At 50.3% G+C, this 100,946-nt stretch overlaps 4 protein-coding genes and 1 long non-coding RNA gene across 7 annotated transcripts; 2 read left to right on the plus strand and 3 right to left on the minus strand.

Moving 5' to 3' along the window:
- Window positions 1–407: 407 nt before the first annotated feature.
- On the minus strand, window positions 408–62,580 carry LOC139702271 (uncharacterized). The gene is made up of 3 exons (XR_011704856.1): window positions 62,526–62,580; window positions 2,750–2,829; window positions 408–1,893 (listed from the first exon to the last, which is right to left on the minus strand). It is a non-coding gene; the product is annotated as an uncharacterized lncRNA (long non-coding RNA).
- Epop (elongin BC and polycomb repressive complex 2 associated protein) lies at window positions 33,125–36,281 on the minus strand. Its single transcript, XM_027924785.3, has one exon. The coding sequence runs from the start codon at window positions 35,842–35,844 to the stop codon at window positions 34,705–34,707; it is 1,140 nt and encodes a 379-aa protein (XP_027780586.2). The 5' UTR covers window positions 35,845–36,281; the 3' UTR covers window positions 33,125–34,704.
- Mllt6 (MLLT6, PHD finger containing) lies at window positions 61,777–81,982 on the plus strand. 2 transcript variants are annotated; one of them, XM_027924689.2, is made up of 20 exons: window positions 61,777–62,215; window positions 63,416–63,495; window positions 63,947–64,001; window positions 64,218–64,327; window positions 65,258–65,361; window positions 65,568–65,661; window positions 68,032–68,277; window positions 68,961–69,059; window positions 71,283–71,493; window positions 72,025–72,639; window positions 73,080–73,261; window positions 73,486–73,594; window positions 75,048–75,114; window positions 75,306–75,451; window positions 75,894–76,091; window positions 76,190–76,278; window positions 77,386–77,735; window positions 78,124–78,214; window positions 79,473–79,829; window positions 80,381–81,982. In XM_027924689.2, exons 1-20 carry the CDS (start codon window positions 62,107–62,109, stop codon window positions 80,420–80,422), a joined length of 3,354 nt encoding a protein of 1,117 aa, XP_027780490.2. In that variant the 5' UTR covers window positions 61,777–62,106; the 3' UTR covers window positions 80,423–81,982. The 2 variants fall into 2 exon arrangements, with proteins under 2 accessions (XP_027780490.2, XP_027780489.2); XM_027924688.2 differs by having other exon boundaries at window positions 61,778–62,215; window positions 68,029–68,277.
- Window positions 81,983–84,615: 2,633 nt separating this feature from the next.
- On the plus strand, window positions 84,616–87,814 carry Cisd3 (CDGSH iron sulfur domain 3). The gene is made up of 4 exons (XM_027924691.3): window positions 84,616–84,799; window positions 85,182–85,205; window positions 85,696–85,815; window positions 87,406–87,814. Exons 1-4 carry the CDS (start codon window positions 84,770–84,772, stop codon window positions 87,583–87,585), a joined length of 354 nt encoding a protein of 117 aa, XP_027780492.1. The 5' UTR covers window positions 84,616–84,769; the 3' UTR covers window positions 87,586–87,814.
- A 195-nt stretch (window positions 87,815–88,009) lies between these two features.
- Window positions 88,010–99,820, minus strand: Pcgf2 (polycomb group ring finger 2). 2 transcript variants are annotated; one of them, XM_027924740.2, is made up of 10 exons: window positions 99,670–99,820; window positions 93,059–93,219; window positions 92,213–92,309; window positions 91,876–91,931; window positions 91,741–91,791; window positions 91,438–91,546; window positions 91,267–91,321; window positions 91,086–91,181; window positions 90,106–90,186; window positions 88,010–89,597 (listed from the first exon to the last, which is right to left on the minus strand). In XM_027924740.2, exons 2-10 carry the CDS (start codon window positions 93,168–93,170, stop codon window positions 89,220–89,222), a joined length of 1,035 nt encoding a protein of 344 aa, XP_027780541.1. In that variant the 5' UTR covers window positions 93,171–93,219; window positions 99,670–99,820; the 3' UTR covers window positions 88,010–89,219. The 2 variants fall into 2 exon arrangements, with proteins under 2 accessions (XP_027780541.1, XP_027780540.1); XM_027924739.2 differs by having other exon boundaries at window positions 91,086–91,184.
- Window positions 99,821–100,946: the final 1,126 nt, after the last annotated feature.

Here is a 100,946-nt window from a genome sequence, read left to right on the forward strand (position 1 = left end):
AGTGAGAGCAGAACAGCTGGGGCCTGGGGTGCCATTCCACTGCCCCTGTGAGAATGTGTCCCAGTAGCCTGGGTGTAGGATACTGAGGAAGGAGTCATCAGTCCTCAGGGATCTGGAAGAACTTCGTGGAAGAGGTGACCCATACTTGAGTTGGGCCTTGAAAGGGGAGTGGGGTTTTGCTAAGTGAAGAAGAGGAGGAGGGTGCCCCTGCAAAGGAGAATATTGGAGAAGCCGGAGCCTCCTGGGTGCTGTTGGAGCCAGGGCCAGAGTGGAGGGCTGCCTGGGGAGTGGCAGCGAGAGAGCCAGCCAGGGGTGACAAATCTTGGAGGAGCTGTGAATGCACACTGTCCAGCTGGGGAGCCTGGAGTGCACCTGCAGGTGCCCATAGAGGCTTACTAAATGACATGATTTATTTGGTGGTGGGGAGGGGGTCACTCCAGAAAGAGCAGAAATGAGCTGGGTGCAGTGGCTAAGGAGGCTGAGGCAGGAGGATTGCAAGTTCAAAGCTAGCCTCAGCTACTTAGCCAGGCCCTAAGCTACTTAGCAAGACTCTCCCTTTAAATAAAATATTTAAAAACAAACAAACAAACAAAACAAAACAAAAAACAAGCTGGGGATGTGACAGTGGTTAACTGTGCCTGGGGTCAATCCTGATACCAAAAAAAAAAAGAATAGAGATCTAGAGCCCTAGACCCCATAGGTGTCCCTAGAGACACTCACCATCTCCCAGATAAGAACCAAAACTCCCTTCCCAAAGGAGCATCCTGAACAGCCAGGATGAACCCTGGCAGTTTCCACCTGGATCTGGCCTCCAGGGCCCCATAGCGACACCCTGAGGTAGCTACACTCAGATAAAGAAACCAAGCCTCAGCTAGGCACACCTGTGATCCCAGCCCTCCAGAGGCTGAGGCAGGAAGGTTGAAAGTTTGAGGCCGTCCTTAGCAATTTACCAAGACCCTGTCTCAAAATAAAATAAACAGGGCTGGGGATGTGGCTCAGGGGTAGAGTGCACCTGGGCTTAATCCCCAGTACTGAAAAAGGAAAAAAGAAATTGCACTTTTGTGGCAGAGGCAGGATTCAGATCTCTTCTTGCACTTAAACACTGGGCCTTCTTCCTCCCTAAGCACTTTGCTGTTCCTCAGTTTCTTCATCTAGAAAATGGTCCTGGGGGCATGAGTGAGGGAGTACCCAGATAGAAGCCACTTGGCATAGTGCTGAACATTCGCTCACCATTCAACAAATATTTATTAAGCAGCTACTAGGAGCAGGACCATTTCCCAGATGTTGAGATGCATCTGGAAACAAAACTCAGTCCTTGCTCTCCTCAATTGGACACTAAGATGAGGATTGAGAGGATGGCCAAAGGAGCAGAGGAAGTACTCAGTAAACGCTCACACTAAGTCCCGCTTACTGGCTGTGGGAGCTTGGGCAAGTCACTCTGGCAAGTCACTTCTGGATCTGGAAAGCGGGAACACAGAGGGGAGGTGCTGCCCACAGCGTAGCTTGCCTCTGCCAGCCTCCCTGCTGAGCAGCTCTGCTCCAGCCCTGGTGACCAGTGAAGCTCTTCTGCCAGCAGCAGGGACCCGGTCTGGTAATTACTGTTCACACTTTGTTTCTGGCCCCCTCTCTTCCCAGGAACCACAGCCTCTGTCTTGTCCTGTTGCAGACTAACAGCCCCCCAGCTTCCATCCAGGTCTGGCTTTGAACCTGATGCATCCTCATGGAGGCTGCAGGAGCCTGGTGTTCAGGGGACACCTTTGTCCCTGAGCAGTAGGGCCCCCGGCTCTTCAGTTTCCAGGGGTGGAGCAGATTCAGCCTGGGTGAAGGTGGGGTGGAGCTCAGGTCAAAATCAAGGAGCTCCTCAGAGAAAGGCAAGGCAGTCCGAGACCAGCCCTAGGAACATGAAATAATCACAGTCGGATCCCTTCTTAAGCACTAAGGATACTGTTTTAGCTAATTTAATCCTCTCTGTCTATAAAATTTCATCTTAGAGTTGATAAAACTGAGGCTCCTAAAAGCCAAGTGACTTTCTCACGGAATCCCAAGCCCCTGCTGGTCTCAACCTCCAGGTTACTGTTCCCAGGCTGTGTGCCCAACGTCCAAGTCACAGCTATACCCCAGCCCCCAAGTGTAACCAGAGGCAATAACTGGCACCATAGGACCAGGGAGAGAGAATGAGCCTTGCACTTCTCCTTGGTCATTACTGCCCCTCATCCCTTCTAGGAGCGGTGGCCTGATCCACCTCACCCCAATCTCATAGTCAGAAAATAGGGACAGAGTCTGGAGGTGGGGTTGGGTCCTTCCTTGCTACCTAATGCTGCTACCAGACATGACTCTGTCACTTCTTCTGTCCCCTGTAGCACCCTCCCCCTCTCTTGTTAGTGTGTCCCCTGGCCTCCCAGCATGCCCCTCATTTGACGCCCCCCCATCCTAGCAAATCCTAGAAAACTGCCAAGTCCCAGGCTCTCAGTTGGACAGCCTTCACAGGCCAATCTCTTTCTCCTCTACCCACAGCCTGTTCCCGACAAATGTAAAAGGCTCCTGGATTCTTCTCTGACCACATCCTCTGCCTCTTTTATCCAGCCATCCCTCACAGAGCTGTTCTTCAAGCCCTGTCCACAGGACCTGAGGCGTTTTCCCCATTCACCAACTCCCCATGGCCTTCCCCCTCTTCCCTTGTCAGCCCAGAGTCCCCGGTTTATCAGGCCATGGTCACCCCCTGCCCTCTGTCTGTGGCGGTTCCACTTGCCTGGCAGATTCTTAACGCTGGACTTCTGACTCGGGATGGCTACCTTGGCACAGAGTTCATTGCTCCATCGCCCCAAATCCCTGCAGGGGATCAAAAGAAGAACACTGGAGTTTTAAAGCGGATTAAAGGACACCGGTGGCAAAACCTAACAGAGATGAGGCAACCATGACACAGCAGAGTGTTTCACTCAAAGTGTGAATTTTCCCAAATAACTCTGGGTTCCCTCCTAAGTACAGGTAAAAGGCAGAGACAGCCACTGTCGGGGGCCACCATGAACAGGAGCTGAGCACGACCCTTAGCCTTGAGCATGGAGCTGTGGACCTGGCTTCCGCTCACCACAGGTGGACCTCAGCTTCGCTGGGAAGGAATTACAGCTCCTGGAGTGAGCGTCACCCCCCTGAAACCCAACCTCTTGCCTCATTTGGGTGGAACATTCTTGAGGGTCTTACCCCCAATAAGTAAGGCTTCAGGCGCTCTCCCTCTTTTTGTCTGCCTCTCTTGCTTCCCTTGTGGGAGCTGGGGCAGAGGAGCTGTCTCTGGACCCCAAGAAAAAGGTACTGTCTGTGTCTGTGTGATTATTCAGGGCCAACCCAACTCACCTGGAGTGACCCTGACTGACTCAGTCTCGTGTTGTGGTAAGCCACGCTTATCATACCCACTCAACACCATCCTGGAGGTTAAGCCAGTGCAAACAAGTGAGGGGGGAAAAAGTCAGATTTGAAAGAAAGAAGTAGAACTGTCTTTATTCATAGGTGCATGGATTCTGGAAAATCCATGGAAAATCGGAACAATAGCTATGAGAACTAAAAGGTGAGTTTAGCAAGATTATAATCCATAAGAGCAATATTTGGGCCTGGGTGTGTGGCTCAGCGGTAGAGCACTCGCCTAGTATGTGCGAGGCCCTGGGTTCGATCCTCAGCACCACATAAAAATAAATAAATAAATAAAGATTAAAAAAAAAAGAGCAATATTTAAAAATCAATTATGTTTCTACATAATACAGCAGAAGAACAACTAGACATTTAAATTTAAAATAATAGATTGTATAACGGCATCAAAAATATGAAATACTACTTAAAGATAAATTCAACAAAGGACATATGGGATTTATAGAGCAGAGGCTGCAAAACATTGCTTGGAGAAATTAAAGATGATTTGACTAAATGGGGAGATATACCAAATTCATGGATCTAAAGAGTCAATACTGATGAAATGATGCAGTGGCTCACACCTGTAATCCCAGGGACTTAGGAAGCAGAGGCAGGAGGATCGAAAGTTGGAGGCCAGCCTCGGCACCTGAGTGAGACCCTCTCTCAAAATAAAAAATTAAAAAAAAAAAAAACACACACACACACACACAAAAAAAAACTAGGGATATTGTTCAGTGGCAAAATACCCTGAGGCTCAAACTCCAGTACCAAAAAAAAAAAAGCTTGAAAATCTGTGCATTTTATTATATGTACATTAAACATCAATAAAAAAGTAATGATGCATATTTAAATGAAGAATGATATGTAACAGGATTTTTAAAGAACTTGAAACAGGGGCTAGGGATATAGCTCAGTTGGTAGAGTGCCTGCTTTGCATGCACAAGGCTACCTGGGATTGATCCCCAGCACCACATGAAAACAAAGTATCCATTTACAGCTAAAAATATTTTTAAAAAAGAACTTGAAACAGTTGTTTGTTAAAGAAAAAATACATTGTCTCATACTTAATGATGAAAGCCTGAATGTTCCTCTCTGAATTTGGGAATGAGGCAAGAAAGTCACTTTCATCACTTTCAGTTCAACATTGCATTGGTTTTAACCAGTGCTATTGGCAAGAAAAGAATATGAAGCCTGGAACTGAAAAAGTGAAGCTATAATTATTTGAAGATGACATAATTGTATATGCAGAAAATCCAAGAAATCAAGGTCCAGCAAAACAAATAAGAAACAGAACCTGGCTGGGTGTGGTGGCGCCTGCGTGTAATCCCAGTGGCTCAGGAGGCTGAAGCAGGAGGATCATAAATTCAAATCCAACCTCACTAATTTAGCAAGATCCTGTCTGAAAATCCAAAGTAAAAGGGATTGGGGATGTGGCTCAGTGGTTAAGTGTTCCCGGGTTTAATTCTGGTACAAAAAAAAAAAAAAAAACTAGACTAGAATAAGGGCCTTCCAATTAAAAGCAGCAGCAGATGATGTAACTCCAGAGGCTGAAGAAGGAGGATCAGCAACTTAGTGAGACCGTGTCTCAAAAAATTAATTGATTAATTAAAAAAACACACACACACACACACAAAATTTACCAAAACTGACATAAGAATAAATAGAAAATCGACTAGTTTGGATCACCAGCACTATCAAGAAGAAACTAAATAAAATAAAGAAAAAGAAAAAAGTCTGACTACTCTCATATACATTAAAGAAATTGAATCAGCAATTAAAAGCCTAGTCACAAAGAAAAATCCAGGCCCAGATGGCTTCACTAGTAAATTCTTCCAAATATTTAAGGAAGAGATATCAAACTTATACAACAAACTCTTCTCCAGATTAGAAAGAGAAGAAGCTCTTCTTCATTCATTTTGAGGCCATGATAACCTTGATATTGAAACATGGCAACGATATTTCAAATAAAAGAGATTACAAATCAGTTTATTTCATAAATAGAAATGAAAAAATCTGAATAAAATATCAACAAATGGGTCTGGGGCTGTAGCTCAGTGGCAGAGCGCTTGCCTAGCATGCGTGAAGCACTGGGTTCAATCCTCAGCACCACACAGAAATAAACAAATAAAATAAAGGCATGCTGTCCATTTACAACTATAAATTTTTTTAAATCAACAAATTAATATATAAAAGAGAGACTGGGGCAGAACTTAGTGGTAGAGTGCATTTTTATCATGCACAAGGCCCTGGGTTCAATATAAAAATATATAAAAGAATAATATGTAACTGCCAAATTGGCATTATTCTAGAAGAGTATAGTTGGTCTAACTGTAGAAAATCCACCAACATAATTCATTTCTGTGGTAGAATGAAGCACATAATCGTGTGATTTTCTTCATAGATTCAGAAGAACTCTATGAAATTCAATACTATTCATGATTTAAAAAAAAATGTCTTGGGCTCAGGATGGGCTCGGTGGTAGAGCACTTGTCTGGCATGCTCAAGGCCTTGTGTTCTATCCCTAGCACTGGGAAAAAAAAAAAAAAAGAATGAATGAATGAGAAAGAAAACTCAGAAAAATAGGAAATGGAGACAATTTCCTTAATCTGATTAATGCCAAAACATAAAAACCTTTCCTCTGAGAGAAAAACAAGAGTTTCTGTCATCAGTACTTATCCTCGTTCTAGACATTCTTGTCAATGTAGTAAAACATGAAAATTTCACAGCAAATATAAGAATGAAAAAGGAAAAACAAATCATTATTCACACAGAATAAAACTGTGCAATACAAACATATCGTGTAAATATATTACAAATAGCTCAAATTAATAGTATTGTTCAAACAGTTCAAAAATAAACATTTCTACTGATTTTTCATCTACTCATTTTATCAAATATTGAAAGAAGGGTGTTAAAATCTTTAACTATAAAAAAAAGAGCAGAAATGAATTTTTAAAATTTCCAACTTTGTTAGTTTGTCTATTTCTCCTTGCAGTTCTATCAGTTTTTGCCTTATGTATTTTGATGCTTTGTTATTTGGTAAATAAATATTTAGAATTATGTGCTTTTTTGGGGGGAGGTACCAGGGATTGAACTCTGGGGCGCTCAACCACTGAGCCACTTCCCCATCCCTATTTCGTATTTTATTTAGAGACAGGGTCTCACTGAGTTGCTTAGTGCCCCCCCCGCCAAGGCTGAGGCTGGCTTTGAACTTGAGATCCTCCTGCCTCAGCCTCCTGATAGATAGAATTATGTGCTTTTGTTGAAGTGACCCTTTAATTATACTGAAATGGCCATCCTTATCCTTTGCTCTGAAATCTATTCAGTCTGATAGTAATATAGTCCTTATGATTAGCACTAGCCTGGCATACCCTATATTAATATAACCACTCCAGCAGTTTTTAGATTAGTGTTAGCATGGTACCTCCTTTTATTTGACCTTTTTGTGTCTTTATTTATTTAGTGGTGCTGGGGATTGAACTCAGGGCCTCACACATGCTAGGCAAGCAGTCTACTACTGAGCTACAGCCTCAGCCCATTTTATTTTACTTTGAGACAGGATCTCACTAGATTGCCCAGGTTGACCTTGAACTTGAGATCCACCTACTCCTGCCTTCCAGGTTGCTGCTACTGGTGTTTTTTTTTTTTTTTTTTTTTTGCATTGAGAATTGGATCCAGGGATGCTTTACCAGTGAGCCATATTTTTTTATTTTGAGACAGGATCTCTCTAAGTTACTGAGAGTCTTGCTAAATTGCTGAGGCTTCAAATTTGCAATCCTCCTGCCTCAGCCTCCCACGTTGCTAGGATTACAGGTGTGCACCACCATGCCAAGCTTGTGGTTTTTTTTATTTATTTTTTAGAGAGAGAGACAGAGAGAGAGAGAGAGAGAGAGAGAGAGAGAGAGAGAGAGAGAGAGAATTTTTTAATATTTATTTTTTAGTTATCGGCGGACACAACATCTTTGTTTGTATGTGGTGCTGAGGATCGAACCCGGGCCGCACGCATGCCAGGCGAGCGCGCTACCGCTTGAGCCACATCCCCAGCCCTGTGTTTTTATTTTTATTTTTAATTTGTTAGTTGTAGATGGGTATAATAGCTTTATTTTATCTGTTTATTTACATGTGGTGCTGATGATCAAACCCAGGGCCTCACAAGTACAAGGCAAGCTCTCTACTACTGAGCCACAACCCCAGTCTAACTGTGTTTTTATTTTTAAAGTGGGTTTCTTATACACAGCATGTAGATGGGTCTTGCTCTGTCATCAACTTTTTAATTGGGTTGAACAGATCATACTTACTGATTATAATTAGTTATCAATATAGTTGAGGTTAAGTCTGCCATCTTGGTTGAACAACTAAATGAATCTACTAATTATCATTGAATTGTTTTTTGAACATCTACTGTCTTGCTATTTGTTTTCCTTTGTTCCATCTGGTTTTTATTCTCCCTTTTCTGCCTTCTTTTAGATCAAATTTTTATTCTGAAATAATTTTAGGTTTACATAAAACTTGCAAAAATAGTACAGATAGTTCATGTATCTCCTTTACCCAGCGTCCCCTAATGCCAACAATTTACATAATCATAGTACAATGATCAAACCAATTAGTGTTGGCACAATACTATTAACAAAATTAAAGACCTTATCCTAATTGTAACTGTTTTCTCCCTAATGTCCTTTTTCTGTGTCCTTGTCCAATCCAGAATTTCATATTTATCACTGTAACTCCGTAGTAGAGTGTTTGCATAACATATTCAAGATTTGATTTCCAGCACTGAAAAGAAATAAGAAGATTTACCATCTTAACCATTTTTAGGTGTAAGGTACAGAAGTGTTAACTGTCCATAGCATTGTGCTCTAGATCTCTAGAACTTCTTCATCCTGCAAAACTGAAACTGTACCACAAGCAACAACTTAGCATAAAATCCTCAAGGCTTATCCATGTTGAGTGTATGACAGGATTTCTTTTTAAAGCTAAATAATATTCTACTGTGTATATGTGCCACATTTTCTGCAATCATTGATGGATTTTTGGTTTGTTTTATCTCTTGGCTTTGGTGAATAATGTCTCCATGAACATAGATGGGCAAATATCTCTTTGAGGTCCTGCTTTCAATCCTTTTGGATATATACCAAGAAGTGGAGCTTCTACAGCATACGGTAATTCTCTCTAATTTTTGGAAGCTCCTCCTTAACTCTTAACTGCTATACCCTTACCCATTCCCACTGACGGTGCATAATTTCTCCATATCCTCGCCATCATTTAGTATTTTCTGTTTTGGGTTTTTTGTTTGTTTGTTTGTTTTTATTTGCTTGTTTGTTTTGACAGTTGCCATTCTGACAAGTATGAGAAAATGTCATGTTGTAGTTTTGTTGTTAAGTTGTAGAAGTTCTTCAGATATTCTGAATAATAACCTCTTATCAGATATGTGGTTTCCCATTCCACAGATGGCCTTTTCTTTTTCTTTTTTTTTTTTAATGTATTTTATTTTATTTTTATTTTTTAGGTGTAGATGGACACAACACAATGCCTTTATTTATTTTTTTTTTTATGTGGTGCTGAGGATCGAACCTGGGTCCCGCCCGAGGCAAGCGCTCTACCACTAAGCCACAATCCCAGCCCACAGATGGCCTTTTCAATCTTAATAATTTCCTTTGCGGCCATGAAGTTTTTCAGTTGGCTGTAGTCTCATTAGAAAAATGAAAATATAGAAAGTTTGTTTTTGTTGCCAGGTCCAAGAAATCACTGCCAAATTCAGTGTCAGGAAGATTTTCTCTCCTGTTTCCTTTCAGGAATTTTTTACTTTCAGATCTTTTTTTTTAAAATATTTTATTTACATTTTAGTTTTCGGTGGACACAACATCTTCGTTTGTATGTGGTGCTGAGGATCGAACCCGGTCCGCACGCATGCCAGGTGAGCGCACTACCGCTTGAGCCACATCCCCAGCCCCTACTTTCAGATCTTATATTGAAGTCTTCATTTTCTCTTGAGCTATTTTTCATAAATGGTATGAGGTTAAGGATTCAACTTCATTCTTTTGCATGGTGAGTATCCACTTTTCCTAATACCACTTGTCAAAGAAAACTTTCCTTTCCCTGTTTTGCAGTCTTGACACGATTTTGCCTTTATTCTTGTAGGATTTTTGCTGTATATAAATGCATAGTTCTTTTTTTTTTTTTTTTTGGGTACTGGGGAAAAAACCCAGAGGCATTTTACCACTGAGCCACCTCCCCAGCCTTTTTTATTTTTAACTTTGAGATAGGGTCTCTCTAATTTGCTTAGGACCTTATTAAGTTTCTGAAGCTGGCCTCAAACCTGTGACTCTCCTGCCTCAGCCTACTGAGCACTGGGATTACAGGTGTGTGTCACAGTACCCAGCAGTTCCTATTCTTTTAATACTTTAAAGATGGCATTCTGCTCGTTTCTGGCTTGCACTACGTCCACTGAGAAGTCTGCAACCTCTTACCTCCCCATATTCTGTTTCTATGTTGCTTTCAAGATTTTCTTATTTCTCATGGGTTTTGAGCAATTTTGTTGGGGGGGAGTTGTTTACTGGGGATAAAACCCAGAGATGTTTTACCACTGAGCCACATCCCCGGCCATTTTTGTTTTTTACTTTGAGACAGGGTCTCACTAAGTTGCTTGGGGCCTCACTAAATTTCTGAGGCTGGCCTTGAACTTGCAATCCTCCTGCCTCAGCTTCCTGAGTTTCTGGGCTAACAGAAGGTGCCACTGCCTCTGGGTCATTTATTTTAAATTTTTTGTTTATTTTTTCCTTTTCTTTCTTTCTTTTTTTTTTTTTTTTTTTTAGTTTCTTTTTTTGGGGGAGGCAGGGTGGGTGGATACTGGGGATTGAACTCAGGGGCACCCGACCACTGAGCCATATCCCCAGTCCTATTTTGTCTTTTATTTCGAGACAAGGTCTCACTAAGTTGCTTTAGTGCCTCACTGTTAGTGAGGCTGCCTCTGAACTTGTTATCCTCCTGCCTCAGCCTCCCGAGCTGGTGGGATTTACAGGGGTGCACCATTATGTCCAGCTTCCTTTTTCAGTTTTGTCTTTCTCATACTGGAAGTGTGGCAGCCCTGGAAATGTACCACCCAGATCTGACTTCAAGATAGCATTTGCCCCATAGAGTGCCAATACCAGCAACCTCCAACTGCAGCACTTTCTGGATCAACTGCAGTGTTTGAATGGAGGACACACTTTCCCCAGGCAGCTCCAGCCAATTGCTGAGCACCATGGGGGCACTTGTGCCCAGCAAGGTTCTCTGCAGTGGGTGAGCTCTGTGCCCAGGCGCCAACTGGGATTCTCAGAGCTTCACCTCCGCCTGGGGCTCCTCCTCCCCAGCCCTCCTTCCTCCCCCTCTCCTTTCTACATGTCATCCTGGATCTAAGCAGTTTTAGTCCAGTTGCGAGATGCTGTCACCTAGCACATCATGGCCAGAGCACATGGCAGACGGAGGAGGGCTATTCACTTTATGGTCACCAGGAGGCACAGGTAGAGAGAGGAAGGGCCAGGGTCCTTATATCTCCTTCAAGGACACTCCTCAATGACTTAATTCCTGTCCATAAGGCTGCACCTTTTAAAGGGTCTATCGCCTTCCAATCGTGCCATGGGCTGAGCGACTAAGCCTTTAATAGGTGGGCCTTTGGGGGCCACCTGCTGATAGTAGGCCCGCCCTGGCCCCTGGGGACTCAACCCCCAGTTCTTTGTTATGCATGTCAATGTGGCCAGCTCACAAGGCCATGACGCAGGCTTGCGGTTCCCTGTTTATCTGCCTCGCACATATGTGTCTCGGGAACATCTTGACCTGTTCGAGCCTCCTGATAGGGGACCGTGACGTGACGGTAACCCAAGGACGCAGTTATTACTCTCCCCTCCTCACTTTTGAGTAATTTCCCGCAGCTGTTAAAAAGATATATAAGGGGAACAAATTTGGCAATAAAGCGCGCGCGCACACGCTCCCTCCTGGATGAAGAACCTTGGTGTCCTGTGTATTTTTAACCCCGACGTCCCTCGCCGGACTCGGCTCCGTTAGCCGGACGCGGCAGCCACCCATCCAAACTATACCACCACAGGACCCCAACTAGCACAGGTAGTTTTCTTCATCTATGAGGTGATCTTTGGTTGACCTTTTTTTTTTGGGGGGGGCGGTTTGGGGATTGAACCCAGGGCCTTGTGCATGCGAAGCAAGCACTCTACCAACTGAGCTATATCCCCAGCCTGACCATTTGTATTTAAGGGAAAAATATTAACAAGCAAACAGGAAGTTGGGTAGGTACAATGAGACATTTTACCAGGAGATTTTGCTCTTTAGTGACTGGGCAAAGAGCCAACTGCTTCACTGGGAACTTTCCAAATGTTAGCTTATGGAATTTTTCTTTGAAGCCTTTCAGTTTCTCCAGGTAAGAAGCCTCTGGTCTTTTGCCTGGAGACAGGAAACTTCTTTCTGCCTTCTCTGTGCAGGTCAGTGGTGGAGGGGTCACCTGCTCTTCCTCCCTGTACCTCACCTTGGCCCCGAAGCCATGTGGTTGCCAAATCCCTTTCTCCTCTTTATCCTCTGACTTCCTCTCTCCTGGTCGCTAGGTCTATGACTCTTCTTGATCCACTTCCACCCTCCCAGAACACAGCTGAAATCTTTTATCTGCTGCGATATCATTTCTTTGTGGATTTATGCCTGCCTTCTTCTTTTTTTTATTTAATTGATTTTATTTTTTAAAATACACAACAGCAGAATGCATTACAATTCTTATTACACATATAGAGCACAATTTTTCATATCTTTGAATATAAATTCATGCCAATTCATGTCTTTATACATGTACTTTGTCTTTATTTTTGCATTACAATTCTTTTTACACATATATACCACAATTTTTCATATCTCTGGTTGTATATAAAGTATGTTGACACCCAATTCATGTCTTCATACATGTACTTTGGATAAGGATATCCATCACATTCCACCATCCTTGCTAATCTCCTGCCCCTCCTTTTCCCTCCCACCCCTCTGCCCTATCTAGAGTTCATCTGTTCCTCCCATGCTCCAGATCCCTACTCTACTATGAGTCAGCCTCCTTATATCAGAGAAAATATTCGGCATTTGTTTTTTGGGGATTGACTGACTTCACTTAGCATTATCTTCTCCAACGCCATCCATTTACCTGCAAATGTCATGATTTTATTCTCTTTTATTGCTGAGTAAAATTCCATTGTATATGTATGCCATATTTTTTTTATCCATTCATCCACCAAAGGGCATCTAGGTTGGCTCCACAGTTTAGCTATTATGAATTGTGCTGCTATAAACATTGATGTGGCTATGTCCCTGTAATATACTGTTTTTAAGTCCTTTGGGTATAGACTGAGGAGAGGGATAGCTGGGTCAAATGGTGGCTCCATTCCCAGTTTTCCAAGGAATCTCCATACTGCTTTCCATATTGGCTACACCAATTTGCAGTCCCACCAGCAATGTATGAGTGTGCCTTTCCCCCCACATCCTCACCAACACTTATTGTTGTTTGTCTTCATAATAGTTGCCTTTCTGACTGCAGTGAGATGATATCTTAGAGTAGTTTTGATTTGCATTTCTCTGATTGCTAGAGATAATGAGAATTTTTCATATATCTGTTGATTGTGCCTGCCTTTTTTTGACTACCATTTTAGTGGGATCTTAAAAGGGAACAGGATAAAGGCCCGTGCAATTCATCATCATTAGGCAGAAGACCCTAGTCAGTCACATTGTCCAAAGGCCATTCTGCTGCTATGTGTAGAACAGATTATAAACAGACAAGAGCACAAACAAGAAAGCCAGTCAGGAGGCCACCGCCAGAGCAGGGGCAAGTGATTAGGGTGACTAGGATGGGTACAGCAGCAGTGGAGACCTGGAGAAGCAGTTCCAGTCATCATTAGGCAGTAGAGCCCACAACACTTGCTGATGGGTTGCAGGGAGAGGGGTGATTTAAAACACGTCCACAGGGACTGGGGTTGTGGCTCAGTGGTAGAGCCCTTGCTTTGCATGTGAGGCCCTGAGTTCAATTATCAGCACCACATATAAAAAAATAAACAAATAAAATAAATATATTGTGTCCATCTACAACTAACAAAAAATATTTTAAAAAATGTCCACAAGGGCTGGGGTTGTGGCTCAATGGCAGAGCACTTGCCTAGCATGTGTGAAGCACTGGGTTCGATTCTCAGTACCACATATAAATAAATGAATAAAATAAAGTTCCATACACATCTAAAAAATTTTTTTTAAATGTCCACAAATTCTTTGATATTCCTCCAGTTAGGAAATGGAGCTTAATTCTCCTCTTGAATGTGGGCTGGACTTAGTCCTCTCTTCCTTTCTTTCTTTCTTTTTCTTCTTTTCTTTTTTTGGTACCAGGGATTGAACCTGGGGCCACTTAACCACTGAGCCACATCCCCAGCCATTTCTGGTTTTTTTTTTTTTTTTTTTTTTTAACAGGGTCTCACTAAATTGCTTAGGGCCTCACTAAGTTGCTGAAGCTTGCCTTGAACTTGCAATCCTCCTGCCTCAGCCTCCTGAGTTGCTCGGATTATAGGCATGCACCACCAGCCCTGGCTTTTTTTTTTTTTTTTTTTTTTTTGGTACTGGGGATTGAACCCAGGGGCACTGTACCACTGAGTGACATCCGGTCCTTTTTCATTTTTCATTTTGAGACAGTGTCTTGCTGAGTTGCTGAAGCTGGCCACAAACTTACCATCCTCCTGCCTCAACCCCCAAGTCACTAGGATTACAGGGATGTACCAACTGTGACCAATTTAATGACTCTTTTCTAAAGAATGCAATATACATACTTTATATATATAGAATATAAAGTATATAAAGAATGCAATATACAAGCATGCTGAGGCAGGAGGATGGCAAGTTCAATGCCAGCCTCGGCAACTTAACAAAACCCTGTCTCAGAATCAAAAATAAAAAGGCTGGGGATGTGGCTCAGTGGTCAAGCACCCTGGGTTCAATCCCTGGTACCAAAAAGAATACAATATACTAGGAAGTGGTAAAAGGGACATGTGTGGCTTCCAAGACAAGATCAGAAAAGGCTTTATGGCTCCGCTCCTTCTCTCACTTTCTCACGCAGCAGGAAGCCAGCTGCCATGTTATAAGGACCCTCAAACAGCTCTGTGGAGATGTCCACACAGCAAAGAATTAATTGAGGCTTCCACCAATCATCAGACCAACAGGCCTGTGAGTGGCCCCCCTGGGAAGCAGGTCCTCCAGCTGGTCAAGCTATTAAATGATTGCACCCCAGCTGACATTCTGATGATAGCCTTCAAAGGGACCATGAACCCAGGGAAGATGCTTCTAGATCCAGACAACTATTAAGTGAGATAATAAATGTTCATTTGTTTAGTGGTGTTGGGGATGGAATCCAGGGCTTTGCACATGCTACCCAAGCCCTCGGTCACTGAGGTGCAGCCCCAGTCCAATACTGATTATTTGAAACCACTAAATTTTGGGGGATAATATGTTACACAGCATTAAATAACGAACACAAGAAATAAAGGGAGACTTGTCCTGGCGTTTTGGGCTTGAGCAACTAGGTAAATGACTTCAACATTTACTGAAGCAGGAACGCCTAGCACAAGAAAAGACTAGAAAAGATTCTTGATACTGTGATGGCCTGGTTGATTTTGCAGTGTCCTTTAGACATCCAAGAAGAGATGTCAGAGAGCTGTTAGCTATAATTCTCCAGGCTGGAGAAATATTTGGTAGTCCCAGGCCTGTGTCTCATGTTGAACACCCAAGGAGAAAAGATGAGGGACCCTGGGGCCCTGCAATGTTGAGAGGTAAGACCAAGGAGAAGGGGTAGCAGCACAGGTGGGAGGCATGAACCAGTCCTCAGTGGCTCAAAGTGAGGAGGGGAGTGATGGAGGAGGAGAGAGAGATCCCCTGGGCGCTGGCAGCCTAGCAGGGAGTTCAGAGGAGCAATTCCTCTGCGGTGACGGTGACTTCCAAAACACCAGGGCTAATAATAAGAGCAATAGTTCCTGTTCCTTGAGTCTTTATCAAATGCCTGGCACTTTAATTCTCTTGTTGAATCATCACAGTAACTCCATGAAGTAAATATCATTGTCCCCACTTCACAATGGAGGGGTCTTTACCCAGGATCACACAGCATGAAGAGTGGCTGAGGCTGGGTTGACACCAAAGGCCATGATCTCCACCACGAGGGGCAGGTGAAGTTCTGTTGTGTCTCATCTCCAGTGGGTTTCCTAAACTTTTTGTGTCAGACCCTAGGGATCCTAAGCAAATATGGGACCAACGGGCAAGGGTTCCCCAGAAGGTGAGCAAAGAAATAGGGGTAGGGGCAGATAGAGGTCTGTGAAGAAGTGGGAAAAGCAAGATATGGCCCAGGAAATCGACATCTTTTGACTTTAAAGGAGCAGCATGCAAATTATATTAAAAGCAGCATGCAAATGAGATGCAAATTACCTTGGGGATGAGCATCTGTTATATTTGAGTCAACAGCTCAGGCACGTTGGGTGAGCCCTCCCTAGCTTTCTTGCAGGGTTGCTGGGTCAAGACCCCTTGCAAGGCCTGTTAACAGGAGAAGCACATGGGCCTCCCCTAAGGCCAGCCCGACTCTGGATAGGAAGGGAAGTGCTGCCCACCATGTTGAAATAAGTCATTTGTTCACACATTCATCTGGCAAATGCCTATAAAGCACCTATTCAGTGTGAGAGGCTGAGGTAGATGCAGCGGACAAGTAGGAGACTCATTATTTCTAGTTTCTAGGAGCATACCCTCTAGTGGGGGAAATGAATAGGTACAGTAAAGATTCCAGTACCATCTAGAATCTGGGCCAGGCTTTCTCAACCTCAGCACTAGGGCTATTTTGCATGGCAATTCTTTGTAGGGTTTTTCCTGTGCTTTGTAGGATGTTTAGCAATATCCCTGTCTAATGGGCTCCACCTATTAGACAGATGTCAGGAGCAAGCCCTGACATGTGACAAACAAGCAACAACAACAACAAAATGTCCCCAGGGGCTGGGGTGCAGCTCAGAGGTAGAGCACTTGCCTAGCATTGAGGCCCTGGGTTCCATCTGCAGCACCAAAAAATGTGCCAAATCAGGAAGAAGGCACAAAATCACCCCAGTTAAAAACCACTCTTCAGGGGCTGGGGATGTGGCTCAAACAGTAGCACGCTCTCCTGGCATGTGTGCGGCCCGGGTTCGATCCTCAGCACCACATACAAACAAAGATGTTGTGTCGGCCGAAAACTGAAAAATAAATATTAAAATATTCTCTCTCTCTCTCTCTTTAAAAAAAAAAAACAAAAACCAACACACTCTTCAAGCCAGGCGCAGTAGCGCATATCCTTTCAACCCAGTAGCTCTGGAGGCTGAGACAGAAGGATTTCAAGTTCAAAGCCTGCCTCAGCAAAAGCAAGGCACTTAGCAACTCAGTGAGACCCTGTCTCTAAAATACAAAGTAGTGCTGGGAATATGGCTCAGTGGTTGAATGCCCCTGAGTTCAATCCCCGGTACCCCCCGCCAAAAAAGAAAAAAACCCTGCTCAAAAATCCAAGGCTCTGAGCCCTTTGGGTAAATCAACATACTCAGCAAACTATAGATTGAACTTCAAGGAGCCATGCTGTTTCACGGGTTGGTTCTGTTTCTCTGGGCTTCTGCATGTCATTTTTAGGGTAAAAAGTCCCAAGTGGTCAAAAAGTCCCAAAGGGTGGTTGCAAACCTCTGATCTAGATGGGAAAGTCATGAGCAGGGGAGTCCCCACATGTGAAGTGTTTGTGCTTGGGTGCACAGCTTGGTGGCTCTGTGGTGGCTGTTTGGAGGACTTCTCAGCTTCTTGTCACTGATAAATGCTGAGAATGCCAACAAGAGGGTCTCACGGTACATTGAAACCATGCACTCTGTGTGCACAGGGAACGGATGGGAGACCAGACCTCCAGCCCTCCACATCAGACCGCCATGCCCAGGACATGAGGGTTCCTACCCAATCACCTCCCCATAGCAGGACAGCGAGTCATCACACTGAAGTGTCAAGATATCACTGAAAGATGAGGCTAGAAGTTCCCAATTTGGGACATGGGAGAGGAGCAGTTGGAAGCAGATGTAGAACTGTCTGGGGAAGGAGGGTGTTCCAGTTGCAGGCTGAATGACATCTACCCTCCTCCTATACTCCTTCCTCTCTCCTCTCCCCTCACCAGGGCTGAATCCAGAAATCCTGCACAGATAAACCTCCAGATCCTGAAATTCACAAGGGATGGCGGGGATCAGGACCCAGGGCCATGCCTCACCCAACTGAATCTGAGAACCCTTTCTATGTGCAACTTGCCAGCCAGCAGCAGAATGTGTGGGGATCTTGTTCCCCAGGGGCCTGGGGGATGGAGCAGACTCTCCCTTCTCCCTCTGACCACTGAACCTTCTGGACACGGGCACAATCAGGCATTTCATGCCTTGCAAGGGTCAGAATGAAAGGGCTGTGTCTGTCTGCTCCCTAACCCCCCTTCCATCTTCAGATTTTTCCATCTGCCCCGGGGCCCAGGCCTCATCTCCCACCCCCCACCCGCCCCCAAGTCCTTTTCAAAGATCTGGGAACAGAAGGGATCACCTACAGTTCTCTTCAATTCTCAGGGGCCAGCCACTGACTCCCATCTCCAACATTCCAAAGAGGGAGGTGAGATGCTGATAGTCCTCCCTTGTCGCCCACAGGAACCCACAGGTCTTCCCTTGTCACCCACAATGACACCCCAAGGTCACACCCAGCCAGGCCTGCTGTTCTTCTGCCCACTCTGTTCTCCTCCATGGTATGACCCAAGAAAGGGGTAACTCAGTAAAAGGACGAGTTTCTCACCGTTTCCCCATGGAACCAAGGGCTCCTTCCCACCAGAAATTCCTCAGAAAATGAAGATGGGGTGGAGTCATGGGAACCCAAAAGCAATTACAAATCAGGGCTCATCCTGCCAATTGCGGTGTGTCCCAAGGAAGGGACACTCTGGGTGCAGCCTGAGGGAGCTGATCTCCTCTCTGTCCTCCCCTATGCTACCCCTGCCACCCCACCCCAATACTGAAGCCCAGATAAGTAGCCAGGAACTGGCGTCACTGTTCGTCCCACCGCCAGCACCCGTGAGCAACAATTCCCAGGCCTGACATTCTGCCGGCTTCACACCACCTCCCAGAGCTCCAGCCAGAAGCGCTTCCTGGATAAAATATTAAACATGCAAATCTGAGACAGTGCCTCAACGAGCGACAGACTGCACGACCACAGCCTGGCAGAGGAGACGCACGCCACCGGGGGTGGGGGAGAGGTATATATAGACAGAGACTTTGAATCTATCTGTGCAACATGTAAGGGAGAGAACAGCCGGATGGAAAACTACCGCAGCAGCCTCCAGCTGGGGTGGCCTGAGGTCGGCAGGCAGGAGGCAGGGACAGGGGAGGGGGTCAGGAGGAGCCCCAAAGCCGTCTCAGAGTGGGGCATGACAAAAGCCCTTTGTGCTTGCATCCTGCATGGAGGAGGCCAGGGAATGGGCACATGGTTTTGGAAAGGAAGTTAGTTAGAGGCATGGAAAAACAGAGGGGAGAGAGAAGAGGCAGAGACCTGGGGTCACAAGGAGCACCACTCACCATGCAGGGCCTAGGGGCCTCGAGAATAGGGCACCGAGACAGCTGGCGCAGTGGCTCATACTGGTAATGCCAGCAACTTGGGAGACTGAGGCAGGAGGATTTTGAGTTCAAGGCCAGCCTGGGCAATTTAGCAAGATTAAAAATAATCTTGTTATTTTTAATTAAAAATAAGTTGTCTCAAAAGTAAAAATAAAGAGGGCCATTAAGGGCCTCTGGGTTCAAGCCTTGGTACAAAAAAAAAAAAAAAATGCATTGAAATGAGTTGGGTCAATAGGGTTCCCACCTTGATCAAAATGATGCTTCTTAAACTTGAATATGAGCAGGAATCCCCAGGGACCTTTGAACCAGAAGCCCCAGAGGGGCCTGAGTCTGTGTTCCCAGTGCACCTGAAGTGGTGTCAGTGCCAGTGTCGATCCCAGCCAAGGCACAAGGGTCTGCAAGGAACCAGAGCCACATGGGTCTCCCTTTGGCACAGGCAGGCATAGAACCCACAGGAGTTCCAGAATGACTTGAGACCCAAAGGGGCCCATCCTAAGGAGAGGGCCCCAGAGTGCTGATGAGGGTGGTATCCACCCTCGGAATCCAGCATGAAGGATTGAGAACACTAGGGCACCTGTGTAGGCCCAAACCGGTCTGAAAGCTTCAGTCCAGAGTGTCAGATAGTTGACAGTGGCCCACACCAAGACAGAGTTCACAGGGCCCACAGTGACATGGAGACCACAGGGAGATTGAAGAGGAGACCACTTTGTCTTGGAGGGAGTTGGGCCTGCAGTGATCACCCTGTGGGTCTGAACTGATCAGAACCCAGAAAAGAATGACTAAGGTGATACTCACCTTGTCCCAGAGTGACACAGAGCTCATCAGGGCTCGAATTGACAAGGCAACTGAAACAGAGCCCCTGAGAGAAAGAAGGCCTATGGTGTGGGTGGGCCAGACATGGCTGGGAAGGGGTGCTCTCCATGGAAGTCCCAGAACTCAGAAGCAGGAAAGGAGGAGAGGGAGGAGGCGGGAGAGGGGAGGAGCGGGCGTTGAGGACTGTGCCAGCTCTGGCTGCTGTGAGCCAGCCGGCTGCCGTGGGCTGGGTGCTACTTGGCTGGGCCCTGGGTTGGAAGGTGCTGAGAGAGAAGGTGCTGCTGCCACTGCGGCAGGCAGCTCAGATGGAGGAGGAAGTGGGAAGCTGGAGGCAGGTGGCACTGGGCCCTGGCTCAGGAACGCACTCCCCCAGGGAGGCTTGGCAGTGGAGAGGACCACTGCCCCACCGAGGGCTTGGCATACAGACTCCCTTTGCCAATTATAGGCAGGGGACATGGACCCCAGAGTCCAGCATTGAGGGAACAGACTTACAAGCACCTCCCGGGCTGGATGGCTCATTTTGAGGGGTAGGAGGCCTTTTCCCTACTGCCAGGCCCCAAGGCAGCTTGCCCTGGCTCTATGTGTCCCTCCTCAGGGGAAAGAATAGAATAGTACCGGTTGCCTTGGTCCCTAGCAAAACCCACACTTCCCAGCAGCTGAAGAAAGGTGCCCATGTCATTTTCTTAACTAAATCTTGTCTCCTTGCCCATCTGGTCAGAGGACCCTCAGTCCTTGTCCCCACTCAGGGTCTACCTGCAGCTCCTCCCTATGCCCAGGCGCAGGTAGAGGAGGGATATAGCTATGGAGTTTTTCTCCAACAGGTCAGGAGGCACCATAGCCTTTTTTTCTAAAAAAGAGAGGGGTTTTTTGCTGTGTGTGTGACCAAAGCCTCAGACAGCTGCTTCATGCAGTAGCTGGTCCCCCAACCCCCGGCCCCATGCCAGGACACCAGTGTCTTTCTCTGCCTGCCTCCCCCACCCTGCAGTCCTGGGCCCTGTGTAATAAGGCCCCCCCCCCTACTCTGACCTCCTTATTTGATCCATCTCCACCAAGGGCAGGTGTCAGGAAGAGGCTGGGGACTCCCAGGTCCAAGGGTACGTTACCTGCCCCTCCTCTTCCCACCTCTACCGTCTTCCTCCATCTAGCTGGTTACTGCTGGGGGATCGATCGATTCCTAGCTCCATTGGCACCTGCCCGTCTCCAAGCTGACCTACTTTCTCTCTCAATGCTGAAGAGGGGACATATCCTTACACATGCCAAGATACAGAGCTGTGCATAGCCAAGAGACACACACTAAGTGCACACGGATAGATGGACGTTAAGAAGTGGCCGCACACTTTCCTAAACACTCTCAGACTCACATACGTGCATCCAGAGACACCTTCACAGCCCACGAACATGCCCAGGGACACATGCAGGGCCCCCTGTCCACAGGACCTTCTAGACACATGTGGACAGATATTCAGGGTCTCAGAAGCCATAGACATGATTTCCACAGGGTCTCTCCACATCTCTCCAACTCCTGCTCCTGGATCACCATCCTCCAGGCCACCAAATCACCAAAGGAGGCCTTATGGCCATGCTGCCATGATCATGGAATCAGGGATCCTCCCAACCCGGGAGTGAACCCCTGACTTCCCCCCTCCTTTCACATTGTTTCCTTTTAGAACTGCAGGGACTTTGTTTCCTGGTGACGGGAAACATGAGACCAAGGGTAAGGGATCCTTCTGTTTCGTAGCAGCAAATTTAAGGTCCTATGGAGATCACAGGAGGTGAGGTAAGGGATGCTGAGGGACCTTGAAGATACTGCTTAATCTCTCTTGCTCTTCCTCCACTACAACAAATACCTACTTGATTTCACAGGTAGGGAATTGGAAGCCCTTTGTATATGGCGGAGCTTTCTGCCATAAATGTAAGAGAACCTTATTTATTCTCCCTTTTCAAGTCCACAAGGTGACTCTCCCACCTCTGACCTGTTAGTAGGAAGTCACTGAGCCTAGGGGTAAACAGAGACCTGGGACAGAGGGAGGGGCTGACCCACCCAGGAGGCGCAGACACCCCCGGACCTGCTCTTTCCAGGGTGGTCCTCACTTTCTTCTTCAGATCTCAAAGACTCTGGCTCTTGACTCCCAGAACACCTCTTTAAGTTCTGCCATCAGCCTGTCAGCCTCGGGTCCCCACAAAATCCACAAGGTAGGCAGCCTCCTCGGACCAACCTTACCCCTTCCCAGGCCTCTGCCCCCTTCTCCCTCGATGCTTGGGGGCTCCCTGCCCTCCAGCTCACCTCCACACCCTCCACACCCTCCACACTCTCTCCCACTGAACTCCTGGCCCCACCCACCAATCCCCCAGCCCAGGCTTCTGCTTCCTTCCCTTTCCAACCCTGATCCATCCAGCACTTCACCATCCTCCCTCTCCCTCAGGGTCCTTGACCTTCTGTGCCGGAGCTGGGAAGAACTGGCCGCCTGGGCTAATGGCCTGCGCACTCCTGGATGGCAGCTGGGCCCCCTGGAAAAAAACCACTCGCACCCCAGCTAGAAAGTTTGGTGCCTCCAATTCCCTGCTTCTAGACATCTCAGTATTGTTCTAGATCCCCTCTCTCCAAGCTCCAAAGGCCCTTTCCCCCTCATAGCACCCCCCAACCTAGTCTCCCACTTCCCAGAGAAAATAGAAACTGTCTAGGAGGGCCTCCCCTCCCCCAGCCACAGCTGCCAGCTAGCCTGTTTCCAGGCTCACGGAGCTTCTCTCATGAGCTTGTGTGCTTGTGCTGTGCGTGTGCTCTGTGTGTGTGTGTGTGTGCGTGCGCACACGCGCGCGCCTGGGAGCATGCTTCTGTCCCTCCCTGTCCCCTGGAGCTCCAGGTCTCAGCCCCCTGGTTCCCCCTCTTTCCAGATGCCTCATTCTCTCACCCTCTACTAACTCTCTACATTCACTCTGGATTCTAAGCCCCCTTCTAGATTCTTCCTCATCATTGCCCTTCCTCCTCCTCCAAGTCCCATAAAAGAGATGCCTGAATTTGCTGGGCCCACTTCTTTCCCTCCTGTCTCATCTCCCCACTCCCCTGGAGGGGCTCACTAGGGCTCCCCAGTCACCTCCTACTTGCCAAGGTCAGTGGACCATCCTCCTCCCCATTTTAGCTGATCTTTGCACAACATTCAACACTGTCCCCCAGTTTCTCCTTTTTAATCCACCCCTTCCTTGGCTCCTTTTTTGGGGGGGCAGGGTTGCCGGGGATGGAAACTGGCACCAATGCTCTGCCAGCCCTCTACCACTGAGCTACGTACACCTCCAGTCCCTTCCTGGCTCTTGGATGAGTTCATTGTATTAGGCTAATTTCTATTCTTTTTATTATTATTATTATTTTAGATGTTGATGGACCTTTATTTTATTCATTTATCTATATGCAGTGCTGAGAATCGAACCCAGGGCCTCCCACATGCTAGGCAAGTGCTCTTAAACTCAGGGCCTCACTCATGCTAAGCACATGCTCTGCCACTGAACTGCCTCTCCAGCTCCACTAGTCATTTTTTTATTTGTTAGACTAATTAGCTGTCTAGTTGGGTTCCACCAAACTGAATCAGCTTAGTTAGGCTAAGTTGGGTTTGTTGGGTTGAAATCCCATAACTAAGAAATTAAAAAAAAAAAAAAACCACAACAGTGGCTTAAAGAATATAAGGTTTCTTTCTTTCTCCGGTGCCAGGGAACTAACTCTGCTTCGCAGTCATTCCAAGACCCAAGTCCTTCCGTGCTGCAGCTGTGCTGCCTCCCAGGCACTGCCCTGGTCTCACGACCAAAGCTGGGTGTCTGCCCTGCGGTGGTCCTGGCAGTGGGAAAGGAAAAGAGCAAATAGAGAGGTCATGTCCAGGGTCTCCAAGCCAGAGCTCCTATGGTGAGAATGAAGTCCCGTGGTCATACCTGACAGGCGGGAAGCTGGAAAATGAGTCTACCTGGCGGCCAGGTGGGAACACAGATGTAGATGGACAACCAGCAGTGGTCACCTGAGCTTCCACGGCATCTCCCCTACCTCCCGGGCCAATCCTCTCGCCTTCATTAATATCCCGCAAGGGACTGCGCTTGACCTTCTCACTCTACACCCTTCCCTAGGCTTTTGTTTCCCCCTTTCTTTCTTTTAAAAATGCTGGGGATGGAACCCAGGCCTCCCCCACGAGGCAGCAGCTCTTTCCTTTCCTGGTCATTCTTGTCCAATCCCTCGAGAGCAGCAGACCCACCCAGCACTAGGGCCAGGATCTGAGATTCCAGTCAGTATCCAACCTACTAATCTGCCTCCAGGTATTGGAGTAGTTTTTATTTTTTATTTTATCATTAACTTCTAATTTCATTCCATTGTGATCTGATAGAATGCAGGGTAGTATCTCTACTTTTTTGTATTTGTTAAGAGTTGGTTTGTGGCATGATATATGGTCTATTTTACAGAAGGATCCATGTGCTCCTGAGAAGAAAGTGTATTCACCTGTTGAAGGATTAAATATTCTACATATATGTGTTAAAACTAAGTTATTGATTATATTATTGAGTTTTATAGTTTCTTTGTTCAGCTTTTCTTTGGAAGGTCTATCCAGTGGTGAAAGATGTGTGTTAAAGTCACCCAGAATTATTGGGTTGTGGTCAATTTGACGCTTGAACTTGGGAAGAGATGAACATGGATGCTCCATTTTGGGGAGCCTGTGATTCTGCTTCAGAACCACTCTCCAGGGAGACTGCCCTCTGCTTCCCCTGCTTCCCCTTTGTGGATCCTCACCGCCTCCAAACCAGTCTTCCTGCCCCACCCCTTCCTGGTACCCCATTGGTTGCGACACTGACACACAGCTGCTCACCAGGCCCCTCCTGAGCCTTCTCTTTTCCCTTCTCAGTTTTTCTTTTTTTCCTTCTCCCCACCCACATCTTTTTTTTTTCTTTTTCATTTTAGTACCGGGGATTGAACCCAGAGGTGCCTACCGCTGAGCTCCATCCGCAGCCCTTTTTATTTTTCACTTGGAGACAAGGTCTCACAAACTTGCCCAGGTTGCCCTTGAATCTGTGATCCTCCTGCCTCAGCTTCCCGAGGAGCTGGGATTACACGCGTGTGTCACTGAGCCTGGCTCCTTCTCAGCCTTTCCCTGGACCACCACACATAATACCCCAGCGTTCACTCCCACACACACCCAGGAGACCCCACAAGAATACCTCCAGCCCTTACCTCTTCTCTGAGCACCAGACCCAAATATTGACTTGACATTTTTCACTTGGATGCCTCAAAGGCACCTCAGATTCTATACACCCAAATCTTGAGTTTAGGATGAACCCCCATTTCCTGTCTATCATTGTCAACTCCGGAATTAAAGCCAGAGCCTAAGACTCTGACTCCTGTCCTCTCTCCTGCCCTCTCCCCCAGATGTCATCCTCCCCATACCTGAACAATTGTACCTGTGTCCACCCTGCTTCACACCTGCTCTGGTCCCCCTAGCACAGGCCACAACTAACTCTTGCCTGGACCATGATGGTGGCTTGCTAGTCTATCTCCTCACATCAGCTTTTGTCCCCATAGTCATGCTGATGCCACAAGGATCCCTTCCAAGAACCTGATTGTCACAGCCCTGCATCCCAGGGCTCTCAGAACAAGCCCCAATTCTGGCCTTGGCCTGCAAGTCCTGCCAGCTCTGCTCCTACCCCCGCCCAGCCCTCCTCATGATGACAGGCTCCAGCTATACTGACATCCCTCAGGTCCCATGTTCACGGCCATACCCTTCCCGTTCCCTCTGCCTGGAACATTCTTCTCTCTCTTCTCCTTGCTGTAAACTCCTAGACATCCTTCTAAGCTCATGTCAAGCATCTCTTTTCCCTAGAGAAATGTCCTGCGGTCCTTCACTAGGGAAAATCCTTCTGGCACAGCCCCTACCTAGCCTCTCATATTTTTCTCCTTCCTCTTTTGCTCCCCATGTTCTCCCAGTGCTTGGTGTGATGTTCAGTACATAGTAGGAAATCAATTAATGCTTATTGAACAAAGAATAAATAGAGTCTGATCAGGTCATCCCTGAGGTGCTCATCTCCTTACCCTGATACACAAGACCTTTTGTGATCCAATCCCTGTCTACTTCATCTCTTGTCATAGGCACCCTGTCCTCCAGTTCTAAAGTCTCACTCACTACAGAAAGCCTCAGGGACTTTGCACATGCTCTGCCAGCTTCGTGCTCTGTCTTCAGCACCTCCTGGACTTTCTTCCCTCCATGAATTCCAACATAACCCCCAAGACTGAACTCAGATCTCTCTTCCAGGAAGCTCTCCCTGAACCCCACCCCCATGTTCTTCCCATGTGCTCCACTGTCCCCCCAATCCTCAGCCATCTCCATGTTCACACTTGTCAGGCTGCACCAGGACCCTTGGCTCCCTTGCTTCCTTCCTGACTAGGCGGTGACCTGCAAGAGAAATAGGAGGGCTTAGTCATTTGTCACCTCCAGCCCTTAGCCCATTGCCACAGATAGTTAACGCTTAAGAAGCATTGGCTCCCTGAACTTCTCTTCACTGTTTTTTCCAATTCCTTTAAAACTGCACCCACAGCTTCATACAGAAAGCCCAAAACTGAAGACGACTCAGACATCGATCAGCAGGAGAACATAAAAGAGGCAGACCATTCATACAATAAAACACTGAGTGGCAGAGGAGAGGGTTAACCACTGCTCCACACAGCAGCACAGAGAGTCTCACCAAAACGACTTTCCCTTTCTACGAAGGTCAAAAACAAGCCAAATTAGAGCTGGGGTGGTAGCTCGGTGGTACAGCAATTGCCTAGCGTGTGTGAGGCACTGGGTTCCATCTTCAGCACCACATAAAAATAAATAAACAAAATAAAGGTTAAAAAAAAAAAAAAAAGAAGCCAAATTAATCTGTGACAATAGGCTCCAGCATCCCCCCTGGGTAGGGAGATCAACAGGGCGTAGGCCTGACAGGGCCTCCCAGAGGCTGGAAATGTTGTGTATTTAGGTCTAGGTGGTGACCACACAGGTGTGGACATATGTAAATGTTTGTCAAAGGGCTGTGGGTGTAGCTCAATGGTAGAATGTTTGCCTAGCATGTCTGTGACCCCAGGTTTGATCCCTGGCACTAAAAAAAAAAAAAAAAAAAAAAAGTTTGTCAACCTAGATGTCATAAAATTGTATAACTAAATTTCTTTCTTCTTTTTTCTTTTCTTTTTTTTTGCACTAGATCAAACCCAAGACTTTTCACATGCTAGGCAAGCGCTCTGTCCCTGAGATACACCCCAGTCACCTATAGTTTTTAAAAGTCCTCTGAATTTGTAATAAAGCATTATGCAGAACAAGCCTCCTATGTCTGAGAGTCACAGTTACAAGATTTCCTCTTTCAGGTGGTGATGCTGAGGCCCAGAGAGGACAAACTATGCAGCTAGAGCTGCCCATCTCCTCTGCAGAAAGCCTGCACTCTAAGGAGGGCCACGTGTCCTGCTTCTCCCATGCCCCTACAGGCGACTCTGGGATGGGTTCTTTGTTGGTGTCTCTGGCACAGAGATGTGATCTCTCTATGTTGGTGGAGGCTACCCCGTCTCATAACTGGTTGGCTTGGTGGTGACCCATGGGAGCATCATGGTCCTTAAGAGCACAAACTCAAAGGGGACATTTCTGTAGCTTTATAGGTTTAGCCTCTGTGAAGCTCAGTTTCCTCATTTGAAAAATGGAGATAATAATGGTATCTACCTCATTGGGCCCCGTGGCGCATGCCTGTAATCCCAGTGGCTTGGGAGGCTGAGACGGGGATTGCAAGTTCAAAGCCAGCCTCAGCAACTTAGCAAGGACCTAAGAAACTCTGTGAGACCCCATCTCTAAGATACAAAAAGGGCTGGGGATGTGACTCAGTGGTTAAGCATCTGTGGGTTCAATCCCTGGTAAATAATAATAATAGTAGTAGTAGTAGTATCTATCTCGTAGTGTTGTTTGAGAATTTTTGCTATGAGAAAAAATTTTTGCTATGAGAAAAACTATTAGGGGAACTCAATTAGCCTCTGAGTCCCATTTCTTCATCTGTTAAACAGATATGAATACTTCTTTATCGCTATGAAAGTAAAATAATGCATACAAAACACCTGACATCTGATTTAAGTTCCTGGTGTGAAAGAACCATGTCATCACTGCTGCTCAGGCCCTAGCCCAGAGACCCAGGCTGGAAGGTACTCAGTTGCTTAGGAGAATTAATCTCTTCACCCACTGTTCTGAAGCACGTAGTGCTCTTTCTGGTGCTGGCAGAGAGCGGCATCTAGTGGAAAATCTCTGGAACTGCATTCTGGCCAAGTGCCACTCCCAAGCCAGGTGTAGTCCTTTAAATAAACCTTTTAAAATATGCACTCTGGCTGTGGGGCCTGCCAGTAATCCCAACGACTCAGGAGGCTGAGGAAGAAAGACAGCCAGTTCAAGGCCATCCTTGGAAAATTAGTGAGACCTTGTCTCAAAATTAAAAAGTAAAAAAGGGCTGAGGATGTGGCTCAGTTGTAAAGTGCCCTTGAGTTCACAGTTACAGTATTTAAATAAAGAAGCATTCTGCATTGGGCAAGCATTAATTAACTGCCTGCTGTGTACAGGGCACTAATTCAGGACCTAGGAAAAGTGAAGCAAGAAACAAATAACCCAGTCAATAAATGGGCCAAGGACCTGAACAGACACTTCTCAGAAGAAGATATACAATCAACAAATGAAAAATGTTCATCATCTCTAGCAATTAGAGAAATGCAAATCAAAACTACTCTAAGATTTCATCTCACTCCAGTCAGAATGGTAGCTATTGAGAATACAACAATAAGTGTTGGGAAGGATATGGGGAAAAGGCACACTCATGGCTGCCTGGTGGGACCTGCAAATTGGTGTAGCCAATATGAAAAGCAGGATGGAGAATCCTTGGAAAACCAGGGATGGAACCACCATTTGACCCAGCTATCCCTCTCCTCGGTCTATACCAATGGACTTAAAAACAGCATACTACAGGCACACAGCTACATCAATATTTATAGCAGCACAATTCACAATAGCTAAATTGTGGAACCAACCTAGATGCCCTTCAGTAGATGAATGGGTAAAAAAAAATGTGGTATATACATACACAATGGAATATTACTCAGCAATAAAAGAGAATAAAATGGCATCTGCAGCTAAATGGATGGAATTGGAGAAGATAATGCTAAGTGAAGTTAGCCAAACCCTAAAAAACAAATGCCGAATGTTTTCTCTGATATAAGGAGGCTGACTCATAGTGGGGTAGGGAGGGAGAGCATGGGAGGAATAGATAAATTCTAGACAGGACAAAGGGGTAGGAGGGGAAGAGAGGGGGCATGGGGTTAGAAATGATGGTGGAATGAGATGGACATAATTATCTAAAGTACATGTATGAAGACACGAATGGTGTAAATATACTTTGTATACAGATATGAAAAAGATCCTTTATATGTGTAATATGAATTATAATGCATTCTGCTGTCATATATAACAAATTAGAATAAATTTTTTTTTAGAGAGAGAGAAAGAGAGAGAATTTTAATATTTATTTTTTAGTTTTCGGCGGACACCACATCTTTTGTTTGTATGTGGTGCTGAGGATTAAACCCGGGCCGCACGCATGCCAGGCGAGCGCGCTACCGCTTGAGCCACATCCCCAGCCCCATAAATTTTTTTTTTTTAAGTGAAGCAAGAGGTACAAGATCACTGTAGAGGGGAGCGAGAAAAAAAAATAATTATTATAACCATGTAGTCGATACCCTAGCTTTTCATCTTAAGTTAAGGAAAATGGAAACACCATGTAGTGAGAGTTGGCACATTAGACAAGTCTTCCTGGGAAGGTTTTTGTTTTGTTTTGTTTTGTGGTTCGTGGAATGGAACCCAGGGCCTCATGCATGCTAAGCAAGTGCTCTACCACTGAATTTCATCCTCAGCCCATTTTATTGTTTAATTTTGAGACAGGGCCTCACTAAGTTGCTGAGGTTGGCCTCAAACTTGCAATCCTGGCTGATTTTCAGGAAACTTTTACAATTTCAGGAGGGATTCAGAAGTGCTGTTACATACCAGTGACTTTCAGTTATGACCAAAGACAAGGTCATGAAATGAAAGCTTAGGTCAGAAGGTTCTCCCAAGAGTTCACTGACCCAACTTCTCGGTAGGGAGAGGAAATGGGAGTGTTTGACCCCAAAGCCCATAATCTCCCTCCACACTCCACTGTTCCTCCCACCAGAAACAAAAGAGTGAAGAGGATCAAGAAGTGACATGGGGGGGCTGGGGATGTGACTCAAGTGGTAGCGCGCTCCCTTGGCATGTGTGCGGCCCGGGGGTTCGATCCTTAGCACCACATACAAACAAAGATGTTGTGTCCGCCGAATACTAAAAAATAAATATTAAAAAAAATTCTCTCTCTCTCTCTCTCTTAAAAAAAAAAAAAGTGACATGGATCATACATCCAATGGATCACACATCCAATAGGGATATCAAAGAAGTCTCTATGGAAGAGATGGCATCTTAAATGGTCTTTGGTTCTGGGCATGGTGACACATTCCTGTAATCCCAGCAGCTGGGGGGTGGGGTTGCTGAAGCAGGAGAATTGTGAGTTCAAAGTCAGCCTCAGCAACTTAGCAAGACCCTCAGCAACTCAGCAAGACCCTGTCTCTAAATAAAATTCAAAAAAGGGCTGGGGATGTGGCTCAGTGGTTAAGGGCCCCTGAGTACAATTCCTGATACAAAAAAAAAAAAAAGGAAAGAATAGAGGGAGAGAGGGGAGGACAGCTGGGGAAGGAAGAGACTTCCAGTGTAGTAAAAGGGGATAAAGTTGCACAAGAAGTCAAATCACACAGGACCCCAAATGACAGGCTGATACCCCAGAAGCTAGGGTATCAACTACATGGTTATAATTATTTGTCATTTTTTTCTTGCTCCCCTCTACAATGATCTTGTACCTCTTGCTTCACTTTTTTTTTTTAAATTTTATTCTAATTTGTTATATATGACAGCAGAATGCATTCCTTAATCAGGAAACCCATTAAGAAGAAACCATATATGAGGAAATCAGAGAAAAATCAAATGCCCATTTACTAGTTAGTGGCTACTGTAAAAATCCAGGTTAGAGTTGTGGACACTGAGCCATGTTGGAATGGAGGTGATAGGTGCCAGAGATCCTGGGGAGTTGAGAAGCAGGGGATGGGGTGGAAATGGGTAGCCAGGGCTCCAATGGGAGGACCCCACTGGGAATTGAAGGTGCTGAGTTTTGGGGAGGTCACATGGAGAAAATGGGACTAATGGGAATAGGGACTTGACCAGGGGGATTAGGGAGAGAATGAGCTGCCAGTTTAAGCGCCAAAGCTCAGGCTGGAGGGAGGAGAGAAAGGGACAGTTGTCTGGAGTCACTATGCAGGTGCAATCTGAAGACTAGAGAGGAAGAAAAAGGAATCCTGTGGGGAGATGGACAGGGGGCCACCTGGACATCTCAGGGTCCCCTCATTTTAAAACTTCCTGAGGACAGAAGGAAGGAAACAGATAAGGAACCTTGGGAGACCAAGGAGAAGGGGAGCCTTTTGAGCAACTAGCAGTGTCACAGGTAATGAAGAATTTCGGGAAGGGAAGTGACCACTGGATTTGTGGGTGAGGCTGTCATGGTGACTAGGGCAAAAAGCAGTTTTAGGGGGCAGAAGTCAGGCCGCTTGATCGCATGGGGGCAGTGAGGCTGCCAGGAGGAGGGAGGAGGCTGAAGGAGGGCAGTTGGGGTCAGCAAGTGAGTGTCACTCTGTGCTGCTGCCAACAGCCTGAGGAGGAGGGGCAGGAACCTGGAGGCCCACCGAGAGGACTTAAAGGAAAGGAGATGACTCAGGAATAGAACTTAGAAACCCAAACAGAAATAAGACCAGTGACTTCCAAGTCCCCAAATGCCAGAAGCGGGGGAGAGGCAGCTGGGGCTCTGGGCACCTACTGTCTGGGAAGCTCTTGGAACCACAGGCAGCTTCCCCCACCCCTCCTGGAGGCTCTGGTGTATACTGGTGGGGGAGGGGAGTCCCAGGATCCTTGCTTGGGGAAAGCAAGGGGTCAGATGTTCCCCTTTTCCCAGCTACTCCTGTAAGGGACTGTGGCCCCAGCTCAAGAAGAAGCCATGACCCACACCAAAACCCGGTACTCACTCTATTACATGCCTCCTTCCCCCCAGGTCTAAGCAAAGTTCTTTTTTCTGGAACTTAGTTTCTGTAGTGGGTTGAATGATGGAATCTAAAAAGGTATGTCCATGTCTTAACCCCGAGCCCTCCAGAACCTGTGAATATGGCCTCACTTAGAAAGGGGGTCTTGAAAATGTAATTAAGGATGTCTGGACGAGATCAACCCCGATTACTGGGTGGACTGTGAAGCCATTGGCAAGTGGCCTTATAAGAGACAGAGAGGAGGGGTGATGTGCAGCTGAGGTAGAGGAATGCCTGGGTTCACTAGAAGCTGAAGAGGCAAGGAAGGTACTTCCCCCTAGAGCCTTCTGGGGAGCCCAGCCCTGCAAATACCATAGTTTTGGGCTTCTGGCATCCACGAATGTAGGAGGGTACACTTCTGTGCTTTAAACCATCAAGTCTGTGGAAACTTGTTATGACAACCTGAGGAAACTAATTCAGTTCCCCATTCTGTGAAGTCACTAGGAGTCCTGAGAGTCTCCAAACTGAACTTCATTCAGCAAGAAGGGGAATTCTAGATTCGACCAAAAGGTATGTTTTTTAACTCACCACTGCCTCCTTCCAGGTCAAGGATAAATCCTTTCATGGGGGTGGGGGCAGCCAAACTTGTCACCTCCTGCCCCTTAGAGGGGGTGTAAGAAGGGAACCTCCTGCCCAGCATCCCTTTCTTCTTTGCCCAAAGCTAAGCCACTCCATCCCCAGTTACAGGCAGGTCCAAAAGGCCAAAGCTAACCCAGACCATATCACTAAAAGCAAGGAGCTTTTTAAAATCAGGGAGCCTGCCTTTCCCAATTCCTCCCACAAACATCATCCCTTCAGACCCAGTGCCTCCCTTCCTCTTCTCCTTTATTCTTGGGGGTCAAGATGGATACCTCTGAAACACGAAGGAATGGAAGGCACTCTCCCACCCTCCTTCCTCCTTCCAATGACACAGCTGGAGGGGGGAGGGGAGGTCAGCAGGGTTCATAAAGGCCAGATGTTAAAAGAGCAGTGCCCACCACACGCCCACCCCCACCCTGACCCCCAGGGAAAGAAAAATGAAAGGAGACAGCTTTGAAAACACACACAATTTTGTGGTCCAAAACACTTTTTCTCAAGAATCTGCTCTATGCAAACAATAACAACTTTTTACAAAGCATTTTCACAGAAAAGGAGACAAGTCCTTCCCCAGTGTTGTATGTGGGAATTATTCCCCCTTCACCCTGGTTTTGGGGGAAGAGGGAGCGCTATTCACCAGCGCAATATGGGCAGAAGGGTTCCACAACTGCCCCTCACCTCAGCCAGGAATCACCCTGAGACCTGGCCTCCTCTGACCTCACCTGGAAAGGTGGAGGAAAGCGTTCATTCCGTCCCTCTACGACTCCAGGGAACCCTCTGGGCTGGGGCGTGGCCCAGGCCTATCTCTCCCCTCCGCCTGGAAAACAGAACCTCTGACCTCAAACCTAATCCCCTGGCCCTGCCCCCTTCGGATCCATCAGATCCCTGACAACTCCCGAAATGCCTGAGGCTTGAGGAGGAAGAAAGTACCTCAGCCCAGGTCCCATCCAAACCCAAACTTTCCCCTTTCGAACCCCAGGAGACCCCAGGGGTTAGGCCAAGAGCTCTTTCATTTAGCACTCTGTAAAAAACTGCTTGTTTTGTCTCCACCCTTTAGGGGGCTGTTTGGGTGTTCAAAGAACGGAATCAGGCCAGCCCTCTACTTCAACCCCCCTCCCATCCATGAGTTTGTGGAGTGGACCTCGAAAGGCAACTTGTTTGGTCTGACTTTATTGATTTCTTCCACCTTCCATTACTTTCCCTGGGACAGTCCCCAGCCCCTTCCCCAGGCAAACTCCTCAATGGGGCGGGGTCCCTCAGCACTGCCCCTCTTCCTATGAAGAGCAACTTGGGGAGAAGGCCAATTTACCAAGGTGGGGGGTGCTCTTTCACCATCAGTTTATGAACAAAAAGCAAAGAGAAATCTGAAGAAACTCCAAAACTGGACAAAAGGGAAAGAGGCTGGTGGCTGATATTGAAGATTTCACCAATTAAGGGGTCACTCCAACTTAGGGGACCCTAGGAAGGAAACAGGAAGGAGGTGATTTGCCCCCCTTTCCCTATCACAGATCTGGTGGTGCTAAGAAGGCTTGGGAAGGCCGGTAGGGAGTGAAGGGTTAAAGGCCTGGGCGATGGGGGTGGGGATGCCCCCGGGGCGCTGCCAATCACCTTCCCACCCGTACCACAGCCCCCACACCCCCAGGCTAGCCCTCCAACGCAGAAACAACCGGTTTGTCCATCACCAAGGTCTCCCCCACCACCCCCCTTTTTTTCCCCAGTCCAGAGCCAGCCTCCTTCTCTCCCCCCTGGGGTGTGAAGGCCCGGCCCCAGAGACCGAGGTGGAGGAGGGATTGGAATCTGTGTCATTCAGCCTTAAGGGGTCAAGCCTTCTCCCGACTCCAGCCCTCGGTTCCTCGGCAAAGATGAGTTGGAGGGAACCTCACTCCGACCTCTTAGGTGCTTAAAGCTCACTGTCATTTGAGGTCTCTCTGCCCACAGCCCAAAACACCTAAAGGAAGGGAACAGGCAAATGTGGGAAATGAGGCGGTCTCCTCAAGCCCGCGGTTTGGCAGTAGCCCCAATTTCCCAAACTTGGCAGAACAAATCCCACGCTTAGAGTTCTTCCAGGTTGACCCCCCAGAATTTGAGGCTAGGGGGCTCAGGAACGGCGGGTCCCCCTATCTGCCACCTCCATAGGGGGTGGGCAGGAGGGGGCTTAGCGTCTCCTTGTAGGCGAAGCGAAGATGCAGGCCCTAAGTCTCCGTCCTCCCCCACCACCAGGGCCGGAGGGCAGGGAAAGGCGTCCAGAAGGCTGAAGGTGCTGTTGGTGGGGAGTGTCGGTGCAGGGCGGCGGGGCTGCGCGCTCCGCTGGGGCGGAGGTGGCCGCCGGCGTTTCTTGGCTGCTCCCCGGGCCGACCCTTTCGCTGGCGGCCGCTCGGGACCCCGGCGCAAACTCGGAGTGTCCAGGGCGAAGCCCTTCGCATAACACCAAAGTTTCGACCGGCGGATCAGACGATCGAAATGTTCCTGGCGGAGATCGCCCGGCACGGCCGGAGCTGCGCTGGCCGTCGAGGAACTAACGGCTGATGCCTCGGGGGCCGCCAGCGGGAGGTTTCCATCCACTGCAGCCTCCTGGCCTTGCAGGGATGGCTCGGGAGCCGCCCCGGGACATGCGGGCTCGGTGGAGAGGCCCGCAGGTGGCGGCGGAGGCCGGGAGCCAGGATCCTGAGGCGGGCAGGCGGCTGGATCAGGCTGGGACTCGAGACCCTGGTCTGGCCCAGGCGGAGCCGAGGCGGAGCTGGTCGAAGATTCCCGAGGACGCCGGGGCTCCGGGCAGCGGCCCGGAGGTGCGTCGGAGCGAGCGCCGAAGTGCGGGAAGCTGCCTCCTCCCTCTTCCTCCTCTCCGCCGCCCGGGCACACCGCGACACCGGCATCCTCGCCCGCAGGGTATTTTGGATCGCTGAACTGCCCGGCCTGTGCCCCGAGGTACTTCAGACCATCCGGGGCCCAGCCGCCGGTGCACAGGGAGGCTCGAGGGCCCCGCAGCACCGGGGCCCGTGGCGCCAGCTCCCCAGGCCCCAGGCCCAGAGAGGACGCCCGGGGTTTGGCAAGGGCGCAGAAGGCAAGGGCACGCAAGCACAGCGGAGAGAACTCCTGTGTCCCCCGACGCGGCTTCCGGGGTGTAGGGGAGCAGGGCGACCCTCGCGGGGACGCCGGCACTGCCAGGCGGGGAGGGGGACACAGAGTCTCCATGGAGCAGCCTGAGGGGGTGCCCACTGAGGGGGCCCTGGTCCCAGTGGCGGGATGCCCTGGCTGCCCGAAGAGCCCACGGGCGAGGGGAACATCGCCCCCCCCTCGACGGGGAGGTCTGTGCTCACGGGCGCCCGGAGCCCGCTACCCCGGCCCGCGGCGCTCTGGCTCCCTCCTCGATCTCGTCACGCGGCCCTCCCGGCGGCCGGACTCCTGGGTCCATGCGAGTCCCGGCGCGGTCAGCCGCCCTTCCTGCCGCAGCGTTCTCTGCGCAGCCCGGGCGAGAGCCCTCCCAAGTCGCCCGAAGCGCTGAGGCGGGGAAAACAAAGCGGCCGACGGTCGCCGGAGGCGGGAAGGACCCGGGCCCGGCACCCGGTGCCCGGGCCCAGGCGGCGGGGAGGGCGCCTTCCGCCCGCTCGGCTTCTTTCTTCCCCGCTGGCTCCCGGAGACCGCGTTATAGAGAACTGCCCCCTCGCTGCCCCAATACCAGCGCCGGGGCCGCGAGCCCGCCGCTGATTGGGTAGCACTGTCCGTGACGTTAGCCTCGACCCCACCCCTCCGGCGGCACCGCCCCCGTCCCCATTCCGCACACAGACACACACACGTGGACCCGGCGCGGCGGCGGCAGGGAGGAAAAGAGCAAGCGTGCGCGGGTGGGATCGCGAGGGGCCAGATGCGCTGCTGCACGTGGCCCAGTGGAGTCCTGGCATTTAGTCATCGCAAAGCAACTCGGTTTTTTCCCTTAGCAGTCATACTTTTCGCATCTGCAAAATGGGAACGTTCATATCTGCCTGATATGACTGATGGAGAGCTATGTGAATCAACAGATATGAAACTCACATACAGTGTTAAGGGAAGAGATAAATGAGGCGATGGTGGTTTATAAACTGATCAGCAAGAATTCCTATAGGCAGAGAATTTCCAGCCTCAAGGACAGTGCCTGGCACACAGTGGACTCAAAAAGTGTTCGTTGAGGCCAGACGTTATCTGTTATCCCAGCTACTGGGGAGGCTGAGTGAGGCAAGAGGATCCCAAGTTCGAGGCCAATCTTGGTAGATTGGCGAGACTGTCTCAAAACATTAAAATAGCAGTGGGTGTAGCTCAGTGGTAAAGCAACACTGAGTTCAGTCACAATACTGGAAAAAATGTTTGTAGAATGAATTCAGTATGCATAAGCAAGATGCATAAAGGAAAAAAATTAATTTGTGGGGTGTTATTACACTCGTGGAAGATGATAAATAGGTTTTCTCAGTACCTGTTTCCATTTCTCTAATGCAGTATCTTAAGTATACCCCACCTCTTAACAGAATTACAAAGGGCTTGCTCTGTAGCCACCCCTAAAGTCATACTTTGAGTCCTGAATTGCCAAAATGAATTGAAGAGGTGGCTGAAGGGACACACAGACCCTCACTCTCAGCTCCCTCAAAGAGTGTAAAACAAGGAAAAAGTGAATTCCCACTAAATACTTTGATCATTCAGCACACAAACCTCAGCACATTCCATCCTTTTACCCTTCTTTAGTGTCTGCACAGCTTACTATTATAGGAAAGTCTGTGAATGTGTTTGTTCCTTGGTGTGTCTCTCCCATTAGTCTGGAACTGAGCTGATGCCCTGGCTGCCCAGAAGAGCCCACATGTGAGGGAAACACTTTGTCTTGATCACTCTATATCCCCACTGCCTAGATCTGTGCGCAGATGTAAGAGGAACTCAATGAATATTCGTGAATGAATAAATGAGTGAATGGAATCTCTCTCTCTTGATAAAAATCAGGTTGTTTGCATATGGCTGTTCCCATCTGCAGAAAAGAGAAATTGGTGTGTGATGGGTTGGAGGAAGAGGGTGGGAGGATGCTGGGGGAAGGGGGGACTTAAGGAGAAATATCCCATTCTGGAGCCAGGACAAGGAAGAGTTTCTGTCAAATGATGCATCCTGGCCTTCCCAGCAGTGACCATGGGGGCATAATTTTCCTACATGACATCAAATAACATCTGAGAAGAAAGGGATAAGATGGGTCTAATTCCCCCACCTCCCTTTGTCAGGATCTAGAGGTGAAAGGGAGGCCAGGGTTAGAGGGATGAGGCGGTGTGGTGTTTTATTGCTCAAAACAGTCATCCTCTAAGTCCTCTGCAGAAGACATCTCCAGGGCAGCTGTCATGAGGGAAATCCATGGGTCCTGCCAGGTCACTTGGCTAAATTTGATCTAGTCTCCAGGATTCCTGACTACCTCAAGAACCATGACCCAAACACACACACACACACACACACACACACACATACACACACACCACTACTTGAGGAAAGTTCTGGAAGGAAAGATGATGATATTCACAGCTTGGGGGGGGGGAGCAGAGCAGAGACAGACAGCAGTGCCAGATTTCTTTTGCTTGTGGGGCAAAGGGCACCTGCTTTGATCCAGCTCTTCTCTATTCTCTGGCTGAGATGCCAGAAGAAGCTTGGGCCCATATAGGCCCCTGGACTCCAGAGCCCCCCTGTCCCCAGGAGTCTTTCATATTTGCATTCCCGCACCTAACACAATGTTGACACAGGCAAGAACACCCAAGAAAATCTTCTGTATGAATAAATAGTGAATATTACATAACAGTGAAGATCTTCCTTCTCCCACTCCAAAAGCTTCCAGCTCCCCAAATCTGAAGTTAGCAGCTTTGGCTTTTAACAAGGGACCAGTGCTATTGAGAGTCCTTCCATAGAGGATGAATCCCCTCTGCTTCTACTTTCCCTTCGTCCCCTTCCTTTAACCAGGCACCCCAGCATACAGTCCGAGATTACTGAAGCAGTAGTCAGAGTGAGTTTCTCTAGCTGCAATGGCCTGGGGTCATCAAGCCACCTTTTGCAGAAGCCTTGAACTGGGGACCAGCTGTGTACTACTGGGCAGATCATGTAGACACTCTGAATTGCAGCATCCCTCCCAGGGAAAGGGACAACTGCGGCGTCCTCACAATGTTGTTAGAAGGGCTGAAACACGAAGTGAGTGGTCACCATTACCCAGGCGGTCCAGCTCACCCGATGCAATTCCCACTGCCTACAGTAGAGGACACTCTACCCCGTTCTCGGCCTATGAGATGAGGAGGGCTACCACCTTCTCACACTCACCAAAAAAATGACAGACACAGCTTTTTGCTGGGTCCCCTATGAAACCTCCAGAATAGGGGCAGAAAGGGACCCTGGGAACCTGGATGCCAGCCCTTCCCCTTCTTTGGTCCATCTAGGCAATAATGATGGTGTTCAAGGATTTGGAAGCAGAGGACCTGCCTAACTGCACTTTTCCCATAGAAGGCACCTCAGGGAACTGCTGCAGATGTCAGTTCTATAATAATAACATTTGCGGCACTTTCTGCATGCCAGTCTCTGTTCTAAAACCTCTGATATTTAACCCCCATACTAATCCTATAAGATGCTGTTTTTTAAATGGACATACCATACTTAACCCACTGTCCAATTCAGCAATTTTAAGTAGATTTAGACTTTTGCAACCATCTTAATAACTCACCTTTAGAACTTTTCTTATGAGATTCCTCATCTCCATTTGCAGTCAACTTGTGTTCCCAATCCCACCCCCTGAGACTAATCTACTTTCTGTCTGTATAGAGATCCCTTTTCTGCACATTTCATATAAATGAAATCATGCAATATGTAGTCTTTTGCACTTCTTTCACACAAGCATAACATTTTTGAGGTTTATTTGTGTTCTAATATGGATTAATAGTTTGTTTCTTTTTATTGCTCAATAATATCATATTGTATGGATATACCACAATTTTTTTTTCTAAAGAGAGAGTGAGAGAGAGAGATAATTTTTAATATTTATTTATTTTTAGTTATCAGCAGACATAACATCTTTGTTTGTATGTGGTGCTGAGGATCGAACCCGGGCCGCACGCATGCCAGGCGAGCGCGCTACCACTTGAGCCACATCCCCAGCCCCACCACAACTTGTTTATTCAGTCACACTTGAATTGTTTTCACTTTTGGTTATTATGAATAATGCTATTATGAACATTTTTTGGGGTGGGTAGTGGGGATTGAATTCAGGGACACTTGACCACTGAGCCACATCCCTGGCCCTCTTTCGTATTTTATTTAGAGACAGGGTCTCACTGAGTTGCTTAGCACTTCCAGTTGCTGAGGCTGGCTTTGAACTTGTGATCCTCCTGTCTCAGCCTATTGAGCTGCTAGGATTACAGGTGTGCGCCACTGTGCCTGGCTACTATTATGAATTTTGCAATACCATTCTTTGTGTGGGGCTGGGAGTGTAGCTCAGTGGTAAAGTAGTTGCCTAGCCTGTCTGAAGGCCTGGGTTAAATCCCCAGTACCACAGAAATGCCCGAAAACACCAAGTCTTTGCAGGGACATAGGGGATATTTTTGTGTGTTCGTTTTTATTTTCAGTACTGGGGATTGAACCCAGGGGTATTTTACCACCGAGCTACATCCCCATCCCTTTTTATTTTTATTTTATTTTTTAAACTATTTTTAAAGATGTTGATAGACTTTTTTTAATTTTAATTTTTTTTTTTAGTTTTTTCAGTGGACACAACATCTTTGTTTGTATGTGGTGCTGAGGATCGAATCCAGGCTGCACGCATGCCAGGCGAGCGCGCTACCGCTTGAGCCACATCCCCAGCCCGGACTTTTATTTTATTCATTTACTTATATGCTGTGCTGAGAATTTAACCCAGTGCCTCACTCATGCTAGGCAAACACTTTACTACTGAGCCACAACTGCAGCCCCCCTTTTTATTTTATTTTTGGTACCAGGAATTGAACCCAGGGGTGCTTAACCACCCTATCCCTTTTTAATATTTTATTTAGAGACAGTATTTCACTGAGTTGCTTAGGACCTCACTAAATTGCTGAGGCTGTCTTTGAACTCACTATCCTCCTGCCTTAGCCTCCCAAACCATTGGGATTACAGGCATGCATCCCCCCACTCCCAGCTTATCTGGGTTCTAAATAAGGACACTAAGGGAGAGAATTGACCTGCCTGAGTCATGCTGCTACCAAGTGGAAGAGCCAGTACTCAAACCAGGACAGTCAGGTGCTAAGTCCACGCTGGTAGCCACTAGTTAACCTGCAAGGAGGAATCTAACAAAGAAGACATTTCTTAACTCCATCACACCCTGGCCACCACCTTGTTACCTATTCTTGCTTCCAGAATTCTCTGACAGACTCTGCTCAGGCCCAGCAGGGCTGCTTTGCCCCCTAGCACAAGCCCACACACTGCTCTCTTCCCCTGGGAAACTGGCCCCATGGTTAATAGCTTAAGTTCTGGACTCTGGGTTGTTCACATTCCAGACTCATCACTTTACCAGCTGTGTGATTTCAGACCAAGTTACTTAACCTCTGGAAGTTTTAGTTTCCTCATCTGTAAAACAGAAATAGCATCTTCCTTCATGCAATTAAAAATGTGTTTTATTATGGAAAATTTCAAACCCACACAAAACCAAACAATAGAGCATAATAAACCACCACATACCCAACACCCAGCTTCAATTCTTACCAATTCATGGCCAATGTTTTTTCATTCCTACCCCAACCAGCTCCTCCCCTGTCCCATTGTAAAAAAATAAAATAAAAATCAAACTTCAGGCTGGGGGTATAGCTTAGCGAAACTTATTTGTAGGAGTCCTTTGGGTTTGATTCCTGACAGCACATTTTCATTACTTCTTAAAGGCACAGACAGAGGTTTGTTTAGGAAAGTAGATACATACTCAAGAGAGAAAGGGATGGGGGGCAGTCTCTAAAGAGAGATGCCTTTGGGGTAAAGCAAGGAATTCACACTCAAGGGAAAATGCAAGCCATCCCCAGAGGGAGAGATAGTCCCCAGCAACTTCATTGAGATATGGTGTATATTCAATAAAATTCTTCTTCTTCTTCTTCCTTCTTCTTCTTCTTCTTCTTCTTCTTCTTCTTATTATTATTATTATTATTATTATTATTATTGGTATTAGGTGTTGAACCCAGGGGCACTTAACCACTGAGGCACATCCAAAGCCCTTTTTATTTTGTATTTATTTTTTATTTTGGGGTACTGAGGATTGAACTCAGGGGCACTTGACACTGAGCCACATCCCCAGTCCTATTTTATATTCTATTTAGAGACAGGGTCTCACTGACTTGTTTAGCACCTCACTAAATTGCTAAGGCTGGCTTTGAACTCACGATCCTCCTGCCTCAACTTCTTGAGCCACTGGGATTACAGGTGTCCCTGGCCATATTTTTTATTTTGAGACAGGGCCTTGCCAAGTTGCTTAGGGCCTTGCTAAATTGCCGAGCCTGGCTATGAACTTACAATCCTCCTACCTCCACAGACACTGGAATTACAGGCATAACTGTGCCCAGCTAGATTGCACATTTCAGGTGTACAGTTTGAATACTTTTTGTTTGTTTGCAGTGCTGGGGATGGAACCCAGGGTCTTGCACAAGCACTGTATGCTGAGCTACACTCCTAGAATTTTGAGTAGTTTTGATAAAGGAATGCACCCCTCAATTAAGGCAGAGCACTTACCCCATATTTTTTTAGTCATAGATGAACATAATATCTTTATTTATTCTTTATTTTTAAAGAGAGAAAGAGAGAGAATTTTAATATTTATTTTTTAGTTTTCGGCGGACACAACATCTTTGTTTGTATGTGGTGCTGAGGATCGAACCCGGGTCGCATGCATGCCAGGCGAGCAGGCTACCGCTTGAGCCACATCCCCAGCCCAGCCACATCCCCAGCCCTCTTTATTTATTTTTAAGTGGTGCTGAGGATCGAACCCAGTGTCTCACACGTGCTAGGCAAGTGCTCTACCACTGAGCCACAACCCCAGCCCTATTTGTTCTTTTTAGGTACACATGACCCTGCACTGTTTTGAAGCAAATCCCAGACATCATATAATTACATTCCCAAATTCTTCAATATATATTTCTGCAAGATGAGGACTCTTATTTTATTTTTATTTTTTTTGGTATTTGGTTATTAGGGATTGCCCAAGGTCACTTTACCACTGAGCCACATCCCCAGCCCATTTATTTATTTATTTATTATTATTATTATTATTATTTTGAGACAGGGTCTCATTAAGTTGCTGAGGCTGGCCTTGAACTAGCAATCCTTCTGCCTCAGTCTTCAGAGCTACTGGAATTACAGGTGTGTGCCACCCTTGGATGAGAACTCTAAAAGTAAACATAACCCCAAGCTTATTACTAAACCTAAGGAAAGTCTTTTAACATCACTAAGAAGCCAGCCAGTGTACATACTTCTAATTATCTCATAATAGTTTTTCTTTACAATTTATTCAGTTTATTTGAATTAGAATCCAAAAAAAGAATTCAAATGGTTAGTATGTCTCTTAAGTCTCTTTTAGTCTATAAATTTTTTCCTTTATGGGATGGGATATGGCTCAGTGGTAGGGGATTTGCCCAGCATACAAGAGTTGGATCCCCATCACTGAAAAACAAACAAACCAACCCTCTTTTATCTTTTTTTAAAATCTTCTCCTTTTAACTTATTCATTGAAGATATTAGATTGTCTCCTCCATTTCCGTCTTGAATTTACTGATTGCATCTCCTTGGCATCTTTTAATCAAGCAATGTTTATTCCACACTATTTATTAAGTACCTACTATGTATAGGACTGTCAAGAGTAGCACAAAGAATGCAAAACATACCTATACTAGGGCTGGGGGTGTGGCTCAGTGGCAGAGTGCTTGCCTTGCATGTATGTGGTACTGGGTTCGATTCTCTGCTTATAAATAAATGAATAAAATAAAGGTCTCTCAGGGTTGGGGATATAGCTGAATTGGTAAAGTGCTCTCCTCACATGCACAAAGCCCTTGGTTTAATCCCAGCACCACCAAAATAATAATAATAATAATAATAATAATAATAATAATAATAGTCTCTTAACAAAACACACTTATATTAGACAACTTGTTTATTGTTTTCTGTAATTCAAACTCAACTGGCTTGTAATTCAAACTCAATTGCCTTTTGTCTGGCAACCCTTCATGCCAGTGCTATTTTAGAATTGGAAGCACAGAAGTGAGCAAGACAGATAACCTCACCTCAGAGAGCTCACATTCTGGTAAAATTGGGGATCCAGGTCATACACAAGAGGACCAGGAGTATCCTTCTGGGGATATGGAAGCCCCTGGTCCACAGAGGCCCTTGATACAGTGTCTTGGCAGTAGCTTAGGACCCCTTTCCCCTTTTCCTGGGATTCTCCTCTCTTCCCACATTCCTCAGAAATTATTCCCAGCTTGTTCTCCTCTATACTCCTCCATTAGTCTGAAATAGTTCATTCATCTATTCACCCAACAGCTCCTAAATGCCCACCGCAGAGCAAGGCTCAGGCAGGTCCTGGGGACTCGGGGGTGATGGATGCAGTCTAATAGGGAGATGGACAGTACAGGATAATCTGAGAAGCAGCATTAGAGATCTGACTGTGGTCCTGGGAACCTTAGAGCAAGGGTCCCTAGAGGAAGGATGTCTTTTTCAAGAAGGTAATTATCCATCTGGGTTCTGAAGGATGAGTAGGAGTACACAAAGGAAGAATTTCAACCCAGGAAACAGTGTGAGCAAGAAACAGAGGCAAGCAAGCCCCTGTCCTGAGCGCCCACAGCTCCCAACCACGAACATCTTGGCCTCTTGTTATGTAGAAGGGTGCGCGGGCTTTGGCCCTTCCCAGTCACCCTTGAAGAATCATCTCTGATTTCTCTTGCAGAGCCAACCACTCTCCCCATGAGCATTCAAAGACCAAATCTGGGCTGGGGAGTAACTTGGTGGTACAGCACATGCTTATCATGCCCAAGGGCCTGGATTCAAGCCCTAACACACACACACACACACACACACACACACACGTACACAAAAGAGCCAAATCTTCCCTTGACCCCAGAGGCTTAGCCCCATCCCTCTTTCCTCTTCATAGCCAAACTTCCCTCAAGAGCTGTCTACACACGTGGTCTTCCTTTTCTCACTTCCCACTTACTCCTCAACCACTTCCATCTGCTTCCTCCCCCACCTGCCACCAAAATAGATCTTGCCGAAATCCCAGTGGCCTCCATCTCATCGAAACCAGCAGGCTCTTGTCCCTCCTCTTGACCTCTCGGCAGCAGTCTGCAGTGTCCGCCTCTTCCTCTTTCTAGAAAATTCCAATCACTGGCCTTCTAGGCTTCCACGGCCCTGCTGTCCTGCCTCACTGGCTGCTGTCTCTTGGTTTTCAGTGCAGGTTGATTCTCCTCTCCTCAGCCCACAATATCAAGGGTCCTCAAGGCTCATCCCAGAACTCTCTTCTCTCTCTCGATCCTCTTCCATGACCACTTTGCAATCACCATCGGTCCACCAGGGCTCACGCTGTCCTCAGTTCCTATACACCCCACTGCCCACTCAGCTACCCTGGGCATTTCCAAAGCCTTCAGACTAAACCTGTCCCAAACCATTAGTGACCACCATCCTGCCACTGCCATGAGTTGCACCCCTAGGGACAGCTGTCTCAATGTATGGTTCCCTACCCATTCACCTCCACAGCCAGAAACCAGTCACTGTCCTGACACCTGAGTCAGTACCTCAGGAAGTCACAACATTGTTAACACCCCAGGTATCTTCTCAAAGCCACAGACTGGTGTGTGTTATACCTCTTCTCAAAAATCTTTCTTCAGGGGCTGGGGATGTGGCTCAAGCGGTAGCGCGCTTGCCTGGTGTGCATGCGGCCTGGGTTCGATCCTCAGCACCACATACAAACAAAGATGTTGTGTACGCCGAAACTAAAAAAATAAATATTAAAATTCTCTCTCTCTCTGTCTCTCTCTCTTTCTTAAAAAAAAAAAAAAATCTTTCTTCTTAAAATTTATTTTCATTTATTTTTTACGGTACTGGAGTCACCTCCCAGGGCCTTGCATGTGCTAGGCAAGTGCTCAACCACTGAGCTACAGCCCCAGCTCTGAAAAATCATTTAACTGTCACCTAAATTTTCTTATTTGTTAAAATAAGATTGTTCGTAATAATTTTTCAAAAAATCTAATGGTTCCCCATCTCACTCAGCCAAGTATGGTTACCCTAATGACAACCTTATACACAGTTCCTTCCTGGGAGGGAGAGGGGTTCCTCCACTGACCTTCTCTCCTGAGATGTTCTCTTTCCCTTCAACCACTTGGTCCTTCTTTAGTGTCTAAAGCAACAGGCTTCCTCCTCTCCTCCCTCCACACCGGCTCTCCCTTCTTCTCCCTTTCTCTGGCCAGTGTCTGCTCCTACCCAGAGCATCGCTGAGTCATCCCTTCCTTGAAGAAAAGTTTTCCCCACCCTCCCCCCCCAGTTCTGGTCAGTTTCAGCCATGTCCCATCCTCTGAGAACTGTGTACATTCCCTTCAAAGCATTTTCACCTGATTCCCTTCCCTCCCACCACTCTGTTTCATGGAGACAGAGACCATATTCAATGTTGCCTTAGCTCTGTGATTGGCACAGAGTTGGTACTCAAATACTTTTTTAAAAATCTTTTTTTATGGGCTGGGGTTGTGGCTCAGTGTTAGAGCTCTTGCCTAGCAAGTGTGAGGTACTGGATTTGATTCTCAGCAACTTATAAAAATAAATAAATAAAATAAGGGCATTATGTCCATCTACAACTAAAAATATTTTTTAAAAAATCATTTTTACAGGACTGAGGTTGTGGCTCAGCGGTAGAGCGCTCACCTAGCACGTGCAAGGCACTGGGTTCTATCCTTAGCACCACATAAAAACAAATAAATAAAATAAAGGTATTGTGTCCAACTACAACTAAAAAAAAAAAAAATCATTTATACAAGTCTGGCACAGTGGTGCACACCTGTAATCCCAGCGGCTCAGGAGGCTGAGGCAGGAGGATAGAGAGTTCAAAGCCAGCCTCCGCAATTTAACAAGGTGGTAAGCAACTCAGTGAGAACCTGTCTCTAAATAAAATACAAAATAGGACTGGGGATGTGTCTCAGTGGTCAAGTGCCCCTGAGCTCAATCCCCAGTACCAAAAAACAAAAAACAAACAAACAAACAAACAAACAAAAAAAACCCAAAACCATCTCACTTTTACTATGCACATTTTTAAACCTAAAAAGAAATAGCCAAATCAGGTATACTGGCTCATGCCTGCATGCTGGCAGCTCAGGAGGCTGAGGCAGAAGGATTGCAAATTCAAAGCCAGTCTCAGCAACTGAGCAAGGCCCTAAGCAACTTAGTGAAACCCCGACTTAAAAAATCAAAAGGGCTGGCTCAGTGGTATAGGAGAACCCTTGGTTTCAGTCCCCACTACCAATATTCACACAAAAGTACCCTATAGCAAAATGAATTCCCCCATATGCTCATTACCTAGATTTACTAATTAACATTTTAGTATACTTTTCATTTTTGAAGAGATATTTTCAAGTAATTTAGAGTTTGCAAGGCAGTTCACCCATAAATACTGCAGATAATTTGCTCACTACAATATTATAATCCTAACTCACAATGTTAACAATTCTTCCTTAGTATCATCTAATACCCTGCATACTCAAATTTAACTACTTGTCCCTGTAATATGAGCTATAGCTCCAGAATATGCTTTTTTTATTCCATTTGGTTAGTTCCATCCAGGATTTAAATAAGATCTTACACTGCATTGTGTTATGTCTCTGAAGTCTCATTGAAATCTAGGATAATCTTCACTGACCCATGCCATTGATTTGTTCAACTGCTGAAGATTTTTTAAAAATTTTTATTCCTTTATTTATTTATTATTATGTGGTGCTGAGGATTGAACCCAGGGCCTCACACGTGCTAGGAGAGCACTAGCCACTGAGACACAACCCCAGCCCCAATTGCTAAGGAATTATAGACATCATGTCCCACCTTCCAGATTTCTCTGATTGCTTCTGTGGGATGTTGTTTATCCTGTAAACTGAAACTTCGAGCGTCATTAGATTGAGGTTCACTATGGACAAGAACACTGCAAACACTTCATAGGTAATGCTCCCACTGCATCTTGCACTATGATGACCTCAGGATGTCTTCAATGCCTGAGTCTTATGGGTGACAGCCAATCCCTCCATCAGGACGTTGCACTTTCTTCCTTCACAGTCTTTGGCATGACTGTGCTTTAAAGAAATGTATAAAGGAGGCTAGTGTAGCTGAACCACAAGAAGGAGGACGGGCAGGAACTAGAACTCAAAAGGCAGATGGCTTTTTTTTTTTTTTAACTTTTTTTTGTAGTTGTAGATGGACAGCATGCCTTTATATTATTTATTTCTTTTTTAAAATTTTTTTTTAGTTGTCAATGGATCTTTATTTATTTCTATGTGGTGCTGAGAATCGAATCCTGTGCCTTATACATGCCAGGCAAGTGCTCTACCACTGAGCCACGTCCCCAGCCCTTATTTGTTTATTTCTATGTGGTGCCGAGGATCGAATCCAGTGCCTCACACATGCTAGGCAAGTGCTCTGTCATAGCCCCAGCCTGGCAGAAGGCTTTGATAAGAAATTTGGACTTTGTCTTGTAGGATGGAGAGTTACGGACCATTTTGAAGCCATGGAAGTGGTTGGATCAGACTTGGCAATGGGAGAAATTAAGGAGAGGGAGTGAGAAGGGGATGGGGACCAGCACTTGCTAGTTTGAACTCCTCACTAGGCTTATTTGGCACACTCCATCTCAGCTAAATCTCCACTGTCTCTAAATAAAATACAAGGTAGTACTGGGGATGTGGCTCTGTAGTCAAGTGCCCCTGAATTCAATCCCCAGTACCATCACGCCCCCCAAAAAAGAAGAATCCAGTTTTTCCATAAAACAGAGGCTCTGACTTGTTCAGTCACTCACCCAAGGCTGCAGCCACATATGTTAAAGTCTTCACATGGCAGGTACTGGCCAAGAATTGGATAGGTATTTGAGGGAGAATCGTTATACCTGTAGCCTGTTAGCTTTGGGCAGGGGGTGGGGGAGCAGACTCCTGGCTCAGGCCAAAGTTTCCCCCACATGTTGGGTGGGACAAGAAGACAGAGCCAGTTGGAGGGGAAGATAATGAGCTCGGCTACCTCCCAGCTGCCCAGATGTCTTCAAGCGGCTCTCTGGAGAAATGGTGTTTATAACCTGACAATGTCTATAATTTGGCTTCCGGCATGACTTGATAATTAGCTTAAGTTGTCCCTCATTGGCGTTTCATTCAAAGCAAGGACACTCTCCCATTCATTCTGAGGAGGCCTGCGTTCTGTGAGTGTGAAAGGGTAAGTGTGAACCTGGACTGTACTTCTCTCTCTCTGGCTGAAGTGGGCCAGACATTTAAATCAGGGGCCCGTGAATTCTCTGAGCTGCCTGAGGAGGGGGTCCTGGGGCCTGCACATTCAATGCTCAAAGGAAATGTGATCCAGAGGTCAGTTTAAATTGCTGCTTGGAGGAGGCGGTGACAAGGACAATGGGAGACAGCTGCAGAGGTCTGTGACAATAATGATTGGGCTGAATGAGGGTTGTGCTTAGGGAAAGCAGGGCCACTTTCAGATTGAAGCAGGGACAAGGGAGATTCTGTGGGGCTTAGTGGCTAGTTAGGAGTGAGAAGAAAAGTTGGGAAGGACACCGTGGTTTTTGTCTTCGGAGGCCATGAAGACAGGTGGGACCAACAAGAGGAAGGGGAGGAGGGAGGTACACAGTCAGTGGTGGACTCAGGGATGTGGCCTGTAGAGACCCAGGAAAGGGGGTCTGGAACTGAAGAGCAGTCAGGACCAGGTCACAGGCATCCAGGTCAAAGCCAAGGGGTCAGGTATGGAGAAACTCTTCCAGGGAAAGCTATGTAGAGCCAGAAGAGGCCCCTGAGGGACGGGCAGGGAGAGAGGACCCTCACAGGGCAGAGGAGAAATGTGAGCAAGGAAGGCTGTCAGGGAAGGGGAGCAAGTCTGCAGGGGAAACAAGCATCCTGGGGACAAGGGCCATGGAGAGCCCAGGGCGGACAGTGATTGAGGAGTGACCAGCCTGAGTGGTTCTGAGACTCAGAAGACCTGGATTCGTAGCAAAAGCAGAGATATGAGAGAAATCATCTAGACCTGCAGCCCGGGGGGGCCAAGAAGCAAAAAGGACAGGAATAGGCACAGGACAAGTCACTCATGGGGTGCTATCAGCAAAGCCATCAAGAGTGACTCCCAGGGGCTGGGGATGTGGCTCAAGTGGTAGCACGCTCGCCTGGCATGCCTGAGGCCCGGGTTCGATCTCAGCACCACATACAAACAAAGATGTGTGTCCACCGAAAACTAAAATAAATAAATATTTTTTTTTTAAGAGAGAGAGAGAGAGAGAGAGAATTTTAATATTTATTTTGTAGTTTTCGGCAGACACAACATCTTTATTTGTATGTGGTGCTGAGGATCGAACCTGGGCCGCACGCATGCCAGGCGAGCGTGCTACCGCTTGAGCCACATCCCCAGCCCATAAATAAATAATTAAAAAAAAAAAAAAAAAAGAGTGACTCCCAGCCAGGCTGCGCACAAGCCCATGTCTATAATCCCAGCAATTTGGAAGGCTGAGGCAGGAGGATCACAAGTTCAAGGCCAACCTCAGCAACTTAGTGAGACCATGTCTCAAAATAAGATGTGAGCAAGGGATGTGGCCCAGTGGTAAGGCACCCCTGGGTTCAATCCCCAGTACCAAAAAAATGAAGAAAAAAAAAAAAAAAAGAATATGCTCCCCTGCCCCATCAAGACAGCAGAGCACAGAGGCATTAGATGAGCCCAGCTTGTGTCACATGCACACCTTTTGGGCATGTGTTCAGGGGCTCAGAATTCCTTAAGTCCTTTCTGTAAACATTTATTGAGAACCTACTATGTGCCAGGCACAGTCCTAGGCCCTTGAACAGCAATAAAATCCATAAAGATCCCTGACTTCATGGCGGTTACAGGTGCCAGGTAAGAATAATAAAAAGACATACATACATGAATACTGTGGAAAATTAACGACAAAGAAAAAGTATAAGGAAGATGGAACACGTGGGAGTGGGGGCAGGGTGCACTTTTAAATAGGCTGGACCAAGAAAGCCTAATCAAGAAGGCAGGTATATGGTGGGGAACTGCCAGGAAGCCAGGTGTCTGCAGCCTCGTGGATGGGGAATGGAGGAGCCCTGGTTTGAAGCAGGACCATGTAGGCCCTGTAAGGACTTGGGCTTCCCTGTGAATGTAGTGGAACCCCTGGAGGACTTTGAACCTCGGTGGACATGGGGGACCTGATCATCTCACAGTGGAAGAGGATCAGAGTAGCCATGGTGTGGGGATTAATGGACAGAGGCAGGGAGGGCAGCTAGGAGGCTATCACAGTAGTCCAGCAGCAAAAACAAAGGTAGAGATGGTGGGAGCCATCTAATCTGTACATATCTTGAAGGCAGAGTTGACAGGATACACTGACTTGAGTGAATTTGGGAGGGGAAGCAACAATGAATCCAAGGTTTTCAGTCAGATCAACTGGTAAGATCAAGTTTCCATCAAGTGAGATGGAGAAGGCTGTGAAGCAGCTGGTGTGGGGTGAAAGGGGGAAGAATGAGTAGATGGAGATCTAGGGCAGCAGGCATGGTGGTTCACACCTATAATCCCAGCTACCAAGGAGGCTGAGATAAGAGGATGACAAGTTTAAGACCAGCCTCAGCAACTTAGTGAGACACCGTCTCAAAATATTAGAAAAGTTCAAAAGAGTTGGGGATGTAGGTCAGTGGTGGAGCACTCCTGGATTCAATCTCCGTATCACAGAAAAAAAGGAGAGATCTAGGTTACACCATCCAATGGTGCATTCTCCTAAAATATGACAGGGGCCACTGGACAGCCACATCCTCTAGAACATGTCCCTGACAGGGGGTTACTGGTGACTTCTGGAACAATTTCACAGAAGTGAGGTGGAGTTGGAGGCTGAACTGTGCATGTGGTTAAAAAAGCAGGAAAGGGATGGGACAGATGAGGTCTGGGGGACCAGACCAAGGGGGATGGTGGCCTGAGTCTATCTGCAGGCTGAGGGGAAGAGCAAGAAAAGAGGCTGCATATCAGGACCACAGGCTCCATGAGAGGGAGAGGAGATGGATCCCAGCTGAGGCTTGGCTAGAAAAGCAGAGGGTCGGGATCAAGGCACTGAAGGCCTGGGCCAGAGTCAGAGAACACAGGGAAGTTTCCAGAGACATTCCACCAGAGGAGACAGCCAACAATGACTGCAGTGTGGGAGGATTTTGAATCCCAACTCCGATCTTCATCCTGAAGACTCTCCTTGTCCACCTCTGGGTCCTGGCCTCCTTATCTCCACAGCACGGAGGGGTACAGGGCCCAGCTGGCCTTGCCATGACCAAGGCTTGCTGTATCTTGGGATCCTCAGCCCTTTGAGCTCAGCCTTATCCTTGATCCCAAATCCACATGGCTGTATTCTGCTTCTGCTAAAGGCCAAAATCAAGGTCACTGTTCATTTGCTGTCTCTGTCCTGTCTGGTCCCTCTTATCCCACAACCCTGTGGGGTTCCCTCCACTGCCCTCCTATGGAGTCCCCATCTCAGCCATGGTTTTGTTTCCTGTTTTAAAGAGAAATTACATGGCTGAGCAAGAAATGACAAACACAGAATAGCATATATCATATATTCTTATGAAGTTCTAGGACCAGAAATCTCACCTATTGTGCAGTAAGAGAAATCAGATCAATACCATCTGGGGCTGAGTAACTAGTTGCAATGGGATATAAAGGAATTTTCCAGACAGATGGAAGTGCTCTATATTTCTATCAGGGTGGTGGTTACATGGCTGTATAATTTGTTAAAAGTTACTACCTATATGCTTAAAATGTGTGCATTTCAAGGAGGGGGTGGTATAGCTCGGTGCTAGAACATTTACCTAGCATGGGAGAGGCCCTGGGTTCATTGCCAGCAACACACACACACACACACACACACACACACAAATATAAAATAAAGTGTATTTTACTGTGTATAAATTATACCATAATAAAGTCAATATTAAAAAACAGAGAATTAGGGCTGGGGATGTGGCTCAAGCGGTAGCACGCTTGCCTGGCATGCGCGCGGCCAGGGTTCGATCCTCAGCACCACATACAAACAAAGATGTTGTGCCCACCGAAAACTAAAAAATAAATATTAAAATTATTTAAAAAAAAACCAACAAAACAAACAAACAAAAAAAACAACAGAGAATTAGCCAGGTGTGGTGACTCACACCTCTCACTTCAGCAACTTGAGAGACCGAGGCAGGAGGATCACAAGAATGTGGCCAGCCTCAGTAACTTAGCAAGACCTTATCTCAAAATAAAAAATAATAAGGGTTGGGGATGTGGCTCAGTGGTAGAGAGCCCTTGAGTTCAATCCCCAGTACCAAAATAAAATAAAAAACAGTTTTGTTTTGTTTTTTTTTTGGTACTGGGAATTGAATGTAGGGGCCCTTTACCATTCAGCCACATCATCAGTCCTTTTTATTTTTTATTTTGAGACAGAATCTCACTAAATTGCTGAGGCTGACCTTGAACTCTTAGTCTTCCTGCCTTAGCCTCCAGAATTGCTGGGATTACAAGTGTGTTATGGTTTAGATATGAGGTGTTCCCCAAAAGCTCAGATGTAAGACAATGAAAGGTGAAATGATTGGGTTATGACAGGTTTAATCTAACCAGTGAATTAATCCCCTGGTAGGGATTAACTGGGTGGAGACTGCAGGTAGGTGGGATGTGGCTGGAGGTAGGTCACTGGGGACATGCCTTTGGGATATATATTTTGTATCTGGCAAGTAGAATCTCTCTCTGCTTCCCGGTGGCCATGTCCTGAACTGCTTTCCTCTGCCACATTCTTCTACCATGATCTTCTGCCTCACCTCAAGCCCCAAATAATGGAGTCAGCCATCTATGGTCTAAGACCTCTGAAACCATGAGTCCCCAAATTAACTTTTCATCCTCTAACTGTTCTTGTCAGGTATTTTGGTCACAGCAGTGAATAAGCTGATAAAACAAGGAGTGTGCCACTGCACCTGGCTTAGAGAAGTGGTTTTTTAAAAAGAGAAAATATAGACCATCAAGCAGAAAAGACACACACACACACACATTCTGCATCCATCCTTCCCTCTGGGGAAGCAGGCTGTCCCCTGTGTTCCACAGCCTGAGACTGTTCCCATTAAAAATGCATGCCATGCTTCCTTTGACCTCCCTGCCACCCACCCCCCACCCGCTGTCCCCTCTGGGATGGACTGTGCACCCCGCCACCACCACGATGCAGCTGCATCTGTCTGCTGAGCCGCCTGCTCTGTGGGGCCACTCCCTCCTTCTTTCCTTTCCTCTGGGGTTCCCAGGACCTTAGTCTCTCTGGGTTCTTCCTCCATCTCTCGATGCTCCTTCTTCATGCTCCTTGCTTGGCTTCTCTCCCTCTTCCCCTCTTCAGTGCCAGGATCCCTGGGCCACTGGCCTTGGCCTTGTGTTCCCTGCACCTGCCGAGCCTCTCAGCATGATCTCATCCATCTCAGGGCTTCATTTACCATCTATTGCTGACAGTGTTCAAAGATATCCTCAGCTATTTTTTTCAGAGTATCAAGGATATGTGAGAAGAGATAGAATATTACACACACCTCAAAGTCATTTTACAATTTCTAATGCCACACACACACACACATACACACACACAGGGTCCTCTTCGAGGTCAATCCACTACAGCACAAACTCAGTTAGCCCCAACCTGAATTAATCAACTCTCTGCCAATGGCTGCTTCAGGATTCCAGTTAAGATCCACACCCAGGACTCAACCTCCAACTCTAGGGCTCAGTTGGTAGAGTACTTGCCTTGCATGCACAAAGTCCTGGGTTCAATCCCCAGAACCACACACACACACAAAAAGAACCTCCAACTCTCTCACTACCATCAATTATCCTCTTCTCTTGACTTTACTCACTATGGATTCTCTCTCCATCCCTATCAACACTCCCAGAAGTACAGAGCTTCTTCCTCACTCTCAGAGATATTCAATCAATCACCCATTTACCTGACAAGAATTATCTGAATACCTACTATGTGCCAGATGCTGACCCAGGTGCTTGAATACAACACATAAAACTACTACCCTATGGAACTTACATTCTAGCACTAATTTATACAAAGCATAATTTCAAGTCACTCTGTCTTTTGCCTTAACCCCCCTGGGCACCAACTCTGGGCAGCCATGGTGCACCTCACAACATAAGCATCTGCTCAGTATCTTCCAAGGGACCTCATCTTCCTTGGGTCAAGTCTGGGCCAGGTGTGAGATGCCCTGATCCCTTTCCTCCTGTCTGTTCTCACCTCCCCTTCCTCACACTGGGCATGTGCACCCCCTGAGCATGGTGGGGCTCTCATGCTGGCCTCATGTCCTGGTCTCAGCCTGCTAGACTCTCTCTCCACCAGTTATCCAGCAAATTCTGGTCACCTTAATGTCACAGCTGACACTGCCTCCTCCCAAAAGCCTTACCTAATGTTCCAGGCAGAGTCTAGAGTTCCTTCCTCAGGGCTCCCTCTGGACCTTCCATGCCCATAGAATGGAACACACCTCACAGCATGGTGTGCCTTGCAGCAGGCAAGGACTCTGCTGTCCCCCACACTTGCTCTTATCCCTGGTGTTCATCCTTGCCTCTCGGTTCTCTCATTGCCCTAGGGCTGCTTCCCACCGTTTCTTTCTTTCTCACCTCCTAATTTGTCAGGATCCACTCCCAGTGCCAGAAACTTTCCAGGCTGAGGTCACTAGGCTTCCTCCTTTGTAGAACACTTCCCTCCCCTTGACCTCTTGATGGCATGTGACCCTGCTGCTACTTCCTTTTTTTTAAACCAGAGGTGCTTAACCACTGAGCCACAATCCCAGCCCCACCCCCTACCTTTTTTTTTTTTTTTTTGACTTTGAGACTGGGTCTTGCTAAATTGCTGAGGGCCTAGCTGAGTTGCTAAGGCTGCTTTGACCATGTGATCCTCCTGCTTCAGCCTTCAGAGCACTGGGATTATAGGCGGGCTCCAAGGCACCTGGCTGCCTCCTTCCTAATGCCCCTCTCTTGATTTCCATGACCACATCCCTGCTTCCCAGAACAACCTGCTAGCCCTCACTCTTGGTTTGGAGCCTACACTGTCTGCTGAGCCAGAAAGTCACTGTCTCCAGAGCATTACCACCTCAGCTGCCACACGTGGCCAATGTCAGCATATCCAAAGTGGTTCCATAACTAGCTCCCCCCACAACCCTAGGTTCTACCACTGAGTGCACAGATGAGAACCAATCATCAAATCCCCTTGACTGCACCCCTAGGAGTCACTCATTCTCTTGGTGTTGCCTTGCCAAGCAGCCCCAGTCCCATTCCTAACATCCCACCTTCTTGGGCTGAGGATGTGGCTCAAGGGTTGAGTGAGTGCTTGCCTGGCATGCATGAGGCCCAGCACTGGGGGAGTGGGGGAGACAACATCCCTCTTTTCTCCTCTCTCTTGCTTCTGGGGTTTGAACCCAGGAAACGTTTATCACTGAGCCACATCCTCAGCCTTTTTATTATGAGATAGGGTCTCCTTAAATTGCTTAGGGCCTCGCTAAATCTCTAAGGCTAGCCTTGAATTTGCAATTCTCCTGCCTCAGCCTCCAGAGTCTATGGGATTATAGGTACATGCCACCTTAGTGGTGGGCACATCCCACCTTCTTCTTCTTCCTCTTTTTTTTTTTTTTTGGTGCTGGGGATTGAATCCAGGGCCTTGTGCATGCAAGGCAAGCACTCTACCAACTGGGCTATATCTGCAGCCCCCTACCTTTTTTTTTTTTTGGGGGGGGTACCGGGTTTTAAACTCAGGGGCACTTGACCACTGAGCAACATCCCTAGCCCTATTTGCTGAGGCTGGCTTTGAACTCGTGATCCTCCTACCTCAGCCTCCTGAGCTGCTGGGATTACACAGTACGCCATGCACCAGCTATATGCCACCTTCTTAATATCCTCACACCCAAACTTTCTTTCACCTGCTGCCACCAGAGTTGAAGCCTCATCTCGCACATGAACCCTAAGAAGCTAACCCCATGCCCTCTTTGGATCAGCCACACAGCCTCATGTGGGGGCTTTTTAAAAATAATGGTTCTCAGACCCCACCCCAGACCTACTGGATTAGAATCTGCATGTGAACCAGACCGCCAAGGACTTGAAAGGTTAGAGAATTGCTGTCCTATCATCTCCCAACCCTATCCAATCCCTCATTTGACAACCCATGTGTTAGTGTTAGTAGGACCATGCACCCTTTACTTAAAAGTCCCACAGCTCCCCATTTCCCTAAGGATTAAGCCCAAACTCCTTGGCAAGACATCCAAGGCTCCTCACTGTCACCTTCCTGCCATTCCCCCATCCTTCTCCTGCCACACAGACTGCCATGTGGTTGCCACAATACAAAACTCTAGCACACTAACTTTATGGTTCCTGCTCCTGTGCCTTTGACTATGCTGTTCTCCTCCACCGGATGTTCTTCTTCCCCACATCTGCCAGTAAACCCTTGTCACCCACTGGGTCCTAGCTCAAGCCTTTCCTGATCCCACAAACACAGTTACTCCACTCCCTGACCGTGTGGGCACTATTCATAGCCCTTACCATCTTAGTTATTTCTCTATGTCTGATACCCCCACTAGCCTGGGTGTTATCTGTGTATCTTGCATGGTCAGTCCAGTGAAGTAATTACTAAAAGACAGAGTAATATAACTTTTTCAACTTCTGTCCTGATGGTTAATTATAACAAGAGGAAAGAAGATTAGATGTCAGGAAGAACTGGTAGAAAAAGAGGAACACCGCAAGGCAAATGCATACTAGTCATCTGTCCCCTGCCCCCCTCCCCCAAACTTCCCCAGGAGCATAGTCATCAACCTACAGAATGTTAACTCCAAGAGGGCTTTCGAGATTTTTGTCACCCAATCAAATATCAGAGAGGGTAATTGCTTTTCTCAAGATCATATTGCTGGGAGCTTTGAAGTTTAGGTAGATGGCTATCTCCTCTCTTGCCCTTCTTCCTCTCCTGCCCAACCTAACTCCCTGGAAGTCTCTGATGCTTTAACAAGATCAAGGGAACTACTGGGCCTCACTGGAAGCTATTAAAGCACCTGCTGGGACCCTGGCAGGAGTTGCCATAGTCCTACAGATTGGAGGAAGGTATCCAATGGCCCCCATTTTACAGTTTGGCAAACCAAGACTGCTAGCTAATGGCAGAGGCAGGATTTGAAACTAAGTATGGTATTCTTCCTGTTGAGGAATCTGTGAAAAGCCAGAAACCCCACATGTGCAGAGTCACTACAGTAATCATGACTATGGACCTCCTAATGCCTGGGGAATCCCCTCACTCCCACTAGTTCCTCTTTAGATCAGCCTTTATCTACCATGAACTGGGGGGTTTAACTTAGGAAAAAACCTCTACGTCACCCATGCAAGCAGACCAGGCCTACTAGATGGACTGGACCGTCACCAGTCATAACCTTTAAGGGGAAATCACCTTTCCCTGGGCCCCGCACGTGACAGTCAAGGTGGCCATGTCATCGCTGATTGGTACTAATAGCCTCAGATGGGGAAACTGAGGATCCTTGATAAGGCATTAGGGTAGGTCATAATCAGTAAGTGACAGGGCTAGGACTGGAACCTAGGTCTGTCTGATAGTAGAGCGACCCTCCAGGTCACGCCAGGCGTTCCCACCCAACCACCTGAAGCCTCTCAATGGATGGATTACCTAGGGAAAGGAACTTAACCTCTCCCAACGCCCCCAAGGTCAGAAGCTTCACTTTGAGGGCAGAAAACGATATGCAAAGGAAACGCAAACCCGCGGGCGCCGGCGCAGTCTCTTCTTCGAGCCTGGGGCTGTCTAATGGCCCAGAGGAGAGGTCGCACCCCCGGCCCCCGGGACCGGCGAAACCAAACGCCAGGCTGGCTAGAAGAAGCGAAACCGCAACACACTCCGGCCTTCCCCGCTCGGTTCCGGGAACCAGCGAGCCAGACTTCGCGGAAACGCGCCCGGCAGCAGGCGCCTCCGCCCCAGGACCGCCCCGACCTCAGCCGGCAGCCCCGGCCGGGAGGTGCGGGGGCCGGCGCGGTCGGGCCCGAGCAGCAGCGCTACGCGCGCTTCCGCCCCGCTCGGCTCCGGCGGCGGCCGCGGCGGCCCCACAATCCCCTTCTGGCTCCGGGGACGGGCGGGGCGGGGCGGGGCGGGCCGAGCGGGCGGAAATAATTTTCTGTTTGGTCGTCTCTGCCCCAGTCCCTTTGCCGCGGGACGCGCGGGGCGGGAAGCGGGAACGCGAACGCGCTGCTCTGGCCAGCTTAGCTCCGCGGGGCGGGGCGGAGATCTTCAGGAACTGAGCACCTACTGTGTGTCCTAGCGCTTTGCAGAGGATTTTCGTTCAGTTTTCCCTACAGCCCTTGCCAGAGGTTATCAATACTCCACTTTCGGAGAGACAGGCTGAGACTAGGAGAGGTGAAGTCACTCGCCGAAAACCGCACAGCGAGGATCTGCGTAACACCTCAAATCGTGATCGCTCACACCCCAAATAGCACAATGAACTAGAAACCACTTTTCCTAGTCTTGCTCTTGCCCCATATTCGTGAGTCGGCGCATAGTGGGTACTCAGGAAAATAAATGTTGGCAACTGAAGAATGAGCTTGACAGCTCAGCCTCGAGTACCTGCGGCGAATGTAGCCCGCCCGGGGGGCGCCGGCCTGCCCCGGACCTCGGAGGGAAACGGTGGTGGATGCGCACATAGAGGAGAATTGGGCACCCCCCGCTCTGCACAGGCACAGTGTTGGAGCCCCAGCCCTAGCCGAGGACAGAGTGGGTTCGAATCCTGGCTGCTCGGCTGCTTTCAGGCTGTGTGTTGTTGAGCAAGTCATTTTAAAACGTGGAGACCTCAGTTGCTCCGTCCACAAAGTGGAGCCATTAAAGCCCATCCTAAAGGATTAAACGAAACAATATTCCTAAAATACTAAACGTGTAAGTGTCGTCAGCCGTGCATCCCACAGGCTTCAGGGGCACACCGGGCACCGAGCTGATCCAGGACAAAAAAGCCTCCCGGCCCCTGTCCCCTGGGCGCAGGGACCAATGAGTCTTCAAATGACTCCAGTTTGGCGAAACCCGAATGTGACTACCATGGCAGTGGTGAATCCCGAAAGCAAATATTCAAATATTCTGAAACTGGCGCATGGTTAACACTGGCATTTTCGCGTTTTTCTTGCAATTTTATTCTTGCTAGTAAAGATAATTCGTTAGAAACTCCTAAATAAGGTTTCTCCTCTGCGTCTTGTTTGACTTTTCGTATGAGCGAAGTTCACAAAACTGACCAAGAAACTGGAGTGCAAACGTCCTGGCTGGGATCCCGGCCCTCGGACAGGCGTTGGATAATACCCGGGCTCTCGGCTCCTTCCCTCAGGCACGGAAGCCGCCGAAAAGATAGACGGCTCTTCGTCCCGGCAGCCCTCCGGGATTCCCCGTATCCACGCTGGAGCGAGCAGGGTTGGGGGTTGCAGCCTGGAACTCAGCTTCCCGGATCTCCCCAAACTCCCGCCTGGCCAGGATTAAGGGAGTAAATCCCTGACGCCACCGACCAGGTCAAGGACAAGTTCTCCCCCGGCAAACCCTCCCCTCCTGGGCGGGGATTCGCTCCCCCCTTGGCCCGGATGAAAGGTACTAAAGAGACGCGGAGGGGGGAGCGGCGGCCCCGGCCCCTTGATGTTCCGGTTGAACAGGTGCTGGTGAAAAGGAGGCGGACCCGGCGGAAGAGTCTGCCAGGGGGGCAGTGCGCTGAAGGGGGGCGGCCTACTCCATCCCCAATCCCCTGGCCGGCCTTCCCCTCTTCCCTCTCTCGACCCCTCCCCCTCAGGAAGCATTCCCGGCCGCGAAGTCTTTGAAGTGTCGCTGAAGCCCCCAGGGCTGCCTCCTCCCCTCCACCACCCCACCTCCCGCTGTGGGGGAGGGTGACCTTTAGTCCCCACGGGCGCCGACCCCCCTTTAGGAAATGTGTGGGAGTCAGATCTCGTCCCCTTTCCCCACACTAGTCTTGGGGAAGAAATCTTCGGGCTAATGTCCCCTCACTTCTGACCCGAGACTCAGTGTTGGGGACTTTAGCCCTTTGGAGGGAGCTGTGTGCGTGCCATTGTGTTTGTGTGCGTGCTTAGCGGTCAAGGGTAACTTGTTCGTGACCACCTCCGTGGTTGCGGTCTCTAGCGCGCGTGGGTCTCTCCGGCGCGCCAGCGGAACTGGAGCTGGGCTTGGGTCTCCAGGAGGGTCAGGTGGTGTGCCTGGATGAAGCTGCGCGTGCCTCTGTGCGCCTTGGAGATCTGGGTCCCAGTGTGTGCGCGTGTGTCCGTGACAACGAAAAGCTCCTCGAGGGCAGGGATATCTATTTTGTTCGCTACTCTCCTGGCGGCTGGCACATACTAAGCGTTCAATAAATATTTGTTTAATGAATAAGTGACTGCACGTGCAAGAATGTCTACCCTCCAGAGTGGCCTCGGAGGAAAGGGCCCGTGCGCTACCGTCCAAAGAGACCCCCAAACACTTAGAAGCGAGCAGCCCGCGTCGCTCCTATTCCTTTCCGCGTCCCTGGTCTTCACCTCCAAATTTCTCTGAGGTTGAAGAAGTGACGCAGAGACTGAGACCCGGGCGTAGCGGGTTGGGAATCGGACACCCCCGCACGAGATGGGAGGCAGGCAGAGGGAGGGCTCGGGAGCGACAACCGAGAGCCAAAAAACGAAAAAAAAAGAAGGAAAAGAACCACGGAGCGAAGGAGCGAAAAGCTCCCTACCAAGCCAGGCTTTGTTTCCTGAACCTAAGACTTTACCCGGCGGCGGGCGGCGGGCGGGCCGGGAGCGAGCGAGCGAGTGAGCGGAGGCGCGCGGCCATGGCTGCCGCGGCGGGGCAGGGGGGCCGGGGGGGCGGCGCGTGAGCGGGCGGCGCGGGGCGGGCGGGCACCCGCGATGTGCCACTCGGCGCCTCCCCCGCCGGGCCCTGGCTGCGCGGCGGCCGGGCAGCCGTGGTAGCCGGGCGAGCGGCGCGGAGGGGTCGAGCCCGGCGCGCGAGTCTCATTGTTGGGGGGGGGCCGTCGGGGCATGAGGGCGAGAGCACGGCGGGGGGGGCGGCCAGACAGAGCGAGCGAGGAGGAGGAGGAGGACGCCGAGGAGGAGGAAGGAGGAGGCAAAGAAAAGAAGCGGCGGCGGCGGAGGAGGGGGCGAGGAGGCGCGCGGCCCCCCGCTCCCTCCCTCCCCCCCTGACCCCCGACCCCCGCCGGCCGGCCCCCCGCCCCAGCCCCGGAGGGAGCTCATGGGAGTATGAAGGAGATGGTAGGAGGCTGCTGCGTATGTTCGGACGAGAGGGGCTGGGCCGAGAACCCGCTGGTCTACTGCGATGGGCACGCGTGCAGCGTGGCCGTCCACCAAGGTACGGGGGTAGCCCGCGGGGGGGCGGCGGGACCCCGGGGGCGGCGCGCTCGGGGCGCCCCCGGCCGCGCCCTCCGGAGCCCTCCCGGGGCTCGCGCGCCCCTCCCCCACCCCACCTGAAGGGAAGGGAGGCGTGGGGACTCCCCCCGCCCGGTCCTCCAGGACCGGGTCAGGCATTGTTTTCTTGCCTATTGTTCCAGTCCCGCGCCCCCCACCCCAAGTTGAGGGAGTTTGGGGAGAGTCCAGAGAGCGACGAGTGAACTCCCTGCGCCCCGCGCCGCCCTTGTCGGGGCTGCCGGGGGAATGTTTACCTGCGAGGTGTCCCCTCCCGCCCTGTTATTTTGGTCCGGGGCTCCGAGAGGAAGAGGTCAAGGGGGGGTCATCCCCCCTCGCTTCCGGATACTGGGAGGAGCGGAATCGGGAAGGGACGAGAAGGGTCCCAGGGGAGAAGGGACTCCTAAAATCCTCCGGGGAAGAGCTGAAGATAGGAGAGCGGTTGTGCAGGGGGCCGGAATGGAGAAGGGAGGTTTGGAGTTTCCCCCAGCAGCACATGGTTCGGGAGTTAACTCCTTGAGGAATCTTGCCGAGGGCGCAGGCTGGCATCTCCCGCCTGTCTGGCACAGCCAGCTGGGCCCCCACTTCCTGGGACAACCCTTAGTACTGTGGCTGCCGGCAGTTCCCGCCACTCTCCTCTCCTTTACCTGCACTGCACCTGCCCTTAGCCTTGACTTTTGACCTGTACCAGTGATAGTTAGAAGCTGAAGATGAGGTTCCTGGACCCCCGACTTCCCTGCTTGGTCCCTTACTGGCCCTTTAAGAAGTCCCCCCCCCCCATAACAACAAAACGTGTTTGACTATCGCGACTGTTGTTTCTGATGCCAGGGGACTAGTCCGGGACTGGAGCTGGGAAATGAGTCCAGAAAGGGCGTGGGGTGGGGAGGATCTTTCAGAAGTTTAAGGTCAAGGACTCAAGACTTCCCGCCCCTGTTTGTAGTGCTTGGTTGTGTGATCAAAGGCTGGCCTGTGCTGTTGGGCATTCCTTGTGGTTCTGCTGTTTAGAGAGTGACCCCCAGCCTGGGGGAGCAGCCCCCCCTGCTGGAACTAGCTCTGGTTCTTCAGAGTCACACTCCCTTCCCCCTGTTACCCTGGGGAAAAGCCGCTGGCTGACAGCTTTCCTCAATGACTCCTCCCCCACCTCTAGCTTGCTATGGCATCGTCCAGGTGCCAACTGGACCCTGGTTCTGCCGAAAATGTGAATCTCAGGAGCGAGCAGCCAGGGTGGTGAGTTCCAGCCTCCTCCTCCTGGCTCCCCTCCCCCTTTGCACACACCTGAGCATCTCCTCTGGTTGAGTTTAGGGACTCTGAGGCTGAGGCTAGGGTGGGACTTAGTTCTGTCATGCAGGACTTCCTGTTTCCTGCATACCTATCACCAACCCCATCTCTCCCTCAGCTCATCCCTCACTGTGCCCCACCTCAAGCATGGAGACTTTGTTTGTTTGAACTTTTTATTATGAAAAGTTTCCAAGGCTGCAAAAGTTGGGAGAATTCAATAATAGACCCCAGGTCCCCGTCATCACTCCGTCTTCAACAATTATCAGCTAGTGGCCAAACTTCTTTCCTCTACACTACCCCACAATGGATCTTATCATTTCATCTTGGGGCCCTTTGAATGTGTTCAGGGAGGGCCTGGCTCAGCAGATCCCCCAACTCCCTGTGCCCCTTGCATTGGCAGAGGTGTGAGCTGTGCCCACACAAAGACGGGGCATTGAAGAGGACTGACAATGGAGGTGAGGGGGGCCCTGAGCCCCTGAGGTCAGCAAGTCCCCCAGAACAGGTCTGGGAAGGCAAGAGTGGGTGGGGTGGAGGCTGGGTTTCCTTTCCCTGGCTGGCACTGGAATCAGATGGGAAGGCTGTGAAAAAGGGGACAGTCTGCAGCCTGGGGATGGGAGGGATGGGGTGTCAGGCTCACCACCCCCCTGAGGCTGGCCCCTACACTCTCCCAGGCTGGGCCCACGTGGTATGTGCCCTCTACATCCCCGAGGTGCAGTTTGCCAATGTGCTCACCATGGAGCCCATCGTGCTGCAGTATGTGCCTCATGATCGCTTCAATAAGGTCAGCAGTCCTACTGTGCCCCATACTGTCCCTTCCCTGGCCACCCATACTTGTGTCCCTACAATGCTTTCTTATTCTGGTGTAGCTTGATTCTGTCCAATGAACACTTTCAGGGAACTTGAAGGTGGGTAGGTACCTACCACTGTTAGACACACACTCATGCTCTGGAACTCAGTGAAGTAGCACTGTCAGAGGGGAGTTTTTAGCTAGTAGTTCATTCATTCATTACTGGGACACATTTTATTGACTGCCTACTATGACTGATGTAAGGTACCGGACATACAGTATTCTGTGTTGATCAAGACAGATGTGCTGTCTGCCAATGGAGTTCATGCTCTTGTGTGGGAAGACTGTAGAAATCAATAAACAGGCAAATAAAGTAAATGTAATTTGTGATAAGTGCTGTGAAGAAAATAAAAAAGGAATTTAAATAAAGAGTACCTAGTGGGTGCTTACTTTAGATAATGTGGTCAATGAAGAAGACATTTAGGTGGAAACCAAAGCATGAGACAGTCAGCTTTGAGAATGTTAGGGTCTTAGGTTCCAGGTACAGATTGCATGTGCAGAGGCTCAGAGGTGGGAATAGGCTCACCAGGGAGCAAGATAGATAGTCAGCAGCCTTTCGGAGCTCACCAAGGACAGTCCTTTACAATATAACCACTAGCTACATGTGGCTTTGCAAAATTAAAATTATATAGGATTTAGGATTCAAGTTCTTAGTCACACTAGCCATACTTTAAGTATTCCATGTGACTGCAGGCTACTCTCTTGGACAGTCTAGGTTATAGAAGATCTGCATCACTGCAGAAAGATGTTAGCATTAATATGGGATGGTGAGGAGAGATTGGAATTAAAGGGAGGCCAAAGGATCCCTCAGCTTGCAGGATAGGGGCTCTGTGGAAGACAGGACGAGTGTGCTGTGTCCTACAGACGTGTTACATCTGCGAGGAGCAGGGCCGGGAGAGCAAGGCAGCCTCAGGAGCCTGTATGACCTGTAATCGTCATGGATGTCGACAAGCATTCCATGTCACCTGGTAAGATCCCTGTTCCCAACCCCTTCTCTGAGGTTTACCTGGGTGGCTGCCGAGTGGGCTCATCCTAGCTTCTGTTTCTTGGGTGATGGTGGCAGTGGCTTCCTCGGGTAGTCTTGGCTTCACTTAAGTAGGGGTCTAGGAAGGGAAGAGGAGGTGGCTGCTCAGGTCTGTGGCCACTCCCTTCTCACCTGACCTCCCTTGGTTAGTGCCCAAATGGCAGGCCTGCTGTGTGAGGAAGAAGTGCTGGAGGTCGACAATGTCAAATACTGTGGCTACTGCAAATATCACTTCAGCAAGATGGTGAGTCCCATCTGGTCTGCCAGCACAGTTGGTCTGTCAGTGGAGGTTTAGAGGGTGTGGGCTCTGGGTCAGGCCCCTGCCTGGTGCTGGGAGGTGGAAAGAACCCAGTCTCTGCCTTTGAGGAGCTCCTCTTTTGATGGGGAATAATTTACAGTTGAAGGGGTATGAACCAGAGCTGAACCAAGTAGTCCATCCTAGAAGACAGAGCTCAAACCTTGCCTATCCGCCTGGGTGGCTTCAAAGACAAGGGAGCCTTTAAGCTGAGTGGAGCTAGAAATAAAAATAAGAGCCACCGATTGTGTGGGAGTGAATATCTACTGTGCCTGAGCCTCTGTACCAAGTTCTCCACATGGGATATTTTTTGTGGTCCTCCCAACATCTCTAAGTACTAGGCATGCTGTATTGTCCCTATTTCACAGATGCATAAACAAGGCTCCCCAAAGTCATGTAACTTACCTCATAGCTGGTGGATAGATTTCAGAACAGGTAGTCTGATCTAAAAACTCCTCGAGAACCTGTCAAACAAACACAGGAAGAAATGAGGCCCAGGCAGAAGGCCTGGTGTGGACAGAGGTCTGAGATGAGACAGAGCATGCATGAGCAGCAGAACAGAGTGCTGGATGGGACCAGAGCAGGAGATGAGAGCTGAGTCTGCTTCTGCCCCAGGCTGGACGGGTATTATTGCATGTCTATGGAGAGATTTGCATGTTCCAGAAGCTGTGAGGTGTCTGCAGAGCCAGGCTGCTGCTTGGGCCCCTCCTCCTCCCAGGCCACAGGCTTAGAAGGCTTGTAAGTGGAGAGTAACATGATCAGATTTGTTTTTTAGGAAGATTACCCTGGCAGCTACCATGAAGCTGGATTGGAAGGGCCAAAGCTGGAGGCAGGGAGACAGCTGCGAGGAGGGGGGATGGAGGGATGAACCTGGAAGCTAGAGCCATTCTAGGTAGACTCCCCTAAATGTGGGGGTGGCTGAGAAGCAGGAAGTAAGGTTGACACAGGATCCAGGCTCTAGACATTCAGTAGCTAGAGGCACCTGGGGGTACCTTGAAGATAGGATTCATCTGGCCTTTGTAGGGTGAGTGTGTGTCCTGGTTTGCTCCAGCCAGATTTGGTTTATGCCTGTGTTCTAGTATAATGATTAGTAGCTACCCTTGTTCATTTCTAGAAATGTCCTTATTTGGGACATAAATTATATGGTCACCTTGTTTTCAAAGTTTAATGATGACTTAGGACAAGGTAGGTTGGTTTGGTTTGCAGAGGTGTTAAGTGGAGACATTCAGGTTTGCTGGCTGTCAGACCCCCAGCAAGATAGTAGAGACAGCCTGGGTTTATAAGGCTGGGGCTAGAATTTCCAGGTTATCCATGGGAAGAGTAGACCAAGGTGTGAAGGGAGCCACACGGGAGGGTACAGAGTTTGGCAGGATAGGATCCATGCCTAGTGCTGGGGAGCATCGAGCAGGACTGGTGAGTCCTGAAGTTAGCCCTAGGATTTGGCCATTGGGAGGTAATTCGTGACTTTAGAGGGAGCAGCTTCAAGCCTGGGACCAGGCAAATGAGAGTGCATTAGTAGGGAAGGGAGGGAAAGGCACCCCTGGCTGTAAGGAGAGGCAACATGAATGTTGTTTGGGTTTTGTTATTTTGGGGGACTGCATACCTGGAATTGAACTCAGGGGCACTCAACCACTGAGCCACATCCCCAGCCCTATTTTGTATTTTACTTAAAGACAGGGTCTCATTGAGTTGCTTAATGCCTTGCTTTTACTGAGACTGGCTTTGAACTCATGATCCTCCTGCGCCACCACTCCAGCTAGTTTGGGTTTTGCTGTTGATATTTTACAGATTAAAGCAGCATATCCCTTGCACAGGAGCAAACCCTGTGTTTGGTGGAGGGGAAGGGCTAGGAGCAAGGGAGGAGAGGCGATGGCTGGAATGAAGTATGAGGAGGGGAGGATGGGATGTGGAGTGCAGGGGAGCAGAGATTTCCCACAAGGGTCCCTGCACAGCTTCTACTCAGGGGAAAATAGAAATGGCCTGGGGCTCAGTTTGTCCAAGACAGGATGAGAGGGTGCCAGGAAGGAGCTGGGTAGAAAGCATGAGGTCCTATGTTCTGGGCCCCAGGCCACCTCCACCAGGCCCAGCCAGGGAATCCCTGCCTTTTTGGAATCTCAATTGTTGAATCTATATGTTGGATGAGCCAGCCGGGAAAGTTCTAGGATTTCCAGACTGAGCAGAGCAGCAAGGAGGACACTAGGTCCTCTTAGTGATGACAGAGCAGATGGGACTGGCCCTGGATCATGTGACCTCCAAGAACTTTTCCTAAGCTAGTAAGAGGAGAGTTTGACAGTTATTCTCAATTTTCTCCCCCAGAAGACATCCAGGCACATCAGTGGTGGAGGAGGAGGAGCAGGAGCAGGAGCAGGAACAGGAGCAGGAGCAGGAGGAGGAGGAGGAGCAGGAGGAGGAGGAGGAGCAGGAGGTGGCAGCGGTGGTGGTGGCAGTGGAGGTGGCACAGGGGGAGGCAGCAGTGGCTTCATCTCTGGCAGGAGAAGCCGGTCAGCATCACCATCCACCCAGCAGGAGAAGCACCCTGCTCACCATGAGAGGGGCCAGAAGAAGGTGAAGTCTTCCCCTCCACTGTTTTACCACACACATTCACAAACACATGCCTCTTTCCAGAAGCTACCACAGGTGTCCCCAGCTCTTGGATCCTGCTCCCTTCCTTCCTCTGAGGCCACTGAGGGGGCTGAGGAAGTAAAACGTGAGGGCCAGAGAGAGCGAGATGGGACCTGGCTTCCTTGTGCTTTTTGTGTTTGTATGATTCTTCCTTGTCCTTCCCATGACATGACTGTGACCCCAAAGCCCCAGGCATGTGGCCCTGCACATTTGCACATTTCCACAGTCTAGCCATGTGCTAGCCCAGTTAGTAAGTACACATGCCTGTGTCCCCTCATGCCACATATTACAGGGCACCCATCCCTCTGCACAGCTCTGTGTCCCTGGTAGACACCCTTGCATGAGCATGCTTTTATATGTACATGGTGCTCTGTGTCACTGGCGTGATAATGGGACAAGCTATTTTTAGCAGGCAGGGAGCTTGAGGGGGAGGGGCTCCAAGCACTTAGAGGACCTTGCTCAAGTCACTCCTGTCCATCCAGAATGCCCTATTCTTCCACAGGGGGAGTTGACTCCCAATAAGTCCCATCCTTGAGACGAGATCTGTGCCCCACACACACAAGTCATGTTTATCCTCCCCCAGGTGATTCCCCAGCATCAATATCTGGTTACTTTTCCCTCCCCAGAGTCGAAAGGACAAAGAACGCCTTAAACAGAAGCACAAGAAGCGGCCTGAGTCCCCTCCCAGCATCCTTGCCCCGCCTGTGGTCCCCACTGCTGACAAGGTACTGCTGCCCACATTCAGCAGGGATGGCGTGCTTCTCTTGGATGGCAGTGAGTGGGAGGGCAAGTGTGAGGACTCAGGGTGAGCCAGGGACCTGCCTGGGTACCTTCTAACTTCTGGTTAACATCATTCCCCTCCCTAAAATCCCATCCCTCCACTCCCTTTTCTGGACTAGAAGGGACCTGAACTCCTGCTCCCCAAGCACTGACCACCCATGAGGGTGAGGTTGGGTTCATGTCTGCTTCAGTCCAGAAAGAGGGCCTCAGCCCTGGGCTCTTATATACAGAGAATCAGTGTACAACACTCAGGTCCATTCTACAAGTTCTGGGACCCACCCCTCCAGAGATAGGCAGAGGGCCCCTCTACCATTGGAAGAGCACCCAAAACCTTTTGCTTCACCCAGATCCCACTCCATGAAGGTTAGAAGGGCTGAAAGCGCCGACTGTGGGGACAAGGAGGGCAGGCCCCAGGAGAGCACCCTGAGATCCTCATTCATCCCACCCTTCCCAGCAGGGGCGTGGTATTCAGGCCTGTCTCCAGAAATGGACAACATCTGGATAAGCAACAGGCAGATCCTACTCTAAGCCAGGGAGTTGCTAATCCAAGCCAGAACAGCCCTCCTGGCTCTCCCTCCAACCTGCCCTTCCCATGAAAGGAGAACCCTGGGGGTCTGGAGAAACTGCTTCCTCCTGTCCCATTATTGCCAGTCATCTCCACCCTACCTCAGATGGTTGGCAGAGCTCTGGGCATCTTAGCAGGAGGCTCAGGTATCAGGTTTCCAGGGTGATGTTGCTGTAGTAACTGCCCCAGTAACCCTCTCCCCTCCTGCTTCCCAGTGCTCACCTGGAAAAGCTTGTCATTCATACCCTCTGACCTTTCCAGGGGCCCACAGGCAGGTGGAAAGATCTGGGGAGTTCCTCCAGTAACTGGGTGTCCCTTGGACATGCCAGAGATTTTTGCCCATCCCCCTCTACCCGCCCCAACATTTCATTTCCCCTTCCCCCCAGCCCCTTTCTTCCCTTACTCTCAGAACCACATCTGGCTCCCTTCAGAACTCCAGCTGCTGAAAAGAACAAAGAAGACAGAGACCAGGGCTCCACCCAGGGAGGGGCAGTGCAGGGCGGCTCTCATTTTCCCATCAATTCTCCCTCTAGCATTTGTTTATTTAGCACTGTTTACTGAGTGTACCTGGTCTCTGTCTGGGAGGAAAAGTGCCTTCCCCAGCAATAATACAGAACATGAACTCAGACATGCCAGGTACTCTTCTAGAACTGGGAGATGGAAGGGATACATGGGAGTGCTTCATTTAATTTAATCCTCAAATAGTCCAAAGAAGTAGGTAATTTGCCTAAAAACACACAGTGAGTAAGTGTCAGAGTCAGGTTTTGAACCCAGGAAGTCTGGTGTGGAGGCCCATGCTCTTACCCACCACATAGCACTCTCTGTGCTGGATATTAATAGCAGCTGCCACGGCCATTTATTGACCCCCATCATGTCTCTGGCATGGAGTCCCTCATAACTCTCCAAGTATACATAATTTACCCTGTGAGGGCACTACAGCTCAGCGAGGTTGAGAGACTGAATGACATAACATGGCAGTAAAGGGCAGAGCCTGCCAGGCTCACCCCTCCCCTACTCTGGGGCCCACGCTCCTCCGGTTGCCATCCTGCTGCCCTCTGAGGTTACTGGAGCCTCAGACATTGGATAGCCATTTCAGTGCAAAATGGCAACTGTTGACATGTGAATGTGGGCACACAGTGCCCTGGAAATAAGGAAGCAGAGTGACTTGTTCCACCTGTGTGTTAGGGAGATTTTATAGAAGTAGGAGCTTCTGAGCTGGAGTTTGAAGGAAGAGCAGTTTCCTGTGAAGAGTGAGGATAAGGCTCTCAGGGAGAGGGTTCTGTCTGCAAGCTCAAGTTGTCTTGTAAGAACATGAAATTGTCAAGAGAATGGGGCAAAAACCAGGTGACTGACTTGTGGGGGACAGGGAAGGAATAATAGCAACTGGAGCACCTAAGGCTGGGTCCAGAGAAGCCTAATCTCCTTGACCTCTTCCCTGCCTATGCCACTTCCAAGCCTGGGCAAGTCCTCTCAGGCCCCAAAGTATTTGCATGAGTGAACCTCCAGTTGAGCTGGCCAGTGTAACCACAAATCGGTTCTCTCCTTTGCCCCGTCTTCCTGCCTGAAGTGGCATTGAGTCTTCCTCTCTCCTCCCCTCCCTCAGGTTTCTTCCTCAGCTTCCTCTTCCCACCATGAGGCCAGCACGCAGGAGACCTCCGAGAGCAGCAGGGACTCAAAGGGGAAAAAGTCTTCCAGCCATAGTCTGAGTCATAAGGGGAAGAAGCTGAGCAGTGGGAAGGGTGTGAGCAGTTTTACCTCCACCTCCTCTTCCTCCTCCTCCTCTTCCTCCTCTGGGGGGCCCTTCCAGCCTGCAGGTGAGTGTGGTGTCCTGGAGCAGGCTAGGAGTGGGGACAGCTTCTTGCCCCACACTTTTCTAGCGAGGGCCTTTGTACTGGTATAGTTTTAGAAACTGGTGGTAGGGGACCCCTACCCAGTGACTCCTCGCCCAGCCATCCATCCCTCTCACCTTCCCTATAGAAATAGAGCTCTCCTTCCCTTCCTCAGGGGAAGGCTGCCCTCCAACCCCACAATACTCACTATCCCCCACACTTGTGCTGCAAGGGGCCATTTTTTAAAGCACCAATATTCGTGTTATTTCCTAAAAACTGCGGGTATCCAGTGAGGTCATTGGGGTGGGAGTTCCTCCCCTCCCATTGTGCTGTCAAGGGGAAGGCTGGAGGGTGGGGACGCTCATCTCAGAACACAGAGATGGGCCGAGCTCTGCCAAGTAGCCAGGCTTTCCCCATTCCCCAGTCAGAGCTCTCCTCACAGTGTGAGGTGCATGTGGAGCGGGAGGGAGAGGGGAGCTGCAATGCAGCCATAACTCCCTTTCCCTCTGCTCACAGGTTCATCCCTGCAGAGCTCCCCTGACTTCTCCACATTCCCCAAACTGGAGCAGTCAGAGGATGACAAGTACTCCAAACCCACAGCCCCTACCCCGTCAGCCCCTCCCTCACCTTCAGCTCCTGAACCCCCCAAGGCTGACCTCTTTGAGCAGAAGGTGGTCTTCTCTGGCTTTGGGCCCATCATGCGCTTCTCCACCACCACCTCCAGCTCAGGCCGAGCCCGGGCCCCCTCCCCTGGGGACTATAAATCTCCCCACATTTCGGGGTCCGGGACCTCAGCAGGCACCCACAAGCGGATGCCCACATTGAACGCTACCCCTGCACCTGCTGAGGAAACCCCTGAGACAGGCCTGAAGGAGAAGAAGCACAAAGCCAGCAAGAGGAGCCGACACGGGCCAGGCCGTCCCAAGGGCAGCCGGAACAAGGAGGGTGCTGGGGGCCTGGCTACCCCCTCCTTACCTGGTGCCCAGCTGGCTGGCTTTACCGCCACTGCTGCCTCACCCTTCTCCGGAGGCTCCCTGGTCAGCTCTGGCCTGGGGGGTCTGGCCTCCCGCACTTTTGGGCCTTCCGGGAGTTTGCCCAGCCTGAGCCTCGAGTCCCCACTGCTGGGGGCAGGTTAGTGTGACCCCTGGCGACAAAGAGTATCTCAGGGCTGAGCCAGTCTTGTGAGGGGACAGAGGCATAAAGATGTAATTAGAAGGAAATATGATAAAAACTGCTCCAAAGAACAGAGATAAAAGGGAGATGATAGTCACCTCTAAGACACTCCCCTATACCACTATACCAGTCTTCTCTATGGTTATAGTGGGAGAGATTGGGGTAGATTGCCCCAGTAGGGCTCATATTTTGGGAGGGAATTAGAAGGCTTAGCATTGTCCAGACCTGGGCAGGGCAGCCTGGTAAGGTGTCATAGCAAGCACCACACAGGAGGGTTAGACTGGAGTGTGTGGCCAAATCCTGGGAATGTACTGTCTAGAGAGACCTCTTCCAGCCACTTGACTGAAGAGCAGTCTGGGGTGGAAGGTAACTGTAGCCTTTCCTTTGTGTCTCTTTAGGCATCTACACCAGTAATAAGGACCCCATCTCCCATGGTGGTGGGATGCTGCGGGCTGTCTGCAGTACACCCCTCTCCTCCAGCTTGCTGGGGCCCCCAGGGACCTCAGCCCTGCCCCGCCTCAGCCGCTCCCCATTCACCAGCACCCTCACCTCCTCCTCTGCTTCCATCTCCACCACTCAGGTGAGGCCTTACTCCTGGCTCCTTCCCTGGGTAGGTGGGGGACAGACTGCCAGGACCCAGCCCTATGTGGGAATTCAAGAAGGTGGGCTTGATTGCCACCAGAACTTCCCCTCTCTCTGATCTTCTTTCCTCCCAGTATGCCTCATCCCCCCACCACCCCAGCACACAATTGTGCCCTAGATCCAAAAATAACCACCAGGCTGGATTCTCCCTCCTTCCCTCAGGTGTTTTCTCTGGCTGGCTCTACCTTCAGCCTCCCTTCTGCCCACATCTTTGGAACCTCTATGGGCGCTGTTAACCCCCTTCTCACCCCAGCTGAGAGCAGCCATACAGGTAAATGAGTCTCAAACTGTTCCCTTTTCTTCCCAAAGGCCTGAGGGAATGTGAACCCAAAAAGGATGTGAAGGCTTGCTGGCTGCCCCCTCCCTCTGCCACTGCTCACTCTGCAGAAAACAAAACAAAAAACTTCACACAGACAAACCGAGGGACACTTTTCCAGTGAAGGGGCAAGGCAAGGCAGAATTACCATTCCATCTCACAAAAGAAAAAGGCAGAGAGAAATGATGCTCAAGGTGGGGAGGATAGGGAATGACAGAGCCAGAGTGCAAAGACGGAGCTCCAGACTCCAAGCTCAGTGCTCTTACACTGAGGCCTTGTTCTTTCCTGCTTCTTAGTGCTGCTTGGGATTGGCGGTTAGGAGGCCCCAACAGCTGGGCTCCCTGCTCTCCCAGCTTTGAGGAGTTAAGGGGCCCAGCTGCAAGCTCCCAGGGCTCCCTGGAGAGTCAGCCCAGCCCCAGAAAGATGATTGGTGCAGAGACACCACCTGTCAGCCTAGGGGATGGGGCTTATCTCTAGGTGGCCTGTTAAGGTAATCCTTAAAGGGGCCAAAGTTGATACATTTTTGTAGACCCAACAGAGTAGAGTGATTATTATTTCCAAGACCCAAAGCAGGATTCTGTGATGCAACAAAGTTTTGCCTTTTAACTTCAGAGTTCATAGTAAGTCATCCAAGCCAGGCATGGTGGTGGATGCTTGTACTCCCTGCAACTCTGTAGACTGAGGCAGAAGGATTGCAAGGCCAGCCTAGGCAACTTGGCAGACATCCTATCTCAAAAAAAAAAAATAAAAATAAAAAGGACAGGATGTAACTTAATGGTAGAGCACCTCTGGGTTCAATTCTCAGTACCAAAAAACAAAAAAACAACAACAAAAAACCCCAAGGGCTAGGGATTGTGTTCAGTGATAGAACACTTACCTAATGTGCACATGGCCCTGGGTCTGATGATTCCTGTCATGGGATGGGGTCTATGTGTTTGGGGATGTCATACAAGGCTAATTATAATAATGCCAGCTAAACCACTCCAGCCAAACACTTCTTTTTTTTTTTTTTTTTTTTCACATTTCTTATTTTAATCCTAATTAACAATCACTTCAAAGAGGTTAGTTAGGAGCCCAAGGCTACCCAAAAAATAGTGTTGGGTTCAAATTCAACCTAGGTTGCAAATGACTGTAACTCCAAAGCTCACTGGAAAGAAATTGGGAGGTGGATCTGGAAGTAGGCAGCAGGAGCCCTAGAGAAAGGGGAAGAGAACCTCCTACAAGACAGGGTTTCCAAGCCAGGACTCTCAGCGTCTTAGCAACTTGAACTGCCAGTCTGGGATTGGGGATCCTGGGGAAAGGGGTCTTAAATGACGTTCCAAATCCTGCACCCACTTTCCTGGGCGGGGACCCAGAGGCTGACGGCTCCCCTTCTTCGCTGATTCCTCCCCTCCCTTCTCCTTCCAAGAGCCAGACCTGGAGGACTGCAGCTTCCGGTGTCGGGGGACCTCCCCGCAGGAGAGTCTGTCTTCCATGTGAGGGAGGGGGCGGCGGCTTGGGAGGAGGCGGATGGGAGCGGGGCAGGAGGGGCGCTGGAGGGAGGGCGGAGGGACTGACAGGGGAGGGGGCGGGAACCGAAGGGCCAAGTGGAAGTCCTGAGGGGGGAGGGAGAGCCTGAAGTAGGGGCACGAGGTAAGCCTGAACCCAGTTTCTCTTACGACCCCAGGTCCCCCATCAGCAGCCTCCCTGCACTCTTCGATCAAACTGCGTCCGCACCTTGCGGGGGCGTCCAGCTAGACCCTGCAGCCCCGGGAACGACTAATATGGAGCAGCTGCTGGAGAAGCAGGGCGACGGGGAGGCCGGCGTCAACAGTGAGGAGGGGCGGCGCGGGGCTGAGAGACCTGCCCGAGGGCTCCGGCCTCATCTTTCTCTCCGAGGGCCCCAACCTCTTTAGGGTTCCACCTCTAGGCCCCGCCCCGCCTTGACTTAAGGCCAACCCCAGGCCTCACCTGTAACCCTGGTCAGTCCCGGCCCCGCCTCCTTTGCGTGCGGCCTTTGACCCTCGCGGCCTCTTGGCCCAGACCTTCCCAAACTCCAACTTCCTCTAGCTCCTCGTCCAGTCTTGTGGGTATCAGGACCCGCCATGGCGCTCACAGCTCTGGTCCCCAGTCTCTCCTCCGAGCTCACCTGTGTTGCTCGCTAGGCTGGCGCAGCCTCCTGGAGGTTTCTGGCCCCGCCCCAGCCCCGCCCCAGGCTCCGCCTCGCCCCCGCCCACCCAGCGCCGGGCCTCAGGCTCCCTCGCCCTCTCCGCAGTCGTGGAGATGCTGAAGGCGCTGCACGCGCTGCAGAAGGAAAACCAGCGGCTGCAGGAGCAGATCCTGAGCCTGACGGCCAAGAAGGAGCGGCTGCAGATTCTCAACGTGCAGCTCTCTGTGCCCTTCCCCGCCCTGCCTGCAGCCTTGCCTGCCGCCAACGGCCCTGTCCCTGGACCCTATGGCCTGCCTCCCCAAGGTAAGGGCGTCCAGCCCAACCCGGGAGTGGAGGTCCTTGCCTGGTGGTTCCAAGTGGGGCGACCCCATTTCAATCCCTGACCGCCCTTCCTCCTTCAGCCGGCAGCAGCGACTCCTTGAGCACCAGCAAGAGCCCTCCAGGGAAGAACAGTCTTGGCTTGGACAACTCGCTGTCCACATCCTCCGAGGTGGGTACCATGAGGAGGGGTCAGGGAGGAGTGGAGCTGGTGGAGACTCAGTGTCCTCCCGGTCACATCTCTACCCTGCCGCTATTGGAGGCTGGGCTGTGAAGTGATTTGCTGAGCAGTTAATCGATTGGTTCATTCATTCCTTTAACAAGTAATATTTATGAGGCGCCTACTTAGTGCCAGGCACTTGCTTAGCAATCAATGAGCAAAACCTACACAATCATCCTGAAGATAGGACAAATCCAAGAAAACAATAAATAATTACAAACCAGGAGAAGTGCTAAGATGGAAGTAAATTGAGGGGTGTAAGAAAGAATAGGGGAGGGATTCTTGGATATAAAGTGGTTAGGGAAGGCCTTTGAGAAGTGTTTGAAGGGTTTATTATAGTGCCTCACACAAAATAATCCCTACATAATTGGTGGTGGTTGGAATAGCAGTTGCTATTGTTATATTGTGGTTATTATTGAAATCAACAAACTGGGTTCTTATTCTCTCTCTGCCACTTACTGACTGTGTGACTTGGGCAGTCATAGTCATAAAAATAACCAACATTAATTGTATACTTAACCTCTGTCATGCCTTGAAAATTTTAAAGCATTGGTTTATTTAGTCTTCATAATAGTCCTATGGAGTCAGTGCTACTGTTATCTGCAGGTAATAAGTAAGTAAACTAAAGTTGAACCCAAGGCCACCCAAGCCATTGCATTTCAGACATAGATTTGAACCTGAGCCTCTTTGTCCAGCTGTAGCACTCTCCTGCAGAATTACTTAACCTAACAGTCAGTGGCTTCATTCATATAGTGAGAATAGCAAGGTAGCAAAGATCAAGCACTAGCTTTTAGATATGGTTTGCTGGAAGGTCACTATCATTACTATGGTTCATTATTCAGCAAGCATGATACGGGGTGCCAGGCCCCCAGGAAATGGTCAGTAAACATGAATTATGAAGACTGGATTCATAGCTTTCATCCCTGGGCCTTGTATCTTGGGCCAGGGTTCTTGGGGTGAGGTGGGGTGGCTGTACTCTGTGAGAATGCTGGGCTGGGGGCCAGAAGGTTCATGCTGGCCCTCTGCCCTCTGACCACTGCCTTCCCCCTCCCTCCCCAGGACCCACACTCAGGCTGCCCAAGCCGCAGCAGCTCGTCGCTGTCCTTCCACAGCACGCCCCCACCGCTGCCCCTGCTCCAGCAGAGCCCTGCCACTCTGCCCTTGGCCTTGCCTGGGGCCCCTGCCCCACTCCCGCCACAGCCACAGAATGGGTTGGGCCGGGCATCTGGGGCAGCAGGGCTGGGGGCCATGCCCATGGCTGAAGGACTGTTGGGGGGGCTCGCAGGCAGTGGGGGCCTGCCCCTCAATGGGCTCCTGGGGGGGTTGAATGGGGCTGCCGCTCCCAACCCTACAGGCTTGAGCCAGGCTGGTGGGGCCCCCACGCTGCAGCTGCCAGGTTGTCTCAACAGGTGAGGGAGAGTTCAGCCCTGGGGAAGGGAGTGGGGAGGCTGGCTCTGGGAGGGATTCCCCCATAACACCCAAATCCCCCAAAGGGTATATAGTCTTTGTCATCTCTTGGTCTCTAGGGACTCCTTACACTGTCATCTCTGAGTGCCTCTGGGTGTAAGTGGCCCAGGACCAAGAATCATTCTCACCCATCAGCCACTCTAGGTCTTCCCTCTGGGGCAGTCCTTCAGTCTTACAGTGTCCCTCTCCCCTCACCCTCTGAACTTAGTTCTCTAAACCTGCACCTCCCTGCCTCTCCTCACCTGGGTCTGAGGGAGTCTGGGAGCTTGTAGGGGTGGGGAGGAATGCTTCCTTGCACCTTCCCCATGGTCCCTGTGTCCCCTGCTTCAGCCTGACCGAGCAGCAAAGACACCTCCTTCAGCAGCAAGAGCAGCAGCTCCAGCAGCTCCAGCAGCTCCTCGCCTCCCCACAGCTCACCCCGGTAATGTTCCTCCCTTCCCTGGCTCCTCAGCAGCCCTGTGCTTTCCCTTTTCCCAGATCTCAGAGGACCTGGATCAACCCAGGGAGGGCAGCAGTGGAGGGGGGGTCTTCAGGCTGAGTGGATATTGAGCCTGTGGGGCTGGTGAGGGGCAAGGGGACAAGAATATTCTCAAGGTCACCAGGCATTGGGAAAGGGATGCTGCCATGGCCCCAGATCATGTCCCAGTAAAGGGTGTATAGGGTGGCAGGTTGAGTAACAATAGCCTTCTGATCCCAGCCCCAAGGATCTTTAGGGAGAGGGAATTACAGGGTCTTAGTGGAAAGGTGACTGAGCAGGGGACACTGTCAGCCAGGGCAGGTTCTTTTGGGTGTATTTCAGGTTGGGTTCCGCTAAGGTTTGCTTTGGAGGAAGGAGTTTCACTTTTAAAAATGAGGAAGTTGGGCTGGGGATGTGGCCCAGTGGTAGAGCACATGCTTAGCACCGAGGCCTTGGGTTCCCTCCCAGCATCAAAGTACCTAAATAAATCACAGTAAGAATGCTGGAGTTGAGAAAATGGGAAAAATAAATATTTTCATATAAAGAAACGTTGGAAAGATAGAGGGAATAGGATAAGATTTTTTTTTTAATTCTTTAAAGCAACATTTCTTTTTATTTATTTTACTTGTGTTTTTGGTGTTGTAGATAGACAGCATGCCTTTGTTTTTTTGGGTTTTTTTAATGTGAAGTTAAAGATCAAACCCGGTGCCTCATGTGCTAAGCAGACACTCTGCCACTGAACTACAGCCCCCGCCCAGAAGCAACATTTCTTAATGTAAATTTTTATATAATTATTTTGGTTTTGGAACACTAAGAATGCTTTGCCTATTCAAAACAAAAACAATCAATTTTTTAAAACAAAAAAGAGGAGTTGAAAACTGTTGAGCTCATTTATTGTTTCTTGCCTTGGGGTGATACCACTCCTGGGAGCATTTGTGGTTGTCATAGTAACTGAGGAACTGATTGAGAGGGCTGGTCCAGAGATATTTGTTCTGCACTTGGTCCACAGTGTCTGGCTTATGGGCACTGAGGCTGTGCAACCATTTTCTTATCCAAATAGGAAGAGTTAGGCCCAGAGTAGGAAGTTAGAGACAGAACCTTGACCATCTCCCCTGTCTCCTGCCTCATGGTTCTGGTGATAACGGATAGAGCCCAGGACCCAGGCAGGCAGCAAGGAGAGACAGCGGGGACCTTGGCCATAAGCAGCCTGGCCTCCTTGCAGGAGCACCAGACGGTTGTCTACCAGATGATCCAACAGATCCAGCAGAAGCGGGAGCTGCAGAGGCTGCAGATGGCTGGGGGCTCCCAACTTCCCATGGCCAGCCTGTTGGCAGGAAGCTCCACCCCACTGCTGTCAGCGGGCACCCCTGGCCTGCTGCCTGCGGCATCTGCCCCGCCTCTGCTGCCCGCTGGAGCCCTTGTGGCCCCCTCACTCAGCAACAACACCAGTCTTATGGCGGCAGCAGCTGCAGCTGCAGCAGTCGCAGCTGCAGGCGGACCTCCAGTCCTCACTGCCCAGACCAACCCCTTCCTCAGCTTGTCGGCGACGGACAACAGTGGCAGTTGCCCCAAAGGAGGGGTGAGTAAGGGGTCCAAACCTTCCTGTCTCCCTTCTGAGGGATGGGCAGAGATGGACCATCAGAATATACATCACCATATGCATCAGCAGGGGAATGTCAGCAACCCCCAGGTTAGACAGGTGCCCTGCTCCAGATCCAGGGCCTCTGCTCCACATGGGTGCCCTCCTGCAGAGCCAAGAAGGGTCCACTCTGAGCTAGGGCTAATAGTAAAAGGATCAGTTAGAAAGCGGCCTTCCTCTGGAAGACCAATTAGGAAGTGCCATTTCCTTTCTGAGTGACCAGTTAGAGGAAGGTGCCCCTCTAGGAGGGCCATTGAAAAAGAGGCTCTTCTCCTTCTGAGGGGACACAACCCGAGCCCAGGAAGCCAGTCTTGCTGGCATATGTGCTCACAACTCCCCCACCCCTGCACCTGCCAGAGCCTAGGCAGGACCCTTCTGACCGCCTCCCTTTCAGCACTTGGGGCAGCTTTCTTGTCCCAGGAAGATGGTCGTAGGTAGGCTTTAAGGCCACACAACTCCAAAATCCCCAGCCTCCCTTCCTCTCTTTCCAGACCGCTGACAAAGGAGCCTCAGCCAACCAGGAAAAAGGCTAAATCTACCTGTACCCCTCCTGACCCCTAAATGGAGGGGACAGATCCTGGCTTAAGGGGTCCTATCCTGGAGCAGGCATCTGGGCCCAGACACTGGAAGAACCCCGACCCAGAGCCTGTGCTGAGGCCCAGGGAGTGTTGGGGGCTCCTGGTGCAAGGACTGAGATTGGGAGGGGAGCCCCTTCCATCTGCATCCCCACCCCCTGTCTGCACTGTCTGCTTTGTGAGAAGCTCAGAGGGAGGACAGGCTCTAAGCCTGCCTAGGAGCCCCCACCCTCAGCAAATGTTTTGAGGTCCCCCAGAGAGCAAAGTGGGCCATGACATAAGTGTGGGATTGGTTGGACCCACCACATAAAACAGATCAGCACTTGAAAGGGGAGCAGTGGAGGGTAGACCTAGGCTTATCCCTGCATGGAAGTCTTCATGGAAGAAGGGCTGGCCCCACTTGACCTGCAGTTTCTTCCCAATCTGGGCAAATGGCAGAAGGGATCCCTTTGACTGTTTCTCACTGTCCCTCTCCCTCACCAAGGGTCACAAGCTGAGCTTGTAAAAGCCCACAGATGTAGGGGGAGTGAGGAAGGGCAAGACAGCATCAAACCCAGGCCAGGCCTCCTGCACCTCTTGTGACCCCACTAGTGGGGCATAGGGAGGCCCTCACCGTCCTTGGTGCCCTGCCCCTTGTTTGCACTATTGGCTTGAGGAGTGCGGAGGGTGGGGAGACGGAGCTGGCTGACTCAACAGTGTGAGTGTGTCTGTGTGTGCATGTGTATGTGTATGTGTGTGTGTGTGTGTTTCTGTCTGTTTGTCTGTCTTCCCCTGGACCTGGGGCCGCAAGGGCAGAAGCAGGCGCAGTGGTTAGCACCAGAGGGGGAAGCTCCCAGCTCTTGTTTGTACCCTCCCCCCTCACCAACTCTGGCCCCTTTCAGGGGCATGAATGGTTAACAAAAAACCAGAAAAGTACTCCAGTTTTGGAGAGTAACTGGGGGCTAGGGGTTTTGAATCAGGGTAATATCCTGCCTTCCCTCCTCCAGACCCCACTTGGTCTCAGGGCCCCCTGGGCCCCCTTCCCCTACTGGTAGTTTGGTCCATTTTCCCTAACACAAGGGGGACCCCAGGGATTGGGAGAGGGAACAAGGGAGGTGAAGTGCCGCTTCTTTCAGTAAAAGTCTCCCTCCCAGAATTAGCCAGCCTGCCCTCGCGCACTCCACCCCACCCCCACCAACTAGGGGAGCCACTGAAGCTGACCTAACAGCTGTCTCCTCACCCACCAGCTATTTCCCTGGGGTGTTGTGGGCAGTTCTCACTGTAAAGCAGTCCCCATCTGCCCAGGGCCTTTGGCAGCAAAGGCTGAGTGGGCCACTGGAAGACTGGAGACCCGTGTCCCTGTCTCACTTGCACTGGGGTGGAGCTGTTGGTCCTTTGGCATTTCCAGCTTTCCCTGAAGCTCAAGTCCTGTTGGTCTCTTTGCATGTGTGCATTTTTGTGTGTGTGTTTCTGTTTGGGTTTTTGTTGTTGTTGGGATTTTTTTGTTGGTTTTTTTAAATAAAGAAAAGAAGATGTGTATATTTTTGGCAATGACAGAAACGTAGTGCAGATATATTTTTGCCTGTGCTGCTCAACTGTTTTTTTTTTCTGATATGGAAAATAATATTAATATTCCTGTTGATAAGACTTTGTAAGATGTTAGGGAGATAATGATGGGGTGGGTGGGAATTCTTCAGAGGCAATTTCTTAGGCACTTGCAAGGGCTTGGGGGTGGGGGGGGACGGGGGCAGTTGTGATGACCTCAGAAATACTCACTTTTTATTAATGCTAAATATCAGTTAGAAAGACATGATAGAATTCAGCATTTTATTCATCTTAATCTATTAAGCTCTTTAACTCCCTGCCCCAAGCCACTAAAAAACAAAGTAACCTTAAGAGATTCTTAGGAGAGTCACCCATTCACATCCATGCCCTGGCTGAAGGCTGGCTATCAGAGCTGAAGTCTATTTCTATTCTGATGGAAGGGAAGGACATCCACACCAAGATCACCGTATGGAAGTGAGGTCCAAATGACTTAGTGCACTGGAACCGAGACCACTTCCTGCACAACACTCTGCCCTCCCCAGCCCCACTTCCTTCACCTCCACAAATCTGTTCTCCAGTTTTCCCAAGTTCATATTCCCCAGGCTGGAATGTTGCAACAGGTAGTTGGGTTAGATTTGAAGAAGGGCTTCCCTGGTCATGGACTGGTGCTGCTGTCCACCTCCACACCCCCGCCCCAGGGGGCATGAGATTGGTGGCAGCACTTCCTTCTGACCAGGCATGATAGGAAGCTCTGAAGAGCCTCATGGGGAGCAGCATACCAGTGCAAGAGAGGATGGCCACGATGACCTCGCCCTCTTCCAGCCTCAGTCTATTCTTTGAGAATGGATGGACGTGGGAGGAGATGCAGATTTGTGGAGCTCTCAGTCTAGGGGTTAGGAAGGATGTGGTTTGTAGAGCAGAAGTGGAGTTTGAAAATGCATGAGTGGAGCTTTGTGTGTTGCCACCCTCAGCAAAGAGACATGAGTGGGTGTGCATGCTGAGCCAGTGCCAGCCAAGGGGTCACAGCTGGTGGATGTTGGAGCTGGAAGGGACCTGTCTTTGGGGATCATTGGAGTTGACTCCTGGCTTCACAGGTGATAGTTCCAAGTCTAGGAGGGGCAGGTGTTCAGTGTAGAGCCAGGACTAGCTTCAGGACCTGGCCTCCTTGTCCTGAGCTTCCCTGCCCCACTGCATGGCCTCTCCGGCTCAGTGTCCCTATATGGTGTGAGTGCAGGGCTGTGCCCAGGGTGGGAAGGTATCTGTATAGCACTGACAGTCCTAGTTCAGAGCTGATGGATTCTTTCCATAGACAATGACACTTTAAGGGTTGCCTTTAAACAAAAAAAAAAAAAATTTTTTTCCTGTTTGTGAGGTTTTTCCCTCAGGCTCCTGGGTCCACTGCTTCCTCCAAGTGCCCTGACCTTGAGGCTGATCAAGGAGCCTTGCCCTCTCTTATGCTGAGACCTGGAGAAGTTCTAACTCCAGGACTAATGGGAAAGGCCTAGACAAATGAGGAGAGCCTCGGGTGGGACAGCTTCCAAGGAGTAACCTTCACACTTCCCTTTCCCAAACTGGAAATGCTGACAGGTTTTCAAACACAGGCTCCTGCCAGCTTCCAGGACTTCCTTGGTGTGGAGTGGGCCAGAGTGAGGGGTAGGTAGCTTGTTCCCAGTTCTCCTTTATCCCAATTTATTTTCCTGGGGAGAGGTGCCTAGAGGGATGGAGGTAACTTAACTGGGAATTTGGAGGAAGATGGGGATGAACTGCCCTGGCTCCCTCCCAGCCACATCTACTCAGATTAAAAGCATGTCCAGCTCCCTCAGACCAGTTGGTCTTGATCTACTAAAAGGGGCTAAAGGGTGCCCTCACTCTCCTTTGTTCACTTTCTCCAGACCAACTTGGGACTTGGGTAGTGGGACTGGAGATCCAAACCCTGGCTCCCCCACCCCTTCCATCCCAGCCTGTTTCCATGTAGCTGACCCTTCCTAGGGGAGCAGGGAGGGGAAGCCACAAATTGCAAACCCAGGGGCTCCTTTTTCATTCTTTCTAAAACCTCCTTTGTATCCTCAGCCTAAAGGCAATGCTCCCCGTGCCACCTCCAAGCCTGGAATTGTGCATAACCCGGATCTTGTATCTTTGTATAACGGATGTTATTTGTACGAAGGGCAGTTCGTAAACAGCACTTGTTCTTTTAATAAAAGAATGTTTTACAAAAAAAAAAAAAAAAATTCTTCAGAGACCCCGCTTCTGGCTTTATAGAAGGGAAAGGGGAGTGGGGTGCCATTTGTGGGGGCCTGCAGGGAGGAGGGCAGGGGTATGGTCTGTGACACTTTCAGAATTTGGATGCCCGGTGTATACACAAATGCAGATAACAGCCCATGTAACCTACAGGGCCCGGCAGCGGGACTGTGTTTAACAAGCTGGCTGGGTGATGTGGTGTCCTCACACTATGCTTTTGGAAACTGCCTTAGAGTCTTCGGCCCCGTCTGGGGCGAAGTCTGGCTCGTCTGGGGCGCTCTCTGCGCACCGCATCCGCAGATGCGCCCTACCCCAGGAGTGCGGGGGAGGTCGGGGCGCACCCCAGAGCAGCCGCCGGGGACTGCGGGCGGGCACCTGCCGAACTTCGGGCCGCGGGGCCCAACTCCACCCGCACGCAGCGGGGTGGTGTCTTCCGGGCTGCAGCGTTGCTGGGCAGGCCGGGGGCGGAGCGGAGAAGGAAGGTGACCCGGACGGGGCGGAGTCAGCGCGGCCTGAGCGGCAGCCTTACGCGACGTGGGAGGGATGTTGCGGCCGGTGGCGCTCCGCACCTGGGTGAGCAGCCCTCGCTCCGCGCTCGCTTCCGCCTAGACCTCGGGCCGCCAGGCCCTGCCTCTCCGGGCCCACTGTCCTCGGAGCCCAGGCCAGGCCCTGCCCTTTCCCAAGCCCCGCTTCTCAGCGAAGGGTCCCGAGTCCCCAGGCCGCCTTGTGCTTTGCAGCCCTTCATTGAGCGCCTTCCTCCGCAGTCCACCCAAAAGAGTGCCGAAATGCGGGACCTGCCCCGCAAGGCTCCTTCTCCTGTGACCCCTTTTTCTTTCCCTCTTGTTTCTCCCATGCCCCTTTGGCCTATCCGGTCTTCACGCCCATACGGCTTCCCTCGACCTGCCCTCTCCACTGATTTTTATTTTTGTTTCCACATCTCTTCTGCCTGTACCAGAGGCGGGACATCTCCTCCTGGCTGGTGAGTATCCCTAGCGTCGTCCTCCTCCCTAGTTCCAGAGACCTTCAGGGCAGAGACCAGGGAATGGAACCAGGAAGGGACGGCCCTGCTCCCATCTTCCAGCACTTTTTTCCTGTTGCCCACTGGCTCTAGAAGAGGTGGGGTGGATCGGATAGCACAGGGTGGGAACCAAGCGCCCCACTGACAAACCAAGCTGTAGGTGTAGGTGGCCCTGCCAAAGGCTGGCAAGATCCTGGCCCTGGGGCCAGCACTTAAGTGGGAGCCAGGATTTGAGGTAAAACTGGAATGCATGCATGGCATTGAAATCCCTTCTCTCTGGAAGTTATGGACCTTAGCACATCCTGGGGGGAATGCTCTTGCCAGGTGGTAGCTGATACATCAGCCTCCCAGAAGCCTGCCATACACCAGGGCAAGCAGGAAATTGGACACTGTGCTTCCAGGGCTTGAGCTGATCCCCACCCCCACCCCCCATCTTCTTCCCTGGACACAGGACCGATGGTTCCCTAAAGCCCCAGCCAAGTCTGTGGTGGCCCTAAAGACACCTATCAAGGTGAATCTGGTGGCTGGAAAAACCTACAGGTGGTGTGTATGTGGCCGCAGCAAGAAACAGGTGAGACTCCTGCCACCCTTCCCATGCACATGCCATCTCTAGCAGGGGATAATACAGTGTCTTCTGAAAGCTCTCACCTGCTCCTCCTCTTCCTGCATATACCTGAAGAACAGGGGGATTGAGGGGCAACAGTAGCTCCCAGTGCAGTACTACCAACGAGTGGCCTGGAGCTGGCTGGTCTGCATGCTCCCCTTGAAATGAAGCTGTCAACAACAGCTTAGCACACAGCCAGAGCACTGGAGTCCAAGTGTCCCAATCCTGTGTCCTTCCTCTGGGCATATATCTGGACTCCAGCTCTACTTCCCCCCTCTCCTTCCTGGGCAAAGTTTCCCAAGCTTTGGATCCCCACATGGGAAGATTCTGCCCTGTCTTTTCTGCCTTAAACCCAGCCTTCCCCTGACTCCTGCTCCTCTTTTTCAGAACACCCTCCCCTTTTGCTGCAGCTGTGACTTTCCTAGTTGCTTGCCACAGCCTGCCTTCTTCTTAGCCTGTGGCCTGTTTGCATCCTCTCTTCTCCTGCCCAGGAGCCTTTCATTCCTGGAGGAATCTGACCCATATTCTTGACCTCAGTCCCTTTCCTTCCTCTGGTACAGAACTTATAACTGTTCCTCAAAGCCATGTTGGTAATGTCAGCAATCCAGGGTCCTGAGAACCACTTTACCACTGATATGCTGTGGACTTTAAGCAGGTATTTGTGAGGTGGAACAATGCCAAGGGCATGCCAGCCAGAGGAATGTGGCCTGTGTGGGTGGATTGGCACATGTGCCTCTGCCCATGCCCTTTGAGTCAGGTTGCTGATTTTTATTCTCTCACTTCTTTCTTTGCTCTTATCCTACCCTAGTCCCAAGGTCAAGAGGCCTTGGCTCCAGTTCTGGTCTAACAAAGTGAGTCCCCTCTTTGGGCCTCAGTTTCCATTACTCAGTCTGCTCAGAGGGGTTCTGGGATATTCCTATTTCTGCACCAGGCAGGCAGGTACCCTGGGGCATCCCTTCCTCCCTAACATGCCTGATTATTTACTGGAGCCAAACGAACTGCTCCTGCTGTATTAAAGCACTGTGAAGCGCTTCTCCAATATAGAGAAGTTTTTAGCCTGGGAACATGGGAAAGGAAATGAATTTCATGAAGAAACAGGCTCAGCAGAGCCTAACAAAACCTTAGTACAACATTGTAAATACCTGAGGTTTCCTTTGATCTTAACTCTTGGGTCCTGGTCCTCTGGGTTCCCCACTTCCCTGCAGACTAACAGTTGTAAATACTTATTTTTTTCCAATATGGGGGATTGAAAACCAGGACACTGTACCGTGTGTTACATCCCCAGCATCCCCCTACCCCGATTTTTTTGTTTGTTTGTTTAATTTCGAGACAGGGTCTCACTAAGTTGCTGAGGCTGGCTACCACACCCAGCATGCTGTAAATACTGAACTTACTATGGGCAAAGGACATAATGACCATTTGTTTTTATTTCCTCATGACAGACCTACTCTTATCAGTGAAGCTGTTCTGGAGCCTGAACCCTAACTACTGGGCTAGCTCTGCCTGGCCTCCGCAGGGGGGCTCAGGTCTTATGACTCTTTTTTTCCCCTCCACCAGCCTTTCTGTGATGGCTCCCACTTCTTTCAACGAACTGGCTTATCCCCACTCAAGTTCAAGGCCCAGGAGACCCGAACGGTGGCCCTCTGTACCTGCAAGGCCACCCAGAGGCCCCCATACTGTGATGGCACCCACAGGAGCGAGCAGGTGCAGAAGGCAGAAGTAGGCTCCCCACTCTGAGGGGGTGGCTACTTGATTCCAGGACTCTGACAGGCACCCCCTTTGTGGGGAAAGAAACTGAGTGCCAAGCCCAAGAAGGAACCATCCCGGGGCCCCAGTACCCACAGCTGGCTTGTTTAGAAATCGTTCCCCACAACCCAAGGTCTCCAGTCACAGCAATTGGGAGGGGGTCCCTGGTTCAGGGTCTGCTAGTGGAGAAGGTGGCATTAAACAAGCATGACTCCCTGGAGTGGTGTTCTGTGGTCACTGAGGTGAGGACAGGTACGTTCCTGTATCACATTTTAACCTGTGTGGGAGCTGAGGCTGCCTGGCAGGCTACAGGGGGGCACCTCAGATTAATTCCACGTAAGCATGGTAAGGTCAGGGGAGCCACCCATCCTATCCCATGTCCCCTTCCCCAAAGAACTACAGGCTCCAGGGAGGATGCAGCATTTATTACAAAGCCAAGAAATACAAATGTCCCAGTGCAAGAGGAGGGTACAGTCACAGGACCTCAAACAGGACAAGGTACAGACAAAGCCATGGGGGCTCCCAACCCCACACACCTCCTTGTGACAGTCTGGCCTCCTCCCAGATCTATGTACATTGGAGGAAAACCAGGTGGGCAGGGGTCTGCTGGGGCCTGCCCCTGAGGGGGCGTTCTTTTGACCTCTCAGAGTTGTGCTTCTAGATGCCTCTGTCACTGTCCTGACTCGGCCTCAGCTGGGGGTGAGGAGGGGGGCTGGAGGACTATTTGCCTTTGGCAGAACCTGGGGTCTGTGCTTGTCTGAGGTTAACCTCATCCCTGCCCCTCCGTTCTGGGTCTCCAAGTGAGGCTTCACCACCAGTCTTGAAAGTAAGGGTCCTGGGCCAGGGTAGGGGCAGGAAGGGGCGAAGCAGTTCATGTTGCTAAAGCCACACATGGACTTTCCAGGGCTGGGATCCCCCATGCCTGAATCTTCTCTTCCACAAGATAAATGATGCAAAGGCCACACACACAGGGGAAAAGGGCCGAACTATCTAGTCTTTGCACAAGATTTCCACTGCATGAGGAGGTGAGGGAGATGCCTTCTCGCTGCCCACTTGCTCCTCAGATCCAGGGGACAAACTGCACTTGTAAAAGGCACTGTCTTCAAAAATCTCTGGACATTCAGCAATGGGGGGCTGGGCAGGGGCAGGACAGCAGCCAAGATGGGTAGAGAAACATGGTGGACCCCGTACCGGGCCAGATAGAGCTGTGTCTAAAGCTTTGGGGGCTGGTGGGGTCCCTCAACATCCCATCTGCCTTGGGAAACAGGGAGAAATGGAGTAGGGCTTTACCCAACTTCCAGTGGCCCCTTGAGTTCACCTCCAGGCAACCCCCAAAGAGCAGAGCAAACTACACAAGACCCCCTAAAAATGAAACACACACACACACACACACACAGTTCTCCCCACCGCCCCGTGGCATTTAAATTAATCTGGTTGGTCCATAGAAAATAAGTATGTATATTTGGTCTTTCCTATGTACATATATATATATAGATTTATTTATAAAACCCACCTCCCACTTCTACGGTGGGAGGAGCTGGGTAAAGTAGAAGAGGTGGAAAAAAGGCCCAGAAAAAGTGAAAGGAGGGAGAGGTGGCTGCAAAGGAGGGAAAGGACCCCTTTCCTCAAGTTAAAGGGGGCACAGGAGCTCCGTTGACAGTCATCTTCCGCCCCCTGCTGGTGGAGGATGGTGTCTGCAGGCAGTTCGAGGCACCCCCGTTGGCAGCTGTGGTGGCCCCACTGGCTGTCGAAGGGGGAGTGGGGGAGGTAGGGTGGGTGGCTGGGGGGCCGTGGGAGCTGGGAGAGCCATGGGAGGGAGTGGCAGGGCTGGGTAGGGAGGAGGAAGTGGCCGGCAGGGTGGCAGGGCTAGGAGCCTTGTCGCTGACTGACTCACACTCGGATGCCCCGCTGGTGTTGGTGCCCTCTGAAGGAGTGGGCACTGTGGGCAAGGTGAGTCGCTTGCAGGCTGGCTGAACACGGTACTTTAGAGGGAGAGGGCCATTCTGTGGTGAGAGGGAGATGGAGAAAGGCAGGGACAGAGGGTATCAGGAGAAAGGCTAACCAGGGAGCCACCAGCCCCACCCCAAAGTGCCCACACAAGAACAAAGAGAAGATATGGGCCTTTCAGAGGGGAGACCAGCAGAGCAAAGGAGGCGAACAAAGCAAGAGGCAGAGACAGAGGGGGACACACAAAGACCCAGAGAGACGGGGGCTTGGAAAGAAAAAGAGGAGACAGGAAATAGAATATAGAAAGCAATATTTGCTCCTGGCAGCCACCTATTTCTGACCCCAAATTAGCACAGAATGGGCCAGAAGAGCCCTTTCTCCTGAGTGTGGGAGTTTAATCAGCAAGAGAGGGCCAGAGGCTGACCTGGTATGACAGACAATCCCAGACACATCCAGCTCCCAAGACAAGGGATGGACACAAGGGAGGATTGAAGAGGATAGCCCGAGTGGTCACTGTGGTCACAAACTAATGCCTGCCTCCACCCTGCACCCTGCCCAGCTCACCCGTCGCCAGGGGTAGATGTAGGCGATATCCATGAGGGTGTAGTATTCCTTTAGGGGCTCGTCCTCATAAAGAACCTCCACCTGGGGAGGGAAGGGGTGGATACTGTGAGCCTGGCCAGGTGCAGGACTGGGAGGTGGGGCAACGTGGAGGGTGGATTACAGGTGGCCTTCGCTACTGAGGGCTGTCATGTGGATTTGACTTCCCCATCAGAGCTGTCCCCACGTAACATCTGACCACAGGTGGGATGGAATCCAGAAAAGTTGCTGCTCAGCCCCAGCCATCCACATAGCTGTCAGTCCCCTCCTCTCCGGCAGGCGTCCCTGAAGACCTAACAAGGCTGGAAGGAACTCCTGGCCACTGGCTGTCACCCTTGGATGCACAATGGACTGGCCAGGGGAGCTTAAAAAAACCATCAAAGCCTGTATCCCAGCCCCAGAGACGCTGACCTAACAGGTGAATCCGGAGGTGGCTCACTATAGACACAGGACTAGGTACAGCAGAGTTTAGGATTCACTATCTGAGCCTTGCTACTCAAAGCGCAGTCCTGGTGGTCCGTTTACCTTCCACATTGGCAGCACTTAGAAGCTCACTAGAAATGTAGAACTGAATGCACCAGAACCTGCCTTTCAACAAGATCTCCTGGCCATCATGTACACATTCAAGTCTGGGAAGCCCTGTCCTAGAGCTGGCCCTCCCACAGCCAGCTGGCCCTATATTTTCACCTGTACACCTCTTCCACAATTCTGAGTGTGTAAGTGTGAGTGCACATACACCCTCACCCCAAGCACCTCTGCACAATGACTTCAACAGACACAGACTATGCCACCCTAATCCTGGGTTCAACCACCCTTCTCTATAGGCTGTAACACAGTCACACCAGCCCCCGATGACGCCTAGCCAGCCCTGAGCAATAGTTGGGGTGCAGACTGTCAGACCCTCTCACAAAGACGCTCCTGTTTTGAGAAGGCCCAGGACTCACCTTGTACTTGCTGGGTACATCCATCTTGTTGCGAAGGAACTTGGCAAGGTGCATGACGGTCATGGCTGCTGGGCATCGCAGGAAGCGCACCCCTGTCTGCTGGGGAGAGATGCCTGTGAGGGGCCCCCCAGGCACTACCTCACAGCCCACAGCCCACTCCTGGGCAGGCCCCAGCATTCACCTTCTCCTTGTCCCCATCCCCATTCTCCAGGGGGCCCTTCTTCTCCTCCCGGTCCCTGGAGAAGGAGAAAGAAGAAAGCTAGAGCGACCCTGGAGCAGGCAGGACCCCTCACCGCACACACACTGAGGGCTCCCAGCAGATGGGGCCAGCCCAGGCCTGGACTGGACTTGCCTGACACCTTCGTAGAACTCGATGGAGAGGCTGACAATCTCGTCATCACTCAGCGCCCCCTTCTCCTGCTCCAAGACCTCACCGCGGTCCTCATTGGAGCCATTAGGGACTGCAGAAAGAGCTTGGGGGGTGAGTGGGAGGTAGGGGGGAGGAGGCTCACCAGGGACAGAGGGTCACAAAGCTCAGTCAGGTGAGCCCGGCCACCCTCTCAGCAGGGGAGTGGGGTGCCCTGTGGGAGGATGCATGGGGTTAGGCAACCCTACCTCCTGGCACAGGCCCAGGAATAGGCATGCGCACACTCACCCTCTGTCAGGGGGTACGCTGCGTAGAAATCTCGTCGCCGTTTCATCTCATCTGGAAGAAGGAAGAAGCAGGGTAAGAGTGCAGGAGACTAGGAGAGGACAGGAGAGGGGGGAGGGGAGAAGGGGACACAAATACCTTTGAAAAGCCCAGGGACCAATTTGTAGACTATGTCTTGGAGGGTTTTGTCAGATCTGGGAAAAAAGTTCAGGGACTATCAATAGTCACATCATCCTACTATCCCCAGCCTGGGACCCTCTTCCAACCCTTCCCTACACCCGGTGCCCAGGCCTCGGACTTCCTAGTATTTCTTAGCCTATAAGCTAGGAGTAACCAAGAGGGAGGGGAGGGACAGAGTCCAGGCCCTACTTCTCCTGACCAGCTGCCCTGGCTGCAGGAGGCAAAGAGGATGAGGGGACAGAGGTAGGCTGACCTAGCAGCTGGGTAGTGGCAGGGGGAGCAATGCCAGGCCCACCTGATACTCAGCAGCGGTCGGGTTTTATGGACCTGCACATCACACATGGGGCAGTATTTGTTGGTCTCCAGGTAACGCACGATGCAAGTTTTGCAGACTTGGGGGGTATGGACAGAGAGAGGACAGTCAGCGCCCCTTTCCTACCCCAGGACCAGTCCCCATTCCCTCTGCTCAGATTCAGGCATCTTCTCTTCTCCACCTTGTCCCAGCAGTTCAGGGCTGTTCAGAGGCCGGGCATGGTAATACATGTTCTGTACTTTCCCTTGTCCATCCTTGGGAAAGGATGGGTCTTGTGTGTTTTGTGTATGAGACAGGTTGGTGTCCTACACAACATATAAAGTGAGCTTCAATGGGGGCTGGGGTTGTGGCTCAGCGGTAGAGCGCTCACCTCAAACATGCGAGGCTCAGCACCACAAAAACATAAATAAATAAAGATGTTGTGTTCAACTACAACTAAATAAATAAATAAATATTTAAAAGTGAGCTTCCAGTTCCAGGCCCCCTGATGGAGTACAAAACAAGAGTCAGCCTGTTAAGAGCCCTCCTAGGTATTTGACCTCTTGCAACCAAGACTATGTGCAAATGAGGGACACCTGAACCTTGAGAGTATGAAATTTCAGCCACACAGATTCAAGAGATCTGAGATTCCAGATGCCAGTTCCTGAAATGAACTTCTGGGAAGAGACAATCCCTGCCCCAAGTTATCCCTCCCAGGCTTGTCCATGACCTAGGGCTTCCCAGTAGGCACATGGGCGTCAGCTCTCCAGGGCAGGAGCTTATTGTCCATCTTCCCTGCAGCGCCCCCCAACCTGGGCCCAGAGGCTGCCCACCCTGCACCCAACTCACAGGAATGCAAGCACTCCACAATAGTGGTTGCATCAATGAAGTATCCCCCACAGAGGGCACACATGAGGTGAGGGTTCAGCTCCGTGATTTTGATCCGTGTGGTCCGATGCATGATGCCAGGTCTGGGGCTGGGGGGACTGGGGGGGCTTGGGAGCTTCACTCTGGAAAATGGAAAATGAATCAGAAACCCGAGATCCAACACCCCCCTCTAACAGCTCTCCCGGAGCCCAAGCTCCTCTTTGCCTTCAAGGTAGGATGGGGTGTGTTCAAGTGGCTGGTTCTCTCTTGTCCTCTGAGTGTTCACTGGGTACCTAGGGGCTCAGGAGATTCATGTGACCTTGAGCAACAAGGTCATGCTTCATCTTAGAAGCAGCAGGAAAGATTAAAGTTAAATCATAAGAAGTACTACTCAACTCCTCAGAGGATGTGTGGAGTCAGGAAAATGGAAGACAGCAGGGTTTTTACTTTTATTCTTCATTTTTATTTTATTTTATTTATTTATTTATTTATTTATTTTTTAAGGAGAGAGAGAGAGAGAACTTTAATATTTATTTTTTAGTTATTGGCGGACACAGCATCTTTGTTTGTATGTGGTGCTGAGGATCGAACCTGGGCCGCACACATGCCAGGCGAGCGCGCTACCGCTTGAGCCACATCCCCAGCCCTTATTCTTCATTTTTAATTTTGCAGTGCTAGGGATTGAAGTTAGGGCATTGCACATGCTAGTTAACAGCTCTACCACTGACCTACACCCCCAGCCTGAGCAGGGGTTTTAAAAATCTCTCCAATCCTGCCAGGTGCAGTGGCACACACCTGTAATCCCAATGGCTGAGGCAGGAGGATCATAAGTCTGAGGTCAGCCTGGGCAATTTAGAGATGCTGTCTTTAAAAAAAAGGAGGGGAGGGGAGCTGGGGGATGTGGCTCAGTGGTAAAGTACCCCTGGGTTTAATCCCCAGCACTGCAAAAAATAATTAAAAAAATCTTCCTGATTCTGATCCATATCCACTCAAGTGGTCAAACATACAGAGTACTAGGAGCTATGAGGAAACTCAGGTAAATAAGCCATTTCCCTGAACTTCAAGGAATGTAAGAAGGGAAGAATAAATTATTCCCATCTCTCTATCCCTCCACCCACTGCAAGGCCTCTCTGCTCCTCTCCAGGAAGCCTGCCCTGGAAACACCACAGCATAGGCTGCCCTATTTGGTAGTGGCACCTATCACTGGTCCTGGCTGTGTGGCTAAATTAGGCCCCAGAGCACCCCCTGCCCAAAGTCACCTGATATAGGCAGCTCCCTGGAAATTCCCTCTACGCTGACCATTTGGCTTCCAGGCCTGGTACTCAGACAGGGAACACTGAAGATAGTCCCTCCATGCCCCAAGTTGGGAAAGAGGTCCAGCCTAACCCCAGGTCCAACCCTGGACTCTACAGGTGACAGCAGTCAAAGAGCCTGGGCAAGATTGCTACTGTCCCCAGCACAGGAATCCCTCCCACTGGACCCAACCAATAAGCCACTGTACACGTGGATACATTCGTATTCTAGATCCACCCTTTCATGCACACGCAGGAATTTCCCCATGTGGCCACTGCCACTCCACTGTCTCCCACCCTGGAGACATCTCTGCTGCCTGTCCACAGGCTGTCCAGCATCAGACCTACAGGTAGGTTCTCCTAGATGCCTGTCAAAGCTGGGCAGAAAGTTATCTGCCCTTAGCTCCCTGGCGGGGCCTGGAGGTCAGTCCGGGGCTGGCTCTGGACTGGCTGCCATACTTTCTCAGTTCATAAACCAAACCTGCTCCTAGAAGGGCTGGGCCCCTTCCCGTCCTCCTCTTTCCCAGAGTGAAAGCCCAGGAGTGGGGCGTGGGAGGGTGGCCAAGCCCCAGCAGCTCCTTTACAATAGGCTCACACCCATTTCTCTTTTCCAGAAAGAGTTCTTTTAAAGCCACCACACTGAGTTTTCTAGGACAAGACATTCACAGCCAGGATCAGCAGTTTCTATAGAGACCCTACGATGAGTCTGGCCAGGACCCAAACAGCCACCAGAGGCCCAGGGCACCTGGCCAGAGACCAAAAGAGATGGAAGGACACAAAGGCCACATGTCAGGGGACAGACACCAAGGTACAGAGCAGCCAGAAAGGAACAAGCTGGCCTCAGAGCTGGCCCAAAGGACCCTGGGGCCTACAGACCCAGCCTGAGGAAGGAAAGGGGTTTCCACTCCACATAGGGTGGCCTCAGCCAGCCCTCCCTACATGGGTCCCCTTCACAATTACGCAGAAGGCTGCTGGCTACTCCACTGTTTAGCTGTTTCCATAGTAACCCTGTACCTGGCAAGATGCCCAAATATTATTACAACCATCCAGAGGAGAGAACAAACTCCGAGTGGCTGTCTCTCTGAGCATGTGTAACATCTATCCTATGTGTACGTGCCATCTGGGCCTCCAATGGTACTTGGTGGACTGCTTGTCCTGTGTATGTCGGTGTCCAGATGTATCAACATATGTGTGCATGCACAGCCAGAAACTAAACACAGTAGGACTCAATGCTGGGGGTCCAGACAGCCTGAGGTAATCCTGCTCCCATCTTTCTCTCTCTCACCCACACCTGCATACACCTACAAACAGGCAGGCTCTACACACTGCTTTAGCCCCTCATTCACACACTTGCTGTGTTTCTGAAACAGACACTTGCTCTTAAGAACTCTAGGAGTAGCCAGGCACAGTGGTGCATGCCTGTAGTCCCAGCAGCTCAAGAGGCTGATGCAGGAGGACTGCAAGTTCAAGGACAGCCTCAGCAACTTAGCCAGGCCCTACGCAGTTAAGTGAGATCCTGTCTCAAAAAGAAACAAGACAAAAATCTGCAAGAAAAAAACAAAAGCCATACGCTACAAACAGCCACACCCCTCACCATCTCCATCCAGTGGTCAGTGAGAATTCAGACCAAGACTGTCCTCCAGGCCCCTTTCTGGACCAAGAGAAAAGTGAGAGAAAGAACTGAGGTGCTTACAGAGTGAAATGCTCCTCTTGCCACCCCCCATCCCCAGGGCCTCAGAATGCCACCTCTGGGGCTGGGGGTGGGGAGAAGCACTGATTGGCTCCTCACCTGATTGCCATGGTTACCTGCAGGGCCCTGCCAGCAAGTGCCAAGAGCAAATGTAAACAGGAGCTCTGTTTCCATAGAGAATCCCCTTCCCATCACCCCCGCCCCAGGACTGGGCCCCACGTTCCTGACACCCAGTTCCTCCCCAGATACAAATGGTGGTGTTCTATGGGCAGCAGAGTGAGGGAAGAGGGTGATGTCCAGCTGTCATCACTGTAGGGGAAGAGCCTGAAGATGAAAGTGGGAGACAGAAGAAGGGGAACAGAGATATTAGGAAATGGAGCTGTGGGGGGGCTTTAACAGCCAATCCCAACTATGTTCCCCCAATGGACCTGCACACTGACACCCCAACACCCCCTTCCCCTAGCCAGAGTCGAGGTCCTTTGTTAACTTCTGTCCTCAACCCCACTGTCTTAGCAAGGGTGTGCTCCTTAAGAGGCCCCAGTTCCTTGTCCTGGAGGCGACTAATGGGCACACAGCACCCAATCCGAACCCTTGCCATTCAAGCCTGGCAAGTATCTTTCCTCAAAGCCTCCTAACAGACCCTACACCTCTCCATTTTCACACTCCACTGTGGAAGCCGGCCCACAATCAGTCCTCTCCCTGCCAGTTTCTTCATGTCCCTTCTGCAGAAGAAGCTGGCTTCTGATAACCCAGAGGTCCCTGCTGCTCCTGGGACGGCAGCTGCAGTACTCTTTGCCCTTCCTCTCCTCTAAATGAGATCAGCCTGATTACTTCACTATTGTCTCCTGGTCTTGGGAAAAGTCATTCAAGGTCACATCCAGATGTGACTAGCAAAGATGGAAGGTATCTTAGAAAGCATCTTGTCTAATCCTCTCATTTTACAGATGAAGAAACTCAGAGTGAAGTGACTTGTCTAAGGTCACACAGCAAACCAGTAGCAGTCCTGGACAAGAAATCTGCCTGCCTCCTGAGCCAGTACTCTGTACACACTGGCACTCAGTGGGGCTCCCTGCTCATCTAAAGAAGCCTGCTTAACCCCATCTGGGCTTAAGGAAAGGCAGGAGAACCACCCAACAGGCCTTCTGGGAGGAAGTCAAAGCCGGCTCACAGCAAGACCGTCAGCACCATTCTAGTCTTTAAGGAGGAAGAGGGAGCAGAGCCTATCCCCCTCCACAGTACAGATAGGGAAACCAAGCTCCATGGAAGCACAGCAAGCCAATAAGACATACACCCTCAATCTTCAGACTCCATTCCTCTCCCAGCCTCGTGGGCCCAACTGTGTAAATCCCGTGTATTTGTTTGGGGCCCTGGGGTTCTGGAGGGACACTGACTTTCTCAACTTTCCCTGACCCTTGGCAATAGCACAGAGCTCTGCTCCTTTATCTCCCTGCTGCACCCCACTACCTTGGAAAAAGACCTCCATACCCTCCCTCTCTCCCTTCCTTTACCACCTTTGAGTTCCCTAAGATCAAACAAAGACAAAAACCCAAAATATACGCACAAAGCAACACATTGTCAGATATATACACAGAGAGCCAGACACACCCCCTCCATCTCTTACACTTACAACACACAAGGTTAGATAGGCTGGAAACCCCCCCCCACACACACACACACACTCTAGACAGACACTTGGCCAGACCCACCAGGCCAGACACACCCCACCACACATACAGCCAGACTCAACCTGGCCTACACTTGCCAGATATACAAGTCATCCCCATCAATCCCTTCCCATCCAGAAGCCCACTACCCTGACGTCCCTGCCTGAAACCAAAGCTGCAAACACACACTAACCTTTTGTGCATCCCTTATCCTGCCAGTGTAAATTATAAGTGTTCTAGCAACAAAGGCAATTCAGCTCCCAACCCAGCTCCAGGGCCAGAGGCTGGAGAGCTGCTGCGGGCATCTGACCTGCACAAAGATGTAACCTCTTCCTGTTCAGGCTCTCTCCATTCCCATGGCAACTGTTCCATCAACCAAGATCTCTCAGGGGAGGCCAGGGGCAGCAAAGTCCCTTTCCTGCACATCTCCTAAGACTTCAACTTAAGCTCTACACAATTACACAAGGTCTGGATCCTGAAGTCTGTTTCCTGCCTAATTCCAAATACAGTTCTAAGGCTTTAAGCCCCAACATCAAACCAGGAAACCCCTGGGAAAACCTCCCCACTGAAAGGCTACAACAGAGCTGGCTTTATACTCCTTCTCCAAGTAATAACACCTTGGAGCAGAGTGAAGGGGATGGGAGGAGACAAATCAGAGTTTCAGGAACAGCACAAACTGCTAGAGGCCCACAGCAGGAGGCAACAGACTGTGGGAGTAACCAGGACGCCCCTCCCCCAGCGACGTGAGCGCTGGAGAGACTGAGGCAGTATGGGGGAGATGGGGCTCTGAGGGGCAAAACACCCCCCAGAAAGTAAGGGGGAATACTTCTACAATATTTAGAGGCAAATTCGCTCCCAACTCCATGCCTCCTTCCCCCTCAAGCCAATCGGAACAATTCTGGGCAGATGGACGGAGTGCAGGAGGGAGAGGAAGGGATGGAATGCCGAGGCACACCGTGGAGGCAAGAGGCACCGGGTGTCTACAAGCTCAGGGTCCCAGTCCCTCCGAGTTAGCAGTAGGAGGAGGGTCTGGGGAGGAAAGGACCGTGGCTTCTCCAGTGCAAGAGGGGCCAGTTTTCCAAATCCTTCATGCTCCAGTTGGCAAAGGGAAATAAGCGTGATAAATGTCCCCCCATTTTCATTCTAGTCGCTCTGCGCGGGCTTCCCCAGGAGCCGGGGTCAAAGGATCAGGGACCCCAGGGACTGAGCGACCTCTTCCTCCTTCCCTAGGGTCAAACTTTAGTCGGGAGCCCAGAAGAGGTGTTAGTGGAAAGCTCTGCTGAGGTGGTTCAGAGAGGGGGCGGGGCGCCCTGCACTGGGACCCGGGAAGGGACCCGGGTAGGAGGTGCCCGAGAGGACCAGGACCCCGGCAGAGAAGGGCGCCCTCCCCCGGCCTCACAGCGATCCGATCCGAAAACCGTGTCCCCTTCCTCCCGGCCTGAAATCCTCACGCGTCCATGATGCCCCACTGCCCTCTGGAGAGGCGACCCCTGCCCAGACCCAAACGAGTAGACTGGCTAAAACCAGGAAAGGCTCTGGTTCCGGGGGAGACCAGGAGGACCAAGATCCATCCCAGCGCGTACCCCCCAAAGCCCTCCTAGCTGTCCGGGACCCTCCCCCTCGCTACCCCTGGAGCAGGTCTACCAGGGGGCTGCTGCACAAAGAGGTGGTGGTCGAGGGAGATGCCAGATCGTTAGAGGGGGAATCTACTTCGGCCATCTTGGAAAGGAGGAAAGGGAAAAGGGGACAGAAAAAAGGGAGAAAGAAAGGCGGACGGAGCGAGCTTGGACAGGGGCTGGCGGGGCGGGAGGGGGGACACCAGCAGGCCGGGTTCGTGGCTCCCTCTCCCGTGGGGCTTGCGGGGAAGGATGGACCGGCACCTATTCCCATCCCCAGACGGTTATAGGGCAGGAGAAGGGAAGGAAGCCGGAGTCCGCGTCCGCTTACCTGGGTTCGGGGTCCGGTGGGTCTCGGGGAGGGGGGGATGGGAGGGAAGGGAAGGGAGGGAGGGGAGGGGGGCAGCAGCCGTGTCGCTCGCTCGGGCGGCGGGAGGGGAGAAACCTACGCTAAGAAAGGAGTTTGTGAGAGCAGCTTGGGGTGGGAGGGAGAGAGGGGAGGGGAGGGGACAGAGGGGGAGGGGAGGGACCGGAGTTGGGGGGGAGACAAAATGGCTTTTTTCCTCCAGACAAGAGTAGGTCCCGCCCACCACTCACCCACGTGACCTCATTCCTTCAGGGTGTTTGCCGAGCAGGGAAGAGGAGCGGGAGAGGCTTGCGCGGCTGCTCCTCGGGCGGTGCCCGGCCCCCCAAACCCAGGCGGGACCCCTCTTTCCCAAACAGCCCCCTGAACCTAGAGGATAAACCCTGTTTTGTTACTCTGTAGTTAATCCCTTCGTCCCCCAAATTCGTGCTCCCCCCACTGGCCCTGCGATCCCCACCTAGCTGGGGCGCCGGGAAAATGGTAAAATGAGGACCCGGCGGAAATGTGGCTCGCAGCCCCAGCGTGCTTCCACCAAAGGGCGCTCTGGCGGGGGGCGCGGCGCTTCCAGGCATACGTCCTAATGGTTTCCATTCACTCCAGCTGACACTCCCTTAAAATTACTAACTGCGTCTCCGTGAGCGAGCGTGTCTTCCCCACTCCCGATGCCCCTCTGGGCGACAGGTCACCCGGCCCCAGCCGGTGTGCTTCACAGGGATCCCCGTACTGGGTGCTGGGCTCAGGGGCAACCTGCAGGCAGGTCTCACTGCGGGGGCTCGGTTGCTGTGGCCCAGGAGGGCGCAGCGGTCGTGAAGAATAAAACAACCGAGGGAGGAGACCAGCTCAGACTGGAACTCAGGCGTCCGGCCTGGGACACAATAATCGGCCGAATTCGAGAGTCAGAACGGACTAGAAAACCAGGCGCCAGGGCTTGAAAGTGGGCCCGCGCTTTTTCCCTGCCTTGCGCTGATTCCCGCATTTTTCTCCTTGCGCTCTGCGCTTGGCGTGGCTGTGCGAGGGCCTCCCCTGTCGCCACGGCAGGAGCCACCAGCGCGTAGGAGATCAGTGCCAGCCCGCTCCGACCGTAGCTCTCGGCTCCGGCCAGCGCTCGCTATCGGGTCCCCAGTGGCTCCGGCTCAGGGAAGGAGGCTTGGAAAAGCCGGGAGAACGGGGAGCTGGCGCCAAGGAAGCGAATCGATTCTGCGTTATGGCGACGACCGTGGGCCTCATTAGAGAACGGTCTATTG

The sequence above is a fragment of the Marmota flaviventris genome, chromosome 17, assembly GCF_047511675.1.
Source record: "Marmota flaviventris isolate mMarFla1 chromosome 17, mMarFla1.hap1, whole genome shotgun sequence".
NCBI lineage: Eukaryota > Metazoa > Chordata > Mammalia > Rodentia > Sciuridae > Marmota > Marmota flaviventris.

What these genes read in the sequence shown, in the direction of transcription:
- Cisd3 (XM_027924691.3), top strand. Translation starts at nt 84,770, where the DNA reads ATGTTGCGGCCGGTGGCGCTCCGCACCTGG. An exon ending in CGGTGGCGCTCCGCACCTGG is followed by an intron (nt 84,800 to 85,181) that starts GTGAGCAGCCCT and finishes TGCCTGTACCAG; the next exon opens with AGGCGGGACATCTCCTCCTG. An exon ending in GTGGCCGCAGCAAGAAACAG is followed by an intron (nt 85,816 to 87,405) that starts GTGAGACTCCTG and finishes CCCCTCCACCAG; the next exon opens with CCTTTCTGTGATGGCTCCCA.
- Pcgf2 (XM_027924739.2), bottom strand. Translation starts at nt 93,170, where the DNA reads ATGCATCGGACCACACGGATCAAAATCACGGAGCTGAACCCTCACCTC. An exon ending in CGACCGCTGCTGAGTATCAG is followed by an intron (nt 91,932 to 92,212) that starts GTGGGCCTGGCA and finishes CTTTTTTCCCAG; the next exon opens with ATCTGACAAAACCCTCCAAG. An exon ending in GGGATGGGGACAAGGAGAAG is followed by an intron (nt 91,185 to 91,266) that starts GTGAATGCTGGG and finishes ATCTCTCCCCAG; the next exon opens with CAGACAGGGGTGCGCTTCCT.
- Mllt6 (XM_027924688.2), top strand. Translation starts at nt 62,107, where the DNA reads ATGAAGGAGATGGTAGGAGGCTGCTGCGTATGTTCGGACGAGAGGGGC. An exon ending in AATATCACTTCAGCAAGATG is followed by an intron (nt 65,662 to 68,028) that starts GTGAGTCCCATC and finishes TTTCTCCCCCAG; the next exon opens with AAGACATCCAGGCACATCAG. An exon ending in ATGAGAGGGGCCAGAAGAAG is followed by an intron (nt 68,278 to 68,960) that starts GTGAAGTCTTCC and finishes TTCCCTCCCCAG; the next exon opens with AGTCGAAAGGACAAAGAACG.
- Epop (XM_027924785.3), bottom strand. Translation starts at nt 35,844, where the DNA reads ATGGAGACTCTGTGTCCCCCTCCCCGCCTGGCAGTGCCGGCGTCCCCG.